Here is a 141380-nt window from a genome sequence, read left to right on the forward strand (position 1 = left end):
TCTGAGCAGCCACGTGCCCGTGACAAGGTAAGCTGAACCAACGACTCGGTGGCGCCGGTTTGACCGTGTTGGAGTACGGATTGCTGGAATGAACCCAGCCGTACAATCCGTCATCCTCTTTGTTGAACATCGCCTTCCACCACCCTTCGTTCGTTTCCAGCTCGTTCTGCATCGCTCGCCTAATATCCGGCCATACTTTCTCATGTATCCCCAAACCCACTGCGATTGATTGAAAATCGTAGTTACCGTCTGGGCGTACGTTTTTGATGTCTGCGACGAACGGCTGGGCCCAGCTAGGAATGACGCTCCAAAACGTTTCTATAGCCGGTACTTGCGCTGGCTAAACCATCAAAGGAAACTCAAGGTGAGCTCCCGTAGGTTTCGATGTCTTAGGTCGTCCACGAGGAGTTTTAAACCGCGACGCTGACTGGGACAACGAACGAGTCAGCGACGATGGGGTGGGGGTTTCTTGGCTGGGCCCCTGTGATGAGGATGAGTTGTAGGAGCTGTGTCTGGGGAGATTTGGAGCGGGGTGTATGCGCTGTGCCTCTGGGGATCTGGTTTTTTGGGACGCCCCCGAGGATCCTCTCTTTTTTCTGGCTCCTTCTTTTTAGATCTCCCTGGAATAGCAGACAAGAGCTTGGCAAAAAAACTTTTCTTTTGAGTAGGATCATCTATGGACGATAGCGTATCTGTGATGTCCCATAGACCTGCTGTGTAGTCTGGCTTTTCGTTCGGCGGACAGGCTGGATCAAAATTAAGCCTCCCCTAGAACGGGTCAACATCCTCTATTGGGATACACGTGTCGTTAACTATGTATCCCTCAATCCGACAAGCACATGGCAGCCCCGAAGACGAATACAAATGGTGGTCGCATGAAGCGCCGCCGTCACGCATCTTGTGTATCAACCCATACTCGTTCACAAGTAGACCCAGAGCGTGAATCGACACCCTGTTTATTAGCTTCTTCAACCATACGTGCTGTCGATGTCCTTCCATGACCTTCTAACGGGAGGCTTCAAAAGATTTACCGATTTCTTTCATCTGCGAGTTAACCATTTTAAGGAATTGCCTGGCAATTGTGTCGAGCGAGTTGTTGCTTCCATTGAGGTACCTTTTCAGATTTGCGTGCTGGCTCTCAACTCGGTTCATCATAGTTTCGCCGTAGTTTCGGCGTTTGTCGATCCAGCAGGCTACAAACTTGTGTTTGTATGGATCCAGCCAGCTCTTGCGAATGTATTGCCAGACCTCTGAAAAATAAAAGGAAACGTTATTAAGACGTATGTTTAGGCTATTAAAAACTATCAGGTGATACGAAGGACTCACCGGCTCTATCGTCCCATATCAAATGACGCTCCATGTTGAGGCGACGGTGGTCGTACTCCTGCACCGTCGGCGACTGATACAGGACCTTCCACCAGTACACAAAGTCCGTCCCTATTTTCGTGCTATATAGGCCCTTAAATTTTCTCCTTATATTCTCGGATATATGCCACCTGCATAAATTTTTTGTGGCATTAGGGAAGACCGCGTCGCATGCGTTCAAGAGGGCTTGGTCCGCGTCAGTCAGTATCACGCATGGCTCCATGCAGTCATCGAGCATTTGTTTAAGTTTCTCCAGAGCCCAGCTGAAGTTCCTCTGCCGTTCCCTGATCACAAACGCGACGGCGATACAAAACGACTGTGATGTCGAGGTCACACCGATAAACTGAACCAACGGCCAGTCGTACATGTTGGTGTTGTACGTCGTGTCAATCATCAGCACCTCGGGGAACGCACGCCACATTTTATGCGACTTACTATGACAAAAGAAAATTTCCTCCGTCCTGTCGTCGGTATCACTCTCCCGGGTATAGAACGTGAAACCGTTGCCTGTGAGAAAGTTTTCCAGTGCCTGCATTGGATGAAATAAAACTTTGGAAATTATTACAAGCATGACAAGTACACATTAAAACTACAAGTGTTTTGAACTACCTTCATAGGGGTGTCGCCTAGTAGCCCATCCCTCCTAATCTTGGCGGTGTGGTTGTATATATCTTTTATTACAGGTTGCACACCGGGAAACTTTTTGCGGAGGGCTGCTTCGATTTCTTGCAGCTTCACGCCGGCCCTGTGTAAACTCTCAACCATATCCAGCTGGTCGGTGTTCATTTTTCTAAAAGACGCACACCCCTCATCGAATTCAATGGGATTGTGGTTGTGAGTCTCGTTTACCATTTGAACCCTCCAACATGCACCCCTCAAGTCGTACCTGCCCAGGATCTTAAACGGACAACATTTTTTTTATGCTGCCGGTACGTCTCACCGTCGCCTTTATTTTGGGTTCGCCTCCATGATTTCATGTAAGGTCCATGGCGTTTTTCCTTGACCGCTGGACCACAACAACAAACCCATGCTCCCGTCCTCTAATTTTTACTCATTTCTCTAACTCCTCGCGGCTCTCAAAAATCTGAAACATTTTACGCTAATTCTTAAGCCGTTTATTAAATAACATACAAACAAACGATATTAACTTAAACAAAACACACGGTGTCTTACAACATCTGTTTTATACGAAACCTTCTCCTCGCGTATATAGTCGTCATCGTACCTATCTTCGTTATTTGGGTTTGGCCCGGCTTGATCATTTCGCCCGTTGTGCGATGAAGACTCGGTTCCATAACACGGATCATTTGCTACCGATGGCTGGTACGATGACGTTGGCTGACCTCCATAATCCGACGAGGCGACAGATGACGGGTACGACAGTTGACTACCGTAATCCGACACGAAGTACTCCTACCATACATAAATTAGAAATTCAAACAACAGTGCTAGTGATAATAATAAATAATAATAATACATATAAAAAAATAAAATATAATATTTTAATAATAAATAAGAATATTAAAATAATAACAACATAACCATATATTTACAATAAGACTATATAACGAAACCTGGTTCAAGTTTGGCAAGCCCGGCGAGCCAGTGTTACCATAAAACTGTTCGGGCTAACAGTAAGGTTGTTGGGGTTGGGTATCATACCCGACATACTCCTAACAAAACATAATGCAGCATGTGTTAGTAAAAAAAAACTACCAAATTCATACTAAATAAATATATAACGAAACCTGGTTCAAGTAGGGTAACCACGACATGCTAGGCTGATCGTTAGCGGCGTAACCCGGCTCCTCCTCTGGAAATAAATGGTTAAACCAAGACATTCTAGGTATATATAGTACAAATGTTGTGCTGTTTTTTTGTTGAATGTTGAGAGATACAGCGTCTCTATTTATAATAAAGAAAGGAAAGGAGGGAAGGGAGGAGGGGAGGGGAGCCGGGCTCCAATAATTCAGCAAAAGCAATACGCCGCGTATAGGCCTATACGCAGCGTATAAGGTATGAGTTGACAACCTTGCCCAGCTTTTGCAAGGCAGGTTGGAATCAAACTAATACGCCGCGTGTAGGCCTATACGCGGCGTATAGGGGAGCTTTTCTAGAAAACCAACTAGCTTGTCTTGTTATGTTTTTTGTTTTATTTTTCTTTTTTTTCTTTGTTATTTATCGTTATTTATAATTATTATTAATATTATTTTATTTATGAATAATATATTATTATTCACAATTCGGCAAAGCGTGTTCGGTAGTAGGGCTTCTATGGGAAAATTAACATTGCAAAACGACCCTTCAATTTATTGGCTGATATCGTTATGGAAATCTTGAATCAGTTACGGTGATTACCTTGGGAAAAACTGGCAGTGCCAAACGAACCCTTTCTTGGATGCTCTCGGTATCGGCATCTCAAATTCGCCTCTTCGATATCTTCAAACTCCAACGGTCTTGACCTTCGGCCACCACCGGCAACCGTAGTTGTGTTCACTCAAACACATATCAGTCGTCACTAAGCTTAGGCTTGTTATTAGTTTTATTTTTAGTTGTGGATATTCTAAGTTGGTCATGTTGCGTATATTAAAGAATTACCGGCGTATATATATACGTATACATATATAGTAGATGTGCGGTATAAGAATTCATTGCGCCCACATAACCAGCAGCAGATTGAGACAATAGTTTGATGAGTTTGAGCCTTTCGGATCCGTGGTATCCGTTAACGGTAGCGAGAACGTGAGCCCATACTTTGGACAGATAAGTGGAAATTCGGTCATTGCTCCAGCTTAACGAGCACCAGACTGAGATATTAGCCCGGACTTACCTGAACCGGTTGACACGTATGCTGACGTGGATTTAGGCTCGGTGTTGACGCTGATATTAACACGTTTGCATGATACACAATGAAAGCACAAACTCAAACAACAGTCCATACAATAGCAATTCTCTTCAACGACCAGTCAAGCAAGAAGAAGAGAAAAATAACGAAGACGGTTGCTATTGTATGGATTGTTGTTTGAGTTTGTGCTTTCATTGTGTATTATGCAAACCTGTCAACCAATGCTGTAAACAACCGTGTTAATATCCACTTCAACACCGAACCCTAAATCCACGTCTACATACGTGTCAACCGGTTCAGCTAAATCCGAACTAATATCTCAATCTGGTGCTCGTTATGTTGGAGCAATGACCGAATTTCCACCTATCTCTCCAAAGTAGGGGTTCCCGTTCTCGCTGCCGTTAGCGGATACCGCGGATCCGAGAGATTCAAACTCATCAAACTAGTATCTCGATCTGCTGCTGGTTATGTCGGCGCAATGAATTTTTATACCGCACATCTACTATATATATATATATACGTATATATATAAGCTGATAATTCTCTTAATATACGCAAGATGATTAACTTAGAATACCCCCAACTAAAAATAAAACTAATAACAAGCCTAAAATTAAGCTTAGTGACGACTCATATGTGTTTGAGTGAACACAACTACGGATGTCGGTGGTGACCGACGGTCAAGACCGTTGGAGTTCGAAGAAATCGAAGAGCCAGATTTGAGATGTCGATAACGAAAGCGGCCAAGAAATTGAAAGTTCGTTTGGAAATACCAGTTTTCCCAGGTAAGCCACTGTAACTGATTCAAGATGCCCATAACGGAACCATCCAATAAATTAAAAGTTTGTCTCGCACAGTCAATTTTCTCAAATAAGTCCTGCTACTGAACGCCCGTTATCGAATTTCGAACAATAATATGTTATTGATAAGTAAAAATATTAATATTAATAATAATCATAAATAACATTAAAAATAACAAAAGAAAAGAAAAGAAATAAAAAAAAGGAAAAAAAAAACATAACAAGACAACACTGGTGGGTTTTTCTAGAAAAACTCACTAACATAAATATAACATAATACAATGGGTGAATACAATATAACATAATACAATATAACATAACATAATATAATAATATTATTATATTATATTATACAATACGCTATACAAACGTACATCCGAAAGTCTTGCGTCGCCGCCTAACCCCGGCATCTGACTCTCTGGCGTACATCAGATACCTAATAATAATAATATTTTAGTACTAATAATAATAGAAAAATTAATGCTTTAATACTAATAATTATATGTTTATAATAAAAAATAATAATAATATAATAATTAATATTTTAATAGTATTTTACTATAATTATTTTAATAATATTTTAATAATAATAATAATAATAAAAATATAATAATTTATTTTAAATAGTATTTAAATATTATTATTTTAATAATAATAATACTATTTTAATAAATACAACAATAGTATTTTATTTTACTAACAATAATATTTTCATAACAACAATATCTTAATAATAATATTAATATTTTAATAGTAATAATATAATAAAAAATTTAGCGCTAACGGTAACAATACGGGAAATCTATTTTAAGTTTAGGAGGCCCGGCGAACTAGGGTTACCGTCAAACGGTCGGTGCCTAGACAAATTTATAAAGTAAACCGTTCACCAAATCTCTGTCCTAACATTTATAACTATGTCCTAACATGTAAAAAATAAAGATAAAACGAAACCAGGTTTAACTCCGACTGACCGTTAGCGCCGTCCGGCATCTCCTCGTTCGACTCCGGAAACATACATGGTTTAACTCCGATTGACCATTAGTCGTCCGGCATCTCCTCGTCCGACTCCGGAAACATATATGGTTGTTGGTGTTGGTTGAATGAAGAGGGTGAGGGTTAAGAAAAAATAAATAAAGGAAAAAAGAAATGGTGGAGAGGGAGGGGAGGGAGCCGGGCTCCAATAATATACAAAAGCTAATACGCCGCGTATAGGGCTATACGTGGCGTATAGCCCGTACGATCCGACAACCCTATGACAGAGCCAGGCTAGGACGTCAAATCGTACCCTAATACGCCGCGTATAGCCCTATACGCGACGTATAGGGTGGTGTGGTGGGGTGTCCCTAGCAGGACCCTTTCAAAAGCCAAGTCAAAGTCGTAAATGTGATATTTGCCAACGGTTGAGTTATAATAACATGGTATTCAAATAATGATCAAAATGACTATTTTAACAGTAATATATATTTTTTTTTACTAACTCATTCAAATTTTAAAAATACTTAAAGTGATCACTTTCTAAACGGTTGGATTCAGCATATGTATATCTACACTATATATAATTATATCTATACTATATGTAATGCATGAGTTAGAGACCTCTTAAATTTTAAAAGATACCTTTATTGTTGCTTAATGTTACAAGATATAATGCAAAAAAAATTGAGATTTTAAGGGTAATGTTGTATTTAATCACCTCACTTACTGTTAACATTATTTACTTAAAAAATATAAATAGTTACAAATATAGGTCTTTAACTTTAATCAAATTTTGTTAATTCATAAAATAGTTACTTATTTAACCTTTACACTAAACAAACTACTTCCACGACTTTTTAATGTGCATAACTTTTTCACACGTTAATATATATATATATATATATATATGTATATATATATATATATATTAATTACATCATAAAAACGAGCATTTTATTCTCTTTAATTTGAGTATAATATTGCTATACTTTATAGATTTTAAAAAATTAACATGTTACGTGATTACCAGTTAAGACGGACAGCGGGTCGAGTTGGGCAGGCTCGGGTCATGGGTCAGACCGGATTAGGGTCGGAACAGGAACAGGTCGATTCAAAAAACGGTTAATTTTGTTTGGGTCCGGTCATAACGGGTTTGAGTCGAAATCCACCTAAAGCTGTTTTCGGGTTAGAACGATGACGTGCTTCAGGTTAATTTGTTACGTAGTTACTAAGTCTTAAATCCCCACTGCATCGCACGGGCACAAGACTAGTTAGGACTGACATTCGACAAATCTATTTGACACTCTTCCGTTTTTTAATCAACCACATATAGACATGTATACACTTAAACGGTCAGCCATAAATCTATTCCGTCGGGCTTCGTATCTATTATGGGTTGCGTCGGTACCATAACGAACCGAACCCCTTATAACAGAAGGCAACCACGTAACAGCCGCATCAAAGGTTTATTATTTGAATCATACTTAAGGAAACCAGAATTCCAATTAATCAAAATTTGAATTCAAGTTTTAGATTTTTGCAACATGTTCGTTAGCATCTTGACTAAATTATGAACTAGTTTTCTAATAAGATTCAAATACATGATTCACAAGCTTATTCGACTTTAATAGTTGAAGTCAAATTATATAAAAAAATAAAAAATATATATATGTATATTATTTACTTTGTTTTAAGCATAAGAAAAAATATTATTTGAAGTCGAATTTTATATTATTTACTTACTTGACCGAATAACACCTCTTATATGTTCGACATAAATAACCAGTGTTTTGATTGATGTAATTTAATTGCATACCAATATTATTGAAGTAACCAGAGTTGATTTGTGGCACGCAAGTAATTCATTATTTCAAACACTTTTTTGGACGCTAGATCGAATAACTTATTTTTGGATTATAGAAAATAATACGTATTTTATTAACAAACTTCCACTTTTATAAAAATTTGTTGTGACCAATACGCACGCTAGTGGATTTGAGGTTATTAGTGGCATGAATTCTTTTATTCGTAGAGTTTACTTGTGGTGAATTTTTGACGAAAACGCAAAAGTAGACTTAAATACCGAAAAAAAAAACCGACTTGGATATCATCTTATTGCATACTCAACATTTTATATTCTATTTATCTTTATATACATTATAAGTGACCTCTAGATATTTAAATGCTTTCTCTATTAGAAGCAATATTTTACATTAACAAGGCAAGAAGCATTAAATTAACATAATATAATATTTCTTTCAAAAGATTGTAAACGGTTCGGTGTCAATTTAAATAGAATTTAGTGAAGAAAATTATCAACTGAAAAATCAAAAAATGGAGGTAAACTGGATTGGGTTTCCATCTAGGGATGGGGGTTTTAAGTCGGACATGAAACATCAATAAATATGGACAGTTGAAATCCCTATACATGTAGATTTAAAAAAAAAGAAAAAAAAATATGTTAAACATAAAACAATTAAACTATTAATTAAGGATAAACATTAAGACATAAATAACCAAAGTCATATATAATTATAATAATATTTGAGTCTGAATTATGATTTTGGTTTATCTCCATCTTTATGTTTATCCTTACTACAAATAACTGGTATATTTGATAAAAAGATAAGGCAACAAACCATATTTTCATAAAGAAAACTAGTTTGTTTTTATTACTTATATAGGCTTTAGAGGTGACTATCACGACATGTAATAATCAAGTTTGAGTTATCATTTTATAAGTTGCATGCTAAGCTTGTTTAGTTATATTGGTCATGCTTAAGTTATATTAAGTTTAAACATGTCGATCAGTCAACCAATTAAAAATTAGAATTTAAAAAATCAATGTATAAGTTCAACGTGTCAAATTACTAACCTATTTAAAGCACCTCAAGCCATTTAAGACTCGTTTACAAACAAATTAGCCCATTCATCATTTGCCAACCCGTTTAAACAAATGGGTTACACACGTCATGTGTTAGTTTATTAATTTCTAACCCGCTATCCCGAACTTGCCCACCGACACATATGCACCCCTAGCTAGCATCATAATCATACATTCTTTAAGCGATCTGGTGTGGTACCTTGTCCGATAAACTAGCCTATGTTGAAAAATGTATAACTACACGTTTAGAGCATTATCAAGTAATTCAAAACATACGTTGTTATTTTATAGTACTAGACTTTTTTAATAACCATTCGTTTCCAGTATAGAAAATGGTTATAAAGTTTTGAAAATAACATTTTATCTGTTTTTTGTACTCTTTCTTGAAAAGTGGATGATGGAATCAGGGATATTTAAGTGTATTGTGGTCCTGACATGGATGGTTCGACATTTTCAATAATGACAAATCATTCGTGGTGTGATCGGTTCCAATGTCACTTTTAATTTACATTCCTTAGACAATGATAATACATCACGCAAGAATATACTTTTTTTTTCGATAATTAGCTTCGTCTATATTAATGTACATTAATTTTGTACAAATTTTAGTCACCACAGTATTCTTATATATTTTTTTTATATTTTCTATATACAAATACGTTAATATGTTTAGATCAAATACAAATGACTTTTATTGTGAAAAGTGTACAAATAAATAGAGTAATTATTATTACTCTATAACTTTTAAACTAAAGCAATTATTATTACCATATTTTATTTTTTATAATAGTTACTCTAGTTCAAATTATAATTATTTGTATGTTTATTAGGTTAATTTTATTTATACCGGATCTCACCCGTAGTTTAATTAACACAAATTATTTTAGTAACAACATATTTATTTTTATAATAAGTTGATGATGCCTTGTATACATTATGGGTTATGCAGAATAACTGATGATGCTTTGCATATCAATTCCATCTGCATATGTAATTATGACTTGATATAGATTCATTGTTTTTTTTTTTCCTAAAGCCATATCGATGTTGTAGGATCAAGAGCTGGAATTGCATTAGGGTCGTCTCAATCTTTTCAGGACCTAAAAGGCTAAAACGCATAATAAAATTGGGGCATTTTATAAGAAAATTGCTTTTGGATTATGTGACTCCCATGTCATCTATGCGTATGTATAATTATAGACCACAAGGGTAAGGTTAAAATGAAAATCCACTTGAGTTGTGAAAACCCGCGAAAACCCTATGTAACATCGTTTTTTTTTGTTACATGTAATATATGTTGTAACATTTAATACAAAACATCGAAACATAAAAAAAAATGTTTTGCTATTTTTTAACATTTTTTTACTAATTTTTATATATGTTTTCAGGAGAGAGAAAAATTTATATTTATATTTATATTTTTTATTCACTTTAATTGTGGACTACAAGAGTTTTTACAACTCAAGTGAGTTTTCATTTTATACTTAGCCTAGACCACAAATCATATCTTTAAATGATCTTAAAATCAAAATTACCTGCATTTTACAATTTGTTACTTTTTAAAATTTAAGGATTACAACCCAAACGTCGCCATTTTTTAATGAAATCCAACTATAAAATAACTTAAATCTTTTAACCTTCGTGTAATTTTCTTTTGAATCATTTTATGTGCTGGTAGGATAGGTGAGTTAGTGTAACCAATTAATTTATGTTTACATTATCTATCTATAATAAGTGAACCAGTGAAGTTTGAACTTTGGTGTCGCTTGGTTTTTATTGGGCCAAGTGGTATTCATCGTTGGCTGTTTTTCTTTTGTTTTTTAAGTTATGGTATTGTAATGAATGCAACTGATTGAACGTCAATTTTATTTTTTTAATACACCGAATTCGTGTAGGCGCATCACCTCAACGCCCAGGACCAACAACGGTCATGTTTAACCAACGTCAGGGTTTCACTGACCAACGCCACCCCATTGGTCCATCTTAATTTTTATATATTTTGATTTAGTTCCAATATCATGAATAATGTAACCGAACGAGTTTTTATAGTTCCGGTATCGTAAACGAACATGAAGTAAGCCGATTGAATTCACTGCCTCAAAAACTGGAACTGACACCGCTAGATTTTACCAACATTGCATATACTGCAACGAACATAACCTACGTTGAGTACCGAATTCGCGTCGACTCACCATCTTAATGCTCGGGTTTTACCAATGCCCGGGCACCAACAACCCGGTTTTGCCAACTAAATAAATATGCTAATTTTTTTATAATACGTTATGCGAGTTGCAACTATTTTTTATTTTTTTATTTTTTTGGTGTGGTTTATTTGAATATGTTAATTTAGGGTAACAAAACTTTTTTTAGATTTAGTCCGATATCGTAACTAGCGTGGCTAATATCCATCAAATTCGCGTTAACTCTCCGCTACCATACCTGGGTTTTAGCGATTTATTTCTCCGCGCGGGTAATTTACTAGTATGTTTGTTATAAGAGTAACATACTAAATAAGATTTTTACCTCTCAAAGCAGCACAACACATTTTGGTGTGCATATTCTTGTTCTAAAATTAAATTTTTACCTCTTAAAGCAACAACAAAAAAAACTTTAAAAGTAGAATGTAAAAAAAAATATAAACGGGTAAACCTTTAACTTGTTATGTTGGTGTATCACCTAGCTATTTAATTAAGTATGTTTGCGACACAAGATTAAGTGATTCGAATTCACTTAGACAAACTCTAACCCTCAAACTTAGCCAAGACCCTGGTTTGTTTAACTTACAATATGTTGTGACTTGTGACCTCATGGGCTATACAAAGTGGGCCCACATTTACATTTCCATTCATCAGGCTTTGTAAACTGGATAGTGGATTCCCACATAGCTTGTTGTGGGCCCTTGGGTGGCTTCGCATGGGCTACTCCCATAGCACGTGTGTTCACAACTTGGTGGTCATGATCCAATCCAGTTTTCAATCCCTCCATATCTCTCATCTTCATTCTTTGTGGACACCATATTGATAAACACAAACACACACACGATAACTGATTGTGATAACATCTTGTTACAAACTGTTCTAATCAACCCTACATAACTAGAACAAACCGGTGAGATGATTGGGATGAGCACGGTTGCGGATAATAACGTCCCATAGGTTATGGATATAACTAACCACCATCAAATCATCCTACAATAAGGATTTTGAATCCATCCAATCTTGACGGGTTTGTTGGCGTACGGTCCAAACAAACTAAGCCCAACATGGTAGTACTAGACCCAACAAAACATAAACGAGCCCATAGCCCAACAATGTTATGGTATACACCTTTGTGATGCAAGGATAAGAAGTAAGAAGACAAGGAGAGAGCAAATCTTATTTCATTGCATGAAGAAAACAAAGTACATACACAACCATTTAAACAAAGTATAATAACTACCCATGACAAAACCTAAGGCTAGTAACATGCCAGGTAAATAAACTTAGAGCATCCACATTGGCTACATATCCAAAAGTTTGATTTCATGTGACACCAGGCAAACTTAGGGGGAGCTAAAATCAACCATTGTGGAGCATTGAAGTTTGTGACAGGTTTGTCTCTGCAGACTTGCAACAAACCTGCAATGTGGGCCCCACATCTTTTATACGCACACATACTACATTTAGACATACATGTATATACATATTTAATATTTTTTAAATAGGTTTGTGAATGTTTATTGTTGTAGAAGCAAGTGAGGGTTTTTAAGAAAAGTTTGGAATTTGATGTGGCAGCGATGTGTCAGCTTGTATTGGTTTGTTGTTATAAATGCTCTTACTAACCAGTAATCACAGTAAAAATAAACTCCTAGGTAGCTCCCCTAGATAATGGAGATCTAATGAATGCTCTGATACCAGAAGTGTGGATATCTTGTTTTCATGATTTTTGAAAATTATTTCAAAGATTATAATTTTTTGATTTAAGGAAAAACGAGTAAAATCATTGAAGTATAACAGTTATGAGACATATATACCTTAGATCTCTATTGTCTCTGAACCTTTGTAATGAGTGGTCAATCCAATCATTATCTTCCTATGGCCTCCTGCCTTGACGGAAATAAAATTGACTCCAGGACTCCAGATTTCATTACAAATTTCAGAGATGTTGATAAAAAGGAATATTTTATTTCATAACTGTTCTTCCCGGAGGAAGAACTTCTAGATATTTACATCATTTTCCCCTAAGAGGGAGCTTACTCACACATAGCTAAGATTACAAGGAAATTAAATTTTTCGGGAGAGTATTCGATGCCTCTATCCCTTACAATTCTTACATTATATAGGAAAAACAATGAACGTAAAGTTCTTTTTGTTTACGTAAGTACTTACGTAATTATCTTCATAATTGAACCCGTGTGGGGTCCTAATTACGTGTCCTCCATTATTTGACCGAGAGGTTGTCGCTTTGCTTGCTTTATTCACATGCTTGCTTTTAATCAATGAACCCATGTGTAGGGTCCAATTCACGTGTATCCTCCATCATTTCGTCTGAGAGGATGTCACTTTCTCTGCACTCTTCACAGTCATGATTTTCTATTATGCGTGCCAGTTCTTGACACAATAATTTTTAGTGGCCGGACCTACATCAAGTTGATTGAGAATGATTCTTTGCTCAATGGTCTCTATTGCATGTTTTTCATGAACAGGTAGGGGGTTCCACTGTAATTAGTAATTATGCAGTTTTGGCTGCAGTAAGTAATTTTCTTAAAACTTCCAACTTTAATCTGCTGAAGAGTCTTTAAGATTTTTAGATACCCATTAACTCTAATGGAGACCCAATTGCTGATATCTTCTTTTTCTTCCATGACTTTGGAAGGTTGGACATTTCTTTTTTTAGCTAAGCCAACCTCTAATAAATGTAAGGCGGGAAAGCTTTTTCCTTGATACGAATCTGGTAACGCAGAGGTGCATTCAATATAAATGTTAGCATCTTTGGCAGCTGCAATCTTTTTTCTGAAGGTTTTTATAGCCTTCTTCATGCCTTCTGTGAACAAGTTAATTTCTTGTAAATTAGCAGAGGGATATATACATTTAATTAGTCCAGCAGAAAATGCAAGAGAAACTAAATGAGGATCAGATCCTGGACAGAAGTTGTATAGAATTTTTGATGTATTGTCTTCTGTGTATATATTTTCGACTTCAAAGTCGTCTGGGCTAAAAGCCCTAGCTTTAGACCAGACTAATCGAAATTCGTCCAAACTTATTAGGTGGATTTCTTCATTCTGAATCTCTATTCTTTTTTCTGATTTTCTTTCAAATGGTGAGTTTGAAAAGTTAACCGGTGATGTTCTTGTCGTCTTTACTACAGGTGTAGGAAAGATAGAAATTCTTAATGGAATTTCTTTTTTCCCAGATTCTGCAGAAAATCTTGTGGCTTCTTGTTGGGCTTGTAACAAGGAGCTGAATTTTTTGTAGGGAGCTGATATATTCTGGACATATTTTGAGACAATAGCCCAGTCTGCATAAATTCCTCTGTGGTCCCCATCAAAAATGACGTAGAATCTTGAATTTTGATTTCCTGAAGATGTCACCTTTTGAGCATAGGTGGTTTTAATAGTGTTTGGCAAACTATCAGCCGTAAACGGATTTGAGTTGTCTTTACCGGAGCCATTTGCTTCCGGACTAGAAGATGATTGTGGCTCATCTTTTGCCTCATGTATTCTTTTTCCCAAAGCATCAGGGATCAACGGACTTGATTTTTCTTTACCTTTAGCCGTTTGTAAAGGAATAGATTCTGTTTTTAGACTCTCGTCTTCCTGTACAGAATTTACAGTTTTGGTGTTAAGCAATTCATTGTATAACACAATTTGCTGTTGCACAGCTCGTAATTCTATTAAAAGAATTTTTTCTTTTAGGCGTAAGGCCTTGATTTTATCTTTTTCTTCTTCCATCACAATTCTTTTTCTAAATGAGGGTGTGATGAACTTTCGAAAGAGACGCATTCTATTTATAGAAAAAGATTACGTCATTGCTTACGTATTTTGAAAGTCACGTGTCAAGCTATCAGCTAGCACGTTTTTTGGTCCTTCAAGATGTTCAATATTAAAGGAATATCTTGAAAACCACATTTGCCATCTGACTAGGCGTCCTTGCTTATTATCTCTTGAAATTTTTGTTTTTAGGAAATAAGTGAAGTTTTTATTATCTGTCCTGACTAGGAATTTTACAGGGGTTAGATAAATAGAAAACTTTGAAATGGTGTTTTTTATCGCCAGTAATTCTTTTTCATTACTGTGGTAGTTCCTTTCAGCTGGTTTAAAACTTCCAGATGTGTATTTACAAATTTCCTCTCTATCAGCTGTTTTTGCCTTTAAGACCCCACCCCAAAAATCATTTGAGGCATCGGTTTCATTTATAAGAAAATCTTCTTCTTTTGGAAGATAAAGTTGATGTGTGTCTAATAACCCTATAAATATGACCCTCACAACTAAGCTTTAATATTAAAACGAAAATCCTAAAACCACACACAACCGGCAAGTGTACCGATCGCAAGTAGTATAGACTTAGGAAGTCCGAGTATCGAACACGTGGACACGTCAGAACGCTAAAGATCACTAACCCTAGACAAGACCTACCTTAGAATAATAATTATATTGATTTTTGATTTCTTTTAACTTAACTGGATTAACTAACAAAACTTACCAAAAATAGAAAACTTAACGGAAAACTAACTGTGTTAACTTAGGATGGAGAAAACGTCTACCTAGGTCTGAATCAAATTGTAGGCCTAACAATCTAATGGATTGAATGATATATAGACACCGGTCCCTAAAGATGGCACGACTAAGGATCGCTCGGGCTCACTGGTTTACCTCTCGGTCTCACACAACAAACCCTAACTACTCAAAATCGGCTAAAACGATCAAACCGGGAAACAATTGCTAATGTGTTCTAATGAAGGATCACCTCTCGGTCTCACCAACACTCGACCCTAATGGTAATGAATACTACACAACCAAGGATAGAGGAACAATTCAACTTAAACCAAAATAGATCAACTAGTCGCTCAAAACACCTAAACCTGACAAGAAACGAACTCGCTCTCGCGCAATCCTTATTCTAGCATGCAAAGGCAATGAGACAACCCTAACTTCCTATCACCTCTCGGTCTGAAAGAAGGTGTTTAACTGCTGTACTTAATCCAATTAATCATGCAACAAAACCCTACGGTGGTACCTACCGCAAACAAACCCTAAACACAAAGTCTAGAATCAAACAATGCACCGATTAATCAATACAAAACTAATCAATCAACACACGAGGTTTATGCAATGAATCACCAAAATTTCCAGCCCTTAAACACAACCTATTTCATGTCTAAATCAAACTTTACAATAACAATTAAAGTCTATCAATCAAACAATCCAACAAGCTCATCAAACACTAACAAGAATAATCATTCCTATGTAGAACTAACAAGTTTAGCCAATAATAATTTTTGGACAGCAGTAAACTCTCAATAAAAACACCATAAAACTCATACCAATCATCTTAACAATTGTCCAATAATCAATCCTAATAATAAACAATTCAATCTCTCAAGTAATTGCAAAACAATTCAACAATTAAACAAGAAACTAAAAGTGTATGAACAATGAAAAAGATGTAAGGATATTGGGTGTTTCCGGGGCTGCTCCTTGCTGTAACAACTGATGTAAATCGATCCCGAGGCTTGATTCTTGCTTGTTCTTCTTTCCCTAGCCGTCACACGATCAAACCCTAGTCGAACAACACTTTTTTCTTTCTTCCTCCCTTCTGCCCTGCTGCGATCGGACCTCTCTAGCTGCTAGGGTTTTTATTTTTTTTATATATTATATTATAATGTAGGATATGGGCCTCCATGATGCATACGGGTCGGGCCTTGAGCTTTGTCTTGAACTTGTATGCGTAAAAATGCTCGTAGAATGCTCGAAAAGCTCGGTTTTTCTTCCTTCTTTTACCCAAAACCTACAAGATTAATAAATGTATGTAAAACCTATCTAAAACGAGTTAAAACATATAAAATATGATATAATACGTATATAAAACGTGCGGAAAATACGAGTGTTTTACAACACATCAAAAGTCTAGGAAAACTTTTTAAGTTTTTCTTTATCTTTTTAATGTAATCTGTATCGGCTTCTTTCCAATCCCATACATAATCCTTTTTTAATTTTACCTGTAGCGGCTTTCTGAGCTCTGCAAGCTTCGGGATGTAGCTTTCGGCATAAGTTAAAACACCAAGAAATCTTTGCAGATGTTTTTTGTCTTCTAAAGCATTTGGAAATTTATGTAAATTTTTCAAAATATGTTTTTGTGGACAATGAGTTCCTTGATCTATTTCAAGACCTAAAAAGTTTATCTTTGTTTTAAAAAGATTTGCTTTCTTTTTTGACAAAATAATTCCATATTTTTCAATTGTTTTTAAAACAGATAAAACATGAAAATAGTGCTGTTCCTTAGAGTTAGAAAATATAATGATATCGTCTACATAGACGGTACAATAATCTTCTAATCCTCTTAAAGCATTCTGCATATGTCTTTGAAATATACTAGGTGCTTGTTTTAATCCAAAAGGAACTACCTTCCATTGATAATGACCATCAGGACATGTGAATGCAGTTAGTAACTGAGATTCTTCATCTAATAGTACCTGCCAGAAACCACTTTTGCAGTCGAAACTAGAAAACATGGTTTTTCCTCTTAAGAGGGTTAGTAATTCTTGCATACACGGAAGATTATGACTATCTCCTATTGTTGCTGAATTAACCACTTTATAATTTACTACCATTCGCTTTTTTCCTCTTCTTTTTTCAGCTTCATTTTCAACCAGAAACACTGGTGACATATGAGGTGACTTACTTGGAACAATTAATTTTAGCTCAAGTAACTCTTTAATTTGTTTGCTAAACTCCTCTCTATCTTGTGGACTGTATTTCATTGGTTTTACCCTGATTACAGTCTTAGGATCTATTAATTTTATTGACGCTTTCATCCAGTTTTTGGATTTTTCTGGGTCAATGGGATTTTCTGAGCATACTTTTTCAAGTAGTGCTTCTATTTTTTGATATTCTTGTATTTCTATGAAATATTTTTCTTCTGGTTTTATAACTTCTTGAGTTATATTAGTACCAGGTATTTGCTTTATTTTTAAATCTTTTTTCATTGACTCAAGAAAATCGGGGTTCCCAACGCGAAGTGCTTTGGTTATTTTCTTAATCAGAATCATTTCTTGATTAAGGTGAAAAGATATTCTGTCTAACCATTGTGTAAAAGGTCCATAAAGCTGACAGAAATTATTTCCAATGAGTAAATCTATTCCTGATTTCTGCTGATAAATGGTAGGAATAGGAAATGGTTCTCCTGAAAAGTAAACTATAAGATTTCTACAAACCTTATTTAGTTTGATTGTTTCTTCATTAGCTATAGTTACTTTAATGTCCTTGGGTGTGTTTTCTCAAAGTTCTTCAGGGATAACGTACTTACTTGCTAGACAGAGGCTTGCTCCGGTATCAACATAGCAATGTAAAGTTATCGTTTTATATCCTTTTAGAAAAATTTTTCCTTTTATATAAATAGAGTTGGGATTGGTTATATTAGCATAGATCAATTCCTCTTATTTTAAAATATTTTGACAAAAATGTAATTTGCCTAATTCATTTTTTTCTCGCTTATGAGTTGTAGTCATTCTGAGTCAGTAGAATCGTCAGAAGAGTCGTATTTGACTGTTAATGAATATACCTGAGTATACCCATCGTAAATGTTTTCAGAAAGAAAATATCCTTCTTCTTCAGCTTCTAAAATGAGCTTTGTTTTTTCTGGGAATTTTTGTCGGTTAGGACATTCGTTGGCATATTGTCCTTCTTCAGAACATATCCAACATCTGCATTTTTTCTTTCCTTGCGGACAGATTTTTGGTTTTTCTTTTGAAAAATATTTACCTGGCGTAAATTTTTCTTCTTGGTTTTCCAGAACCTTCTTTTTGGTTTATATTTTCTTTTATATTTCTTTTTGAAGTATTTTTTATCTTTGGGTGGGTCACATCCAAAGGATAATTGAGTTGTTTCAGTTAAAGTAATGCAACATTTTTTGTTAAATCTTTTTAACTGTTTTTGTTTATTGGAGAAATCACAATAGACTGCTATTTCTTCTTTAATAATTCTTGTAGCAAATCCGAGGGAATGCATAGTAAAAGAATTCTTTTCTTTATTTCATCTTTCTTTGGCTTTTTCTCCTACTATGGGGATTTTCATTAAGTAGGCTTCTATCCAGGAATGGTATTCACCCGCACTTAATTTGTACAAGTTTTTCTCAAATAAGCAAGTGAAATCGTCTAAAAGACATATATCACATAATTGTGCTTTCGTAAGATTTTGTCTTGCTTTTTCCAGCAATTTTTGATTTTCTTGATCTTTATTTGTAAGAAAATCAAGACCTAAAAACATCATATACATGGCGTTTATTAGTTCGTCAAAGAGGTCTATACCATTCATATTTTCATTCCAGGTTGTACCTTTAATGAAATCTTGAATGATTCCGGAAGATTTATGTTCTATTAGTAATAAAACTGCTTTAGCATTAGAGAACTCTTCTGGATTGGATTGGATAATGAGACTAATCTCAGTATTCCATTTGTCTATAACTTCTTTTTTTTTTCAAGATCGAAGATACAGTCTATTTTAATAGTGTCAATTGTGGTTGAACTTCCATTATTAGAATTTGGTATACCTTTGTGATAAGGCATAGAAAATTCTATATTTTTCTTTTTGTGGCTAGTATAGCTAGTACTGGCCCTATTTGTTCTACTATTGTACATAGGAGTGTATTCTTCAGAAGAACTTTCATCTTCAGTTATAGGTTCTGGTGTTATATCTTCTTCAATTTTAGGTTCTTTTACTGTAAAAACCTTTTCTGGAAAATATTTGTCTCTAAGACTTTTCTTTTCTGGAAAATATTTTATTTTCCGCAAATTTTTGTTCGCATTCTTTATCACTTAGTGACATTAGTTGGACTAGTTCATGTATTTGTTCAGCTGAGCCTGTCTCTAGCTGATTGTCAAATATTTGTTCTAGCTTATGAGAGATATAACTCATTTTTTTGTTTTGTTAAGCTCTTGAATTTCTCTTTCAAGTTTTAACTTTTGCTTTAATAACTCGGATAGAGTTTCTAATTTGTCACCTGGATGCATACTCCAGTCATCCTGAATTATGCTGAATTTTTTAATTATGTGACACTTTTGTAGCTCAATTTTTAATAATTTAGACATCTCACATGGGCTTCTTTTTTCTTTTAAAAGGTTATCACATGGGCGTTCTTTTAAAATATTATCACATGGGCGTTGTCCTTTCATGTTAGTTTTTAAAAGAATTGTATTTTTTAATATTCTATGTTTCTTTCGTACCAAAAGGCCATTTTAATGCATTTGGACATTTAGAACTTCCTAATGACGGATTTCTTACATTAAAGTTAGGAAAATAGTATTTTTGAAATCTTCCTCGTTCGTTGAAGATTTTTGTGTGTTGTTCCATCTTTTGAGGCTTAGCTTCCTCTATTTTATCAATCTTTTCTGAGACATCCTTAATAATCTTTGCAGCTATAGTCTCTAGATTTTCATTGGTAGATAATTTTTCTACTTTATTAATTAAATCTCTAATTAATTCTTCTAACTTTAGAAGAGAACTCATGTTGTGGTTATTAGAGTTCTTCTCCCTTTAAGTTTAGAGAGTTTCTTTTTGGCAGCAGCTAATTCTTGTTTGAAGAATCTTATATTCTGAGCTTTTATGTTATCCTGTAACATAAAGTTATATCTAGTTTGGTTTATTTGGCCTTCGTATCTCAGAATTTCACTTTTTTCAAAGTTAATTGCATCATCTAGAGCTTTTATTGCTTCTATTATTGGCGTTAAAGGCATTATATTCCTATAACCTCTTTAAGAATTTCTCCATACTTATCTATTCTTTCTGACATAGATCGTATTAATTGTATTTCTGTAGAGGTGGAAGTTGGTTCTCTAGTTCTTAGAGTGTGTCCAGAAAAACTGTGTCTAGGTCTAGACTCTAAAATTTGTTTATCTCGAGCTATGTTTATTGCCCAATTTTCTTGAAGTTGTGAAGGTTCAGTGAATTTACTTTCTTCTACTGTTCCTATATCTGAGAATATATCTTCGATTGTTATACTCTCTTTTTCTTTATACTCTATTGAATGAGTACTGTTGGTAATAGCATACGATATTAGACAATTAATCGTAAATACTTTATTTCCTGGTTCCATTAGATCAGTTCTTTCGCACTGATGTATGAAACTAAGAGTTTTGTCAAAATCTCTTGAATCTCGATGTAAAGCAAATTTAGGGTATACAGTAAACATAAATTTACCATAAGCTAAATTTCCTTGTACTACCCCTAAGAGAGCATCTTGTCTGTTAATGATTCTATTATCAACAACAGCCATTTTTATAGGAAAATTAATTCTATCTCTAAACTGTGCTTTTAGTAAGATTTTTACCGCTCCTATATGCACCATGTTCATTGATTTTCTTAATTCGGGTTTAATAGTCAAAAGTTTTTTTGCTATCTCTCCTTTAGTTAAGAGTGGCAAAAATACTTTTCCCGATGTATCATTTATGTCTACTGAAAATTCTTCAGTATTAAAGTAGTAAAGGATTTTATTTTTTCTTGAAAAAGCCTTTGAAACTAGGCTTTGCAAACTATTAGGTTGATTAAAAAACTGTCTATTATCAAGCTTGAACTTAAGCTTGCTTATTTTTGTTAATTGGTCAAAATTAATCATGTAATCTGACTGAAAATTTCTTTCATTTTCACTAAAGTTGATAACTTCAGTATTTTGTTTGTATGATTCTTCAGAATCATCTTCAATTAGAAAATTTTTATTTTCCATTTTAACTGAGCCTAAGGCTTAGTATTTAATTATAGCTAAGCACAAGGCTCTGACATTAATTTTTAAAAAGTTTGGAATTTGATGTGGCAACGATGTGTCAGCTTGTATTGGATTGTTGTTATGAATGCTCTTACTAACTAGTAATCACAATAAAAAGAAACTCCTAGGTAGCTAGTATTAGTTACATTTATTCCCCTTGAAATACTAAAACTAACAAAGAAGCCCTTCCACATATTTTATCATAACAAACAACCCACTAAAGAGATGCGTACATACATGATACAACATGAATAAAATTTTATATTCATAACGAGCCGGTTCTCCTCTATAGGGTATTACCCGATTTCAGTTTTGGGTCGGATTCGATTACCGGTTACAATTTTCACATATAAGTGCAGCCAATTGTAATGAGAAAAACAAGAATGGCAATTTCATCTTCCACATTGAAATCAATTGTCTCATCGTCAACAATTAGTCGACGATTACAATTAGTCGGTGCTTTATGTGTTATCAGTTTAAGGTTTCACAATCTCCATCCCTCAATTTCTGTCATCACTGCACCCTCATCTCGGTATTGTTATTTTCCCACATTTAATTTAAAATCTTGATCGAAAAGTTCTACAAAAAAAACTACACACAGCCAATTCGCATCACAAATTATTTTTTTATACATATGTTGTGTATGTTCAGAATTAATTCTTTTTAGTCTATTTCTTTCTAAGTGGCCATTTTAGATAGGGTGTATTATTTTGTATTAGGTATATTTTTAAGATTGAGTTGTGTAATTCAAAAAAGGGCTGCGACGTAGCTTGTTGCTCGTTTACTTTTGGTTTAGATGTAATCTCTGGTGTTTAAATCCATAAAGTTGGAATTAAATTAATTATGAGATCATCACACTTTTCAAACAAACTAGTGAGCGCAATGTCACATCCCAACCTAAGACGGAAATGCGGGGGTGCGAACATTTGATTCATAGCTCACAAAGTACTATCATACAATATAAAACATGACAATATCTAATTAATTTATTTATTTCAAACTTTCAAACAGCGCACAAGTTCCAAACATGACAATAATAATCCAAATTAAACAGATAATCCCAAAACGAAATAAAACGCAAATTTCCTTTATTTTAATATTTAACGGTCTCTCTATGTGTTCTTCACCTTAGCTTCAAAACCAACTGATAACCTGCATATGCGTACAAAATAAACATAGATTTATCAACACGAGGTTGAGTGAGATATCACCATTTTTGACACTCGTAGTCATATATAATATAAATGAACAAACAAAATAATATGAGCATAAATCAATCAAACCATGAGGAAATAGTTGTGTCAGTTGACCGATGCCTAGCAAATCGGGCATTGGCTACCATGACTAACATATACAAATGTGGGCGTCGGTTGACCATCGCCATGTGAATCGGGCTTTAACTACTAAGACAGCGTATGATTATACTTTAATGTGATTATGTTGGACCTCTCCGAATGCGATAAAGTAAATGGTTTAGCAAATAGCAGTTAACATTTAATTGATAACACACAAGATTTTCGTTTGCTAGTTGAGTATATATATAATGTAAAAATATGAGATAACACGCATATTTCCCCAAAATCATTGAAAAACAATAAAATATGAGCGGAATGATCTTTCACCTTATTATTTAGGTGAGTTTGCGATATAATAAGAATAAAATGCGATTAAACAAGTGAACCGTCCTTTAACGCGCTGACTGAGTAAATCTGAACATAGTTAAGTTAGAGACAATAAACTATGATTAAAACCGAGAACATATCCGCTAGAATCGATCCAAACGAATGTCTAGAACTCCGGTTATGAGATATTTAACGAATAAGCGAGCTGGTACTGACCAGAATCCGAACAGCGAGTTGGAAGTCAGGTTTTGGTCAGTAGCCTTAAAATCTTGAGAAAAAAAATAAAAGTCTTCTGAACCGAAATTCGGTTCCGACCATAAGTGATAGAAAACGGTTGATCAACGTTGTTGAGCAATATGTCCTTAAACAAGTCGGAGTCCAATTGACCCGTCAATTCCCCTCAATCTTAGAAATTGATTGAGGGTTATTGACTACTGAGCAATAAAGAATAACTTACAGAAGACAACTTACCCGGAAAGTGATTAGATTGTTGAGAAAACGGAGTCAAACACCGAGAAAGTAACAAAGTCAACACGAACACTAACAATCTTGAATAAAATAGCAAGAACGGAGGGGAAATCGTGTGGTTTTTTAGGGTGACAGCTACTACAGATGTTATTAGGGTTTAAGGAAGAGATTTGTAGATGAATAAGGTCTTGTTTATATAGGATTAGTGGACACAAGTTAATTTTAGTCAAATAGTTCGTTTAAGCAACCAAATCTCGTTTAATGACTCAATCAACTAAAATATGATCAAAATTCGTTCTTGATGAAGGGGTTAATGTAAGTGATTATGTACCAATTCTAGAAGTGTTTTCTTGGAGCTTAAAACACGTGATTTGGTCAAAAAAATAAGCGATTTTGCATTAAAACACGAGTTAGAGCTTAAATTACAAAAGATTGCTGATCTGGTGACCTGGCCGCGCCCCGCAATCAGGAATGAACTCCTACGTCGCATGACTCGGTGTGGAGGTGTTTCTGACTTTTCCTTTTTGACCATTTTGGTCCCTGATGTTCCCAAAAATGCCATTTTTTGGCATTTTTAAGAGTTTTTAAGCATTAAAAACAAGTTTAAATAACAAAAAGGGTATAAAAATGAAAATACATCAATGAATACTTACAAATGAATGACTTTATTAATAATAAAGATCCGAATTGCATTCCCGAATACGTTTAAACATAAATAAATACAAATACGAAAAATCCGATATGTTGTATGCAGTTTATTTGATAACGGCCAATTTTCAAAATATTGCTTTAGAACCTCTCATTTCCGCTACCTTGTGGCATTTCACATTTTTTTTTTCAATTCGTGAAAACATTGGACAAAAATACCCTTTTAGGAATTAATAAATCTCAAACCCTAGCGTCATTTTTATTTGCCCCCTTTCTCAATCGATAGATCGTAAACCTATTCACTTGCGGGTCCCCGATCTCGATCTCACTTTTTTTATGCAAAGTAATCACCTTTGCTCCATCGGCTCTTCATCGCGCTGCTTATTCACAATTTGCTCCGATTTGCTTGCATCAATTTTGTGCCACCTATTTCAGCACGATTTGTGATATCCTTAGGTAATTTATACGTTACTTATTTTTTATCTTACTCGATCGATATGCTTCTTTTATGATTTTTTGTTTCTTTTTTGATTGATTTGTTGGTAAATTTTAACTAGTTAATAGTTTGATCGTTAGATACAAACTACAACATTTTTCTAAATATCTTAAATTTTTAAGAAATTTCTTTTGTTTCAATTAATAAAGGAAGATTTAGATTCTAATTGATTTACAAATATTTTTGTGGAACCTAACATTTTTAATGAATTTGTTATGTGAATTTAGATCAATTTGGACATGATTGAATTGTCTTCATTAGCTTTGAAAGATACCATTCTTGAGCTCCTAAGGAAAACACACATTTTTTTTTCGTATATAAATTTTCAATTTTAAAGATATATTTAAAATCAAAATACAGATTGTAAATGAATGGAAGTCTACTATTGTTCATAACACCGACTAAAGGAGCGGCCAATGGGTTTCGTTCGTGTATGGGTGTTCAGGAAATTCGAAAAAAAAAAAAAAACGAAACCGATATATACCACTTCTAGTTTTTATCTGGATATTCGTCTCGAATTGATATGAATAACTAATTCTGATTTGGATCAGAATCGGATATTATTTTTAAAAAATTGAGATTGCTTGAATTATTCGGATACCCGTTTAATCCAATTAACAAACATGTTTTTTAGTGGTGTTTACCGGGTTTGTATGTTCATTTAGACCATTATTTGAAGGAAAAATTTTGAATTTTTCCTTAAGACTAATTTGTATTTTCCGGTTTTGTATGCTCTTTGTGATTCTAAACTAGTCTAATGTTAGAAACAAAAAATAAGAAAAAAGGCAACTTGAAAATTAATAATCTCATATTTTGTGTATTATTGATAATAATTCCATCTTTAAAAGTCCCCGTCACCAGTCCCACCTTTCGACTACTTTTCTCTCAATGGACCTCAGTTAAGTGTATTTTTTTTTCGCATTTCAAACCGACGTTTTAGGGCTTTTGATCAGAAGAAATATATGAGTCGCCTGATGTAAAACTTATATCGAAACGGTGATTTAAATGGCTTGATTTTTTGTTAATTGGAAATTCAAACACCCGAATTAAAGCACTGTTTCGTCTTTTGGATCACCATTTCGAGATAAGTTTTACATCAGACGACTTGTTTCATTCTTCTGATCAAAAGCCCTAAAACGTCTGTTTGAAATTCATGAAAAAAACTTAACGACATTAAATATTTTTTAACGGAGGTCAATTAAGAGAAAATAGTCGAAAAGTTGGACCGTTTGCAGAGATTTTTAAAGGTGAGATTACTATCAGCCAATACACAAAATGTAACATTATTTATTTCCAATTTTCTAAGAAAAAAATATTATTTTGTTTATTACTGATTGTTCAATTAATTTTGGATTATTCGTATTTTATCTGAATCCGATCCTAATTAAATTATGATAGATTCGGTTTGGATCGGATTTCGGATAGACTTCTAAAAACTTCAAACTAAAAAAAACCTAACCGAATAACCTGATTTCTATATGATCCATTGATCACCCCTGGTTTATGTATTAAAATTCTCTAAACTAAATCCATGTGATAAATTATTTTTTGAAAGTATTATTCAGTTTAGACCAATAATTAATCCCTATAATTCTCTAGCACAAACATACGCGTTTCTTCATAATATAATCTCCTTCCAAATAAATTGTGACATTGTCACAATTTACTGATCTAGTGGTAAAATGTTTGACTATCGCAAATTTCGGAGTTGGTTGAAGTCACTGCAAATGGACAATAAAATGAACTTTTAGGTAGGAATGATTCATTACGTAGGAATGAAAAAAGTGGTGTTTGGTTGCTCAATGAAATGGAATCATCCATTACACATGGAATCCCATTCTATCAAATCCATTCCTTCCCACCTCCCTTCTTTTTTTTCATTCAATTCCTCCTTCACCCTACTTTCTCAACAACACCATCACCTAACAACCACCACCAGCACCACCATCGGCACCACCACCAACTCTGCCGACACCACCACCGTTGCCACCACCATCGCCACCGCCACCGCCACCGCCATTTTCGTCGCCGGAGCTACCAACGTCGCCATTGTAGGTTTTTTTTTTGGGTTTAAAAAGTATTCACTTTTTTGAGATAGAAGTGTTTTTATTATTTCAATTTCATTTCTACAATTTTTTTAGATACCAAACAATAAAAATTAATAAATGATTTCATTCCTATAGGTTAACCAAACAAGGAAAATGAATGGTAATGATCCATTTCATTCCCTTGTCAATTTCATTCCTTCTTTCATTTCATTCCCCCTTCATTCCATTACCTCCAACCAAATATACCCTTAGGTGTTAAAAAATTATTGTTAAATAATTATAAAGAAAACAATTTAATATTTTACGGTATCAACAGTTAAAAAATAATAATAATATATTACACAAATGAACTCACAAACTAATTGTTTCTTTATCCACCACTTATAAGGAGATGGATGGTAACCATCGTCAATCACTGATCCGAGCCTCAAGTAGTCAAGTTCCCAATTCCTTTTGGCTTTTGGTTCTGGTTCATTTAAGAGCGCATCTGAATCAGGCGTATATGTATTTGTTTGTTTATAAAATGGCCTTGCTAGGGATGGCAAAAATAGCCTAAGCCTGATGAAAATGACCGAAACATCTTCGATGAGTACGACATTTAAATAAAAACATTCCGTAGGTACAGAACATATATGAGTTAGGTGATACTCAGCCCGATTACTCGAAATCATAAACCTATTTACCCAAACCATTTCACGAATAATATGCCCGGAAAATTTTAATTTTATTTTCCCTTAAACTTGTCTTATAATGCTTTAATTTTATTAGTTTAATTATCTAGAAAATGAACTTTTCTTTGGTAAATGCATTTTGATAATATCATTTGTATTTGTATGTTACCCACTATCTATTGAGGGACATAACAAAATCAACATTTACACTTTTTTAATATTTCAAATTTTATGATGATAATTTGAATACAGATTATCATACTTGCAATAACTAGTAGTTGTTAAAATCATTAATTTATTTAAAAAATGAAAAGAAAAAAATATGCTTAGAAAATCTCAACGGTATTCTTTAACTAGATACCCGACATGTAATTACATGCAAATACCCAACACGTAATTACCCACAATTATGTGCTATGTATTACATAGAACTGAGACATGGTTTTACAATCTGGTATAGTACGGGAATACCCGGGTCTGCTACACATCTATAGGTCGGAGATGCATAGCGAACACCCATTTGTGACAAAGGTACGTTGCGATAAATTTGCGGAAAGTGTATAGGTCGGAAGTTCCTACGCATTTTGGATCGCGATTTCAAATTGTTTTTAGTATTGCTACGCAGTTGTGACACAAAATTTGCTACACGTTTACTGTCATTCTTGTTTGTTAATACTTCTTTTTCAGTTTTGCTTCACGAAAACGGTTTTAAAAAAGATAATCTTGAAAAAGAAAAGAGAAAAATAATCCAGTTTTTCTGGTAAAAATGCATTGTGGTATTTGTTATATTAATTGAAGAAGCAGATTGTGTCTGTTAATTAGTAGTAACCTGCTGATGTGGTACTTGTTATATTAGTTGAAGAAGCAGTAATCGTATGGCGAGTCATGAACAAGCGCCAGCTGTTAACATGGGGAGTAAGAACTTTGAGTATTATTATTTCCAATTCTGCGAGTGTGCAAGAAACCGAACACTCGAGGCTATCCCAAACCATGACGGATGCCTAAAGTTTTCCCCAAAAGGACCTTACGGAACCAGGGATGCGTTGATTTGTTGTGCTTGCAATTGCCACCGAAGCTTTCACCGCAGAGAACTCGTTGTAGTTCAGACATATGCAACAAGACAGTGGGTGAACAATGATCAGCCTTCTGCACCCGGAGTCAACTTGGGAGCCAGCTCCAGCGGTGCTGGTGGCAATTCAGAAAAGCGCGCCCGAACAAAATTCACTAGGGAACAAAAGGACCGGATGCTGGCATTTGCGCAGGGGTTGGGGTGGCGCGCTAAGAAAGAGCACGAGGTGAGTGTTGAACAGTTATGTGCGGAGATAGGCGTCAACAAAAAAGTTCTCAAGGTGTGGATGCGCAACAACAAACACACCTTGGGTAAAATGAACTCATCACAAGCAGTAGTCATGGAATAAGTTTATTGACAATGTTTTTTAAATGCATGGTTCTGGACTTCTTGTTATTGTTGCTTTACTTTTTAACAGTTACTTGTTTCATGTTGCAAGTTTTTGCATCTGTCAGATATCCTAGATTTATTTACTTTTATCTGTTTAGCAATTCATCATTTCTTCCATCTGCCAAACTCACATTAACAGGCTGTGTATCTTGGTTCTTTAGCTTGTAAGCTAAAAACACTGTGAAGTGATCAAATACTTATCTGATTAAATATTATACTAGGTTTGATAAGTGTGTATTATATGAGTTGAATAGATGAAATAGTAAATAGTTACTATAAGGAAGATTTAGGAATTAAAAACGATAAGACGGTGAGAGTTGAAATAAAAGTGTTTGAAATTTTAGTGCAAATGTGTTTTTTCACTTATTTTGGACACAAATAATTATTGGTATTTGTTTTTAATATATTTATTATTTGGTACGATCGTGTCCTTCTATGTAAAAGGATCACGATGAATCAAAATGTGCCCAAAATGGAGTTAAGATGAATGCAAAACAGACGGGTTCCTGCTGCGGTTGTTGTACCATGGGAGACAAACAGGTTCACATGAGTGGCCTGAAATCTTTTTTAAAGGATCTCCGCTTAACAAAAATCCTCAGCCACCCCCCGTTGTATTTTGCTTTTAGTTTCTAGTTTTGTTTTTCTTCCAATTGTAATTTAGTTTCAAGGATGTAATGGCGTGCTTTGCATATTCTTTCTTCTATTTCCGTGTATCTTTTGTGAAGGGCCGGCCTACAAAAAGAAGCCAAGTAAAAGTAAGTTTAGACTCACAAAGTTATGCAGGTGGTAATAAATAGCTACTTTCAGTTATGCCTTTGGTGATTATAATTAAATGGTTTATATGTTTATAGGGTTGAGACTTAAATGGTTTATGTCTATAGGGTTGAGACTTGAGAATTGAGGGGTTAGTTTTTGAGAGTTAGAGAAGCGGTAATAAAACTATAATACCCAATACTTGTTTATACTAACTTAGATACTTGTTTATACTAACTTAGAAGGTGTTTGGGATTCCTTATTTTACCTCCTTATAACTTTTTCCATAAGTTAATAAGTTATAGCATTGTAACTTATTAACTTATCCTCTCATAATAACACAAAGTATCAAACACCTTCTAACTTTTTCAAAAGTTAATATGCTTAAAATAAGCAATCGCAAACACCCCTTAATGGCCATTAACTTATTTCCAACGACCACAATGGACTATATAGCCGTTATGCTAACATCAATAACCAACCGGTTAGCAACCTCTTTAGAAAAACCATTTTTTTTCTTGAAAACTCCAAACCGGTCTCTAACCTATGGTTATTTACACACCAACCCGGTTTCGGTTTTGGGTCGGGTTCGATTGACCGGTTACAAGTAGTTGAGTTGGGCTGTTGTATTATTAACAAGAATGGCAATTTCATTTTCCACACTCACATCGTCGGCAGTTCGTCGGCGATTACCGTTAGTCGGGGCTTTCTGTGTGCTGAGTTTAGGCTTTCACAATCTCCATCCTTCATTTTCTTTCACCACTTTTCCCTCATCTCGGTACTGTTATTGTTTTCCCAATCCATTTTTAGGGTTTGTTATTGGCTTCTGTACTCAATTGAATTGAATTGATTCAGGTTGAGTTCAGGTAGCAAAACGCAGGGGTTTCACAGTACTAGTATAAGAATGGAAGCCTCCAATCAGAACACGGTGCCGAGTATTGTTGTGTACGTCACTGTGCCCAACAAAGAAGCAGGTTTCGACTAACCTTCCTTACCTTGCTGCCTCTTTTGTTATTACAATGTGAACTCGTTCATTTAAGTGTGTGTTCTTTTAGTTACACAAACAACCATGAAGTCATGTTTTGTTCGTTCATTTATGTACGTGAATGTTTGTTTATCTTCAGCTATGTTCGTGAACTGTTTGTTTTGATTTTAAATGATCTAACACAAACATGAACACAATTATTTATCCAACTAAGTGTTTGTGTTCGTTTAAAGTTAAAAAAGCAAACACAAACATGCCCTTGTTCGTGTTCGTTTGCCGTTTAGTTCGTTTACAAAATGTATTTGATCAATGTTTGCGCTGATTCATTTAGATATTTTTTATGTTATGTTTTTGGAGCCTGGTGTCTCAATCGAGCATTTGAGCCCGGGATAGAGGTAGGGTTTGTCCCTGGCACACCCTCCCCATACCCTACTAACGACACTGATATCGATTGTTTAGTTTTCTAGATGTGTCTATGACCAAATTTTGATTTGATTGCATTATTCTTGCTGCTTGATTTTGTACCCTTTGTTTAGGTAAGAAATTGGCAGGAAGCATTGTGAAAGAAAAGCTTGCAGCTTGTGTTAACAGAGTACCAGGTATGTGACTTCATATCATAATTTTTATAATTGATATTCTTCTTGTTGCATAATTTTTATAATGTTGATAACATTGTTGTGTCTGCTATTGAAGTTACTTGATAAATGCAAAGGGTTTATCTTTTGCTTTGTAGCCTTTGTACTTTGATGACAAAAAATGTTTAAAAATTTGGGTAAGCCTTAACCAGTAATTTTTGCTTCTGTAGCTTAGGTATTTAATGATGCGCGTGTTACATTGAGTTACTGATTTGTTAAATCGTCGTACTAGGCTTTTTTTAAAACGTATCATTGTGTGAACATAAAAATCTGTATGAAAAAAGTAGACACTTCACGCTGCACATTTGGACATTTTGGTCAAAAAGCGCCAAACCTCACGGATTTTGAGCGTATGATTTGAAAAACAAGTCACGTGGGTCTTTATCCTTTGAGTGCAGGTATTGAGTCGGTGTACCTGTGGAACGGTGAGGTATGATTTGTACTTTTGGCTTTTATAACACCCGAAAATTAGAAATATCCATTTTATGTTGTGACTATTTACATCAGCTTAAAGTGAATTTCACACTTTGTTGTGCAGATACAAACCGATTCAGAGGAACTGCTCATAATTAAAACCAGAGAGTCCCTTCTGGATGCTCTAACCGAGCATGTCAAGCAAAACCATGAATATGAGTAAGGGCATTTAATACTGCTGGTATAGTCATTAAGGAGTCAATTTGAATTTTGATGTTGAACTAATGATGATGATGTTGTTGCAGTGTGCCTGAAGTGATTGCGTTGCCTATAACGGGTGGCAGTGTCCCCTATTTGGAATGGCTCAAAAATAGCACCCGGGAGTGATCAAGTGAGATGTTTAGGGTACTGGTGTGTGATTTAAGGTTACTATGACTCGGAGATGATTGTGTTTGTGCTGAATAAATATAACAGATGGATCTTAAGAGGCTATAGTGTCCTGGTCAAATAAACTAGTTATAATCAAAACAAAAGGCTATAGTGTGTCAAAGGGATCAGAATGAGCTTGTATCCAGTTTACATAACCGAGCTGAGATAGGAGCTCGAACTTTGGTTGATTTGGTTTGGTTTTTAAATAATAAGTTGAAAGAAAACAGGTAACTTTGTTGGTGATTCAGTTTGATATTAAAGTTAACATACAGGTTCAACTAGGTTCGTACTTCTCTAAAACAATGATAAATCACAAGTTTCATAGGCAATAAATCAATCAAAAACGGTAAAGTTTGATGGCAACCTAAAATTATATTAAGATGTGAAGAAAGAGGGCAGTCAACCAGAAGATGATCACTTTTCTGTGGCTTATTCTGTGTTGTTTATAGCATCTAAGTTTATTCCTTTGGTGAAGAAGACTCAAATTTTTAAGAAAAATAATTAATTCTTTTTCTTCTGGCTTACTAGATAAACTTGATTAGGTTTCACAGACTCCGCAAAATCAAACTGATACCACTGTAGGATTTTATGCATCCCTTTTAAATAATTTTGCAGATTAAGAAAGATACAATGACCATTCTAGCATTTAATCAAGAATGTTCACAGAATCTAAGTTACTAGAATAATGAAACTAACATCACAACCATAGTAAAGTTTGTGGTGGAAAATTCAACTAGAGGAAATCCACAACATTCCAACGTCCAAGGTTGCAAGCCCACACGCATACACCAGGAATCGAACCCTGTCCAGTTTGGTTGTGCATGGAAAATCACCATAAGGCGAAACTGACTTTGTGTCGGTTTCTTCTTGCGCATGACGGCCAAAGAAAGGAAGGGAGGTGGACAGCTTCTAAGGATTACTCGTCTACAGCTTGGGCTTGAGACTCAATCAAATGGTTAATATGGTTAATATTATGGGATCACAAGCACCTTATGTATAATACCGTAACTTACGCTTTTTAGTTTTCGGCTAAACAGTATACTTGTAAAATTGTTATTTTTCCTTAAACTCAGTTACACAAGAAATCTTTAATTTCATTTGTCCGTTATTTTTTCTTACTCAGTTACACATGAAATCTTTAATTTCATTCGTGTTCCTTCAAACTCCCGAAAACAAAATCACATATTTTTTCACAAAAACAAAATCGCATTAGTTGTAAAACCGTCCCTATTTAAGTGATGCTTCATATCTGACTCGAAAACTTGCCTGTGGGTGGAAACCACCACCATCCAATTAACATTGCATTTAGTTGACATTTCACCATCCATTGAAATATGATCCAAGTCAACCCAATTAAATTTTGGCAACAAACATAATTTTTTTATAAAATTATTAAAATAAACAAGTAAAATATATCGTTGAGCTAGACATGCTCGCATGTTAGACACGAAATTGACCCAACCCATTAACACAAAACCCGAACCTGTGAATATTTTGTGTGTGTTTGTTCTCGTATCATGTCACAGCTCACCTGTTCAATCTCAACCTCCCTCCATTCAATGTATATAAGTGAGATTTGGGTAACATGCAAGTTGGTCATAAATGAAAGTGCAGATTCTTTTATCAAGGTCAAACATATGAAACAGAACGATTAGCCAGGATACAAATGACCATTTAACACACTTAACTACTTTATGGCTCATCCAGCTGATCCTGCAATAAACCCCCCCAAAAAAAAGTCATTTTCTACACCTATAAACAATAATATGTATACACATAACAATGTCTGTCTGTGGTGGGGTATTGACCTGTGCATCTGAAGTCCAAAGGGTGAGATTGTCCCTCAATAGTTGCATGATAAGAGTGCTATCTAGAGGTGTTCAAAAAAACCGGTTACGGAACCGGTTTGGCCGGTTCAACCGGAAACCGGTTTTTTAAAAACCGGTTTTTTTAAAAACCGGTTTGACCGGTTTACGTAACCGGTTTACGTATCGGTTATACGTTTTGGAGCCAAAACCGGTTTTATAACCGGTTTTTTTTATAACCGGTTTTTTTTAATAACCGGTTATTAAAAAACCGGTTAACCGGTTTTTAAAATAACCGGTTTATTACCGTTATAAAAAAAACCGGTTAACCGGTTTTTTAATAACCGGTTAACCGGTTAAACCGGTTTTCGAACGTTACCAAACGGCTTTATAGCCGTTTTTTTTTTTTTTTTGACCGTTTTTTAGCCGTTTTTTTTTTGTTTTTTTACCATTTTACCCCCACAAACATCTATATATAGTTTAGGTTGGGTATTGGTTAGATCACACTTGATTATACAACTCCAAACGCTCTAAACGTTTATTTCATACGCGATTATACAACTCCAAACGCTCTTCTTTCGTAGTCGTTTATTTCATACTCGAGTATACCACTCTTAATTCGTAGTCGATTATCATGGCCTCCCAAAGTGCTGCTTCATCGGTCAACATGGGTGCCTCGAACACGGGAGAAACCGTCGTTCGGGTCATCCCCACGAAACGAAACCAAGATATTTGGCAACATTTCGACCTATGCGAAATGTCTAACGGAACCCGTGTTCGAAATGTCTAACGAAACCAAGATATTTGGCAATATTTCACTCCACCAGCTGTAGAGATGTCGATTTGCTACAAGGATTACTTGGACTCTTTAGATAGGGCACAACATCAACGCTCACTCGAGGGGGAAATGGAGTATGAGGCGGTCTTGTATGAAGACGAGGTCAATCAAGGACACACTCAACCAATGACCGATGAAGAAGCCGCGTACGACGATTACCTAAGGAATAGTTCGGGATCGGGTAGCGAAGAAAATGAGTAACAAACATCAACTTGTTAATATAATCGTGTCTAAGCATTCTTTAATGTTTGTATTTTTGAGTTACGAATATGCGATAACGATTTAATGTTTGTATTTTTAATGTAAAAGCTATAAATGAAAGTTATGTGTTTTTAATCTTCCAAGCAAAGAATGCTAACAACGAAACCCTAAACCCTAAAGCAAAAAAAAAAAAAAAAAAAAAAAAAAAAAAAAAAAAAAAAAAAACCGGTTAACCGGTTAGACCGGTTATTAAAAACCGGTTGTAAAAAAACCGGTTTAATAACCGGTTCTAACCGGTTTCTAAACCGGTCCAAACCGGTTTGGCCGGTTTGAGTTTTCATTGACAAAAACCGGTTAATAACCGGTCCGGTTATTAACCGAACCGGTTTTTTTCTGGATAAAAAAAACCGGTCCGGTTAATAACCGAACCGGTTTTTTCAAAAAAACCGATTTGTGCACCTCTAGTGCTATCCTTGTATGAGTCTTCACCCAGAGTGTCCAGCTCAGCAATCGCTTCCTCAAATGCCTACTCATTAAAAAAAACACCTTATTAATAAAGTTTAGAATAGTCTCTGATTAGTTTATAATTACCCTGCCAAAACTACATAATCAACAACCATTGAATTTAAAACTGATGCAGCACACGCAAATGATCTTACATCTTTAAAATTAACAGAAAAATGCACCAAAATCAAGGCAAACAATTCAAATGGATATGCAAGTTACCTCTTTGGCCATGCTACACGCCTTGTCAGCTGAGTTCAGAATCTCATAATAAAACACTGAGAAGTTAAGTGCAAGACCTAATCTTATCGGATGTGTTGGAGCCAATTCCGCCAGTGCAATATCCTTCACAAACAGAATAAGATACAAATTAATTAACAAGTATAACGTTCTGTAATCTTAATCAACAATTTGATTAACTCAATGCACTGATTATAACTTTAAACCAAACAGCACAGTACCTATGTAAATCAAATTACATAAACAACAACCTACAGAAATGAACAGAAAACCGAACAAATATCTAACAATCTACTTCTTTCGGAATTAACGGAAAATTGAACAAATATATAACAATCTACAGGGTTTAACAGAAAACTTGACAATTATAACACAGAAAATTGAACAAATATTTAACAATCTACAGAAATTAACTGAAAAATGAGCAAATATATAAGGAATTAACAGAAAATTGAACAAAAATATAACAATCTACCGGAATTAACAGAGCACTGAAAATATATAAAGAATTAACAGAAATTGAACAAAAATATAACAATTCACCGGAATTAACAGAAAATTTTACAAGTGTATAAAAATATATAACAATTTACAGAAATTAACTGAAAATTAAACAAATATATAACAATCTACATGAATTAACTGAAAACTAAACAAATATATAACAATCTACAGAAATTAAGAGGAAGTTGAACAAATACACAACAATCTACAGGAGTTTACAGAAAATTAAAACAAATATATAGCAATTTAAAAGGAGTTAACAGAAATTGAACAACCTGAGCAGCTTTGTAGGAATTCATAGTAGCCTCAGCAGCCTCCTTACGCTCATCGCCAACTTTAAACTCGGCCAAATACCTATGGTAATCTCCCTTCATCTTCAAATAGAACACCTTCGACTCACCGCTAGACGCCGACGGCACCAGATTGGAGTCCATAAGCTTCAATATACCAGAGCACACATCCGACAGCTCATTCTCCACCTTAGATCTGTAGTCCTTCACCAGCATCACGTGCTCTTCGTTCTTCCGTGACTCCTCCTTCTGCTCGATCGATGACACGATGCGCCACGCGGCTCGGAGCGACCCAATGACGTTTTTGTAAGCCACGGAGAGGAGGTTACGCTCCTCGACGGTCAGTTCGGCCGAGGGGGTGGTGACTAGGACCAGCTTTTCCATGAACTTGACCATCTCTTCGTAACGCTCGGTTTGCTCCGCGAGCTTGGCTAAGTAGACGTACTGGTCTCTGGTTAGGTTGTCTGCTCCGGTGGCCATTGATGGTTGACGGAGAATGAGGAGTTTAGGGGTGGATATATGTATGATGAAATTGGATTGATTGTGTGCTTCTCGGTGTATGCTGTACTCGGTGTGTCTAATTATTTTCTATAGTCGTTGGTGCATAAATAAATGAATCTAGGCTAATTCTTTTTAGGGGTGTATTGTAATTGGGAAAAAAAAAAAGGATAAATACACCACCGTTACCTCCGCATGTTCATGTTCATCTTCCAACAGTCATGTAGTGATTGCAGTCATTGGAAAGAAAAAACTATATTGTAAAAAAACTAACCTTGTAATTTGTAAGTATATTATCTCAATTCATACTTTTTTTTACCAATGATCCTTCTCAAAAACTTCTAAATTAGATCTCAAATCTCAAAGCTTCAATGTATTCACATGTTGCCAAAAAGTCAATTTAGCTGAAGAATTTACAAAAATCAACCAATAGCAATGTTTTAAAAATCGGTACGTATCAAGGTTGAGCACGGTTCGGTTTGGTTCGATTATTAGGCGAAATCAAAACCGAAATCGAAGTAATCGGTTATTTGAATATGCAAATCGTTCGGTTTTCGATTTTTCGGTTAATTTTGGTTTCGGTTCGGTTATTTTCGGGTTTTTTTTTTCAATTATGTGTTGACATTGCAAAAAAACATTAAAAAATGAAAATGCATATTTAAGCTTGTATAAGAACATGTTAAAGTACCACAGTCCACATATATATTGAATTCAAAAAACAAAAACAGGCATGTGCTGCGTGGAAGTATCAACTATACAAAGTTGCTAAATAGAGTTTAAAAATTAAAAATTATTAAAAGTTTAGTCTTGATCTTCATTCATCATCTTATTTACTTATTCTAAAAGTTTAGTCCATTACTTATCATTTTGATAATCTTTATCATCATCAATCGGTTCGGTTCGGTTTTTTAAAAATGGATAACCGAATAGAAACCGGAATTTCGGTTTTTCAAAATAACAAAAATCAACCGTAGGTTAATGCTTCGGTTCGGTTTTTTCGATACGGATTTTCGGTTAATTCGGTTTCGATTCAGTTAATTCGGTTTTCTGCTCACCTCTTGTCACAGCCCCCGACCCCTATACCCCAGGAGGGGAGCCGTGAACGTTGAGTAGTGGTATCGGAGTTTATTAAAATAATTTACAGCGGAATATTTCATCAGAACCGTAGTTAGGAAAAACAATCAGAGTCATAAAAACACCAAAATTTTTATTTAATAAACTGGGATTTAAAAACCCATTTTTATACAAACATAGGTTTTATAGGGATAAATCCTAATTTACAAAACATTTTTTTCTTCTTATTTCTTCACTTCTTCTTTTAATTATTATTATCTTTTTTTTTGAATTGTTTTATGGTTTGTTATACCTCCACCGGTTATAACAGATTTCGGTAAGGTAACCAGCATTTTGAGCCTGATACTTTTAGAAGGTTTGCTAGAACGTAGTATCGCCGATTTTTTTTAGAAAATGCCGGTTTAAACCGGAAAATTGGTTTTAAAACCAAGAGATTTTTGATATTTTTTTGCAACCCATATTTTTTAAAAACGACTCTTAACCTAGCAGATAAAATTAAAATGAGTAAACACACTGCACAACAATTCGTTAATCAACCAATTCCGTATCTTGCAAATCAAAGGCTGGTTTCTTTACATCTTTTATAATTGATTATTTTCATATATAAAATAAAACTTTCTATTTGACTCGATCATTATATATGTGTGATGTTTGGTTCATGACTTCACGTGTAACGTTTATTAATGTACTTTAGTGTTATTTTTGAGTTGAAGTTGTATTTATATGAATTACATGGTAAACTATTCAACCAAGTTGAACCTTACGATTATCCCAGTTCAACTGGTTATACCATTTTTAAACCAAATCCGATTCAAGTAAAATAACAGTTTTAAAACATTGGTCTATAGCCACACAATACGAACTGCGAAATCGACCCCTATTCAACCCACAAATGTTTTCACAATTCAAACACTATGCACAAAATCAATATCTATTCCATTAATTTTCCCAATATCATTTCCAATCCAAGAATCATTTTCATCACAACAATCATACGACAATTTGGTCTTCCCCAAGAGCAATGCTAATTCCAACAACCCTACCCTCAACCCCGATAAGACGAAGAATTTGACGAAGAAACTGTACCTAACACACAACAAGACAAAGAACCTGACAAATAAATATTTACCCAATGCAACGACACGGGACATCTTCTAAGCTGAGAAACTAAAAGAAAAAAATGAATCGACAGAGAAAAAGTGGCGTTGGTTGATGCTTAAGTATGTATATTAGTCGAAAGACCATGTGCATGAGAATCAAGAACTTTCTTTTGTAAAGTTTTCATAGGCAATAGGTTGCTAGTTGCGTCTTTCATATAAAAAAAATGCATTCGATTATTAAAAATTTGGGTCATCCGAATTCTCTCATATTATCTATATAGAAGTAAAGAAGAAAGTTGGTGCCGCAAGACCCAAATTGGGTCAAGTAACACCACCTTAATGGTCCGATTTTTATTTATTTTATTGATTAAATGTTTTTCTTTTTGTTTTTTTTTTTCTAGATTTGAAACAAACGTTATGTTTTTTGTTTTACCGAATTTGTGTCAACGCACCACGATAACTCCAGGACTGACAATGATTGGGTTTTACCGACTCACCGCGCAACGTACAGTACCGACAACGCTTGGGTTTTACAACGCCCGGGTTTTGCCGAACTTTATTTTAGTTTCAATACCGTAACAATCGATCTTGTAACAAATGTGAACAAAATCGACAAAATTCGCGTTGACCCACCGCCGAAAAGCTCGGATTTTTACCAGCGCCCCAGTTTTACCGACTCACCCTCCCGAATACGAGTCGAGTCGACGTTTCAACGATCAGGTTTTACCAACGGCACCCAGGTTTACCAATCAAATAAACATTGTTTTTAAATATGCTAACAAAAAAATTATAATATGTTATACGAGTGTCGTAGGGTTACTACCTCAGCGTCTGGGACCGACTGACGTCACCCTATTGGTTCACCTTAATTTTTATTTTTAAATTTTGTTTTCGTTTTATTTTAGTTCCAGTACCATAACGAACGCAACTAATACCGACTAAATTCGCGTTGACTCGCTGCTGTCGTCCGGGACCAACCGACGCCACCCCATTGGCCCACCTCAATTTTTATTCTTATATTTTTGTTTCCATTTTGTTTTAGTTCCAATATCATAACGAACGTAACTACTATTAACTGAATTCGCGATGATTCACCACTGCAACACCCGGGTTTTACCGACCGATTTACCGCGCGAGTAAATCACTAGTTTATATGAAACGCGAAAAAAGTTCGCACCATTTAACTTGCGTTTCTAAAACCAAGTAGTCTCATAGGCTCGAACCTCTGTTATAACGAAGTTCCAGAAACAAGACCTACAATCTCATTTCTCAGCTTCACTTTGTCCATCAAGGTATCGACCCCTTTTTTTGATTTTGTTTATGCTTAATTTGTTACCCTATATCCTCGCAATTAGAACAATCAGTTTCAAAACATTTGATTTTCATTGTAACTAATTCATTCGATACATGATGTATGCAAATACTGAACTGAATCAAGATGGGTTGAGTTCACTTCATATGTAGTTTAGGTTTTATGTTGCATGCATACCAGGTGTTCGATAAAATGCCTATAGCAAAGCTTTCACTTTACAACCCAGGTCAAAAACAACAATGGGTTTCTTTCGCACACCAGGTGTTTGATAAAATGCCTATGAAAAAACTTTCACTTTACAACCTAGGTCAAAAACAGCAATGGGTTTCGAAATGCATTGATATACAACCTACCGATTCTCTCGCTGAGACATAATTCTATCTGGATAGATTTCTCGAGATATTTTCTTACGAAGTTTTGTTATGGCATCTATAATTGCTTTAACAATGGGAGTGAATTATCTTATCTGATAACTGTAGTTATTTTGCCCGTGTAATCTTGCAGGACTCTAGATGATTTGAACGGCTCCGCAAACCGCCACATCAGTTCCACCTCAGATTCCAAGCTTCTTTCAAAAACACCTCTTTTCTTCCACAACAAACGTTACTGTTGTGGGCTCTAATGCGTTCACTTAAACATAATGCTGGTATGGCCGCCCACCGATTCTCAACATCTTCTTTTAAAGAACCATCTATTGTTCCATGGATCTCCCCCCAGAATTACATTAGAGCCAAATCCCCAAAACCCGACCCTCCAACAGAACCGTTAACAGAAATCCGAAAAAAATCCAAATACATTTCTCATGAATCGGCTATCAAGTTGATCAAACACGAGAAAGATCCACACTGTGTTCTTAATATTTTCAAAACGGTCACTAATCAAAGAGGTTTTAATCACAACCACTCGACTTATGCTGTTACCCTCCACAAACTTGCGCGTTTAAAACAATTTGAGCACGTGGACACCGTTCTTCATCAAATGACATATGAAACCTGCAAGTTTCATGAAAGTATATTTCTTGATCTCATGGCACATTTCTCAAAATCCTCACTCCATAACCGGGTTGTGGAGATGTTCAATCAAATCCAACCAATCGTTCGTGAAAAGCCGTCACTAAAAGCCGTTAGCACGTGTTTAAATCTTTTGGTTGACTCAAATCAAGTTGATCTAGCAACAAGATTTCTGTTGCACACCAAAACGACTCTCGGTTTACATCCAAACACTTGCATTCTCAACATTTTGGTCAAACATCACTGCAAAAACGGGAATCTTGAATCTGCTGTTCATGTGGTTAACGAGATGAAGTTGTCGGATGCTTCTTACCCTAATTTGATCACGTATTCAACTTTAATGGAAGGTTTTTGTGAAAAAGGAAGATTGGAAGAAGCAATCAAGCTTTTTGAAGAAATGATTTCAAAAGAAAGGATTGTTCCCGACGCGTTGACTTATAACATTCTGATTAACGGATTTTGTCATGGTGGGAAAGTTGACCGAGCGATAAAGATAATCGACTTCATGAAGAAAAACGGGTGTGAACTGAATGTGTTCAATTACTCGACTTTAATGAACGGGTTTTGTAAAGAGGGAAAGTTACAAGAGGCGAAAAGGGCGTTTGATGAAATGAAGCAGGTCGGGTTACGTCTTGATAAAGTTGGTTATACGACATTTATTAATTGTTTGTGTAGAGGTGGTGAAATCGATGAAGGGATAAGGGTTTTGAAAGAAATGGAAGAAAAAGGATGTAAAGGTGATCATATTACTTATAATATTATACTTGTGGGATTATGTAGGTATGATAGGACTTATGAAGCTCTTGAAATGGTGGAAAGATTACCTTATGAAGGTGTTTATTTGGACAAATCTAGTTATAGGATTGTGTTGAATTCGTTATGTAAATTAGGCGATTTGAAGAAGGCAACTGAGTTGGTTGGTGTGATGGCGAGCAGAGGATTCGTTCCTCATTTTGCTACATCGAACGAGTTGGTGGTTGATCTTTGTGAAGGTGGAAGTGTTGTGGATGCAGTGATGGTGGTGACCGTGTTGGCGCCAATGGGATTTAACCCTGAACCGCGTGTGTGGAGTCGGCTTGTTGAGGTAGTGTGTAGGGAAAGAAGGTTGCTTGCTACATTTGAACTTCTTGATGTATTATCAAAAGAATTGGAAAACCAATAGTTGGGTTATTTATTTATTTATTTATTTGTTTTGTTATAACTGACTTTTATAATTTGGTTAGGCTTGTATAAATAACCGAACTATTACACCCAATCTTTATAATTTATATCTATAAAGGTTAGCAGGGGTCAATTATAGATTCAATTTTGACATAACGAAATTAAACCGACTCGTGATTACACCTGAAAAAGCCTTTGCATGTTTTTAACTATTTTCGTAATTAAGTGCTGCAGTAACTTATATAATGTAATACAAGACAAAATTCATACCTAAGGATGGACGGAGCGCCCGCCCATGGGAGAGGGTGTGGTGCCGCCCACGCCCGGGGGAGCACCCCTCTTTCGGCACATCCTGGTAAAAAGAAGCCTCAATTGGGGTGTTTTGCCGCTCTTCCCAAGTCCCGACCTCAACAATTATATGGATGTTTGAACGGTCACTTTTAAAAATAAATAAATAAATTGATTTACCCTATATATTTAACTATTTTTAACACAAAATTTCACTCTTTCATATGATTTTCTCTCAAAACTCAATTTTATCAAATCAACAAATGGCCCAGAGAGCATGCTCGAATCCGTTGGCCGACGATGATGGGGTTTTTTGGCAATGGCTTGGATACATGTGACGGACCACAACGACGCACAACAGAATACCAGTTTTGGTCAGCAGTTCATGCCGTTTTTCTAAATCAATTTGATGTAGCCGGTGGTACCAAACATCAGCTTGGAAGGATTTGAAGGCCAAGGATGTGGAATTCAACCAATTGTACATATCCGCACATGCCGAACAGCCCGATGCCATAGCATATTGTCTATATATATGTGTACGTGTGTGTGCTGTGTGCGTGTGCGCATTGCATTGTTGATATTTCCCCTTGTTTCAATCTTTTGTTGGCTCGATTGTTGTTTGACACGAGAAAAGGGCCAACCAAGAATTTAAAAGGGTTATAATGGTTGCTTGATGGTCCAAGTTATGGTTATTAGTTTTCTTGTTAGATAAGTTAGAATTAACATTCAAAATAGGGTCAAATTAGTTTTGTGAGTTATAATCTTTGGTTTATTAACAAGAGTTATAAACCTCAATCGGGCGCATTTATGAAGCCGTTTTCCTACAAAAGGCGAGTGTCCTACCTGAGGCCTTTTACAGGAAAAAAAGCCACCATCCCATCAGCAGTCGTATGCTCAGCCGGAAGTGGTCACAAAGCCAATTGTCCCACCGGAGTTAATGAAGAAGTGAAGGAAGAAGAAGTGCTCAAATAAACAAGTTGATGATTAAAAGGCTCAAATTTTGCATGCACTACACAAGCCCCGCTACTTAATTATAATTGTTAGTTTATATCTTAAGTGTAGGAGATGTTATGACTGGGTAACTCAGCAATGATTAATAGCAATGATTAATATACCCAAAGTAGTAGCAGTAGTAATATTACAATACAACTTTGGATTTGTCAATTGCAGCCGCATAGATAATAAACCTATCAAGGTTGAGGGCATTGATTCAAAACTTTACACAACAGTTGCAGTTGCAGGTAGCATGAAAACAAATCTAAGACTGCAAGCAAATTCCCCATCATAAGACCAACTGCCTCCCGGTGCGGTATGTACCAAAGTGTCTCACAACATGGAGGTCTTCATCCCAAGCCCACTGCATGTTAAGATCAGACCCTTGTAACGATTAAGATAATCCTGCATCATCAAATCTGGTTAGAACATGTGTGTGTTTTAAAGATCACTAATGTGTAATGATGATGCTTACAACGATGTTGTAATCATAGAGGTATAGCATTCCTTTCCGGTCGTATTCTTCTTTACGGATAGGATCACTTAAAACTGCAAAAACAAGAAAACATATGATTGTTAAAGATTGGATTTCTCATCAATTACCACAAATTCAAATTACCATTAAAGTACTTGTTTTCACCGGAAAAAAGGCTTAGTTTCTGTATAATGAAGTAAGTGTAGGGCTGCAAACGAACCGAACGTTCAGCAAACAGTTTGTGAACCGTTCGGCGGGAAGCTCGTTTGTTTAATAAATGAACAAGCACGAACAAGAAATTTTGTTCGTTTAGTTAAATGAACGAACATTAAGAAAGGCTGCGCTTGTACATTTGTGCTCATGAATGTTCGGTAATGTGTTCATTTATGTTAGTAATTGGCTTTGAGCACAGATACTTGATTTCTAGTTCATTTAGGGTGTTCCTAGAAACTCGAAATTTAATTGAGAATCGAATATCAAGTAAAAATTAGAAAATGGAACCTTGGTAGGCCTCGTTAATCTCTTGAAACTTGGAGGTGGCGCTATCCTCGCCTTTCTTCTTGTCCGGATGCCATTTCTATAAAAAAAGAAAACGAATAGTCTCCTAAAATCAATATCAAGACAGAAAACATGGAATTCAAGCATTTAAAACAACAAAAGTAAGTTGTAAACTTTTGATATCAATTTCAAGCCAATAAGGGTTTGTTCAATTCTTAATTTGCATCATCAATTTCAAGCCCTAATTTAATTAATTAAGCAAAGCAAAGCAATACATAAAATAAAGACGTACGAGAGCTAATCGAATGAAATTGGATCGAATTTCTTCTTCCGTGGCTTCATAATCCACCTCCAGTATTCGATAATAATCCTAATAAACACATAAATAAAATTACAACAAATGAATGAAAATCAAGAAACATAAAATTGCGGAAAACCAATACCTTGGGTTTAGAAATGAGAGAGAAGGTATCGAAATCCAGATAAGACGTATCTTCATGTTGGTCTTGTTGTTGTTGGTCGATATGCTGCTGCTGCTGCTGCTGCTGCTGCATAAAATCGTCCTTGACTTCGTCCCATCTCATCGTTGTGGATTCGTTTGCGACTAACTAAAATGCGGGGCGGCACAATGATTGGATTAGATTTTATTTTATTTTATTTTATTTCTATTTTTATTTTTCTTCTTTATGTTTATGTTTATGTGATGGGCTGGGGGTAATATGTTGCCACGCCGTAATGCAATGTAATACTTATTTTTGTTGTGAAAAATGTGTTGCCACGCCGATCAACTTCTTGTATCCACCATTTCTCTGGCATACCTTCTAATTTCTGCTTACATTAAAAACGAAATTAAGTGAAAAAATCAAAGCTATTATAAACCAGAGAATACAGAGAGACTTTGTATATTATTGAATGAAGAAGTAGTCTTTAATGTTCAATACATAAGGCTATATATATAAGAATATAACTACCATAACTACCATATACACGTAATGTATATATGATTATAACACTCCCCCTCAGATATACATTACCGTTCATTATACATTATTAGCAACATGCTTCAGAATGATGTTAATTAGGTACTTCAGGACCTATGAATAAACTGACACTTCTGGATCAGTTATGCTGCCTCATTAAAAACCTTACTAAGAAAACCCAATGGGACAAAACTTAGTCAAGGAAAAGAGTACAGCGTGTATAGTGCTCCCCCTCAATTTAATTAACGTCTTTCAATCTTCGAAGTTTGATCATTTGTGATAACTTCTTGAAACTGCTTCTAGGTAAAGATTTTGTGAATAAGTCAGCTAGATTTTCATTTGACTTGATCTGACGAACTTCAATTTCCCCTTCTTTCTGCAAGTCATATGTTGAGAAGAACTTTGGTGAGATTTGCGTTGTTCTGTCACCTTTGATGTAGCCTTCTTTGATTTGAGCTATGCAAGCAACATTGTCTTCATAGATAACCATAGCCTCTTTCTTGATTTGTTCTAATCCGCATGCTTCTTATATGTGATTAATCATTAACCTTAACCATACGCATCTCGACCGGCATCATATAGTGCTATCAGTTCCGCATGATTTGAAGATGTTGCTGTAAGTGTTTGCTTAGTTGACTTCCATGAAATTGCAGTGCCACCATAAGTAAATACGTAACCTGTTTGAGATCTTGCTTTATGTGGATCTGATAGATAACCAGCATCCGCATACTCAACAAGCCAGGACTTGTCATTCTTTTGATAGAAAAGACCTAAGTCTTGTGTCCCGCGAAGATATCGAAATATATGTTTTATTCCAGTCCACTCTCTACGTGTTGGATTCGAGCTGTATCTTGCTAGTACATGTACCGCGAATTCAATATCAGGTCGCGTGTTATCTGCAAGGTACATAAGGGAACCGATTGCGTTTAAGTATGGTACTTCTGGACCAAGTACTTCTTCTCCCTCTTCCTGAGGGCGGTATGGATTTTTATGTGGATCTAGCGGTCAATGAACCATAGGTACGCTAAACGGATGGCCTTTTAGTCATATTGAAACGAACTAACAACTTCTGGATGTAGTTTGACTGGTGGGCGAATGTACCATTGCATAGATGCTCGAACTGCAGGCCGAGGCATAATTTTGTCAAGCCAAGATCTTCCATTTCAAATTCTTTCTTTAATAATTAGGCAGCTTTCTCTATCTCTTTAGGAGATCCTATTATGTTGATATCATCAACACAAACTGCTATTATGGTAAACTTTGAGTATGATCTTTTTTATAAAAGACACATGGACTGATTACATCAGCCCATAAAACATTGGGTTAGGTCAGTAAATGTATGTGTTGATAACACTCTCCCCCTCATACATTTATATTATACACTATCAACATTACACTACTGGATAATGTTGGCTTGGTTCTTCCGGACCGATATTAACTAATACTGCTGGATTAGTTATGTTGCCTCTTGTAAGTGTTTGATCATTGACCTTTATAAGTGAAAGCATATTGGAATTATAGCCTGGCTCAGTGCAAGTCTAATGGATATCATGCATAAACATAACATGGGACTATGTATTTTCTTTATGGAACAAATCCATGTCTCGAGTCCTTCAAGGATATTAACTTATCATTTAATACGCTTAATGATGCTGTTGCTAAAAACCTTGATAGGAAAACCCGGTGGGACAAAACCATAGCTAAGGGGGAAAAAAAACGTGCATCGCGTATTGTACATAACAAACAACATGCTTCAGGATGATGTTAAATCGGTACTTCAGGACCTATAAGATAAATTGATGCTATTGTATCAGTTATGTTGCCTCGTTAAAAACCTTACTAAGAAAACCAAATAGGAAAAACTTAGTGAAGGGAAAAAGAGTACAACATGTTAAACTACACTTATGTTTCACTAGCACATATATTGAGAAAGCAATGTTCATATCGTGATATTTATAAGAAACATTAGGGCATTGATCACGTTTAACCATGGTACTTCTGGACCAAGTACGCATTAGCCCTCTTTTAGGATCCATATGTATATATATAGCGATCAACCAATCACGAGTGGGCTTAGTGAATCAACTTTGCTCGTATAAAATATGCTAACATCTTCTGGATGTAATTTGACTAACTAATAAATATGCAATTACACATATACTCGAACTGCTGGTCGAGGATTAATTTAGTTGCGTCAAGTTATTGCATATCAAAATTTTCTCTTAAATAGTTCGACAGATTCTCACGATGATGTAGGACATCATCAATGTAAACTGCGATTATATGAACTTTTAAGAGTGAAATTTTGATAAATGCATATGACTCATTTGACCAAACTCATACCCTTTACTAAGATGTCTATAGAGTCGTTTGTACCATATACGACTAGTTTTATTGAGACCATATAAAAATCTTAGATTCATATCTCGGGGTATTGTTTTTAATGCTTCGGGCATTTTTATCCATACAGGGATATTCATGTATATGTAACGTTCAATTGCCATGTACAAATATACAGTGATAACATACATAACTTTTATCTGAAGTCCTTATGAAATTGCGAGGCTGATTAAAAACATCTAAGGTTATCGCATCCACTCCAGGGGAATACGTTTCCCCATAATCAACTACTGGGATTTGGGAAAACAACCAATGTGTTACAAGTCGTGCCATTCATCGCAATCTCATACTTTTCGTTTCTTTTATATATAAAGACACCCATTTATAACATACTGGTTTGACGTTTATGGATGTTCGAACTACAGGTTCGAAAACGTTTTGCTTGTCATACAATTGTTGTTTAGCCTTAAGGGCCTTGTGCCATTTTGGCAGTCATCTCTGTATGTATACTCTTACAGAGTTTTAGATTCGTAATCTTTCTCATCGATTACATCTGTAGCTATAGCATATGCAAGTATTTCATTTAACGCGCGTTTCATGTCGGTTCCATATTGTACCTTTGTACATAATTTGTAGAGATCTCATATTGATTTAATACCGGTGTTTCTTCTGGAACTTTATAGATTATATTAGTCTCTTCTAGGACACTTACCTCTTCCAGGGTTTTATTATTTCCTTGTAGAAATATATTAGTCTCTTCTGAAACATTTACCCAAACATGGTATTATATTAATAATCTCTTATATGGTTTTACAAGTAACCTCTTCTAGGGTTACACCAACTGCAATACTTTGCTCATTTGATTTTTGTGGGTTTTATCTTTGGAACCAATTATGTCTTCCACGTGATCTTTGTATTGTAATCTTATTTTGATTACTTTAATTCGAGCAAATGAATTTGATAACGGTATATGTGATATTGTCACTCTATATGTGTTTTATGAATGCATCTAGTAACTCTTTAGTTACTCTTTATAAATGTATGACGTCTTTGACTTCAGATTTATATTGACCTCTTCCGGGATCTTAAATTTGATAATTGTGATGCATTTCATATATTACCAGCCTTTTCATTCTATCAGCAGTTGGGCATTATTTTATTAGTGTAGTGACATGCAAAATAAATTGTGTATAAACTATAACTATAGAAGAACTTCAGGTCTTTTATAGTTAGAAATGCCACTATATACAATAAATTTGTTTGTGAATAAGAAATCCAAGAGCTTGTGTATAAGAACATACGATGTAGAACTTCATGTTCTTTTAAAGTTGAACTGCAGGTTCAATACTATAAGGTTGTTACACAATTAACATTTGTGTAATGTTTGTGTGTGTCATACACAAATTTGATGTGAAGTATTATAGTTACAGGTAATTCGTCTATTGGTTTCTGAATTTTAATACCTCAAAACATAATTAATCACAGATGAAGTATTCCTTTTCATTTTTATTTATAAATGTATGACATATTGGACTTCAGATTCACACTGATCACTTCAGGGGTTGGAATTCGATTGTGATGCATGCAATGTTATTTGTTGTGTTACCAGTCTTTTCATATTCTTATTTCCCCCCTAAGATTGGGAATACAGTCATATATAACTTGCAATTAGCATACTAAGATGCTTTAATTTAGTTCTCTTATGGAGATAAGTTATGATTATTAAAATTGAATCATACAATATATCTCGATAAATATGCGCTTTTAGATTACTATGAATGCTAGGAAGCACTTTGGGTTATTTAGTTTTCTTTTTAATTCTTGACTACGTATGCCTTTCACTAAAAAAAATATTTCAAGTCATGTGAAAAAGGCACAGGATGCGTTTTTAGCAAGGTGCAAGGTTAACTCTGAAGCGACTAATAAAACTATTTTTTAATATTTCAATTCACATGAGTAGATAAAATTTTAATTTAATTTAAAGAATAAAAATAATCAAATTTGCATCTCAACTTCTGACTAAAAAAAATTTATTTAAATTTAAAGATATTGATTATTTAAATTTATCTTAAAACAAGAAGAGGTTGGTGACTTTGGTCAAAATTAAACTACTCACAAAACATTTTCTTCTTGTGTGGCAGTAACCGCCGGATTTTCGGTAGTAACCGCCGGAGAAAAGAAATTATTAGATTTTATTTTGATCAGTTTAAGGAAAAACTATTGTTTCCTTAACATCAATTAGGAACTATCTATCTTCACTTTATCCATGGTATCCACAGACAAGTCCATCATTCAAACCCTAATGCACTATCGTCTGGCCGTTTTGTCCGGCCATCGAACCAGTCCAGGCCATCGTCCCGACCACCGATCTGGAGCACGTGTTCGACATCAAGTATTTCTCTCGCAACCAGCGCCGTAACCGCCCGCCGGTCCGGTCACCCAGATAACCGCCGGAAAACCGTCTAGTCGTCGGGATCTGAGGCCGCCGGATTGGGCGGCGGCGGCAGAGGAGGAAGTAGAAGAGGGCGGCGGTTACGTCGGCCCGGTTTTCTTCGGCGTCGGTGTGACGCGTTCTGGACTTCAATCTTAGTGATCGGTTTTTTTTTTCTCTTCGATTACTGAAACTTGGACTGTTTCTTGTATGGCTTTCTGGGTGGTTTTGAACGACAATTTTCTGTGGAGCCATTTTATGTTATTGTGTTACAAGTGATTATGATGTTTTTGTTGGATTTACAAAGTCAGATTACATTGTCTTTGTTCATCATTTTTTTTTAATTTAGGCATTCTAAATATACAAACCAAAAGCCTAAGTTTGGGGTATTCTAAATTCACAAATCAAAAATCTAATTTGGGGCATTCTATCATGATGCAAAAATATAAAATATTTGATATGTAGTACCCGAATTGAAGAACGAAGATGGTCCGACGATTTTCGTGTAAAGAGCAATTCTCGTGCTGATAACGTATTATAAACCAGAGAATATAGAGAGACTTTGTATATTATTGAATGAAAAAGTAGTCTTTAATGTTCAATACATAAGGCTATATATATAAGAATATAACTACCAAATAACTACCATAACTATCATATACACGTAATGTATATATGATTATAACAATGGCTTAATTGTAGTAGACATCTAGTTGATCAATTTAAACTTTTGATAGTATGACATTCGTCATTTTCGGTGCATATTTGTATTCGTTTTGTATTGTAAACCCGACCCGTTTTGGCTTTTGGATCATTGGATATTAATAAAGCAAAGAACTTTATGTTATAATCATGTTTCGTACTTGTCGTTTCGTTACAAAGTCTTTAACGATGTTTAAAACGCTTATTTTGTGTTCAAAACGACCTAAAACGAACTACATGGACTAAAATTGCAAAAAAAAAAAAGCAAAGTTTGGCCAAGAACCCCACCTCACGTGACACGTAGGGCTGGCCTCAGCCCGCTGTGCAGCAGCCCCAGTTCGTTTCAGCAAAAAAATCAATTTTTTAACGTTTTTTTTGTTCGTTTAAGCTTGTTTAAGGCCCGAACTCGTGTTGTAACCATCCAAACCAACCAAGACTCAACCCATAAGTATTCTAGAACCCTCCAAACTTGTTTTTATCCCTGGCCATAATTAATTTAAATCAAAACTCATTTTTAAATAAAGTATCAAAGTGTACCGGTTATCTATTGGATAAAGCTTTTACCTAATCCTTCAAACCCTAATCTTCTCCCATAAATACCCACCCGTCTCAGCCATTTTTCCTTGCACATTTTCATTCTTCTCCCTCAAATTATTTGAACTTGCAAGTTGTTCTAGCTAGTTTAGCTTAAGTTTGACTTTGAAAGACAACGGAACCGAGTCTTGCATTTCAAACCTTCTCGGGTATATGTTTATGATTTTTTCAGTTGTTCTAAGTTAGTTTATCTAAATAAAATCATTTCCATCTTTGTTTAAGGTTTTTGGACCTTCAAACACTTGTTTTTGCATTTTAGGCCCGTTTGGGTCGTTTTCGGGAAGTTTACTCGCTTAACTTTCTTGTTTGAGTTTAGATCTGGAAATTTTACATTATTTTAGTTCTATGGTGTTGGGCATGTGGTAACCATCCTCGGTCTCATACCGAGTCAAGGGCCGAACCAAACCGAACACTCGTTTAAACACTTTAATTAACTTTTGAATAATCATGTTGCATGGAAACATTCTAGATCTGAGTTTTTCTTTATATTTTTAGCTCTATGGTGTTGGACATGCGGTAACCATCCTCGGTTTCATACCGAGTCAAGGACTGAATCAAACCAAACACTCGTTTAAGCACTTTATTTAACGTTTAAACAAAGATATTGCATGAAACAATTTAGACCTGAGTTTTTCTTCATATTTTAGTCATTATATGGTTGAGGCACTTTATTTAACTTTTAAACAAAGATATTGCATGAAACACTTTAGATTTGTGTTTTTCTTCATATTTTAGTCATTATATGGTTGATATGGAAGTGTAGAACAAATCTTGGCTTGAACCTAAGTTTCAAGTAAAAACGAGTAAAACCGAACACTTGTTTTAACAAGTTAGTTAATGTTCAAACCACCAAAAGTTCAACTTATCTTTTTAGTTATGTTTTATTTTATATTACTCAAATCTTGGCTTAAACCAAGTTTCGGGTAAAAACCGAGTAAAAGTCGAACTACTCGTCTTAACGAGCCAGTCACTGTTCAAACCACAAAAAATCTTTCAAAACCTTTTTAACTCATGTTGCACTTTATATTATTTATATTTCTAAGAATATGGTGTGTCGGAACCAAACTTGGTTTTATACCGAGATCGGGCCGACTTACACTCGCTTAAACCCGAGTTTGGGACGTTAATTGATAAAAATCCTCAAACTTGTTTAAGCTACTGATTTTATTGAAGTTATTCATATATTTAAAATGTTTGGTAAGTTGGATGTGGATTTGCTACTTTATCAAGTCCCAAACCGACTAAACCGAACAAATCTTAAAAGTCGGATCTTGATGCTTACATTAGCGGGATCGTGCACACTAGCACTAAACCAACACCTCTGTATAAAACTTAACAAAGGTTTAGTAAAACTAAACATCAAAGGCCCGGTTTCATGTAATCCCATTTCATGTTATGCTTACTTTATTTAACCGCATTTTGTAAAATATAACTTAAACTCCCGAAAACCCAAGCCATTGTTTTATGAATTTTTATACCATTTATATCGCATCTTCAAGACTCATTATTAACTTAAGGTATTTCAATCTAGGACACGTATGTTAAACCGTCGGCTTGCTTTCTTGAAGATTATTATTATTGTTCTAAGTTTTCTTCATCGACATCACTATTTTCCATGTGAGTAATTTCATCACCGTTTACGCTTTTATACTTTGGGGTAGCTTGCATACTTACTCAAACAAAATGATTTAAGGATCCTCAAATCGCAAACTCTAGTTTATGTGTTACTTAGAATAATTACTCGGTTGTGTGTTATATGCCTCATATGATTAATTGTTAAATGTTTATTGCTTTTGTTGGTTGGCCTCATCCTAATCCTCAATAAGTATGAGCATAATCTCCTCCTTGTAATTTGGTAAATTTTTATCTATTAGAAAGGAGCCTCGTTTACTCATGATTCATATACCGCAAATTGTTATTATTATTTACGGTTTCGCATAAGAGTTGTGAATTTTGCCTCATATTATATATACATAAAAATCATGGAATTGCTCACCAACATTCATGTTGACAAAATATATTTTATGCAACATTACAGGTTTGATTATTGGTTGATCGAAGATTCAAGACGCTATTTTCATTTTGGACCGTTAGGATTATTAGTAAAATGAACTATTTATTTTTCTTGTAGTTTGTTGTATTTGTATGAACAAGTTGTGTTGTGTTTTACGTGAAATGAAATGATATTGACACTTTAATAGTGTCGTGTGCATTAAAACAATCACGTCGCGCCCCGACATATTCCGCTGCTTTTGATCAGGGTGTGACAGACAATCACAATAATTTCCCATTCATTAGCAGGTTAGTCCCGTATAAAAAAAATGGTATAAATGGGGGCTCTGCTTATTTCAACGATATCATATCATGTATAGGACCTACTTCATCAAATAAAAGCGAGTTGAATATAATGAAAATGATATCAAACGCATCAAGATACATAAAGTATTGCTAATAGTTTATTGAAAGCATATCAATAAGTTTTAAAGTTTTCTCCACTTCATTTATTTAAAGTACATGAAACATTTTTATAGTACAAACAAACGATTTAGATTCTTTATGTATATATTAACAATTGGTAAATTTGACGACTGTAGACAACTCGGTTGATAGTTGTGGCGGTGGTGGTTTCATGTTGGTGGCAATGATGAGTCTAAGATACATGATAGTGGCAAGAGCTAGCAGTGATGACGAATGGTTTTGGTTTCGTCGGGTTTGGTTACATTCCAAAACAAGTGGAGAGAGATGGACAGAATGATCAATGGAAAAGTGTTGTAGATCATGTATACCAGAGTATCAACACAAGAGAGTATGAAATTGATCTTGAAGAGCTAAAGTGTCATACAACAAACAAAGTAAACCAATCGACAAGTTTAAACACCTGAGTGAATCATATTTACGAGATATAATCATGCAAAATTAGTTATTATTGTTTAGAAAAATATCAATTGATTGTGACTAGAGAAAACTTCCAACCCTAATCACACCACACCTCATCGTCCCTACCCTATTGGATCGTCGCCAACCGCCTACTGATCGCAATCTATCATTGACTGTTTTTTTAAATGAGAAAAAAAATAACGTTTGAATTGAATTATTAAGAGCGAAAGCATTGCATGAAAGAAAAAATAAGTTGATGGTTTTAAATATATTTTTTTAGCACAATGAACAAGAGACACAAATAAGAAAAACGAAAATAAATTAGAAAAAAAATGATTTAGCATTACTCAAAAAAAAGGTGTAATTTATCTTTTTAATCTTTGAATTATTATTATGATAACCCATAAACTCCAGATACAACCGAAGTTATAAACGGCGTATGTGCTTCTTAAAGAGTCATTGGTTAGTCACAACAATCGAGTATATATCCCACTTTGAAGGAGCTGTCCATCCTTTGGGTATTCTGAAAGGACCATTTTGCAATTAAATAAACAAATCCCAGTCAACCAATCAACATAAACTATTACACCTGTGTGTGTGCTTGTGTTGTATGAGAGAGAGAGAGAGAGAACAGAGGCAGTTGAAACTTGACTATGAAACCAACAACCAAAATCATCAGCTTTCTCTCTCTAAAACCCCATTGCTTTCATCAATTCCACCTCTAAATGGCCTCAATATCACCATCATCATCAACAGCTAGTTTGATCCGTAAACCACACACACCTTCACACTCAATCAGCACCTTCAAACCACAACAACTTTCACTTACCACGGTGACTAACCCTAAACACATTCTGCTGACGCAATCAACGGCAACGGCAGCGTTGGAAACAGACCCCAAGGCTCTATGGGAGAGGTACACGGAGTGGCTGTACCAGCACAAGGACCTAGGGTTGTACCTGGATGTCAGTCGGATCGGCTTCACCGATGAGTTTGTCAAGGCGATGGAGCCGAGGTTTGGTAAGGCGTTTAAGGCGATGGAGGAGCTCGAAAAGGGGGCGATTTCGAATCCGGATGAAGGGAGGATGGTGGGGCATTATTGGCTTAGGAACCCCAAACTGTCACCTAATTCGTTTCTTAGGTTGCAGATTGAGAATACACTTGAAGCTATTTGTGCATTCGCGGAGGATGTTATTGCTGGCAAGGTTGGTTAGTTAGTTAGTTCTGTGTTATCTAACTTCAACTTTGATTTGGACTGACTGATCATATTAGGATACTATGTATTAGTATTGTAGATTTTGCTAGGCGCTAGTCGGGCAGTGCGGACCAACTAGCAATTAATTGAGATTAATCGGATTGGAATTTTATATGTAATTATTCAAAATGATACATATGTTATATCTAATTATAATTGGATTGTATCAATAAGTATATTTTTTCAAATAGTTTCAAAGATTTTGACTGATTTTGACAGAAACCAATTTTGAACGATTTGGACCAGCTTTGACCGACTACTGAATTTTAGGCTCTATTAGGTGAAATACTAATTGTGAATATTGCAACACTGATTTCTATGAGTTTATGTATACAATGCTTCATCTTTAAAATGCAAAATGAATATTAGTTGTCTTGCTTTGACGTCAAATATCAAACAACTTAGTTGCATCTTTTTTTTACTCTAATTGGTTCTATATAAGTTGTCATATTTTGACTTCGGATGTTTTAAAATTGTTAAATTTTAATGATTATACTGCAAAAGATTAAAAGGTACATGTACAATATATGTGTAACATATCAGTAGGAGATATATAATATTGATTTGGAAAATAGAGCTTGTCATTTGAAGTCAAACTGAGAGCGAATTTGCAGAGTAATATGCATTCAATAGTTTTGATCTTCAGCACAACTTTCATGGTTGAAAAATGACTACCGAATAATCGATCAATTGAATGTCATGCTTTTTTTGTTTCTTAAATCTCAGACAAGTAACAAACTAACACACATGCCTTTTAATGATACCTAAACTTACAAAATACAAGCTAATCTTATTCAAGTATTGCATCTTTTAGTGTTATACATGTGTTTTAATTAAATGCTTGAGGTTTATGATTTCAGATAACACCGCCTTCTTCTCCAGAAGGGCGTTTCACACAAATATTGTCAGTTGGAATAGGAGGTTCGGCTCTTGGACCACAGTTTGTTGCAGAGGCTTTAGCACCTGATAATCCGCCTCTTAAGGTAATAATGCATTTATGATGGATGATGATACATTTCTCTTCTCATTGTTGTTGTCGTTGTAAATATAATTATTTTATAATTACCAGATAAGGTTCATAGACAATACAGATCCAGCAGGAATTGATCATCAAATTGCTCAACTTGGCCCGGAATTAGCATCTACACTTGTAATAGTCATTTCAAAGGTCTTTTAACAAAACAAACACTATTTCTTTCTTTGTTTATTGCTTGTTGTTGATGATTCTAAATATTATTGGGTCAGAGTGGAGGCACTCCGGAAACGAGGAACGGTTTGTTGGAAGTACAAAAGGCGTTTCGTGAAGCCGGGCTCAACTTTGCAAAACAGGTTTTCATCTCAGGTTCTTCTTTCTGCTTTTTTTATTTTTAAAATGCTCCAAGGACCTACAGTTACAGGGTAGATGGGCAGTTAATGTTTCGTACCTGTAGCAATTCTTTCTTTTTGTACTTTTTATCTTAGTTTTTAGAAATATTAATATTTTGTGTTCTTTGGATAAGTATATTGATTTCAATTTTGTGTATCAAAATATGTGAAGCCAATTTTGTTGTGATTATTGGTAATATTATGCAGGGTGTTGCGATTACACAAGAAAATTTATTACTAGACAACACTGCACGGATAGAGGGGTGGTTAGCTAGATTTCCTATGTTTGATTGGGTTGGCGGAAGAACATCTGAAATGTCTGCCGTCGGTCTACTGGCTGCAGCACTTCAGGTTTATATAATTTCATATTATGCAGTAAATTGCAATAGTATTGAGATGATTATTTGAATGTCGTTGTATGTATGTATTCAGGGAATTGACATCAAAGAGATGCTTGCTGGTGCATCACTCATGGATGAGGCAACCAGGACTCCAGTGGTAAATGCCTTGAGTGTATACAGTTGGAAAAGATTATAAAACTAATGTGTTTTAAAAACTAGACTTAATGAGGCTGTGTTGTTAATGGTAGGTGAAAAGCAACCCTGCGGCATTGCTGGCATTGTGCTGGTACTGGGCTTCTGGTGGTGTAGGGTCAAAGGTAATTACTGCTTAAATAATCATTTCTTCTTTTCAGATTCACTTCATAAACCTGCTCTTATTTTCCTCTCAAAATAACTCAATAAACAGGATATGGTGGTACTTCCATACAAGGACAGCCTTTTGTTATTTAGCAGATATTTGTAGCAGTTGGTCATGGAGTCCCTTGGGAAAGAATTTGACCTTGATGGTAATAGGGTATGTGTGCCTGCTTCATCATCATCATCATCATCATCATCATCATCATCATCTCTTCTATCCTTAACATAATTTATTTAATAAAGTTGGTGTTCAATGTTCACACAATCAATATTCTCAGGAAACATAGGTATGTATGATAAAGTTAATTTTTGTTGGATTTTGGATGCCCTTCTTTTGAGATGTCGTCAATACTTATTTGCTTGCTGTAAAGATGCGTTCTTTTAGTATCATATGGTCCTCACTTCCAAGTTGGATAGTTATAGTTACCAATGGACTCATATTTTAACTTCGATATTTTCTAATATTGTTGATTAGTTTTGTGCCAGTTAGTTTTGAACAAAACACCTATTGATTAGCAGTCAACAAGTAATGAGGCTTGACATTGGTAATCAAAATGTAGGAGTGTGCACAAAACCCGAAATAATCGAACTTTAACTGGAATAACCGATGTAATTGAACTGAAATAACTGAACCCAATAAAAACCCGATGATTAGAATTTTTTTTTTCAATTCGATTTATCGGTTTGGTTTCGGTTTTGCATCAGCCAAAAATTGATGTAAGTAATTTATAAGAAATTATTAACTGGTGTAACCCAAAAGTTTTATGCCAGTTGTGTAATAATCAGTTAATTGAAGTTTTAATAATAATTATTTTGTAAGCCCATATGGTAAAACGTAGAAAATCAAAACCGAACCAAACTCATTTTTTAAAACCAAAAACTGAAAACACCGGACCAAACAGTTTTCAAAAACACAAAAATCTAATTTTTGGTTTTTGGTTTGGTTTGAGCCTAAAACTGACCCAAACTCAGCCATGCACACCTATCAAAAAGTAGCTTGTTTTATTCTGAAGAAAGTTTGCGAAGAAAGAATATTGGATTATTTTATTTGTCCTGCAATTGAATGTGTAACATGCTTTGAAGTTATGCTAACTTAAGCCATCATTTGTATAGGTAAATCAAGGGCTTACTGTCTACGGAAATAAAGGGAGCACAGATCAGCATGCGTAAGTTTCTAGAAAGCACAGATCACGGTTTATATGAGAGATTTATAATTTCAAGGATATGATCTGGCATAAACAGCCTTAAACGTGAGAAGTGTAATAAGCATTATAGTAATTACGTTAACACTAGAATAACTATTATTACGCTATAGTTTTGTTGTTGTAGCGTAATCATTATTACTCCAGTTCAAAACTATAGTGTAATATTAATTACTCTAGCATTCGCATAATAACTCTAATGCTTCTTACACTTCTCACGTTAACTGTGTGTATTTGATCCTAGCACTATAATTTAATATACCCTTTAAAAATTGCTATAATATCATATATAAATTTGTTGGAACAAACAGGTACATTCAGCAGCTTCGAGAGGGTGTGCACAATTTCTTTGCAACATTCATAGAAGTACTACGTGATAGGCCACCTGGTCACGACTGGGAGCTTGAGCCAGGTGTCACATGCGGTGACTACTTGTTTGGAATGTTACAGGGAACGCGCTCTGCACTCTATGCAGACGGGAGGGAGTCTGTTACGGTCACAGTGCAAGAAGTCACACCTCGGTCTGTTGGAGCTCTTATTGCTCTTTATGAGCGCGCAGTTGGTATTTATGCATCACTTATCAACGTCAATGCTTACCATCAACCTGGTACACATTAATGTTTTTTTATTAAGATACATATTTGATCTTAAAAGTCAAAGGATCATAAATGCTTTTGTTTTACAATTCAGGAGTTGAAGCCGGGAAGAAAGCAGCAGGAGAAGTCTTGGCTCTACAGAAGCGAGTTCTTGCAGTTCTCAATGAAGCTAGGTATGTTTTTCTAGAGAAAATTGCACAAATGGACATGTGGTTTGACAATATTGCAAGTTTGGTCTCCAAACTTTTAACACACTTTTTTGAACTCCTAATGTTGTTTTCATCACCTTTGATTTTGCACGGATCGAAGGTGATGAAATCGACATTAGGAATTCTTGAGTTTGAAAAGAGTATTTTAGTGGGGGACTAACTGCAACCTTCTCACAAATGTTTGGACTAAGTTTGCAATTTTTTAAATCTGGGGACGAAACTTGCAATATGGTCAAACGACAGGGACCATTTGTGCAATTATCTCTAATTTTTATATTGTGAGCCTCATTTTATATATAATGTGAGGAAATATAAATGCATTTTTTTGTATGCTTTTCCCAGTTGTAAGGACCCTGTAGAACCGTTATCAATCGAAGAAGTAGCTGACCGCTGTCATGCTCCTGAAGATGTATGTCCTTTTCTCTTTTACTATTTAGCTATTTATTTAGACCATGTTCGACTATACGAACGGGCCAAATGAGTATAATAAAAAAAAAGTAGATGAAAAGCCAAATGGGTCAAATGAGTCTAAAGTCATTCAAAGTTAGTTGCATATTAAATGTATACAACGTTGTACCCAAAATATTACTATTGCTGTAATAATATAGTTTTTGGCAGTAATTTTCTATAATAAATTGGACAAAAGGTGTTAAGGAGACAACACTCTATACAAAATAATTACATGAATTTACATAAAATTGTTACTTTTTTTTTTGTTTTCCTTGTTAACATCATGTATTTCATTTTTGGCAGATTGAAATGATCTACAAGATAATTGCACACATGGCAGCCAACGACCGAGCTATCATTGCTGAAGGGGACTGCGGTTCACCCAGAAGCGTCAAAGTTTTTCTTGGAGAGTGTAATGTTGATGCTCTGTAAGCGTGCTCTTGGGAGCATGCCGGGACAATACTTTTAGTTTTATTCAAAGATAAAATGTGATCAAAATAAAATAAGAATGCTCATTCAAATTTGAGAATAACACATATTTCTACAATACCAGTGACTATTTATGTGTTGCCAATTGACAAATCATCGAATGATGTAGCCATTTTGGGTATTATTATCAATAATTTAAGGAATGTTTTGAATAATTTTAGTGTACAAACATTATATGCTGAATAAGAAATCACTCATTTTTTCTTCTCTTTTTTTTTTAATTTAAATTATCTCGCATTGGAGAGGTGTCTGTGGGAAGAGCACGAGATTTGGAGTATTGTACTATTGTGAGAGCCTGAGAGGGAAGGAGAGAGAGAGAGACATGTAGGCAAATGGTGATAGGTAGAGTGATGTGGCATATGCAAGAGGTGTTCAACAAATCGAATTTCGAATACTTGAATTATTCGAGTTTTGAAAATTTAAAGCTGGATTTGAATTCATTGATTGAATTTGAAATTTTCAACCTATTTGAAGTTTTTGATTATTGAACTCAAACCGAACCAAAATTTGATTACTGGACTCGAAGCGAATTGAATTTTGAGTTTTTCGAGTCTGATTCGAGCATTGTGCACCCCTCGTTGACAAACTACTCTAGAAATCAAAATCAATGACAAACCATTAAACGAAGTAACAAAATAATGAACTAGAAATTATATATCAAAAGGTTTTTTATTTGTATAGTGAGAGTTATCTATTGATTTTCCTTCTTAAAGTAGTTCAGTTTTGATGCGAATTTTGAATCCATTTTGTAAACGAACCGTTCTGACCTGAACCAAAATAACAGTTTTTTAAACAGCCTGTTTTGACCCAAACCTGTATTGACCCGGTTTGCTAGGCCTAAATTTAATTACTTATATTCGTCTATTCATAATATTTGTTCTGTTTCAAATGCTACTGTAGTTACGCGATACACGTATAACTTTACTTTCCAGATAGGTATGAGTTATTGCATTGTGATTGATAGGAAGTATAGGAAAGTATAGAAATTGCTCAGGCTAGGAAGTGGTAAAAAACTAACATTCACTGATGCATGCCCCTGTGTTTTTGGTAGCTGGACACCACTAAAAGGGTCGTGTATGACTTGACATGTTTAACAAGACACCTTTAACTAAGCGTGTCATTTTCTTAAGCACGGGCATGTTTAATAAATGGGCTACATGACAAATTTAACATCAGTTTAGTAGCATGAATGAGACGTCACGGTTACATAACATGAAATGCTTATTGTTTTACACGATTATTGACAAGATTCACTAAACGTCATTAAGAAAATACTAAGACACAATTAACACGATAAAATAAAAGTTACCAAAAATTTCAGTCCGTATTTAATCATCCATAAAACTGTCATTTTGATAAACGGTTATGAACATTCGTGTCAGCCTATTGACCCATTTAAGTCAAGTTAAACGTGTTATGAGTGCCAAATGGGTTAACTCCCGTTCAGACATGCTTTAATCGTGTTGTTAAGCGTGAGCATCAGTTCTGGATTACAATCAAATTCCCACCGGAGGCTGTTCTATTTGCACCTTTTTGTTAAAGTTTCAGTAGGCAATGAAGGAACCAATTGTAGAAAGAATTATATGGAAGCGGTTATAACAAGTAGGTGTATGTATAAGCAAATGTCAGCTAACTAAGAATATTAGGAAAACAAGCATGGCTCTGTATTAGTAATCAGCCTAGAGCAGATAGTTTGAAGGTATCTTCTTCACTTGGTACATTATTTTCTAGAAATCCATTTTATAATTTATATAAGCATGCATCCACATTCCTTGGTCAAAATGTTTTTCCTTATCAATGTTAGGCAAGTGTCTCAACCACACAAACATTTGTAGATCAACAGTTTTGATTTCAACTTTTATCTCATGCATTAATATTCACACATTACACAAAGTTAACTAACACAGCATGTGAATACCATATATAGATATATTATATATAGAAGGGAAGAGGGTGACAAAATGTCAGTAGGCCCACTCTTTTAACTGTTTTAACAAGAGCCAACATCACTGAAAGCAGTACAATACATACAAGACAGCCACCCTCTAACCCCTACCACCACCCCCAAAAAACTCCCTACCTTTTCATTTCAATCACTCAGATCTCACTCGAGCCGTCGTCGATCTTCTCAAACCTGGTTTTGAGGTTTCCAAAGGGTTAGTAGGCCGCCCACCTAATCTATCAACCTTAAAACTATCACTAAGCCTCTCATCATCTTTACGGTGCACGCTAGGATGCCTGGAGTACAAGGGAGACAGGAACGAAGACGATGATGATGATGATGATGATGTATCGGAATCTGATGAGTTGGCATGCAAGTTCCTCCATAAGGGGCTGCTGCTGATGCTGTTGCTGTTTTGTTCATGATCCCAGTCCCATGATTCCATGCTGCTTGAATCCCTCTCTGTGCTGCAAGAACAAGATTCTGACAAGATTCCAGAACCGTCACTTGATGAAGATTCCTCTTCAAGAGACCGGTGACGAACAGTAAGATGATCGCGGTTAACATGCCAAGGAGATCTTAGCTCGTATGATGTTGGTGTTTTGTGTTTTTTTGGATGTTCGTGGTTGCGCGATAATAAGGTGCGTATCACCCGAGGAGCGCGTGGCGAGCACCTAGTGGTTGCATTTACATCACACATCGTTAGCGTATTGAGTCGGTTTCGAACTTATAGTACTGCAATAAATTAATAATAAGATACCTTGCATAGAGAAGCATGTATGCTCCTTTGGTCAACACACTCTGAACATCCACTTCTTTTACCTGAAGAAAAAAAGTTTAAAAAATGACATGTTTTTCCTCTTTGAAAAAGAGAGAATTGCACAAACTGTCCCTGTGGTTTGATGATACTGCAAGTTTGGTCCCTAGATTTTAAAACTCACAAACTTAGTCCAAACATTTGTGAGATTGGTGCCCATTTAGTCCCCATGTAATGTTTGGACGAACTGAAACTAACGATGGGAACTAAACGTGCAACCCTTTCACAAATGTTTGGACTAAGTTTGCAATTTTTAAAATATGGGGATCAAACTTGCAATATGGTCAAACCACAAAGACCATTTGCGCAATTTTCTTTAAAAGAAACCTCTAAAACTGAATGAAAGATAAAAGCGGTAAAACATACCCTGTTGTCATCCATCTTGAACCATCGATTCTCAACGTTTTTAACATAACACACATAATGACCAGAAGACGCGTCATTCATTACATCCAGGTGAACCACAACGCCATAAAGGCTGTAAACAAGAGATTTGTCACTCGTTCCAGTCACATATGGGGCCATGTTTAGAATCTCCGGGAAGCGAATTGATTTGTTAAGCTTCCCATATTTACCAGACTGTAATCATTCAAATTAACACACGAGTCAAAAATCATTTTTCGTTTTTGATATATCTAAAGCAAATTTTTTGATATACATAGTATTACTTGAAACCGCTTTAGTGCAATAGTAAGGACGTTTGGAGCTTCCAACAATGTCAACGTCTTTTTAGCTTTCTCATAGGATTTGCACCTGAAAATACATTATATAAATTTATATTTAAAAAAAATCAATACAAATAGCATTCATCATGTATTAAGAACAATATAACAAGTTCTAAACTAACCTGCTGCACTTATACTTGTTTTCACCATCTAGTATCTCAGTACACGTAAATTTATCCAAAGCTTCTTCTAAAGTCGCTATATTGCCTTCGATTTCTACCGTTAAATCCATCATCCGCTCGCATCGCTCTGATTTGCCTCCACATTTCATGCACTTTATCTGCAAAATCAAAAACATGTGCATTTAGACACTTGCATTTTGAATTTAATATCTTTTAGCGGACACAATGTTACCTTAGATTTTAGAGAACCACCAAAAGTGAGTCCAACTAAAGTTGTTTCTTCTTCTAACGAGTTGGTGGTGTTTGTTCCTGCTTCCTTTAAGCAAGCCGATTGCAAAGTATCAATAGCATACCTGCAACAACAATTGCTGACTCAGCAAGGCTACAATAAATAAAATCTTTTGAATAATATAAAAACGAGCTGGTGCACCTTAAAAATTCATGTGCATCTTCTTGTCTCCCTTGGTTAAGGCTACTTCCAATAGCTTGTATCTGTGAAAGTATGCGAATAGGAGACAGTGAAGAACTCCCATTTTTGGCCTTCAAAATAAGACCTTCAAATTCACATGTGAAACACCAGTCTCGTTTGTTACCTAGCATAGAATGACAGCAAAGCATAGAAGTTAAAGTAAAGTATTTTCTAAATTATTTCCATAAAGAAAGTTGATATGATAATGACTCACATGCTTTCGAGTGAAGTCCTTGAAGAAAATAAGCGTTTAAAGGTGGTGTGTGTGTCAAACACTGAAGCACAGCATTAGCATAACAGCTGCAAAATATTTAGGCGTAAATATATACACGTTAAAGAAAGATAGTAATCAACCATTTGGTGTACATGCTACTTGATGAGTAGAGGCTTCTACCTGTTTCCACAATTAACGAGGCCAAAAGGTCGCAATTGAACCTGCTTCCAGTTGTAAAGCTTGACAAACATTTCATACGAGAAAAGACCCTGGTTTAGAATATCAATTGATAAGTCAGTTTATAATCTTTTAAATTTCATAGTTCAAAGATAGCATAGATTCCGGTGTTATAATACCTTGCAGCTGTAGTTATGTGCCGTTTCACTCTCTGCTCTTTGTGAACAGTGACGAGTCAACTTGGAGGACTTGGGCTGATCAACAACCTTCACTGTTGATGTCTTTCTTTCCTCATGAACAGCTACAGATTTTGGATAATTTGATGCAAGCCTGCTGGTAGATTTTAAAGGAGTTGATGTAACGCTCTTGGTGTTGACCACGTGAGTTGACTTTTCAGGATTTGCAGAAGGTATGCCACCAAGTGATCTATTAGAATCTTTAACAGGTGATGAAGAAACTGTAGTTTCCTTAAACATCGATTTAGGCAAATCACTGTCACCAACCACATCCTTAGGTCTTAATGTTTCTGAATTATATTTTGGTGGCTTTGTGGACTTGATTAATACTTCTTTTGGCAAATCATTTGACTTCTTACTCCCTGACCCATTTGGAGCAGAGACATCCAACACGGTTGTGTTCTTATCGGAAGCATCAAGCTCATCCATGGTGGATTTCTCGGAATGGAGGGTCCCACCCCAAAAGTAAGAAGAGGCTGTTGAAGGCTCAGAAAAGGAAAAGCCATTAGAAACATCATCAAATTGAGAAGATGAAGTCGACTCATTTAAAGCAGCGTTACGCAATACGGTTGTGTGCTTCTTAACTGAAACATCAAGCTCATCAATGGTAAATTTCACAGAATTGAGGGTCCCACCCATAGGGCCATATGAGGTTGGTGTAGGTTCAGAAACAGAAGGCCCAGAAGGCCCATCATCAACCTGAGAAGATGAAGTTGATGATGTTTGATCAACCTTTACTGAGTCAGTGGATGATTCTACTGTCACGAAGTTTTCAGACGTGTCATCCGAATCCCCTGAACTGATAGAAGTGGTTTCAACAGACGATCTACTAGGGGTAGAGAAAGGAGAATATTCCTCAGACGAAGAAGGTTCAAAAGTTGATCTAACTTCAGGTTGATTTGCATCTGCTGAGGTGACTTTGGAATCTTTACCATCTTCTTGGTTGGAAGAAGCATCTTGAACAGGTTTTACAGGCACATAAGGCCGGCATTCATCTTTGTGACCTTGTCTCCAGTGAATAATTTGACATCTTCCGGAGCTGCAATTAATTTGAAACGTAACTAAACGTTAAAATGTTACAAGAGCCGAACACAATTCATATCTGAGAAATTTTGACCTTCAATGAAGAAAATATAAGCACATGCCATAAAAGAGTATGTATTGACACAAAATAACAAAACAGTATAATCACGTACTCAAAATGATCAAATAGCAAATGCATCTAACAAGGGCTAATTAACTACAACAATAAAATGGATTTAAAGTTCAACTGTTTTTAACTAAATAAGATAGGTTTTAAGATACTGGATTATGCAGGTGGACTTATTGGTTCAAGACTTCAAGCAACGCAAATAAAATTTAGAATTGCGTAATAACAAAACGCGACATATCCAGCGTAAATAAGTGTGTGTGTGTGTGTGTATTTGGTCTTGAAGACTTGTATGATTTAACTAAATCATTAATATGAGAGCTATTCACACATATCTCTGCACATAGAATCTCACACAAAATCGCAGACAATCAAAAACTATACAACTTGACGATAGTTTTACTTAGAACTTAAAAGGTGAAAACAAGAGCATGTGGTACACTACAAACCATCTTGTTGCACAAACATATAGATCATACGACATTGGTTAAAATGCATGTGCATTTCATATATTCTAATCTTTTAACTAAACTAAAAAAACAAAATATCCCATGGCTGTCGGTTTATTCACAATATAAATGATACAAAACAACTAAAAATGCTAACTATACTCATAGACCTATCATACCATACGCGCCAAAAAAAGGTAACCTCCTAGAAGTTTCCAGCCTACAAAAACCTACGTTACACTATGCCAGCGGCTTCATGTCATGTATGAGCGTATGACACGCATTTACGTGCTCTAAAAATTAATTAGATAAAGAAAATAAAACCCTTTTAGTATAACTTTTCACAACTCCCAAACAACTATCACACTTCAAACAATTTCTCAATTTAGTTAAATGAGCAGAGCGGTAATCTAGAACAATGAGACAGCATATTAGCTCCATGAAACGCGGACACAGCACATAAAACGTAAAACACCGACCAGCTTTAAGCACGTGCAATTAATCAAACAGATTTTTTAGCATTAAAAACAGCTATCACCATATACCTAATCCAACCGATAACTGCAATATTTCAACTTTTTTGCCATGTCATACCTTCAATTCAACATTAGTTTTTGCATCTCTTCATCTACTGTAATACTTTAACTACATTGCTTAAGCCCTTCTAATCAATTTCCTCATCAAGCATACTTAACCAGCTAACCTCTAATAAATTATACAAAAACATAATTCAGATCAAAACAAAAATAATCCTTACCAGTAACGAGCCGCTTTACACTTGGCACACCGCGTGCTGGTCGGAGAGAAGCACACCGCACATTTATACACCGGCTTCAACGCCGGCACCGGTGCAGGTACAGGTGCAGGAGGTATCCAAGCTGAATATTCCGGTGACCGGACCGGTGAACTAGTATACGAATAGGCTTCAGTAGCCTCAATCTCAGCCCTAGCCGCTTCCTCCGATGCAAACACCAACAGCCGTTTAATCTCCTCCCTCCTGGCCGCCGCGTGGCGCCACTTTCGCCGGAGAAAAAAGCCGATCGCCGGAAAAATAACGAGCACGAACACCAGGACCACCAGGTTTGGAAGCCCTGGATCCTTTCTAACAGGCATGTATTATGTAAAACGACGACGCATCAAGTAGGATGTTACGATGATGATGATGAAACCCTAACTCCAATTCCTCAACTATCATAGATGAGATGAGATGAGTTCCGTCAAGTAGTCAATTGCAAATTCGATGGTTGGTAAAGTGAAATTGGAGAAGAATTGATGGGTTTGTGAAGCAGTGGTTGGTGTGTTGAAATTTGGGGATTTTGGAGATCAAGCATTTAGGGCTTTTGTCTGAATTATAATAATAACAAGGAAGAAAGAACCGAATTTTGTTTTGACGACAGACAGAGACAGGGTTTGGTTTGGGTTAGCTAATATTCCGACCCGACAGAAGTCGGATCTTCGTTAATTAACACGTCTTTCTTTATTTGTCGGTTAGAAATAACTAAGAACTTGCATCTTAAGCTGTTATTTTACTTGAAATAAATAAATTGCTAAAGTAAAATTTTATCTTTATAAAAATCAAAGCTTTTTAAGACAAACTCAAGTAGAAGTAGGGATGAGCAAAAATCGGTATGGTACCAATTGATATTGGTACCAAATCGGTACCGAGGTTTTGAGTTTTCGAGACCGGTACGGTACCGGTATTTCCCAAATTTTACCTTAAATACAGGTACCGTCCCGGTACCGAACCAAACATTTCAGTACCAGTACCGATACCAAAATTTTGCGATTTTTGGGATCGGGATTTTCGGTACCGGTACGGTACCGAGCTCATCCCTAATGCATACATACATACACGCCCACCGACTCTTATCAAATTTTCTTGGAATAGGAGGTTGTGTAAGGAAAAAAAATGGTTTTAGATAGCTAACTTCAGTTTATAGGTTGTTATTTTAGATAGTGGATCTTTTTTCAAGCAGTAGTCCACATCATCGAAATTGTGAGATGGCAAGACATGTGAAACCCAAAATCTTAGATAATAGGTTATAAATAGTGGATTGTAATTGATGACGGGTATGGGGCGTAATTCGTGAACCCGAGTGCCACATTAGAAATTCGAAAACAACCTGTCAGAATTTTTGTCACCGACAGCGGTGTACTTGCGCCTAAGGTTGTAAACAAACTGAACGAAGCCTTGTTCATGCTCTTTCTTTTAACATTAAACTTGTTCATGGACGATAAGCGAATGGAAAATCTTGTTCGTGTTAGTTCGATAGGGAATTTAATTGGTTCACGAACGCAAACTAACATGTACTATTTAAGGAAAAAAAACACATTCTTAATCCAAAACATTAGACCAATCACCTTAATTGAATATGAAGTTAAGCCATTTAGATGATAACAACAACAACAACAACAATAATAATAATCCTCATATCGGTGGTTTGTTGTTAGTTAAATCAAGCCTTAGTATAACATACCATTAACGAAATGAAATGAATGACATAAACTATAAAGTTATAAAATTTAAATGTTAGGTTGGTTATTACAAATAAAATGTTATAAAAATACAAAACAAGCATTTAACTAACGAACATAAATGAACACAAAAGAGTGAACGCAACCTCTGTTCATATTCGTTATTTAATTAAACTAACAAAATTTATTGTTATTGCTTGTTCATTTATTAATTGAATGAACGTAAATAAACTTCCCGCCGAACGATTCACGAATTGTTCGTTGAATGTTTGATTCGTTTACAACCCGGCCTACCCGAATGCGCCAAACGCAACTCTCTCACTCCTCATGACAAACAAAAACATATATATATATATATATATGTATGTATGTATGTATGTATGTATGTATGTATGTATAGGGTTAGGTTAAAATAAAAACTCACTTGAGTTGTGAAAACTCTAGAAACTCATTCTCAACCACATGTTTTTAATTAAAGTTTGAATCTTATGGTCCATAATTAAAGTTAATAAAAAATGTAAACATAAATATAACATTTTCTCTCTTTTGAAAACATATATAAAAATTAATAAAAAAATAGCAAAACATTTTTTTTCCGATGTTTTGTATTAAATGTAACAACATATATTACATGTGCAAGAAAAAAAACAAAAAAAAATGATGTTACATAGGGTTTTCACATCTCAAATGAGTTTTCATTCTATACTTCCCATATATATATATATAAAATGGTTCAAATAAGAATAAAGAGTTTCCTAGGAATTGTAAGAACCAATAAATTTGTGACATTTGGCATTAAAACATATGATAAAAGAATAATTATAGGAAACTATGTCGGTTATAATGGTGAAAGAGTAATTCTAGGAAACTATGTCGGTTTTTGGAAATTTTAAATCTCAACCATTGGTTAACATGATCCAATGGCTATGATTTATTCCTAGTATTCCTAGAAAACAATCTCTTTTTATTTTAACCCACCCCTATATATATATATATATAGGGTAAGGTTAAAATGAAAACGCACTTGAGTTGTAAAAACCCGCGAACACCCTATGTAACATCGTTTTTTTTTGTTACATGTAATATATGTTGTAACATTTAATACAAAACATCGAAGCATAAAAAAAATGTTTTGCTATTTTTAACATTTTTTTACTAATTTTTATATATGTTTTCAGGAGAGAGAAAAAGTTGTATTTATATTTACATTTTTTATTCACTTTAATTGTGGAGTATAAGATTTAAACATTAATAAAAAACATATGGTTGAGAATGGGTTTCTAAAGTTTTCACAACTCAAATAGGTTTTCATTTTATACTTAGCCTATATATATATCAACGGTGAATAATGCGCGTGCCCATTATCCAACTAGGATATCTGCATGGCCGGTGGCGATGACCTACCTGGAAGAAGGTATTCGTTGGTGCCCCAACCTAAGAATCACCTCACTAACCAAACAATGGTAACCCTTTAAAATTTCTCACTCATTTATTTGACTAGTTGGGAAGTGATCACCTCTCTTGAAGTCACACGTAGAATATTACTAATTGGACGGTGACATACACCTTACTCCTTGTCTCTATTTTGTCACAAAAATAATTGTGATAATTGAGCTTCCAATTGCGACTTTAAACGCTTGATGGCTTTATTAAACGTTGAGAAAATCCCATTTAAAAGATAATAATGTATTTATATTTATCATCATTTATAGTTATTAAATACGACCATGATAATGATTTAGATTTTTTTAATTAGAATATATATATACATATATATATTTTTTAGTTATCGTTCACTATTATTAATATTATAAATTGTTTATTGGATTACATCGAAACAGAAGGCAAGCGGGCAACAAGCTGCGCCGCTACCCCTTTTTGAATCGCAAAACCCAATCTTTTAAAAACTATATTTGCTGATCTTGGAGTCATAACATTACTATGCATGACCCGCTGAACACGGGTAAGTAGCTCCACAGCTTCAGGCGCGAGGAAACCAAAAGTGTCAAAAGCAAAAGGAATAAATACATGTTGGTTGTCAAGACACGCCTTTTCATGTTTTGCCACCTTACCTGAAGCAGCTTTTAATGCGGCTTGACCGACCGCGAAACCACTACTCCCTAAGCCCACCAAAGGAGAAACCTCTGTTAAATCCACACACACGTGTTTCCCTCCTATCAATCCAAACACCAAAATGTCAGCCGGTCGAAGAGATGATCTTCCCTCCGACGGGTCAGTCAGGAAATTCACAGGTGCTTCTTTCTTAACAAAAATTCCAGCTCGCCTGAATATATCAAAGAGCACATCCCTAACCAGATCGTGTCGGTACTTGAACCCCGAGAGCTCTTTACAGTGCACCGCGTGCTCCCCATATGAGTCTAAACACGCTTTACGACAAACAGGACATATCTCATCAACCGGAAATAGAGGGATCATAAGGCGATACTTAAGGATACTACAATACTCCACTGGAGACATATGCTGGCCTAACCCATCTATAGGGATAACAAGAAGAAAATCTTGAGCATGTGGTGCTTGTAGACACTCAAAAATGGTATTTTGTCTGCTTGTCATGTTAAAGTGTGACTCCATATCGTGAACAATTTTACTAAAAAGAGTGCTCGCCAATGCATGCTGGGCTTTAGATTTTAGAAGGAAAAAACCATAAGGCGGTCCGCTATGGGCGCTTTTGGGGGCGGCCTTGAGGCGCGGCACACCATTGAGGGGCGCGGAGAAGGGGGCCGCGAGGGGGGGGGGAGGCTTGGGAATGATCGGTGTCTTCGGCCTTTTCACACACACTCTCTCTCTCATATAAATATATATGTATATATATATATTGGGGCACTCAATACGCTTTAAACCACAGTGGAGTGTTATAGAGAAGGGATTCAAAACCTCGTTTCTTACGTGACGATGACGTGTAGTGGCTTTAAAACCCCCCATAGTGAATAGCCTAAAAGTAATTCATAAACTGAATAAATGGTACATAGTTGTATACCAACCTTGAATGTGATTTACATATGTATATTCACAATTTATTTATGATCCTTATTAATATAATAAATAAAAATATAGTTGTGTCACTTGGTATCTAATTAGACCATGTTTGTATCACTTGGCATAATTTTTGTTAATCAATGTTAAAAAGAGATTAACTATATCTTATCCCACATTGCTCCATCGAGAAATCGAATAAGAAACCAACAACTATAAAATGCAACGTATCAAACTTGTCATTAGGCAAGAATTATTGTGTATTGTGTATAACTACCTAGTTTAAATTCTTTTAATATTATACATAATGGTTTTTGCCGCCTCTTTGTGCCGGTCCAAAGCAAGTTTTTTTGGTTTATGAATAACCGACCGATTTTTTATTTTTCAGATTACTTGCATGTACCCGGATTGGTGACTTTAGCGATGGGTCGACCAGTTCGGCTCGATTTCTAAAACACTACTTCTATCTCAAATAGGTTGAATTTTATTTGTATAAAATATCAAAATTGATGCGTTATTTATTTATAAATGAAATAACTATAAAAAAAAGTTATTGCAAGTTAACCTAACCCGCTCATTTCGGAACTTATTAAAAATGGTGTGCTTTGATCCAGATAAAGTATACTAAAGTTGATTATATAAAACAACTTTTAGATAATATTTTCTCATTGATTAAACAACTTTGGTTTTTTTAACACACCACGGGATCGGGTTGTGCTCTAAAATTTAATTTTTAATGTATTCTCCATAAAAGATTTGCCTAAAATTTCATTTCTAAAGGCATAGATATCTAATATAATTTTGTTTCCTAATAATTTGATTAAACGTAACTTGAATTAACCATTTCAAAAATATACGGGTTAAAATTGTCACAATGTAAAATAATTCATTTTGAGTTGCCAACTAACTACACTAAATTACTAATTATATGATTTTGTATAGTTATATATATATTTTTTCTCAATCAATTCTAAAGATCAAGTTAATGTAATGTGTATTTGCTTTGTTATATTTTTTTATATTACTTTTTTGTGATATGTGCAAGTTTGTGATGTATTAATGTGATTTTGTGAAAGTTGGATATTTTAATAACTTTTTTTTTGTTGTGTAAGTTTAGATGGAATACATTTACATATGTGGATGTTTTATTCTTTCCAATAAGCATATCATCTAGTCGCACACTTGATATATAATATTTAACTTCGTACTTGATTGTCGCATACAAAGAAATATTTAGAGGTTTAGGAATTTCCAACATGTTTAATATGCAAATTATTATACCGTATAATACATATTTATATACAGTTTAACACACTTTTTATATTTCAAATTGTATCGTCGTTTGATTAAATTTATTTATTCCAACCTGTGTTACATACGAGTACCTAACCTAGTTATTAATATAACTAAAGAAATATCTTATATCTTTAAGTGCTTATAATGAAAATGATTAATACACCTCTATAAGCAGTTTGGTTTTTTAAATTGTGTTCAGTTTTGAATAATACTTTTGCTTCGTACCTAGTATTTTAATCCTCTTAAATCGCGTTTAGTTTTGATTAATACACCTAGTATTTTAATCCTCTTATTAAAATGATTTATACATTTTACATAGTGACATTAATTTGTTATTTTAGCTACTAGTCAATAATCAAACGTAGCTAGCAAACTTTTACTTTAAGAAAAATATCCTTTAAAGATCATTACAATATTAAATTTTAAAAAAAATGTTATCTATAATCTATAATATATATAAAAGAAAACTCTAAAATCCTACGTGTCGCGATGTGGTCGTTCCCCCATTTTATGGAAACCACTTGTTTAATTTTCATTGATTTAACCCAAATTCATGGGTATGGGTCTTACCAAAACCAGATAGCTCTTAAATGGGTTATAACATCTCATTAAAAATTAATTTTACCAATTATTTGATATGAAAATCCTATAAAATAGGGATATACTAAAATTTGATATCCAATTTAAAAAGAAAAAGATATTATTTATAATTAATAAACAATTTTATAGTAAAAACCATAAGCGGGCCATGAGTCACCAAATCCAGATAGCTTTTAAAAGGGTTATAACATACCATTTATTTATGAAACCCTTTCATCATCAAACCCTAAGTATATTATTAATTTTCTTACAATTTTTCAACAACCATTCTCTCAAGTCATCAGATTGCTTTATTTGTAAATAAAGGCTTCTCACGCATTTGACCCGAATTCACGGGTACAAGTCTCACCAAACTCAGATAGCTCTTAAACGAGTTATAACATCTCATTATATTAAAAATTAATCTTATCAAATATTTGATAAAAAAATCCTATAAAATAGGTATATACTAAAAATTAATACCCTATTTTATTTAAAAAATATATTATTTATAATTAAGAAACAATTCTATAATAAAAAAAATAAACGGGTAATGGGTATCACCAAACCCATATAGCTTTTAAACCGGATTACAACATATCATTTATTTATGAAACCATTTTATCATCAAGTCTCAAGTATATTAATTATTAACTTTCTTACAATAAATAAAATTAAAATTCAAATATATATATATATATATATATATATATATATATTAAAAACGAATAATGTAAAACAACCCCCGTAATACGGGGATAAAATCTAGTAATATATATAAACCAAAACCCTAAAATCCTACGTGTCGCGATATGGTCGCTCCCCCTTTTTATGGAAGCCACCAGATTGCTTAATTTTTAAATGGAGACCTCTTATTGATTTAACCCAAATTCATGGGTACGAGTCTTACCAATACCAGATAGCTCTTAAACGGGTTATATCATCTCATTAAATTAAAAATTAATCTTATCAATTATTTGATGTGAAAATTTTATAAAATAAGGATATACTAAAATTTAATATCCAATTTAAAAAGAAAAAGATATTATTTATAATTAATAAACGATTTTATAGTAAAAAACATAAGCGGGTCATGGGTCACCAAATCCAAATAGCTTTTAAACGGGTTATAAAATATCATTTATTTATGAAACTCTTTCATTATCAAACCCTAAGTATATTATTAACTTTCTTACAATAAAGAAAATTAAAATCCCAAAAATAAATATTAAAAAATAAAAAATGTAAAACAACCATTCTCTCAAGCCATCAGATTGATTTATTTGTAAATGAAGGCTTCTTACGTATTTGACCCAAATTCACGGGTAAATGTCTCAGCAAACCCAGATTGCTCTTAAACGGGTTATAACATCTAATTATATTAAAAATTAATCTCATAAAATATTTGATACGAAAATCATATAAAACAGGGATATACTAAAATAATTAATATCCTATTTTATTTAAAAAAAAAAGATATTATTTATAATTAAGAAATAATTTTATAATAAAGAAAATAAATAGGTAAAGAGTATCACCAAACCCAGATAGCTTTTAAACCGGATTATAATATATCATCTATTTGTGAATGCATTTTATCATCAAAACTCAAATATATTAATTATTAATTTTCTTATAATAAATAAAATTAAAATCTAAATAGACATATAAATATTGAAAACGAAAATATAAAACAACATCCGTAATACGTGAGATAAAATCTAGTATAATGATAAATACGTTGTATAATAATGCCGTCGCTCCGTTTTGAAAATGTGAGGTTAAGAAATTTCATCATCTTTGACCTACTAGCGGACCAATATCTTAGAAGTAAACAAGTAATTTGTAATTAAAAAAAAGAAAAAGGAAAAAAGTAGTGGGTGAGCTTGAGATAAGGAACATAACAATGGACGGTGTGGATTCTCTATTTTTGGTGAAACGTAACGTCAGATTTAATTCTCCAGTTTAATGTGTATGTTAAAATTCACATAATGAATCTGTTAATCAAGAATGAAATAGGGGATAAGGATAACCACCTAAATATTGTTAAATCAATAAAACTTACTTGAAAACTTGATTATAAACGTTTATATAACTTAGGATTAGGTTCAAATAAGAAGTTTGATTTTTTTAAGTAGGCTAGAAAGAAGGGTTTTTTTAGTCTTAACACTTTAATATCAAAACCCACTTATTTTAATCTCAAAACTCATTTACATAAAACTCACTTACATCTTCACTCATCTCCCACCGCCACCACAACCGTCACCCACCGCCGCCACATTGCCGGAAAAGTCTATGGAAAATTCGCCGGAAAAGTCGTCGGAAAGTCACCGGAAAACAATCATCGAGAAATTTTGCCGGAAAAATCGCCGAAAAATTCACCGAAAAGTCGCCGAAAAAAAGTCATCGGAAAACGGCCGCTGAAAAAAACACAATGGAAAACACTATGAAAAACACAATGTAAAAAACACAATGGAAAAAAAACTATGAAAAAAAAACACAATGATAAAAACACAATAAAAAAACACAATTGTATGGCACAATGTAAAAAACACAATGAGAAAAAAAACACAATGATAAATATAATTGTATAACACAATTTTGTAAAACAAAATTTTGGTAAAACACAATACGTAAAAAACCCACCAATTTTTTTTTAATTTTTATATAACAATATGGTACTCATATAAAAGATAAAAAGACACTCGTTATTATGGTGAATTTGTTTTTCAATAAAAACGTCGTAAAAAAAGTTATGGACGTTTTAAAATGATTGAGGAATTTTGCATGTGCCTTGCATATGGAGAAAGATTGTCAACAAATGTGTGATTTCTTTTATGCTCTTCCCCTTATTTTCACACATGATTTCCATCTAAACTAATCTCAACCCTCCATGTTCAAAATCAATGGACAAGATTACTTCCTATCCTTTCTACAGAAACTATACTTTTTATTATAACATAACCCATATAACCTAATCAATTCTTGCCAAGCTCAAACTCCTTACTAGATACAAAGTTAATCTATACTTTCTATATCTAAACATGAATTTGACATGAACTCTGACTCTAATACACATTTATTATCTATTCTAGAAATACCTTTAATTCATCAAAGTTGTGAACCAAAGTAGCCCAACACGATTAATGAGCTTGTAATGGGCCAGGTATAAGCGACTTGCTGACAAATAATAGGGGTCTTAGTCGTGTTGGGGTGTTGGATTGACGGTTGATGGATTTTAGGGTTGGCGGGTTGAATTATATTAATTCGTGTTGTGAATGTGAATAATAATTGGCGACTTCGTAACAATTTAGACAATCAACTGCTTAAACGCAAATAAAACTTTTTGTAATCGTATGGTTTAATTAACTGTTTTTATTTCTTTATTTCGTATTCTCAATTCGAACATGGGTTTAATGGAATGATTGGAGAGTCCAGTGTTAACTTAAAAAATAAACATGTTGAAAGTGATGAACTGATGAAATAACTCAAAATGTAATATTTAATATTGCCGAAAAAAAAGAAGAAAAAATCACTTAACTTTAGTAGTAGCACTTTCATCTGAAATCTAAATATAAACATTTTAACAAACCATAACGGATTGGCAGGTTCACCCACTCATTAAACCGTCATATTCAAGTTAACCCATTAATTAAACAGGTCGTGTTCGAATTGACATGTTTAATAAAATGAGTTGCTTTTGCCGATCCTAAACAAAACACATGAACCGTTGGTGTAGTTTTTTCTTCTTCTTATCAGTAACGCATACTTATTTTATTTAAGTTAAATAAACTAAAGCAACCGATTAAAAATCTGACTGAAGTTAAAGGTTTTGGTTTCTAATAATTTATTGAAGTTAGTCATAATTGTTTATTTGAATATTTAACAATTGGACGATTCGTAAGTTCAAAACATTATTGATTTCTGTACGAATATTTAAAGAACAGGACGGTTCATTGATTGAAAAGGTTATTGGGGGTTATGAGTCACATTTGTACATTTGATCATGACATCAACTTATATAATATGTGAAAAGTTTTAAAAAAATCTATAAAAGTATTATTAGGTCAAACACTATTTTAAAATATATATTTTTTTAAACTTCGAACAATTATCAAATATTAAGTGTTCAAACACGACCATAACCGTATGGGTTATTACGTTTGCCTATGACCAAAAGACCATTTTTATAGTCTTCACTCTTCAGGAACATATTTTTAAATGTGACCTTTTGATCTTTCTATCATCCAATGACATGTTCATCAATCATTTCATAATAAAGCACATACAATTACTCAAAAATCATATATTTTAACTTCACATGATTAAGATAAACGTTAAAATAATGTCATTTTGGTTCGACGTTTATGTGCCGGCTTGATACGATTAACAAAACACGCTAAGGCTTAAAATCCGTCTATTTAAAATTTTAAAAGGAAGGACAATCTTTCAGACATGCTATTTCACTACATCATAACCGTTTTCTAAAATATCTCGCCCTTTGTATTATACTTATCACCTTTCATGTAAAAGTACATCGACAGTTACTAAAGTACGCCCAAGTTTTAAGAAAACGCTTATTTTACAAGTTTTTTTTTAATTTTAAAATAAAATATTATATTCAGTTTATTCTGATTGGATCGCTAAAAACATTATACAGATTATAAATCAATCATTAGTAAATAATTATAGAACGCCTTCAGTCCTTCACCAAGTCTAAAGCTCATTACACCATGAGCCTAGATAAGCAGCAGAACTGCAGAAGCCCACATACAATCACAGACCCCTTAAGAATGGATGGCCACCAAGGGACTGAGGGAGGGTAAAAGGGCGGCCCACATACAATCACAGATTCACAGTTCTACCGAATATAAAAAGTTTTAGGTAAGAAAATTTAGGTATTTTTTTTAAAGAAAATCTAGGTATTTTTTTAATTTTAATTTTAAGAAAACTTGACTTTTATTACTATGGATAAAAAAGACGTCTATTGTAATATCCTAAAATTTTTATATTGATAAATAAAAGAAAGTTATGTTTAGTAAATTCACGTTTTAGTTATTTAATGTCGAGTAAGGAACGGGTCTTGGGCTTAGTTATTTTATGAACTCGGCCTGTCTCGACCCGTAGGAAGCCAACCCGAGCCTAACCAAACCCGTAGTATATAAACGAAAGTTCTTGACACTTCCACCATTTTTCACCATCTTCCTTCACTTACACCCACCCAAACACTCTCATTTCTAGAGAGAGAAGCTAGAGAGAGAAAGTTCTCAAATCACAAATCCGAGTCCACAATCTTGTTCCTAATCGTTTTTGGTAAGTCCCTCTCGAAAATCATCCGTTTTCATAACCATTTTCGACCTCAAATCGAGCAAAAACTCCCATTTTCGTAACTTGAGTTTTCGGGTCAAAAACCGCCTTGTTTTGGTGTCAAAATGCAAGCTTTTGTGTTTAAAAGTACTAGGAATCGATAGCCCTTTCAATCCCGAGCATTTCCATGTCAAAAACTTCGATTTTGGGTCAAAAATCTGGAAAATCTGGAAAACCCGTGGGTTTCTCCGTCGCCCAGCTTGAAGGAGTCGAATCAGACTCATTCGATCGAACCAGTCGATCGAATCAGTCCATTCGATCGAATGCGTAGATCGAACAAGTCCAGTCGACCGAATAGGGAAGCAACCGAATGGTCTCCAACTCATTCGATCGAATGAGTTTTGTATTCGATCGAATGAGTGTTGTATTCGATCGAACGTGTTCCTATTCGATCGAACGTGTTCCTATTCGATCGAACGTGTTCCTGTTTGATCGAACGTGTTCCTATTCGATCGAACGTGTTGTATTCGATCGAACGTGTTCCTATTCGATCGAACGTGTTCCTATTCGATCGAATCAAGCCAGAACCAAGCTGTTTCCAAGTTCGCCTAAGGTTTAACTTCGCCTGAAGCGAAGTTCGTCTATAAAATAAATTAAAAACCTAATGGAAAATGTGTTAAGGCAGTTATCGAAAATAAAATTTTTCCAAGCTGACCTGGCAGCTTAACCCCAGCCAGGGGCTCTGCCCCTTGGACCCCGCTAGGGGCTGCCGCCCCTAGAACCCCGCTGCCAGGGGCGCTGCCCCCGGACCCCCGTTCGTTGTGGGTCATATATAGATAGAAATACAAACGAGTAGCAGTAGTTAATTGATATGTGTAAATATTATACAGTTAGCCGAGCCCAGTTAAAGAAAGGAATTACGATCAACGGCGAGCGTAACAGGATCCAGGTGAGTTTCTAGCCCCATTCCTTGTTATGTTTTCGGGGCTGTGTGCATACTTGATGTGTTGTTAATACATTTATCCAAAGTGATAAGTGTATGCCATAGGTGATATATGTGATATGTATGAATGATTGCTTGATGGTTCGTGAACGATCTTCGGATATTGCACGTACTGTCAGGTTGTAACGTTATAAATATGGCAAGTATGATATGTATGTTTATGTGTATGAACGTAAGAAAGTTAATAAAAGAAGGAAATGACGGTTGTATGGTTGTATGGTTACGAAAGGGGTACCGAGCCCTAATAATACTCGAGGTATGATGTATGGTTGTATGGTAACGAAGAGGGAATCGAACCCTACTAATATTCGAAAACATGGGACCAGACCCTAATAATATCTGTGATGTTAGGGACCAGACCCTAATAATATCTGTGATGTTAGGGACCAGACCCTCATAATATCTGTGATGATAGGGACCAGACCCTTATAATATCTGTGATGTTAGGGACCAGACCCTTATAATATCTGTGATGTTAGGGACCAGACCCTTATAATATCTGTGAGGTTATAGGGCGAAAGGCTCTTTAAAACGTATGATTATGAATGTAAAGAAAGTATGTAAGTAAGAAAGAAAGTATGTAAGTAAGAAAGAAAGTATGTAAGTAAGAATGAAGGTATGAGTACTTATGTGTGTATGAAAGAAAGTTATGAGGTTAAGTACGTATGTATGTAACAAGGTATTGTATGGTAGTGTATGATTAACTAGAACTCACTCAGCGTAGCTGACTTTTAGTATGCACGCAGGTGAGTAGGATGAGACAGCTGGCTTGAGTGGAGGACACATGGCAGAAGACTAAAGCCTGGCATCTGAAGATCCGATATGTTTTATAAGTTACGTTTTGATTTTGAAAGACAAGAGGAATGTTTAAAGACATGATTATGAATTGATATGTAATGTTTTATGAAAGTTTTATATTCCGCGTAAAGTTTTTAATTAACTCTGATATTTAGAACTGTGTTTATGAGTAAATCCAACACGAAAGTAGGGTTACCGGTAACGGGGCCTTACAAGTTGGTATCAGAGCAAAGTTCGAGAGATTTAAGCATCCTACATGCTTAGACTCGAACAGAGAATGGGATTTAAGTAAGAAAGGAAAGAAGATGCCAGTTCAAGAATGCCATGTGTCGCTCAAGCAAGATCAGTAAAGGTAAAGTGCATGATTAAATGATGTATGTTAATAAGAAAGAAAGGATATGTGAACGATAGGGATAGGAATAATTGACTGTTTAAATTGACAAACTGCTTAAGTAGAACCAGCACAAATAGACTCATAAAGGGAAGTGTATATGACACGGAAAGTAACGTGATCAGCTAATCGCAACTGGCCACTGTTATTACCTGTTAGCCTTACTATCCTTGTACTAGATAGTTCCTTGAGTGATGATGTTTGTGTTTTCTCATATAGGATACTGATGGCTGGAGCTGGAGAATTTGTTGAAGCTGGGGGTCGCACTGGACGTCGTGGCAGGCCTCGTCTTGTCCGGCAACCCTCGGTAGAAGAAGCTTCCCACACCGAAGATGAAGGAAGCGCAGCTGGAGGAGACCAGAACAACAACGAAGAAGTTCAACTTAGCCCCGCAGTTCAAGCAGCCATCGTTCAGGCTGTAGTTGCTGCTGTGAAGAACCTGAATCCCGAAGGATCTGCTGGAAGCCGTGAACGAACTGCTGAAGGGGCGGGTGGTGATGGTAGAAAGGATGGGGAAGGTGTAAGAGGGGCCTCGAGTGGGGATAAGTCTGTGAAAGTCGATGATAGGAGAGGAGGACAAGGTGGGTGCAGCTATAAGTCCTTCAAAGGTTGTGACCCGCCTAAGCTGACTGGTTTAGGAGACGCAATCGCTACTCTCCAGTGGATAACCGCTATGGACAAGGTTATCCGCATTAGCGAATGCCGTCCCGACCAAGCTGTGGGTTATGCTACTCAGTCATTCGTAGATGAGGCTATGTATTGGTGGGAGAGTGTGGAGCAGAGGAAGACCCGTGAAGAGATCAAAGAGATGAAGTGGGAAGATTTGAAAGAGTTGGTAATGAAGAAGTTCTGTGCAGATGCCGAGGTTGAAAGAACGGAGATGAAGTTCCAGAATTTAAAAGCCGGTATGATGACGCATCGTGAGTATACCACGGAGTTCAACCGACTATCTAGGTTGGTGCCTGACATGGTTGACACTGAAGTCAAGAGAATCAAGTGTTATGTGAGGGGGTTGCCACAAAAGGTCCGCATGTTAGTCAGGGCGGTTCAACCTGCTACTTTTGATTCGGCTGTTGGACTCGCGGAAATGGTCTATGCTGACGTGGCCGCGGATGATAGGGTGGAAAGGGACGAAGAGAAAGAGAAGAAAGGGGTCACTCCTGCTAAACGACCCGGTACTCAGTTATGGAACTCCAGGGATAAGAAACAGAAAGTGTGGGAGAAGAGATCGTGTAAGACCTGCGGAAAGAGGCATGGTGGTGAATGCAAGTGGGGTAAAAATTCTAATGTTTGTCTCAAATGTGGAAAGGCTCATGGTGGAGAATGCAGAATGGGGTCGAATGCCTGTTATAAGTGCGGGAAGGTAGGGCATTATGCCAATGAGTGCAGTGCGAAGCCAACATGTTACAAATGTGGCAAGACAGGCCATATGTCAAGGGAGTGCACTGAAGGTGTAGCTGGAGGTAGTGGAAAGAAGGATGCCGATCAAGCTAGGCCCAGAACTAGAGCCTACATGCTGACCCAGGAACAAGCCAGGCAGATTCCGGATGTCGTCACAGGTACGTTTCTAGTGAACGATGTTTCCGCTTCTGTATTATTTGATTCTGGTGCGAATAGAAGTTTTGTAGCTACGACGTTTAGTAAACTAGCTAAAATGAAAGGCTGCCGAGTGTCTGAAACTTTTGTAGTAGAAACCGCAAGTGACACTTCGGTGAAAATAACAAAAATGGTGAAGAATTGTAAGATAGAGTTAGAGGGACATGAGTTCCCTGTTACTTTGTATGTTATGGCCTTAGGAGGGTTCGATGTAGTCTTGGGTATGGATTGGTTGTCGGAGTTTGAGGCTCAGATAGTATGTAAAAGTAAGATGATAAGGTTAAAGTCATTGGATGGTAGTGCGGTGACGGTTTATGGTGATAAGGAGAGTTATGGACTTAATGTCATTTCGATGATAAAAGCCGAGGGTTTGTTAAGGCGAGGGTGCGGTGCCTACCTGGCGTATGTTGTCAACGCTACGGCCGAGACGAAAGAAATGAAGAATGTTCCTATTGTGCGCGACTACCCAGAAGTATTCCCTGAGGATCTTCCGGGGTTGCCACCTGAGCGAGAGATAGAATTTCAGATAGATCTAGTACCAGGAGCCCAGCCCGTCGCGAAGGCGCCTTACCGTCTAGCACCGTCCGAGATGAAGGAATTGATGTCCCAACTGCAAGAACTCCTCGACAAGGGTTTTATCAGACCGAGTGTTTCTCCGTGGGGCGCACCGGTTTTGTTTGTGAAGAAAAAGGATGGAAGTATGAGAATGTGCATAGACTATCGTGAGTTGAATAAGCTTACGGTAAAGAATAGATACCCCTTGCCTAGGATTGACGATCTGTTTGACCAACTGCAAGGTTCGAGTTGGTTCTCACGAATAGATCTCAGATCAGGCTACCATCAGCTGAAGGTGAAAGAGGTAGACATCCCTAAAACAGCGTTCCGAACGCGGTATGGACACTACGAGTTCCTTGTAATGTCATTCGGTCTAACAAATGCTCCTGCAGCATTTATGGACATGATGAATAGGGTGTGTCGACCGATGTTGGATAAGTCGGTTATCGTCTTCATCGATGATATATTGATTTATTCAAAGAGTGAGTCTGACCATGCCGAGCATCTGAGAGAGGTATTGGAAGTTCTGAAGAAAGAAAGGTTGTACGCCAAGTTTTCGAAGTGCGCGTTCTGGTTAAGAGAAGTGCAATTTTTAGGTCATGTGGTTAATCCGGAGGGGATTACCGTGGACCCAGCTAAGATTGAAGCGATAACGAATTGGAAGACTCCGCAGAATCCGACTGATATACGAAGCTTCCTAGGGTTAGCTGGCTACTATAGGAGATTCATCGAAGGTTTCTCCAAGATAGCCGCACCGCTGACCGGTATGACCCGTAAGACGATAGTATTCAATTGGGGAAAGTTTCAGGAGGAAGCCTTTGAAGAATTGAAGAAGAGACTCACGCAAGCTCCAATCCTTACTTTACCCGATGGTGATGAGGATTTTGTTGTTTGTGCTGATGCCTCGCATCAAGGGTTAGGTTGCGTGTTGATGCAACGAGGGAAGGTGATAGCCTACGCGTCTAGACAGTTGAAGGTCCATGAGAGTACTTACCCGACGCATGATTTGGAGTTAGCAGCTGTAGTGCATGCTCTTAAGATATGGAGGCATTATCTGTACGGCACTAAGTGTACTATCTATACCGATCATAAGAGTTTAAAGTACTTCTTCGAGCAGAAAGAACTGAACATGAGGCAGAGAAGATGGTTAGAATTGATAAAGGATTACGACTGTGAGATTAAGTATTACCCCGGTAAAGCTAACGTGGTCGCTGATGCGTTAAGTCGGAAGAATGAGGAAGTCCTTGCAACAGTGAAGTCATACAAGTTGATCATGAACCCGAGTCTTTTTGAAGAAATCATCAAGGTGCAGTCAGAAGTGTTAATAGATGAAGGGTTAGTAAAGAAGGAAAGGATTTATGGCCAGCAAGATGAGTTGATGGAAAACACTCATGGAGTTAAGACTAGGTTCGACCGTATGTGGATCCCACGCCATGGTGATCTTAGAAGTCGAATCTTAGATGAAGCTCATAAGTCAAGGTACTCAATCCATCCAGGAGCTACAAAGATGTACCAAGACTTGAAAAGAGATTACTGGTGGCCAGGATTGAAGAGCGATGTAGTGGATTATGTTGGTAAGTGCTTAACTTGCTTACAAGTCAAAGCCGAACACCAAAAGCCTTGTGGGAAGATGCAACCGCTAGAGATACCTGAGTGGAAATGGGAACACATCACCATGGATTTCATAACTAAGCTACCTCGTACAGCTAAGCAACATGATACCATTTGGGTGATTGTGGACCGTTTGACCAAGAGTGCTCACTTTCTGCCCATACGAGAGGCCATCTCGTCAGAAACGTTAGCAAGCTTGTTCATTAAAGAAATTGTCACCAAGCATGGAGTACCGTTATCGATCGTGTCTGATAGGGATACACGGTTTACTTCGAGGTTCTGGAAGAAATTTCATGAAGCTATGGGGACGAGGTTGAACATCAGTACGGCGTATCATCCTCAAACCGATGGACAGTCTGAAAGGACGATCCAAACCCTTGAGGATATGCTACGTGCTTGCGTTTTAGATTTTGGTGGAAGTTGGGATGATCATCTGCATCTGGCAGAGTTCTCCTATAACAACAGTTACCATTCGAGTATTGGTATGCCACCGTTTGAGATGCTGTACGGTAGACGATGTAGAACCCCGGTGTGCTGGGGTGAGATTGGTCAGAAGGAAATGGGAAGTATAGAAGTGGTTCAAGAAACGTCTTCAAAGTTCGATCAGATCAAAGCAAGAATGAAAGCCGCTCAAGACAGACAAAAGTCTTATGCGGATAAGCGGCGACGACCAATTGAGTTTAACGTTGGCGACTATGTGATGCTTAAGGTCTCGCCTTGGAAGGGGATTATCCGTTTTAGGAAAAGAGGAAAGTTGAGTCCGAGGTACATTGGACCGTTCAAGATTGTAAAACGTGTGGGTGAAGTAGCTTACAAACTGGATTTACCCGATGAGTTAGAAGGAATTCATTCAACCTTCCATGTTTCTCATCTGAGGAAGTGTCTAGCTGATGACACGTCTCACGTGCCCTTAATGGACATCGAGGTTGATGAACAATTGAACTACATCGAGCAACCGATAAAGATCGTTGATCGCAAGGAGAAGCAGCTTCGTCACAAGATTATACCCTTGGTCAAAGTGATATGGAAGCACCGCAAGGGATCTGATGCTACTTGGGAAGTCGAGGATGAGATGCGCAAGTTTCACCCTAGTTTGTTTATGTAATAGTTAGGTTTCGGGGACGAAACCTCTTTAAGGGAGGAAGACTTGTAACATCCTAAAATTTTTATATTGATAAATAAAAGAAAGTTATGTTTAGTAAATTCACGTTTTAGTTATTTAATGTCGAGTAAGGAACGGGTCTTGGGCTTAGTTATTTTATGAACTCGGCCTGTCTCGACCCGTAGGAAGCCAACCCGAGCCTAACCAAACCCGTAGTATATAAACGAAAGTTCTTGACACTTCCACCATTTTTCACCATCTTCCTTCACTTACACCCACCCAAACACTCTCATTTCTAGAGAGAGAAGCTAGAGAGAGAAAGTTCTCAAATCACAAATCCGAGTCCACAATCTTGTTCCTAATCGTTTTTGGTAAGTCCCTCTCGAAAATCATCCGTTTTCATAACCATTTTCGACCTCAAATCGAGCAAAAACTCCCATTTTCGTAACTTGAGTTTTCGGGTCAAAAACCGCCTTGTTTTGGTGTCAAAATGCAAGCTTTTGTGTTTAAAAGTACTAGGAATCGATAGCCCTTTCAATCCCGAGCATTTCCATGTCAAAAACTTCGATTTTGGGTCAAAAATCTGGAAAATCTGGAAAACCCGTGGGTTTCTCCGTCGCCCAGCTTGAAGGAGTCGAATCAGACTCATTCGATCGAACCAGTCGATCGAATCAGTCCATTCGATCGAATGCGTAGATCGAACAAGTCCAGTCGACCGAATAGGGAAGCAACCGAATGGTCTCCAACTCATTCGATCGAATGAGTTTTGTATTCGATCGAATGAGTGTTGTATTCGATCGAACGTGTTCCTATTCGATCGAACGTGTTCCTATTCGATCGAACGTGTTCCTGTTTGATCGAACGTGTTCCTATTCGATCGAACGTGTTGTATTCGATCGAACGTGTTCCTATTCGATCGAACGTGTTCCTATTCGATCGAATCAAGCCAGAACCAAGCTGTTTCCAAGTTCGCCTAAGGTTTAACTTCGCCTGAAGCGAAGTTCGTCTATAAAATAAATTAAAAACCTAATGGAAAATGTGTTAAGGCAGTTATCGAAAATAAAATTTTTCCAAGCTGACCTGGCAGCTTAACCCCAGCCAGGGGCTCTGCCCCTTGGACCCCGCTAGGGGCTGCCGCCCCTAGAACCCCGCTGCCAGGGGCGCTGCCCCCGGACCCCCGTTCGTTGTGGGTCATATATAGATAGAAATACAAACGAGTAGCAGTAGTTAATTGATATGTGTAAATATTATACAGTTAGCCGAGCCCAGTTAAAGAAAGGAATTACGATCAACGGCGAGCGTAACAGGATCCAGGTGAGTTTCTAGCCCCATTCCTTGTTATGTTTTCGGGGCTGTGTGCATACTTGATGTGTTGTTAATACATTTATCCAAAGTGATAAGTGTATGCCATAGGTGATATATGTGATATGTATGAATGATTGCTTGATGGTTCGTGAACGATCTTCGGATATTGCACGTACTGTCAGGTTGTAACGTTATAAATATGGCAAGTATGATATGTATGTTTATGTGTATGAACGTAAGAAAGTTAATAAAAGAAGGAAATGACGGTTGTATGGTTGTATGGTTACGAAAGGGGTACCGAGCCCTAATAATACTCGAGGTATGATGTATGGTTGTATGGTAACGAAGAGGGAATCGAACCCTACTAATATTCGAAAACATGGGACCAGACCCTAATAATATCTGTGATGTTAGGGACCAGACCCTAATAATATCTGTGATGTTAGGGACCAGACCCTCATAATATCTGTGATGATAGGGACCAGACCCTTATAATATCTGTGATGTTAGGGACCAGACCCTTATAATATCTGTGATGTTAGGGACCAGACCCTTATAATATCTGTGAGGTTATAGGGCGAAAGGCTCTTTAAAACGTATGATTATGAATGTAAAGAAAGTATGTAAGTAAGAAAGAAAGTATGTAAGTAAGAAAGAAAGTATGTAAGTAAGAATGAAGGTATGAGTACTTATGTGTGTATGAAAGAAAGTTATGAGGTTAAGTACGTATGTATGTAACAAGGTATTGTATGGTAGTGTATGATTAACTAGAACTCACTCAGCGTAGCTGACTTTTAGTATGCACGCAGGTGAGTAGGATGAGACAGCTGGCTTGAGTGGAGGACACATGGCAGAAGACTAAAGCCTGGCATCTGAAGATCCGATATGTTTTATAAGTTACGTTTTGATTTTGAAAGACAAGAGGAATGTTTAAAGACATGATTATGAATTGATATGTAATGTTTTATGAAAGTTTTATATTCCGCGTAAAGTTTTTAATTAACTCTGATATTTAGAACTGTGTTTATGAGTAAATCCAACACGAAAGTAGGGTTACCGGTAACGGGGCCTTACATCTATGTGGACTCTTCAAGCCATAGTTACCGAAATCGCTGGAAGACCCGCGAATTACAAATTGGTACGCGATGAACCCAAACGAAATTCACTACGTTTCAGTTCGCTCCGGTACAGCGTACCAAACAAACGAATTCGGTGTTCCAATTCGCTCCGGTACGCTATGTCAATTTTTGATAGCAGTGCTGCCATTTTCGCTGGAAAAGGAGGAAATCGGAAGCGGCGACGTATATGAAGTTAAGAACGTGGGTGGTTTTGTTATAGGTTTTAAAAAGTTTGGTTAATTTGACATTTATTCATCCTTAAGCTTTCATCAGTTTACATTTAGACCTTAAAAGTTTTATAAATGTTTATATAAAAACAATAAAAATAGTAAAACTAGCTTGTGTTTATTAACAATTAACTCCCTCTATTTTCGCTAGTTTACATTTGATCCTTAAAACTTATAGTTTATACATAAAAGTTATAAAATTAACATGATATATATACAATTATATATAAATTATAAATAGTTATTTTTTTATTTGGGTATATCGAACCGAACTACATGGTACACCGTACCGGTTCGTACCGAAATGAGCATACCCCCTCTATACCGAATACGTTACATTTGGCGAATTGCGTACCCGAACCGCGAACCCGTACCGGATCGAACCGCGAATTAGGTAACTATGGGTCGGTCAACCGCTTTTCATGAAACAAACACTAAAAATCATTTTGGTTGCTAATTTTAAAACATAATGGTGTATAAATTAGCAGTTTATACTTCATCTATGACTCTATGTGCTTTTTGTAGGTAACGCTAAAATCCGACTCAAAACTTATGTTACTTCTTCATGTTTTGACCATTCTGTGGGACATAAAAAAGCAACTCTTCACTGCTTACATTTCTAACATTGTTCCTGTTTCAACTTTTCGAACTATTTTTCAAGAAACCAAAAAATCAATTACAAAGATATTTGGATTTAAGTCACTATAGTGAAATAAAATAAAATAAAATGATGATAGAAAATGCCATAATTTGCAATATGTTATTTTGATTTATGTTTATTAATCTTAAAACTTAAAGGTTCAAATGGGCAAAGATATCAATCTAATAAAATCAGGTTAACATCATAAATCTTTTATATAAATATATTAAACTTTAGGTGTTCAGTGTTATAATTATTATAAAGTTTTGTAATTTTATATAAACTCAAGAAAATAAACACCAAAATGTATTAATAAGTTAAGTAATATGATTAAAAATAATATATTTAGTTTAAAAAAAAAGCACTTGCGCACAATTCTTAAAAAAGGACCGAAATATACTCCAAAGTTCAAACTTCACGTGCCAACAGCCAAACAATTCGTATGGGCCTCAAAACAGATATCTCGTGAGTTTCTGGGACCTAAACATCAACTATTATTTTGTATTTTTGTTTTTCTTAACTAAGGTATAAGACAATGCGTTGCTCTTCATCATTTTTATCACCCGTCACATAAGCGTCACTTCAGTTTTCCTCCACTCTTCAACTCCACCACTAAACATGTGCTATACTTCATTCTCCACCATTTTTTTTGCCATTCCATTTACTTATATTAATTAAAAACAAAAGGAATTTTTTTAAAACAAGGAGAAGAAGAAAGCAACATGATCGGAGATTTTGGAGATTGAACCGCATGACGATGGTCAATGGGAGCTGTCACTAGTGGTCTGGGGTAGGGAGCATGGTGTTCCCGTGACGTGATTGGTGCCACCTCAGCACCACTAGTGACGGGGAGTGACTCATAACCCTTGGCCTAATAATTTATATTTTTGCCCCTCGACATCTTTGTTGTTTTCAATGTTTTCAAGCTTTTCTTGAAGTTTCGTTCTTTGTTTTTGGTCACAGAATACATTCATTATTGACCAGATCATGCCTATAACACTAAAAATTTTAAATAAAAAAGTGGTTAAAGTAACGAAACCATCATAAATTAGGCATAATTTGTTTTTTAAAAGGTAAAATGTCTGCAGCCTGCGGACCATATTTGTAGACCTATGTCGGTCTGCAGTATGTAATAAGAAGACTGTTTGCTTTTTTTTTTTTTTTTTTTAACTTTTGCATACTGTTAAAATAAACTGAAATTTAAATAAACCAATTTTTTAAACTTAGAAGAGTTTTTCAACATAAAAATTTAAATAATAGTTATACATCACTGAAATAACATTCATTAAACCACCATAATAATTTTTTTAAATAATTTATTCCATACTTTGCATTAACTGCTTAGCGAGGGGTGGAGGGGCGACGAGCGATGGAGGAGTAAGGGTGGTGGCTAGGGTTGAGAGTCTGTAAAGGAGAACGATGGTTTACGAGGTTAGAAAGAGGTTTAAAGAGGTAAAAAGAGGCTGAACCGGATCTGCACCAAGAATACTCCGCACATATGTTTTTTTTTATGAAACGTTTGCGAGAAAACAAATACTCTTTAAAAGCTCATGTATGTGCGACACAGACAGAAGAGCTCTCGCAGAACTTTTTTCAGTAAACAAACACCACTTTACTTTCCTATACATTGCGCCTATATAGTATGAGATTCTATGTATTAATTGTTTGGATTTCTAACAGATTTTTTATCTGGTATTCAACATACCAAAGGTAATGAGCTTAATATTGAAGGCATGGATGGATAGAAGGGTATGCGTAAGTCTATGCCATTACGAGATGTGGGCCTACTAAAAAGGTAACAATGCCACGTGATGCCGGTTACTGTGATCACCATAGGTGTTCACTGACGGACTCAATAAAAATTTTACGGTGGCTGAAAGAGGGTCGTCGGTATCAAAATTCCATAGGGATTAGACATGACTTTAACATATATATACCTTAAAATCTTTTTTTACAAGGTACGGCCGATCCCTACACTTAAGTGTAAGTCCGCCAATGTAGGTGTCAGAGTTTCGATTATGTACCACTCTTTGGATTTTTGAAGAAAATCGGCGTTGTGTAATGGTGAAGACGATGAGGGATTTTTTATATGGGTAATTTATTTAGTGAGTGGCGAAAATTCTCTAACATATCAGGTACGTAAAGGCTTCTAAGCTGAGTTTTCACAATCATTAGTGTTAATACCTAAATATGATACCAAAAATATAACATATAACCCAAATTTTACTTGAAAGCCTTAATACCTTTTATTAAAATTTATAACCATATGTGCTAACGACTTAATTAACTCTGATATTATTTCTAAAACTTTTGTTGAAATGTTTTTTAGTGGTGAGCGAGTGGGCCGGGGCTATTGGTACCCGTGACCGACCGATCCCCGTGGTTTCATTTGACATATATATGATTGAAAATTAAAAAATATTATATTACTTGATATTTTCTATGTTATATGCATATGAAATATAACCTTACAAATAAATGCAATTTACGAATGAGATAAAACTCAGTCACAAGCTACGCGAATCCATTTATGACACGATGATTTGGACCACAAACGCCAAAATGTTTTTAACATTTCTATAGGATAAGACATAAGAAGTTTAATCATTTTGGCAATTTTGTCCTCAATGACTTCATTTTATCCTTCCAAAATGTTACTTAACGTAGAGCCAAGAAACAAAGAAGATAGGGGGTATTATTGTCAATTCACATGTCTAATGGTTTCTTATATATAGAGAAGAAAGAATGTTATGAGGTACAAATCCACCCAAAGTCATGGACTCCACTATTTTGGCTTTCTTCTTCATTGTTTTTCTTTCCGCTTCAAGAGCTTTTGATCCATGCCCATCCTTAAAACCAAAATCAGATCTTTCCATCATCCATATTTACGGAAAATGTTCACCATTTGAGTCCCCTAAACCAACTTCTTCGTGGACCACCACGGTTCTCAATATGGCCTCCAAAGACCCTCAAAGGCTAACATACTTGTCAAGCCTTGTTGCCACAAAGCCTATATCTTCGGTGCCAATTGGACCGGGCCAAATCATAAACATTGGTAATTATGTCGCTCGTGTGAAAATTGGCACACCTGGTCAACTCATGTTCATGGTTTTGGACACGAGTGCAGACACTGCATGGGTACCATGCAGTGGGTGTACTGATTGTTCGTCCACCATGTTCTCACAGAACACATCAAGCACTTACGGGCCATTGGATTGCACCACTTCTAAGTGTGTCCAGGCCCGTGGGCTTTCATGCCCAACATCTGGATCCACAACAAGTAATTGCTTGTTTAACCAATCATATGGTGGTGATTCGTCATTTTTGGCCACTTTATCCCGCGAATTCAATTGGCCAATGACATAATTCCTAGCTATGTTTTTGGATGCATTGGCAATATCTCGGGAAATTCTATCCCTCCTCAAGGCTTGTTGGGACTGGGTCGGGGACCGATGTCACTACTTTCACAATCGGGTTCGCTTTACTTTGGCGTGTTTTCATATTGCCTACCTAGTTTTAGATCCTACTACTTTTCAGGGTCACTTAGGCTCGGCCCAAATGGCCAACCTAAGACGATAAAATACACACCCCTTCTAAAAAACCCGCATCGACCTTCCTTGCATTATGTGAACCTCACTGGTATAAGTGTGGGTAAAGTCAAAGTACCCATACCTCCAGAGCTACTAGAGTTCAACCTCAACACCGGTGCAGGAACTATTATCGATTCAGGAACGGTTATAACCCAATTTGTGCCAGATGCCTACAACATAATCAAGGAGGCGTTTAGGAACCAAACACAAGGACCATTTTCATCATTAGGCGCATTTGACCCGTGTTTCTCAGTGACTCATGAAGATGTAGCCCCAAGGATGACATTCCATTTTTCGGGATTGGACATTGTTCTACCTATGGAGAACACATTGATACATAGTAGCGCGGGGACACTTGCTTGCTTGGCGATGGCATCGACCCCGAATAATGTGAACTCCGGGTTGAATGTCATTGCTAATTTGCAACAACAAAATTTGAGGATTTTGTTTGATATCCCCAACTCTCGTGTTGGAATTGCTCGTGAAATTTGCAACTAGATCTATTTAACTCATCTTTGTTGTTAATTCCTATTGTTGTACGCAAGTTTTCATATCTATTTTGGCATTATGCAATCATCTTTTTGGCACGTGATACTAATCGATATAACTATTATGTTACGTATCTAAAAAATAGTTAAAGAAATACTTGTTATTGATGTTATTTCAGATGAAAATGCGTAAAGTAGCACTACTAAGCAAAAAAAAGAGGGGGGGGGGGGGGGGGGGGGTACCTCCGGGTCTCCACTAACCTCCACCTCTAGTAATACTCAGTCGTCCATTAACCAAATACAATAAGAGACAAATGAGCGAATCAACGACACTTATAATGAGCGTTTCAAAGACGAAAACGATTTGCATCATAAATAAATTAGATCAACTGAATATTTTATAAAATCAATTACATACAAACATATAACTTTTATAAAAATCAAATTTATCAGCCCTTCATTTTTTTCAATAAAAACCTGAAAGTTTGCACAAAATAATAATCTTTATAGAACGACTAGTGTTTTACTGGCCGGCGCGTTGCGCCGGGGACTGTCAGTTAAACCCGAGCAGTGTTTAAACCCAAGCATTGAGTCGGTAAGTCTACGCGAATTCGGTCGGTTTGGGTTAAGTGCATTATTGTACCGGTACTAAAGCCAAAATTTTCGACGTTTATTTGGTCCGTAAACCCGGTCGGTGGTAAAACCCAAGCGTTGTCGGTCTCGCCATTGAGGCGGTAATTCGATGCGAATTCAGTCGATTTCGATTACGTTCGTTATGGTATAAGAACTAAAAAAAGGGTGGAAAATAAAAAATCGAGGTGGACCAGTAGGTTTCGGTTACTTTTGTTATGGTGCCAGATCTAAGAAACGAAAAAAAATATATAATAAAAAACGGAGGTGGACCAATTTGGTGATGTCGGTTGATAAACTCGGTCGTTGATAAAACGGTAGCGTTGTCGATTGCGGACGTTGAGGCTATAAATCTACCCGAATTTAATTGGTTTCCGTATATTCATTATGATAACAAAATTAAAACAAAAGATAAAAAAATCAATCACTAATATGGTGCCGTCAAGTGGCCCAACCAGGACTAGGCGGCACCAACCTTTCTAATTGTTATAGATAATTTTCCAAGTAGTCACATATTTGAATTTTGAACTAGTGAATTTCCATAAGAAGCAAGCACCAATTTTTTTCTTTAACAGCTATTTCATTGAAACCAATAAAAAAAAAGTTGTTAGTGATCCAAATAGCTGTTAAAAATTGATATATGCTTCTGTTTATTTCCAACTTTAGAATTTGAGTTAAGAACATAAATAAGAGTTATAATTACCCAACAAAAGCCCAAATCTTTTAAAAATATTTGGTCATATGGAAGTTAGTTTTATTGGATTGAACTGGGTTACTGGGAGCCTAACAATTTCTGGGCTTAGGCATTTTGTATAAGTTTTATTTCTGGCCATAACTTCATTAGGCCAATAGGAGCTTAAGGTCTCCCCCTTTCCTATCCCTGCACGCAAAATTTCGCCATGATAGCTCATCAAAGGGAACAAACTCAAATTTATTAAAATTAACCGAATACAGCTAAGGGCAAGGCGATAGTCATCTTAGTATGTACTAGGCACGGTTTTCAGTTATTCGAGTCGTTGTGTTCGTTTTTGAATTTTGAATTAATTTTTAGGGAGAGGATTCTTTTAAAAGACATTTTAGTTCTAAAGATGTGGGGTCTCAAACCTACCTAAACATAATAGAAGTCTTCGCAGATGGGCCCACAACCGCCGCAAAGCACGGTCACTTGATGAATTTAGAAAGTATGATGCTGGAAGAGGTCCCACCTAACACCAAACATCCATTCTGACATTCTAGAAGACCTAACCTCCAAGATCGTCCTAGGTTTGGCACAAAGGGAGAATATCTGGGCGAAAGAGACCTCCAGCCAATAGAATGATGACAACACATCGTTTAGAGTACTACATAGTACAAATGTCACCGTTAGTCAGCTGTTTTATTCACCGACTCTCCTTGGGTACGCGCAAGCCCTTTGATTGATGGACCTTCTGACAACGCAATTGACCCCCTCATTCTCTCCTTTCTTCCGGCTATAAATATCACTCCTCTTCCAACGGTAAAAGGGGCGGATCTCTAGGCACAAATACTCTTCAGTATTTAGCTACACTTTATATCCAAGTATCGATACTGATTCTCACGCCGGATGATGGTTACGAGAATACCCCCCATGTCTCCTTCTCGTATTGAACTCACGGTATTCTATTTTGCAGGCTATGCCACTCAGGTTGGCCACAGTGTATATCACCCTCTTTTATACACCCCCATGGAAAAGACTATCTTTAACATAAGGACTAAACAATTAGACACTAAGGGTTAAATTAATGTTTCTTCAAGTTCTAAAATACAAACTCTCACCCTTTGTTTTCTCAATATACAACAAAAAAAAGTCATCAAAAGTTATTATTGCAACCAAAAGTTATATGCAAATCATAACAACAAATACTACTTATATGCAAATCAAAATAACTATCAAATAAAATTTAGAATATTGATAAAGCAATATAACCAATTCAATACACACATGACTTATAACCGCACAATGCAAAAGAGATTACATCTTATTGTTTTGTAATAACAGTTTATTCTAGACCCGGACTAATGAAACAACAATGTGTAAAACGTATAACATTATTCGGTAATGTTTTTCACTTAAAATAATTGCTTTTTTAAGAAGCAAAAGTGCTTATTTTTATGATATAACTTAAAAAAAATTCAAATGACTTTTATATTTGAAAAGAAAAAAAAAACTATACTATAAAAACGAGCATTACAACCCCTAGATTAAAATTCGCCATCTATCATGTGTCTTCAATTTATTGGTTCATCATACATTTGTAGGCTAACCTAACTTTGTATAAAATCTTACATATATATTTTAGGAAAATATACAACTAATAAACTAATATCTTTTTCTTCTCATTCAAATCACAGACAAAGAACACTACATATAAGACACCATCATATTTTCAAGAGAGTCACATGGGATCGTCAAAAAATAATTATTCCCACACCCTTTTGCATATATAAAAATAAACATTAATATTTGTGTAAAAACTAAAAAAAAAAAAAGATAGTAATAATGTCAGTAAATGTTTCTTCAATTCGAAGACCAATAAAAGAATCATGAATAAAAAATTATCTGCAAAAGCTCCATAGATAGATATCTCCACCTTCTTCTTCATTATAATCATCTTGGTTGAATGAAGCAGAAGAATGATCAAACTCAAAAAATGATGCACCAACCATCCCATTATTGTAGGTTGGTGAATCCAAGTTGGACCATGGTGCAACCATTGACATTAAGGTGCCATCAAACGGATCATTTGCTGAATAGAATGTTTCATCATCTTCAAATAGATTGGTAAGTGATGGCGTAGTGGATAAAGATGAAGAAGAATATGAAGGTGATGGTGATGATTGTGTTGGAGTCGTGGCGGCTGCAGCCGCGGCTATCTTTTGAATGGATTTGGGAGACATTAGGGTGGTTGAGTGGTCTTGGTCGTAGTTGTTATGAGAAAAGTTGAGTTTTGCAGATGGACCCTTGAGGCAAAGTAGGGCTGCATCATAAGCTCTAGCTGCAGCTTCTGCAGTGGAATAAGAACCTAACCATATTCGTGTTTTTTGATTGGGTGCTCGAATCTCTGAGACCCATGAACCCCAACTCCTCATTCTCACTCCTTTGTATTTCTTCTTGCTGATATTTAACGATGATGATGATGGTTCGGTTTCATTAGTCTTTTGCTGTTTCTTCACCATTTCGATCTTTAGATAGAAGAAGATGTATAAAAACAGATGGCTGAATAGAATAGAAATTGATTTTGGTGTGTGCAGAGTGATGATGTGAAGATGAAGTGAAACTAAGTTGTTACTGTATATATAGTCTTCAAGAGGAGTGAAATATTGGGTGCCAGGTGTTTTTCTTGCTATTTTATTTTCTGAACCTTATTATTAAAATAGAGACCTGGAGTTCACATTATTGCATAAAATCCGTTTTGACTTCTCTCTCAGTTTTGCTAGCTTGTAGATAATACATATATATTTGGTATGCATCTTTCTTTTGTTTATCAGCATTTAAAACAAACCTCTAATATCTGATATCTGAGTGAGGTTTTCTGAAACGGAATGCTAATAATCCATACTGATTTAACACTTAAGGACTGACTCATTCGAAAACACCATCAACAGGTAACCTCCTTAAATCAGGTTTTGACCTGAGACTATTAGATCTCAAGCCTTAACCATCAACAACATTCTAGTAGACAAGAAGATCAACTGTTTTTGTATGTTCCTTAATGTATAATTATATACTATATAGTATATACATTATAGGGAAAAATTAAAATGCAAAGGAAGACAAAAATGAGAAGTGTGAGAAGGACTAATGAGAAGTGTGAGAAGGACTGTGGTCACACAAAAAACCTTCAAACAATATTAAAAAATAATAATAATAAAAAATATCATAACTCAAAATATAAATAGAAAATGAAAAAAATTTAAAAAACCAAAATATTTCCTCCGTCATTCCCGTTCTAAAAATAAAAACCCGAAAAGACACAATGCCGAAAATGAATAAACAATACAATGATAAATAAAAAAAGGAGTAAAGTGTCATTTTCGTCCTTTTGGTTTGGCAAATAATGCGAATTTAGGCCAAAAGGTTAATTTTTTGCATATAGACTATCCACGTTTTCCAATTCTTGCCAATTACATCCAAATCACTAACCCTCAATTACATCCAAATCACTAACTCCGTTAAATTTAATCGTTAAGTTAATGGTAAACAGGTCTTTTCATTCTTTCTTTATTATATGAATAAAGTGTCAAAATCGTCCATGAGGTTTTGTCACATTTGTGAATTTCGTCAAAAATATTTTTTTTCGCAATTAGACCATCGATTTTTTCCAACCGTTGCCAATTTCGTCCAAATTGTTAACTCGGTCTAAATTCAACGTTGACTCAGGGGTGTTTATGTCCTTTTACATGTTTATTATTATTATTATTATTATTATTATTATTATTATTATTATTATTATGTGTTTGTTCGATAACATATATAGCATCTCACGATTCCTATGTTTGAATCCAATATAGTATCCGTTGCTTATTCTTCTTTATTTTTAATCATATAAAAGATTTAGCTAAGTGTAATAATAATTATTATTATGTAAACAAACATGTAAAAGGACAATAACACCACTGAGTTAACGTTGAATTTAGACCGAGTTAACAAATTGAACGAAATTGGCAACGGTTGGGAAACATCAAGGGTCTAATTGCGAAAAAAAATATTTTTGGACGAAATTCGCAAATGTGACTAGACTTCAGGGACGATTTTGGCACAGCACTCACATAATAAAGAAAGAGTGAAAAGACATGTCTACTCCTGACTTAACGATTCAATTTAACAGGATTAGTGATTTCGATGTAATTGACAAGAATTGGGAAACGTGGATGGTCCATATGCTAAAAATAAACTTTTTGGATTAAATTCACATTATTTGCCAAACCACAAGGACGAAAATGACACTTTACTCTAAAAAAGACACAATATGTCACGAAAAAACTACTTTTTATGGCATAGGATCCGACTAAACATGTTTTTTAGTGTTTTTCGGGGTGGTTATTGTGGATGCTGTAAGTTTATTAATATGTGAATGAAACTGAGTAATACATATACATTGTTTATTTTAGTATGAGGACGTACTCATAAACAATTATAAATATGAAATTGTTAGTACACTTTCGTGTAAGTATATATCTATATATAATATTATATGACGATATGCCCTAATGAATCCTAGTCAAGCCAGTACAATGATTCTGCAGGGTTAATGACCTCGTATTAAATTAAATATAAAAGCGTACGGAAAGGAAAGTAAAAGGAAGAAGCAAAATACGCGCAATGGAACAGTAAACAACCCCTGTCCCTCCCTCCCTGTGTGCTTATAAAAACCAAACAAACCAGCTTTTGCTCTGCTGTCTTTAAAACCGCGTTCTAATTCATATTCATTTTGGTTTTTTATTTTCATTTATAAACCCACCCTCCTTTTCAGGCATAAAAATAATAGGGTTACAAGCCAAATCAGGTAAAACAGACTAGACTTTTTTTTTTGTTTTGTTATTCCTGTATATTTAAACTTATAAAACATATCTAACAAAAGATTCTCACCATAAAACACACACATTTAAATAAAAATAATAATAACTATGTGATAAACTTAAAATATTTATTTCCTACTTTTGTAACTTTGGAAATGAGAATATCCACCCTAAAAATACAATTTTTGTACTTCTTTTAAAGATATAGTGAACTTTTTCCCATATGGCCCTAAGCTTTCATATTTAGCTTTTATACACAAACTAGAATTTTGGCCCTCGCGCGCTGCGACGAGAGCACATTTTGATAACAACGCATATGCCCAATTTGTTTCAGGAATATCAATCGTCTTTAATTGAATGTCGCAAGTCCACAAAGGACACCACACTGTCCATATAAACATTCATACAAACTTCAATTTCTGTCGCAAGTCCACAAAGAAAACAAACTGTCCATATAAACATTCATACAAACTTTAATTCCTTCGTCCATCTCAAAGCTGAATTTCACATGTCCACCCACATCTTCTTTGCCATGTTGTGGTTTACTTATTTTAACACGACGTCTATGATTGTTTAATTTTGATGTCTGATTGCAACGGTGGGTGCTATTTCTTTGACCCTGTCATGGTTTTTGTGTGATCTTAGTATATGTGTATGTGGCTGTAAACTTTGGTCGTGTAAGTATGTGATTATTTTAATTTAAATTATTAGTACCTGTTTATGTAGTCTCCAATGTCTGGTAGAGGCGGGTTGTTGATGTTGACTCCACTTGGATGTCTAATGAGAGTATATTGAAATTTGAGCATATATACGGAACAGGAACCCAAATCAGTGAACATTAAGTAATGAAGTAATAAGAGAACTTTTTATGCTAATAATGGCTATTTTGAAAAATTGAGGTCATTAAAAAGAGCAGTTTATTGTATCAATAGACTATAGAGTGCATAAGCCTTTAGTTAAAATGCAGACATGATGTATTACATAATAGTTTGGGTAGACAGAGATAAAAAATGCGAAGAAAAGAAAAACGAAAGATTACCTCATATAAATAGCAAATAGTGGCAACAAAAAAAAAGTAATGAATGGCTTCTACTTTTAAACAACAACTCATTAATAAATATTTAACTTTTTTAACAAAACAATGTTTTGAATTTGAGATACTCGACACATAGTTTTTTATTATAAACTTTTATTGATGAAACAAAAGTTGCCATTCAAATAATAGAAACATGAACAATTTAATTGACAAACTAAAACACATAACACAACTTATCTGTAGCTGACAATTTATTTATATCTTATTCTCCTAAATGTATTCACTAAGAATGTTAAAGAATATTACAAAGTTTTGATAACTTTATATTTGCAGTTTATGACACCAAGTTATAAAACTAAATATTACCATTTAATTCCCAAGAACACTTTCAATGACAACCAAAATAAGACAATCACCATTACTGTTTCATATGACATGAACTAAAGTAATGCAAAAACAGTTTCGAAATGATGTAACTGATGGGCACCGAAGAAGACTTCTTAAAAGAACACAAAGTATTCAATGAGGCAACAAACAACACACCAAACGGAAACGGTTATACCTGCAATTTAACAAAAAGCACTAATGGAACAGAAATTTCCACCAACACACGTTGACTGACAGCAACAATCAACGGAAGGCAACAAATCAAACGCTGCAATAATGGAAGGAAACAACATAAATTAGCAAAAGGAGATGATTAACAAATGTTCAATAGGGTTATATATCTACAACCTAAGTGTTATTTATTTACATGAAAATGCATTACAATCTCATTTACTTAGAAACAAATAAAAACTAAAAGCCCCGTTGAAGCAACAAACGCAAAGTAAAAGTGTGTGCGCAACCTTTTGTTCACAAAATCAGCACCAACATCATACCCGATCGATATATATGCTCAATGCAGATCTTTATTATGTATTAGGTATAAGGTAAAATCTCTTATAAGCATGCCAAATCAACTACATTCAGCAAAACAATTAACCAAAATAATCCAAAATACAAAAACCCCCAATCATAATCAAGTAATCCTCATATCAAAGAGTTCCAATCATAAAATCTAACCCTAAGAGACATATCAGATCAATTAAGCCCCAAATGAAACACATTCAGTAACAAAGTAGGTGTATTATTTCTACGATGAAGAATCGATGCTTAATCAAGTAGGTGTATTATTTCTATGATGAAGAATCGGTACTAAGATTAAGCAATTAGAAACACAAAATCAAGAAACAGCAGGGGACAGAAATTTAATAGAAAACCTTTGAAGCAACAAAGGGGCCGGCTACAACAAAGCAACACCCACCAACTATAGGATTTGAACATAATGTTGAGAGACAGAGAAACAGGGGGTGAAGATGGAGGACACAAAGAAAGATGCGTGTCATAGCAGGTGTAATTGATAAGGCTTCAAGAAGTTGTACTATATGCATTAAAAGTAGTAGCGACGGTTTGTGAGACAACAGCAACTTCTCATTTAATTTAATATATATATAATATAATATAATATAATACCAATTCATATTTGGTATCTTTTCAAAACTTCAAAAAAGTTGAGAATTTTTAAAAACTTATAAAAACTAAACTTTTTATAATTATTTTTAGTATATTAACATATTAATTGTTTGAGACTAGTATCACTATATTTTATAAATATATTTTTGATTACATATCCCAAGTTTACATATGTGTAAAATTTATGTAATAACAAATTTACATATATATAAAAAAATTTAGATAAGTTGTCAAAACTAATTTTTATAATTGTAATTGTAAATATAAATATAGATTTAAAAAGTGATAAAACTGCACTCAAATAATATTAACATGCAAATTTTTTTTATAAAAATTGTTAGTTATTAAGAGTTTCTTCAAGTTCTTAAAAGTTCTGTAATGATACTCATCATATATATATATATATGTTAAAAAAAGTATTTAGATGATCATAGTTTTATTAAAAAAAAATTAAATAGATATAAGTAAAACAGTGATGCATGCATAAACATTATATATTGCAATAACACATATAACAAAATAAATTAGTAATTTTTTCAATATTAAAATAATTTAACCAACTTGTTAAAATGTGCATTAAGAAAGTTGGAAGTGATCACGAGATACCGCCTAACCAAGATAGAGGAAATAGTATAATTTATAAAGTTTTAAAATGAGATTTTTCAAAGAGAATTATTTGGTGGGGTCGGTAGTTAATATAACATCTAGATGCAAGTATGTACCCTAAAGAAGTCAACATCAGAAACCTCATCTTCAAAAGATTATGCTGTCTGCTCATGCAATGTAGTACTTGATTGTACACATATTACTTTCCTGGTTCCTTCACTTTGCTATGCCCATTCTTCCTCAAACCACTTTCAAAATTATGTGAAAAGTTGAAATAGATCACATGGATTTAATATGTGTAGAATACATCCATCACATATAAAATGGGTATGGTAAAGCTTTGTCTATTTACAAAGTCCTGAAGAGGTAGGTCTCAGCAGAGACCAGTTGGTCCCGCAAGACTCACCTTGAACAGGGACGTCTGCGCAAAGGCCATCTGCTCCCGCAGGACCCACCATGCTCATAGGATCTTACGCGCAGTACACAAGCTGAACACGCAGGGAAAGCCTCCCAATGGTGAAGTACCCCGCCTGTTCCCGCAGTTGCGGATACAAGCCATCAGGGAAGGCTACCCGCAGACAGCAGGGCTACACGCACAAGACACTAGCTACTTCAGTAGTCACATGAAGGAATGAGCAAGGCGGGAACAATCCCGCCTAAATGAGCCAGTCTGATTCTGAAAGATCTTTTGTACCATACCTACCAAGGTATGGATAGGACAGACGATCTGACCAGAACAGCCCATGAGCCAATCACAGGGTGACAGCTCATCGACAACAGGGCGAGGAGGAGCACCCTCTAGTACTGTTTGTCACTATTAGCCGCTGCCTACTCACCAACCCTTACTGAGGAGCATGCGCGGCCTACAGTTGGTGGAATAGTGTTACTGTTGGCCGTAACCTATTCAACAACCAGCATGGCCTGCGTACAATCCACAGTAAGTAGGACGTGCATAATCTACAGTTGGTGGAATAGTGCAGCCGACTTTATTACTGTTGGCCGTAACCTATCCACCAACCAGTATGGCCTGTGCATAGTCCACTGTTGGTAGAACAGGAATACTATTCAGCCGGCTATACCTTCTAACCTACCTTCGGCTATAAATACTCCAACATCTTGGAATGGTAAGATCATCTGCTATCCAGTTATCTAGCAATCTCTTAATATACACTTATATTCAGAGCAACCTAGTCTGATTCTCACGCCGGAGGGTGGTCACAAGGAGGAACTCCCCCCTTCTCAGTGACGAGCTTACGGTGTTTGTTTTGCAGGTCTCCTGAAGAACAGCCTTCTCAGCTAGACCTCATCCGTGGGAAACATTACTTAGCCCCCAGATTATCTATAATCTGTACCGGGTCGCCTAGTGTTTCTTCATTGGCGCCATCCGTGTATAAAAGCTAGAACTACTTTAGTTTTTTCACAATTTCTGAAGAAATGGTTAACGTTACTCCGGTTCAAAGGCCAGTAACCGACCAAGAAACCCCGGTAACAACCCCAGCAACTGGGGGGAACACCGGCGGTTATACAATCCTTACGAACACTACCCCGACTACCCAAGCCGGGGCAAGTGGAGTAAATATTCCATTGGGGTTCTCCGATACCCAACTGGAAAAACGAACGAAGGTTCCTCGCCAAACACTAGATCAAGTGAAGGCATGGGCCGAAGCACGGCAAAGAGAATTCCAAGCCGAATTGGACGAACGCTTGCGTTCAGTTCAACAGGCTGACGAATTCGCCAGTACTCGCCAACACCTCAATATGAGCAGTGACTGCGAGTACTCAGACGACGAGTTGGAGTCCGACACCGACGCGAACCCTCGCCATAAGGCGAAAGGGAAGCGTAAGGAAACGGACGTCCAACCAAAAAGGAATTTTGGGGAAGCCTTTAAACCAATCGTGGAGAGAAACCCGCGTGACTTTTCCAAAACCTTTAGACCAACTGCTACAAATGCAGGGAAGTCAAAGTTCGCAAGGGACATTGCGGAAGCAATCGCCCCGAGAAGTGCCAAACAAATGTCCAATATTGGCACTTACGATGGTCTATCCGACCCAGACGACCATTTGAACAGGTTCATTGCGGGGGCTACCGTCAGCAACTGGACGGAACCCACGTGGTGTTACATGTTCCAGATGACTCTGGTCGGAGCGGCCAGGGCATGGTTCGATCGTTTACCGATCCACCACATATATGACTGGGCGGACTTTCAGAACAAGTTCAGCCAGCATTTCAGCCAACAGAGGAAGTACACTGAAGAGCAGTGGACGATCCTTAACTGCGTGAGAGAGGAGGATGAATCTCTACTAGACTTCATCACTCGCTTCAACTCCAAAAAGCTTAGTCTCGGCAACATAAGTGAAGATCTGGTTCGCGCCGCCTTCATCCAAGGCGCCGAATACCCAGAACTTATCCGCACATTGACGGGTAAGGATGGCATGCCATCAACTTGGGATGCCATCATGACGGCGGCAAAGCGCTTTGCCGAGACGGAAAAGCAACTGGGAAGAGATCTTCCCCAGAGTACACACCTCTACACGCAGAGGACCAGAGAGAACAATGTCCGGATCGCCCGGCAGAACAAAAAGAGGAGGCTAGGTATTTGGCAGTCAAGGGTAAACTTTGACACCTCATCCAGCTCTCGCCCTCTTGTTGGCGGAAGGGACAACACACACCCTTCAAACCGAAAACACCGGTGGACGCCACTCACGAAGAGCGTCACGGAGATATTTGCCACGGAAAAATTGCCATGGCCTAAAGCCCCATTGATCCGGCAGAAACCTAATGCGGATCAAAGCAAATCCTGTGACTTCCACGGGACAAAGGGTCATGGTACTGAAGAGTGCACATCCTTGAAGGATATTATTGAGACATTTGTCAAGGACGGAAGGCTTGCACATCTTGTGGCATCGATCAGGAAGGGAGGAAGGAATGACAACCGGTACAGAGGTAACGGACGAAAGCCCGTCGATATCAGCATCAACATGGTTCATGGCAAGGTCAGAGGAAGAAAAAGACGGGTGGCAGAACCATGCGCGTGGAAGGAAGCTGAGGTGCGCTTCCCGCGAGTGCCAGGAGGCCCCAGCAAAGAAGGCCCCATCGTCATCAGAAGCCAGCTGGGGCACTACATCACTTCACGCACTCTTGCTGACAACGGCGCTTCGTCGACAGTGATGTACAGACAGTTCTTTGATAAGCTGGATGATGAAGACAAAGAACGCTTGGAAACGGTCTACGCTTCAATTGAAGGGTTTGACGGAAGTACAGAAACACCCCTGGGTATCCTATCTTTCCCCGTTACTCTTACTGATGGGAATCATTCACGCACAGAAGACGTGGATTTTGTCGTAATGAAAAAGCCACATCATACGTACGACATCCTATTCGGAAGAGACGGGATGGCAAGATTCAACGCCGTGGTATCTTCAGTCCATGGCATGATGGGATGGCCAACAGCTGAGGGTGTAGCAATGATCTCTGGCATTCCCCAGGTATGCATTGCATCTGTTTCATCTAAACCCAAACCGAAAAAGGCTAAACCAACCATCACTGAACCAGAAAAATGGGCCTTCAATGGCAAATACCCCGACCAGGCAGTTACCATTGGACCAACAATCGTTGATCCCACCCGCACCTTACTCAAACGCTTACTGCAGAAAAACGCTGACATCTTTGCGTGGGCACCAGCTGACATGACTGGTGTACCCCGAAGTAAGGCGGAGCATAAGCTCAAATGCGATCCGGCTGTTACGCCAATCGTACAAAAGCGCAGAGTAATGGGGCCTGAACAAACTAACGCGTGTAGAACCCAAGTCAAGGAACTCCTTGACGCAGGCATCGTACGCGTTAGTAGATATCAAACATGGGTTGCAAATCCCGTAATGGTACCGAAGAATGACAAACAATGGCGCATGTGCATAGATTTCAAAGATTTGAACAAAGCATGCCCCAAAGATTGTTATCCGTTACCAGAAATTGATCTCAAAGTGGATTCGTTGGCACCATTCCGCCTTAAATGCTTCTTGGATGCGTATAAGGGGTACCACCAAATCCACATGGCCATTGATGACCAGGACAAAACCGCATTTCGGACGCCCGATGGTACATTTTGTTATAAAATGATGCCATTCGGACTTAAGAATGCAGGGTCCACGTACCAACGACTAATGGACAAAGAGTTTCATGCCCAAATCGGGAGAAACTTGGAAGTCTATATGGATGATTTGGTCATCAAAAGCCTCGAGCCTGAGGCGATGTTGAAAGACATTGAAGAAACTTTCAACACGCTCCGAAAGATAAACATGAAGCTCAACCCGAGCAAGTGTTCATTTGGGATGGAAGAAGGGAAGTTCTTGGGAGTCATTGTTACTAAAGATGGCTTTAGAGCGAACCCTGAAAAGGTCGAAGCCATTGTTAAAATGGAATCACCTACCACCATCAAACAGGCTCAGACACTGAATGGACGACTAGTCGCACTTAATCGCTTCTTGGCAAACCATGCGGATAAGTCGTTTCCTTTCGTGTCAACATTGAGAAACTGCTTGAAGAAAACGCACTTCCGCTGGACACCAGAAGCGGAAGCAGCTTTTCAGGAGATTCGGTCACGCCTGATCGAACTCCCAACACTTACAGCACCACAAGCGGGAGAGGAGTTAATCCTATACCTTTCCGCAACAGATAGAGCAACCGGGGCAGTCCTGCTAGTAGAACGAAAGGGCATCCAGATGCCAATCTATTATGTTAGCCGTGTACTAACAGACGTAGAAACCCGGTACTCTACCCTCGAAAAATTAGTCTTAGCACTTATACATGCTTCACGCAGGTTAAGACGATATTTCCAGGGCCACCCAATCACCATTCTCACCAACTTCAAACTCTCAAACGTTCTAGGCAAACCCGAATTATCGGGACGTCTAGCCAAATGGGCAATTGAATTGGGAGAATATGCAATTAAGTACAAGCCAAGACCAGCCATAAAAGGCCAGGTCCTGGCCGATTTTATTGCAGAAGTTCCCGCTTCGCGGGAGAAAGAGTGCCAGGAGGAGGCTCAACCCTCCCCAGCACAGGACGTCAATGATGTCTGGCGACTCTATACTGATGGAGCAGCCAGTAACGAGGGTTCAGGCGCAGGGTTAAAATTAACCAACCCAGCGGGCCAAGAATATACTTACGCTATTCGGCTGGACTTTCCAAGTACGAATAACGAAGCCGAATATGAAGCATTCTTGGCCGGTTTGAGAATTGCGCGTAAGATGGGAGTGAAAAACTTGGAAGCCCACGTGGATTCCATGCTGGTGGCCAACCAAATAAATGGAACATACACGGCTGTGAACGACACCATGGCCCTGTACCTCGCCCAGGCAAAAACCCTTATGCGTGATTTTAGTGATTGTAAAGTCATACATGTCAAGCGCAGCGAAAACAAATCTGCGGATGCGTTAAGCAAGCTTGCATCACTAGCCTTCACCCACCTGGGAAAGGACATCCGCATTGAACTCCTCGAAGCGCCATCAGTCCCGCACAAGGAAATTTGTGTCATCCAAACCAGTACAGAAACGTGGATGACACCAATAATAAATTACCTTGCAGCAGGAATACTACCAGAGTCAAAAACACAGGCAAGAAAACTACGCTGTAAAGCACTGAATTATCAACTCGTCAATGACATCCTTTACAGACGTAACTTTCTTGGCCCACTCTTGAGATGCGTGGACAACCAAGATGCCAACTACCTCCTAAGGGAAGTACACGAAGGCATCTGTGGGGTACACGCAGGTCCCCGCGCTGTTGTAGCCAAGCTAAACAACGCGGGATACTTTTGGCCGGGGATGCATACGGATGCACTGGCATACATCAGAAAATGTAGGTCTTGCCAGCTTTACGCACCTAACACGCATCGCCCGAAAAACGAACTGGTTCCAGTCACTTCTTCGTGGCCATTTCAGAAGTGGGCCATCGATGTGACAGGCCCATTTCCTACAGCAGCAGGAAATGTTCAGTTCCTAGTGGTAGCCATCGACTACTTCACCAAGTGGATAGAAGCAAAACCTTTAGCCCAAACAACCGCAAAGCATATCAAAAAATTTATTTGGGAATTTATAATTTGTCGTTTTGGACTTCCACAGAATTTGGTGAGCGATAACGGCACCAACTTTGCTGACAAAAAGCTACAACAGTGGCTAAAAGAACTTCAAATCACCCACACCTTTACCTCAGTGGCACACCCGCAAGGAAATGGTGAGGTGGAAAGAGCAAATAAAAGCATCGTCGAAGGCATAAAGAAAAGACTCTTGAAACACAGATCCGGCTGGGTGGACGAGCTTCCGCACGTCCTTTGGGCAAACAGAACGTTGAAGAAGGCCAGTACGGGAGAAACCCCGTTCAGCCTCACTTATGGCACTGAAGCCATGGTCCCGGTCGAAATTGGTCTACCCTCACCAAGGGTCTTGAGTCAGCCAGAAGACAATGATGCGGAAAGACGGTTGGATCTTATGCTAACCGAAGAACGCAGAGACTTAGCCGCAGTGCGTGAAGAGAACTACAAACGACAAATGCAAAAGTACTACAACACGAGGGTAAAACTCTACAACTTCAAGGAAGGAGACTACATACTGCGTAACAACGAGGCTTCGAACCAAGAACGCCCAGGAAAGTTGGCCCCAGTCTGGGAAGGGCCATACGTTATCAAACAAGTTCTGGGAAATGGCGCATACCGGCTCGAAGGGCTCGATGGCACTCCCATCCCAAGAACATGGAATGGAGCTCAATTACGCAAATGTTATATGTAGATCAATTCCAAAACTTGTAAAGAAAAGGCCAAGAGCCACTTCTAATGGAAATGATTCTCCTTTCATAATGTGTTTACCTTTATCCTTATGAACTCCCCAATGGTGCCGGTGTTTACCGCATAAACGGGGAGAAGTAAGTCGTTGCGTGTGGAAGGCGGCAAAACCCGCATAAACACAAAAATAAGGGAAACCTACACGCAGGTATGATGTAAGTAAAGTTTAGCCATCCTTGTAAGTGCAAGTGACGGTCTTATCCGCACAATCACAAATAAGGAAGCAAAACTTCAAACTATCATCTACCACGTTCAAAGGTTATCCTAAAAAAAAAAAAAAAAATATATATATATATATATATATATATATATATAAGGAAAAAAGGAAAACCTACACGCAGGTCAGGTATGGGTAAAGTTTAGCCATCCTACCAAGTGCAAGTGACGGTTCTATCCGCACAATCACAAAAGAGGAAGCGAAACTTTAACCCACTATCAACCACGTTCAAGGGTTAACTTATCCTAAATACTTAGAAATTTCGAGGAAAAAAGGAAAACCTACACGCAGGTCAGGTATGGGTAAAGTTTAGCCATCCTACCAAGTGCAAGTGACGGTTCTATCCGCACAATCACAAAAGAGGAAGCGAAACTCTAACCCACTATCAACCACGTTCAAGGGTTAACTTATCCTAAATACTTAGAAATTTCGAGGAAAAATGAGGAAAACCTACACGCAGGTCAGATGAAGGTTAAAGTTTAGCCATCCTACCAAGTGCAAGTGACGGTTCTACCCGCACAATCACGAAAGAGGAAGCAAAACTTTAACCCATCATCAACCATGTTCAAGAGGTTAACCTATTCTAAACTAAGTATGCAAGTCATGAGTTTATAAAGCAAGGAATCCAAAGAAGGAAATAACAATCTTATACGCAAAAAGATTTATGTTTCAATAATATATTACAAGAATGGCCGGGTTACTACCCGCCTAAAAGAGTAAATCTATTCAAGTCTATCTTAGCAATGGAAAGGGATCTTCGGGGTCAAGCTTCAGGGCCGCTTCCACTTGGACCCGCTCCATCAGAAGAACGGGGTGGTTCGAGGAAAGCTTTGAGGACAGCTAACCCATCATCAGCAACAGCTACTTCGTCCACCTTTTCCACCACTGGATGCGGGAAGGCGGCGTATTGGTTCAATGCTTGGTCATAAATGGCTTCGGTATCCACATCGAACAGAGGGAAGTTGGAAGGCGGGACGCCTTTCTCAACAAACCCTAGACCAAGCAAGAAGCCGGCCTTTTCCCCATCCTCATGTGAAGCGTTGAGGGCTGCGCTCATAGCATCATCGTAAGAGGTCTCTGAAAAGACCCGACGCACAACCTACAAAGAAAAAAATACAAGTGTTAGAACCTTTTCTTACAAAAGAAAAGCGTGAAGACAAAGTTAAACATACCTGAGGCAACACTTCTCGAAGAAGCCATTGGAGGGCAGCTTGAGCTTCGTTATGGGCGCGTTCGGCTTCGCTCTTGTTAAGGTTGGCAAGTAAAACTTCCTTTGCGGCAGCCTCTTCGACGCCCTTAAGCTTCCGCTGGGTCTGGTCAAGCACCCCCCTCTGGTCCAGGATTTCCTGGAGTTTCTTGGCATCTTCCATTGCCAAGGCATCATGAGCGCGTTGGAGAGCCTCTAATTTGCCTTTCAGCTCCTCATTCTCCACACGCAGAGGCTCAGCAACGGCTTCAGCCTGGGCAGCCCTCTCGGTTGCGTTTCGCGCAGTCTCCCTGGCCAGCCGAAGCTGTTCATTCACAGCTTGGGCAGCCTTGGAGCGGGCCTCGAGTCGCGCCTGAACTTCAACCTCGAGGGCCTTGAAGGCCTTCTCCTTGGCGGCGGCAGCTGCCGCCAGCTGTTGGTTCTCCTCCCGAAGAGCCCGCGTTTCAGATACTTCCTTTGCGCGAGCTGCTTTTAACTTGTCGTTTTCACGACAAAGCAGCTCGACGCGCGACTGCATCCGGGCCTGGAGAACCCGAAGCTCATTGGTTAGCCTACCCTCCTGGTAGCTAACCATGGCTTCCCCCAACGCACCCGGGGGAGCAGCGTGGCGAACCCAGTCCACGCACTCCACAGGTGTGCGAAGGGTTGTTCCTCGGCGTATGTTCCATCGCGGAACATACACTTCATTGGAATCCGTCACTGCAAAAGAAACAAAGGCAGTAAGGAAAAGATGATAAAAAACATAAGGGAAAAAGAAAGGAACCCTACGCACCTGTAGGGTCAATGACAGGCCGATAACCGCCAAACCCATCACCTGAACCTAAAGGAAATCCATCCAACAGGTCAGGCAGACGGGAAGGTGGCAAAGATCGGCGGGAAGCCCTGCGCGTACCTGATGGTCCGGCCATTGGTGCCGGTGGCGCGGGCATGGTGGCAGCCGCCGTGGTCGCCGTTGGGGTCGCCGCCGCGGTCGCCGCCTCATCAGCAGCAGCAGTAACCGCCGGCTCCGTGAAGGATGCTGTAAAAATCGCACTCACGGCCGGCGGTGACGTCATCTCGACCGGAACAGTTGGCTCAAATGAATGAGCAACTGGACCAGCGGATGCAGGCGCAGGCGCCTGGGTCGACGCCTCAGGAAGGCTGACCGAGCCTACCGTCATTGGCGGGGAGGTACTCCCCTGCGTTTCACCCCGGAATGCGTCAACATCCACGCCTGCACAAAGAAGAAAGTGTTAGATAAATTTAGGAAGTAATAAATCTACAAAGACAACTATGATTGTACTTACGGGTTTTCTTGACCCTGAACGTACGGACGGGCGGGGAGGAACCCGATGGAGCCGGCCTCTTGGTACCGGTCACCGTCGTCTTCGTCGGTTCTCCGGAGGTAACGGACGTAGCCTCTGGAGCAATGGTCTTCTCACCACCGGGCTTCCCCGCCACCTCTTCACTATCTGACTCCGAGTCAGATAGAACCACCGGACCAGCCGTGGAGGCCTTCTCCTTCCCTTTCCCGCCGGCAGCAGCTTTCTTCTTCCGCACCAGTGGAGGAGCATCTGAGGATTCCTCAGAAGAAGACAGGTCAAGAATTCCAACAGCGGGTACAGCATTAAGGGGTTGAGGAAAGAATATCGCCTTACCTGGCCGCCGGTGGCTCAGGATCTCGTGGCCCAGCGGATAGACCTCCACAAACCGATCCGCTGTTTGCTCCAGGATGGGCAACTCGCCCTCGTCCAAAGCACGAGTACCCATCCGCGCGGGACCGTCGGCTTCCCGCGGAAACAGAAGCGACTCCAAATCATTTCCCTCTGAAAGAAAAGAAACAGTTAGAAGACAAACTTGTGTCAAAAAAGAAAAACAAGACATACCATAGGGAATAGAGTTCAAACCGTATTCGAGGAGGATGGGAACCAGAGACGCATCTTTCCACACCCGGCTCATCCCTAACATGACCATCCCGGACTCCGCAAACCGGTAAACCGGAGATTGGATCCGGGATATCTTCGAAAACCATTCCGCCTCCTGGTAGTTGGGGGCGTGAAGGCTCGGTATCGCTTGGCCATTTTTAAACTTCATGGCAAGGGGGATGGCTCGGTGTCGCAAATCTTCCTGCTTCCACGCGCGAAGACTGCGCTCGGTGTCGCAAATCTTCAGACCCTTAATACGGGTCGTCAGGGTGTACCACCCTTGGATGCACCTCCAGGTATAGAAGGTCATCAGGCGGTCCACATGGGGCTCGATGCCCAAAATCCGGCACACCCACTCAAAATGGCGAATCTTGGCGATCACCATGGGGTGCAGCTCGGTCAAATGGACACCGTGCCTCTCAAGGACACGGTAAACAAATTTTGTCAATGGGAATCTAAGATTCCCATAGACAAAAAATGCAGCATAAACCCCGATCTTGCCACTGGGGGCATCATACACGGTCTGGTGGGATTCAGGAAACTCAGGCTCGAGATGATCGAGCATGAACTTCCTGACAACATACCGGTACTGATCGCCGGGCAGAGCACACTGGCACTCACCAGCAGTACCCCTGTCGTCAGCTATAGCTTCAGCATCACGAGAGGACATTTTTGCAGAAAGAAGAGTGATTTCGGGAAAATGCTTGCCTGAAAAAGGGGAGTATTTGCCGGAAATCACTAAGAAGAAGAAGAAGAGTGAAAAGTGTGAATTGCAAATAACCCTCTCCCCCTTTATATAGTAATCGCAATTAATGCGGTGAATTTAATGCGGAGGAGAGAGAAATCAAAGGTGCAATGAAACTATGACACGTGGCAAAAAGCAAGCTGGCAACAGCTGTTGAAAGGACGTGTGCCAGTAATTTCGCGGCCACGCGCCCGAAAAATCATGCCCACGCACCTGAAAAAGCGACTGGAATGACCATGTTCTGTCACGTCACCATAACTTCCTGCACGTCCTGATAATTCTAGAAGTAGATGTGTTTTGTAGAATCTATGAAACATGTGACGTTTGCCGTTGGAACAAAGTTTACGATAAGAAGCTCATCGTTGGACTTGCTATGAGGGTTATGTATCGTGGTCGTGCACCATGACGTGAGATTAATGTAAAACTTTGTGCATATCCCACCAATAGCAAAGCTATAGTAGGGTCTGAGGAGGGTAAGATGTAGACAGCCTTACCTCTACCCCATAAGGATAGAGAGACTGCTTCCGGTGAGACCCCCGGCTCGATAGTAGTTTTGCATCAAGCCTTGGACATAAGGCACATAGCACTCAATCATCGGGACACCGGCTGATCGGTGCATGTACCCTTGTCTTTCGGCTATCAACGCCACTACATGATGCCTGATTAACCGTCCGTCACTTTTAACGTTCTTTTCACGAGATTAGTAAAATAACGTCAAAATTAGTGCAATTTCACTTTTGCCCACCCGAGGGTTCACACATATATACATCATATGTGCGCACCGCAAGCAGGGCTAGATAATCAAATCATCAAACTTAAAATCATCTATTACCACTTCTTAGCTTAAAAATATTGAATGGACGGCTGCAAAACAAGGTTTTTATAAAAATGGGGTATACATATATTGTTTATTTCTTTTGCGATACTGTGATAATTATCTTTTTAATCCTGCCATCATAGATTAACAAAGTTAACAAAAACAAAAGGCTACTTTTTTAATAAAGTAAACTTAAATAAACCGGCTAGAATTATTTCCTATTGAGGAATCGGGAACCCGATAATACTAGGAATGGCAACGGGGCGGGTTTGGGGCGGGTTTTGCTTAACCCGAACCCGAACCCGAAACCAAAAACCATCCCCGTACCCGCCCCATTACCCGTCGGGTTTAATTCGGGGATTCCCCGTTTGGTTTTTTGTACCCCCCCGACCCGCCCCGTCCCCGAACCCGAAAACCCGAAAACCCGAAACCGATAAGAGAATTAGGGATCTTACATTACAGGTGGTAGCCTGGTAGAGTGGTAGGATGAGAACGAGGAGGAGGAGGGTGGTCCGGTGGTGCAGACGGGGCGATTGAGTGGATGGTGATGGTGGTGCAGACGGCGATTGAGTGAATCGGGGGCGGAATGGCGGTGGCGCACTGGTGCTGCAGATTGATGGTGCTGCGGACTGCCGATTGGTGGTGCACTGGTGCTGCAGATTGAGTGGTGCACTGGTGCTGCGGACTGCCGATTGGTGGTGCACTGGTGCTGCGGACTGCCGATTGGTGGTGCACTGGTGCACTGGTGGTGGATTGGCGGTGGATTGGTGGTGGATTGGTGGTGCACGGTGGATTGGTGGTTTAGGTACTGAGACAGTGGACGGCGATTCACGATTGTTAGGTTTAGATTTGAGATTGTTAGGTTTAGGTTTTTAATATATGTATATATATATTATTTTTATTTATATTTATATATATTATATCGGGGCGGGTCGGGGCGGGGGTACCCAAACCCGAACCCGAACCCGAACCCGAAACAATCCCCGAAACAATCTCCGAAACCCGACCCGAAACCGAAAAAACAAAACCCGACCCGACCCGAAATAAGCCGGTTTTCGGGTTTCCCCGTCGGATTCGGGGATTTTTGCCATCCCTAGATAATACCGCTGAACACAACAATTCTAAAGAAGATTCAGTGGGCGAATAGAACTGAGAAAAAGAATTAAGGTACCAATCGAAGCGATTTCCGTATGTTGTGGACGAAAAGGCATATGACGAAAGATTACAGGCTAGCTATATATGTACCGAGATTTATATGTTATGGGCATGCATAGAATGAACACTCATTTGAGTTGAGAAAACCCGTGATTACCTTATGTAACATCGTTTTTTGTTTACATATATGTAATATATGTTGTTACATTTAATACAAAACATCAAAAAAAAAATTGTCTCGTATTTTTTTTTTTTACATTTTTTAACTTTTAAACATATTTTTTAGGAGAGAGAAAATGTAACTTTACTTTTACATTTTTTTATTAACTTTAATTATGAAACACAAGTTTCAAACTTTGATTAAAAACATGTGATTGATAATGAATTTCTAGAGTTTTATAACTTAAGTGGATTTTTATTTTATCTTAACCTTATCAAATGAGCTAATGAAACCATTTAAACCTAACTTATTCATCAGCGAAACTAATTAAATGGTTAAGTGTAACTTGGACCTAAAGGAATTACAATTGGGTAAAAGATAAAGGCATGAGATTTTGAGAATGAATCATACTCACAAAAGGTAATGGGATTAAACCACACCATGAAACCCTAGTCGCCACTCCCGTTTCCTCATACTTTTCAGGCCGCTACATACCACTGAAGCCTTCAATTTTCGTGCGGCAACCGTAGCATTACCGTCACGTAAGAACCAAGACCGAACGTGGCCTCGGTCTTAGTTCAATTGCATGAGGAATAAAAAGGAGCCTCGATTGTGATCATGTGTATTGTTCATTTTGACTCGCAATTGGCTAGCTATAACACCATACCATTGTTTATAACTGATGCGTCACATAATATGGTAACCAGAGATAAAATTGAAGGTAGAGTTAAAACAAAGGAAAATTCCTCAAAAAGTCATTTTTTTACCAACAATTTCCAAATTTATCCATGGTTTTGAATAAATACCCAAAATAGCTACTTTTTCCGTCGGATTCGACAGAATTTCAACACCGTCCGACGGAATTCGTGGACCTTTAAAATCGCGTCAAACGTCAATGTTTTAATGGATCCGACAGAATTCTTTATCTTCTACATCTTAAACTCTAAACCTCCATAACCAACCTCAATCTTTCTTATTTATCCACAAAATCAAGCAAATTCATAGTAATCGTTTTTTTTTTTCGAGGAGAACACAACCATATTGTTCAATTTCACTCTAGAACTCAAAATAAAAAACCCCTGAATTGAAAATCTAGGGTTCGATGGACAAATTAAACAGTTGGATCCGGAAGCATGAACTGAACCATCGGATCCGACTGTTTATTATTACGTCGCCTAGAACACGAATACGCCTAGACCACGAATCCGTCGGATAGTTTAAAAGAACGTCGGATCCGTCGAAAAATTTGAATACGTGCCAACATGTGATAGACTATACTATTCCATCAGATCAGTTTTTGTTTCCGTCATATCCGACGGAATAAAATAGCCATTTTAAAAAGTTTTCCAAAACCATGGCTGCTTTTAGAAAGCATTGATAAAAAATGACAGTAAGAATTTTCCCTTGAAACAATTTAAAGTAAAAAGACTCAAAACCCTTGCATAAGTTTGAAATAAATTATATGCCTTAGAATAAAAACTAAAAGTCTTATTAAATTATTTTTGTCATCTTCTCCAAGCATGTCTTTTGCCTCTTCACACATTCATCTTGTGTTAGGGCCGTCTTCGAAAATCGTGAAATATTTTTGATCGAAAGGAGGAAAAAAATCGTGTCTTAATTTAGTTGAGTAACTGGGTTTTAAAAATTGAAAATACATAAATTTTTTCTTCAAAAAAAATATATGTAATTTAAAAAAAATAAAAATTCAAGCCTATCGAGATGTCGGGCCGATGTCAGTCGACCACCCGGCCTTGCCTGTGCTTGCTCTGCATACCAATCGTCATTAGCAGAGCTGGCCCCGGGGGGGGAGGGGTGGTCGACGGCCCCCGGCCCGACACCCCACTAGGCCCAAATTGAAAAAAAAATTTATATGTATTTTTATGAAAACGATATTTATGTTTAATGTTTAAACTCAATTACATAACAACTAGTTTGGTCTAGTGGCAAAAGGGTATGACTCTCAACCAAAAGGTTGTGGGTTTTAGTCTCCATTAGGACACGTTTAAGCTTATTTTTTACACAATCCAAATCATAAGTTTATAACCAAATAAGCCCATTTAAATATTAAATTGTTTAAGCCCAACAAAATACTCGTTTTACTTAAGGCCCAAAATATTTGTCGCCTTCGGCCCAATTTTTTTTTTCAACTCTCGGAGCCGGCCCTGGTAATTAGAAAGGAGCCGCTCCAACTAGAGAGCTTGTGAGTTATAGTGGAACAAATATTTTGTCCGCTATGGGTCTCGATGACTTGCATATTTTGATATTTTGGCTTGGTTTAAAGTAGGGCCGTCCAAACCGCTCGGAGCTCGAACTCGCTCGCCGTTCGCTCGGAAAATCCTCGCTCGTTTTTTCGCTCGATTGTAAACGAGTCGCTCTGCTTGGTTCGGTTTGTAAACGAGCCAAGCAACGAACAAAGGCCTGCTCGGTTCGGTTCGGTTCGGCTCGAATATTTTTAATTTATTTTATATATAATTATATATGAACAAATATATAAATATATAGACAACACACATAAAATACAAGTATACAATTTTTTAAACACTTTTAAATTGTTCATATTCCGTCAATTTTATAGTTTTATCAGTTTTTTCAGAATATTTAAAGTTTGTTTACATGTTCATTATCTCACTTCAAACTTCTTTATCCTAAAAATTTATAACCTATTATGCGTTTGTCTAAAAACTACTAATTTGTTTACAAAATATATTATTTACAGCCTTCAAACTTGTTTATTATTAAAAATTTTAAAGTGAAAAGAAATAAAAATGCTCGAAAGCGCTCGATGTTCGATCGAAAAATGCTCGATTCGATTTTGGCTCGTTTCGTTTTTCGCTCGGTTTGAATTTCAGTCGTTCGGTTCGGTTCGGATGTAAATGAGCCAAGCAACAAGCAAGCCTTCGCTCGATTTGGCTCGGCTCGTGAACAGCCCTGGTTTAAAGGAAGGGAATCACAATTTCCAATCCTAGCAGACATGACACATGAATTCCAGCTTCCAATCTAATATTTCATGTAGTGATAGCCATAGGGTTTTATCACTTAAAAGAACAATGTTGACTCACACAAGGCCACAACAGTGAAAATGTGTCTTTGGTTGAAGATATCATGGACGTGGCGAAACATATCTGATCCACGAAAAGGAATTACTTAACCAATGACTTGTTTAACAAAAAAGAAGATACAAGATAATCACATTTTATCAGGTCCGCTCATTGGAAATAAGTCCAAGAACACAGGTGTTGAGCTAAATTTTTGCATCTGGTGACTGCCTGGTGGTGTGGTATTGGGCTGAATTTTTGGTTATTGAATCAAGTGATGAGTTAGGCCCACTTTAAATAAGGTTGAATAAATTAATACTTTCAACTTTTAATATCCAGTCTTTAATGCCTTAACTTGACTAATAGGCTTTATGAAGTTGGTACTTTTTTTTTATTATTGAAAGTCGATCTTAAAGTTCGTAATTGTTGGAAAATTAGTTTGATCTCATCAACTCTTTCTCTTTATTATAATTCTTGACTCTTACAAATTACACACACCATAAACATCTATTAATATTAAACAAACAACTTGAAAAACAAGACAACTCATTCTAGAAAACTAAATAACAAGTTTATTTTTACCATACTAAATAAACGTATCATAATAAACTTACTAAAATTCTTTCACTTAACCCCTTCAAATTTTCTTGATGAACCATTTCAAGATTAACTTCCAATAGTAATAACTAATAAGTAATCACTATTAGTTACGTTGATAGGTTAAATATGTTGACAGTTAAATCGGATCAATGGATTTATAAATGTGCTATAAATCCAATCTAATTGTAAAAGAGTTAAATTTTGTTTTTGTTTTTTTTTTCCTTGAGCTCTATTCATGCAAGAAAACTGGAGACATAAAATTAAGAGGGTTCCTGAAAAGTGGGAGCCGATGATTACTGATTACGAGGTCCCTCACCATCGGGTTTCCGTTTTTTCACATTCCCTCACTTTTCTTCCACATTTTTCTCCCCAGAATAATAATAATAATAATAATAATAATAATAATAATAATAATAATAATAATAATAATAATAATAAACTTATCATTATGTTTTGATCTTGAATAGTTCACCTTTTACAATATTATTACAATGCCTAATCCCAAGAGCCACAACGCTGATTCAAAAGCAGGAGGAGATACGAAGAACATAAACTCTGAATCCAAGATGAATAGAGCGGAGTCCAAGAACAACAAGCAACACCATTCTGACATCAAAAATAATCACAACCACCCTGCAGACTCTAAAACAAACGTTGATGCTTCTTTTCAGGTTTCATATTATATTATATATATACTCATGTAGCTTTCATATACATGCAACATGTTATTACTTATTTTAATTTTTTATTTGTGTGTTTATATTTAGGGAGATGTTGGTGGTGATGTTATGCCACATTCTTCTGCATCGCCACTGGAGCGGCAACATTCTCATAATGGCAACAAGGTATGTATTACTTTCTCATAAGAATATGACATGTTTATGGATTTGGAAATTAGGTTGGTTAACTCTTTGTTTATACGAAATTTGATTATATTGGCTGGCCCTTTGTCGGTTTGTTGGTCTGAACCGATTATTTTAGTTTTTTAAATATGATAAAAAGTTGCATAGTTCTGTAATGATTAATAATTAATAGAAGGTTAGAAAATTTGAATGAAAGTTCGGTTTACACAGTTGATTTCAAGTTTTTTAAACCGCAGGACAGTTAAATTTTATGACTACAAAAAGAGAACCATATAAATCTCAAACCAGATGGCTTGCTTTGGTTGAAACGGTTTGTTAACACCCACGTATGCATCAATCCTGTGCAATCATATTTTGTGGATAATACTTTATTTTGTTTGATTAATGTTCATATTTGTAATTTAAAAGCTACAAACAAAATGAAATGCATTTGGATTATTTCGGTGCATAAAGTTGTTCTATGTAGTATATTGTAAAGGAATGATTGTAAATCATAAAAATCTCAGCTGTTCATAATTGATGGTTTGCAGGTTTATAAGAGCGGGTGGTTATTTTTGTCATCAAAAGGTATCTTTTCTGTCATTCTTTGGTTATACAACAATATTAGTTCAAGGGCTCTAGTAGTCTCAGTTTACTACAGTTTGATCATTCTCCTGTTTATATGTTTTGTTTGCTTGCGTCTCAAGTCAGTTATGCATGCTTAATACAGGGATTGGGTGGACATCTTGGAAGAAGAGGTGGTTTATTTTAACAGAAACCTCATTGGTCTTCTTCAGAAGTGATCCAGTAAGTTATATGGAATATGGAAATAGTTTCTTTTTCATTTTAGATGTCCTCAACGACATAGCCAAGCTTGGCAAAACGGGCCGTTTCAAAAAAGTATTAATGTGGTTTAGGTCAAAACAGGTTATGATCAAAAGTGACTTTCTGTAGGATAGAAGCTATGGTAAATAGCAAATTCCACACTAGAAACCTGCGACTGCTAGGATTCTCGGACAGAAAACTAGTGTATCCAAGGAGATGAAGGGTGACGGGCCGCCACTTTGTTTAGAGCTTGTCGTCACAGGTGTGAATCGGTAAATCAAGAACAAACAACTTGGATAACTCCCAAATTCTATTGATCAAGAAAACTTACTCAAAAACTTGATTACATGAGTTTATATAACCTAACCAATCCTAGTTAGGCACAAATTCCCTATTAGATACAAACACAAACTCATCTATATCTAAACATTAAATTTGAGATAAACCTAGATTCTAATACACATTAATTAGTAATCCCTAAAATACCCTTAATTCACCAAACTTGTAAATCAAGGAAATATCCCAACCCGGTTACCAAACTTGCAGCGGGTCGGGAATTAGTTAACGGGCCAACAATCACCCCCCTAATTCCTGACTCGAATTAGTGAGGTCTTCTACTCCAAGAAGCTTTCGCATCTCCATGAACTTAATCTTCTCGAGTGCTTTAGTTAAGATATCAGCTCGTTGTTCTTTCCCGCTTATGTGTTGAACATCAATCTCTTCTCGGTCAACGCATTCTCGAATAAAATGATATCGGGATTTTATATGTTTGGTTCGGCCATGAAACACATGATTTTTCATGAGGGCTATAGCTGAAGTGTTATCGACCCTCAACACCACCTTGTGTAATTCCTTCCCGGTTACCTTGCTAACCAAATATCTAAGCCACACGGCTTGACATGCGGCTACACTTGCCGCCATATATTCTGCCTCACATGATGATAATGCCACAGTACCTTGTTTTTGTGAGCACCATGTGATCGGTGAAAGCCCGAGATAAAATACATGACCCGTTGTACTCCGCCCGTCATCCTTATCGATGTTATGACTACTATCCGAATACCCGTTCAACACCCCCTTATCCCGATAATATTTGATTCCATAACCCGTTGTTGCTTTCACGTACCTTAGAATATGTTTGATTGCATTAGCATGGGACACCTTAGGAGCTTGCATGTACCGGCTAGCTACCCCGACAGAATACGCCAGATCGGGTCGGGTTTGGAGTAGGTACCGAAGACAACCGACCAGCTTTCGGTACTCCGTTGGATATATATCATCCTCGTCTTTGGCTTTCGATAACTTCAGGTTCGGGTCCATCGGAACATAGGCCTTATTACAGTTTTCCATCTCGGCCTCTTTTAGGATTTTCCATGCATAAGCTTCTTGTTTAACCCAAATTCCGTCTTCGTCTTGAGAAACTTCGATCCCAAGATAATAGTTTAGAAAACCAAGATCACTCATCTCAAATTGGTTTTTCATCTCTTCTTTAAACCTTTTAATTTGAGCCACGTTCGATCCTGTTACGATTAGATCGTCCATATACACACCGATAATTATGATCTCGTTACCGGTATGTCTCGTGTAGACAGCTTGTTCTTTAATGCATCTTTCATACCCGAGTTTCTTAAGCGTTCCGTCAAGTTTGAGATTCCAAGCCCGAGGGGCTTGTCGGAGTCCGTACAAGGCTTTCGCTAGACGGTAAACTTTGTCTTCTTTTCCTTTCTTTACGTAACCCTCCAGTTGAGACACAAATACGACTTCATTCAAGTTCCCGTGTAAAAACGTTGATTTAACGTTGAGATGGTGGACTTGCCATTTTTCTTGCGCGGCTAAGGCGAGTAGGACTCGTACAGTTTCGAGTCGAGCCACCGGAGCGAATACTTCGTCATAGTCGACACTGTATTGCTAAATGTAGCCTTTAGCCACAAGCCTCGCTTTATATTTAATAATTTTCCCAGTTCGTTTTAATTTGTAAACCCACTTGAGCCCGATCGGTTTATGGCCCTTAGGTAGGTCCGTTAAAGTCCACGTACCCTTTTTTTTCAATAGACTCCAACTCCACCTCCATTGCCTTTACCCAGTATTTGCTATCTTTTGCTTCCGAGTAATTTTTCGGTTCGTCCTCGGCGAGCAACATTAAAGCTTCTTCAAACTCTTCTTGTTCTCGGTTAACCCCATCATTTATTACGAAGTCCTTGAATCTTCGTGGTATCGTATGGGTTCGGGCAGATCGCCGGAGAGGTGTGATTAGTTCATTATTAGCAACTTGATCTAACTCGTTTGCAACTTGGTCTGACTCGTTTGTTGTTATTTGATTTTGCAGAGTCTGGCCCGTTTGATCATGGCTATGTGCAGAATTAACAACCTATTCTGCTGTTCTGGGCTCATTCTGGGCCTGCCGCCCATTTTAGGCCTGTGTAGCTCGCTCAGTTTCGACCTGTTGATCAGCCCCTACTTCAATAATAAAATCTTTTGGGTCGGGTTCAGACCTGTAAATTGACCATTCCCAGCTCCTTTTCTCATCAAAAGTTACATTTCTGGAGACATGAATTTTCTTTTTAACCGAGTCGAACATTCGGTAAGCTTTCGATCCAGGTTCTGACCCAAAATAGACCATGGGTCGGCTCCTATCATCCAACTTTTTCAGGTTAACTTTAGGTTCGATTGCAAAACCCACACACCCGAAAACTTTTAGATGATCGATATTCGGCTTTCTCCCCAGCAACGCTTCATAAGGTGCTTTCGAATCGACGGCTTTTGTAGGAACCCGGTTCAGGATGTAAACACTGTGTATTGCCGCCTCTCCCCAATATTCTTGAGGAACCTTCATCGATTTTAATAAACACCGGACAGTCCCGATTACGGTTCGGTTTCGCCTTTCAACAACTCCATTTTGTTGAGGCGAATACGGGGCTGTCAATTGTCTTCGTAGGGCATGTTTTTCACACCAATCATTGAACTCGATCGATGTAAATTCACCCCCACGATCAGTTCGTAGCGTTCCTACCTTGAGACCCGTGTCAATTTCGAACGCGTTCTTGAAACGTTTAAAGAACCCGAATGCTTGGTCCTTTGATTTTAATAAATAACACCACATGTATCGTGAATAATTGTCCATAAGCAAGAAGATATAGCGATTTCGAGCCAGGGTGCTCGGTGTTATCGGCCCGCACAAATCGCCGTGAAGCAATTCGAGCAGTTTTATAGCCCGAAAGGAAGCTTGATTCGGGTATGGTTGTTGAGCCTGTTTTCCTACTAAACAACAGTCGCATATGTTAGTAGTATGAGAAATATTAGGTATACCACGTACCATTCCTTTGGTGCTAAGAGACTTCATGGACTCGAAGTTAAGATAACCGAGACGGGCGTACCACAAGCATGTCGGGTCATCAAGCTTTGAAAGTAGGCAAACCGGTGTTCCAACTTTCAATTGGATTTTGTAAAGCCGGTTCTTCGTCCTTTGAACTTTCATAATTAATTTTCCTCCACTATCATGTAGGAGAAGGTAGTCAGACCTCATATGGATATCACATCCGTACTCCGTGGCTTGTCCGAGGCTAATAATATTACTCCGTAGACTCGGTATGTAGTAGACGTCGGCTAGGAGTCGGTGTTCACCAGTTTTGCTTGTGAACACGATTGACCCCTTTCCTCTTATTTCCACACACAAGTCATCACCAAATCTTACTCGTCCCGAAACCCGCTTGTTTAACTCCGAAAAATACGACCGATTTCCGGTCATGTGGTTTGACGCTCCGTTGTCAAGATACCACGTGTCAGCTGTTTCAGATTCAAATTGACTTGGAATCACTTTCTTTTCATCCAAGAATACACTGTCTTCGACTCGTGCCATGTATAGATTCGGATCCAGTTCCTCGGTTTTCGCGAGATTAGCCTCCCGCTTGGCCCTCCTTCGTTCCGGACACGCGGATGCGAGGTGTCCGTATTCGTCACACTGAAAGCATTTGACTTGTGATCTGTCCTTCGGTTTCGAGCTCGAACCCTCATCGGTTCGGTTTTGAGATGGGTTAGTTGAACCCTGACCATGACCTGATTCTTTCCCTCGTCCTCGACCCCTTAACCCGCCTCTACCGCGTCCCCTATTTGACTCGTAGGATCGGTTCTTGGCCCAGATGTCATAATTATTGAACATTAATTTACTTTGATTCTCAGTTAGATCGTCTTCATCTTTAATCCGTTCTTCGAACGCCTTTAAACGACCTACAATATCATCAAAAGTAATTGTTTTTAAGTCAACAGTTTGCTCAATGGATGCTACCATGTGGATGAAGCGGCGTCTTGGTAGTCCATTGAGGAATTTCTTCACGAGTTTGGACTCTTCGATAACTTGACCGAGTGAAGCGGATTTTGCTGCAATACCAGATATTCTTGTTACGAACTCATCGATCGAGCTTGAGTCTTTCATCTTTAACCCATCGAGCTCTGAGCTGAGTGTTTGAAGTCGCGCCTCCCTTACTCGTTCTGCCCCTTGATGTCGGATTTTACTGGCTTCCCACATCTCTTTGGCAGTAGTCAAGTTCCCGATTTGCATTACCAATTCTTCGGGGATCGATTGGAACAATAGTGCAATTGCCAGATTATTTTTCTTGGCATCGTCACCTGTCCCGGGTTCGATCATATTCCAAACATCGTGTACGTTGAAAATTGCCCTCATCTTCATGCCCCATATTGTGTAATTCGTTTGATTCAACATAGGGTAGTGAAGCGTGGCTGTGTTGGTCTCCTTAACCGTAACCCTAGCTTGGTTATTCGGTTCCCCCATCGATCCTCTTCTCCGTTGCCTTCTGTACTTAAGAAGAGTAGATGGTTCAAGGTCCAGACCTTGGATCTTTTATCAAAACAATTACAGTCTGATTGTTTTGAATTCTGCCGTGACCACCCTTTCCTTCTCAATTGCCAATTGAAGATCAATTAGCGACTTCTAATCAATCCTCCTTGCAATTGAAGACCACGACTTGTGTTATCCCTTTCGTTTCTTGATGTCGGCTCTGATACCAATTCACAGGTGTGAATCGGTAAATCAAGAACAAACAACTTGGATAACTCCCAAATTCTATTGATCAAGAAAACTTACTCAAAAACTTGATTACATGGGTTCATATAACCTAACCAATCCTAGCTAGGCTCAAATTCCCTATTAGATACAAACACAAACTCATCTATATCTAAACATTAAATTTGAGATAAACCTAGATTCTAATACACATTAATTAGTAATCCCTAAAATACCCTTAATTCACCAAACTTGTAAATCAAGGAAATATCCCAACCCGGTTACCGAACTTGCAGCGGGTCGGGAATTAGTTAACGGGCCAACAAGTCGGGCTTAGAGTTTTAGCTTTATTACCATGTAAAAGAGAATGGGAAATAATATTTGAATTGTATACTGTAATTACAATAATAACTAGTAATATATAAAAATAAACACTTAACTATAAAAATAAACCAGAAACTCAAGAGAAATCTATCTTGGGCTTGCAGGCCACAAACTAATAATAACTAGTAATAATTATACTTAACAATTCCTACCCTAAACTTAGCGATTGATTATGTATTTACTATACTTAATATGCTCAATTGAAAATTAGTTAATTATAACATTGGTGTGTTAATATACAGAATGCAGCAGCTCAAAAGGGCGGTGAGGTGAATCTAACTCTTGGTGGCATAGATCTTAACAGTTCAGGCAGGTTGGCCTGCTTCTATTTGGTCTATTTTCATGATTAGCATTTTTGAATACCAGATGCTTCCCATTCTGTATGGTAATTAGTAGTAACGGGCCAAAATGGGATTGGGTTTAAAACAAGTCATATTTAGTCGCTCGTTTTTTTTTTTTTTATTATGTTCACAAGTACAATGAATGAAATGATATATAAAGTTGCGTGCTTTAAAAAGGGTGAGTTGCCCGATTTCTTATAGCCTTGTCTATGTTTCAGTGTTGTAGTGAAAGCAGATAAGAAACTGTTGACAGTGTTATTCCCTGATGGGGGTGATGGCAGAGCTTTTACTCTTAAGGTACACTCGCAAATGCCGGTTTTTATCCATATATATATATGAAGTATTCTGATTTTTACATTTTCATATAAGAGAGTTTAACTTTATTTTTAAATGAGTGATACCCCTTACGCATCTATATTTTTAGGCTGAAACTTCAGAGGATTTATTTGAGTGGAAGGATGCACTAGAGGCAGCTTTGTCAGATGCGCCAAGTGTAGGAAACGGGGTATCAAAAAATGACAAGCCTGATACCATTGATGCTTCACCGGAACAATGTACACACGCACTATGCATATATGTGTATTTATCTTTAACAGTTTTGCTTGAAGAGAAAAGTAAAATTAACATGCATGCATATGCATATGTTCAACAGCAAAAGACCAAACACCCAAAAAATCAACTGTTCTCGGTAGACCAATTTTACTTGCTTTGGAAGATATTGATGGGACTCCATCTTTCTTAGAGAAAGCCCTTTGTTATGTGGAAGACTATGGTAAGATTCTCAGCTTCACATGCAATCTGCTTCTGAATTCTGATATCCGCATTGCATTAGGTCTAATTCGATATTTTTATGATGGGAAATGAATGTTTCAGGAGTGAATGTAGAAGGGATCTTGAGGCAGGCTGCTGATGTTGATGATGTTGAACGGCGCATTCATGAATATGAACAAGGTGAGTCAACTGTTTTTGTATTAAGGAAACTTATTCTTGTGTTAACTTTCATGACTTGTTACAGGAAAGGTAGATTTTACTGAAGATGAAGATGGCCATGTTATAGGTGACTGTATTAAGGTATGTATGTTAACTAAATTAACCTTGCTTCGGTTGACATAGAGATGTGAACTTGTGAAATGGATATTGAGCCTGTTTGTGCCCAAAGTTATTATTTAATGAGGCATCTAATGCAAATGTACAAAAAATTATACTGACCAATTTCAGAAAAATATTTTGTGAACTATTTTTAAGTAAATCTGACTAGTGTTAACTGTTTTAGTATGTTCTTCGCGAGTTACCATCAGCCCCAGTCCCAGCATCTTGTTGTGCTGCATTGCTAGAAGCATATAGTAAGTTTTTCATACCATTTCAACAATTTTAAACTTTCTTGAGATGTGAGTACATCTATATAAAGTGCTCTTTTCTAAGTAATGATAAACTCTATGGTGATGGTTAGGATCTGACCGGGCCACCAGAGTGAGTGCTATGCGCGCAGCTATTTGCGACACATTTCCAGAACCAAATCGTCGTTTGTTACAGAGGTGGATTAATCTGTAATGCATTTAAAATAATTTGGTTTTTGTAAGTAAAATGGCTTTTGTTGGTTGGTGTAGGGTTTTGATAATGATGGAAGCTGTTGCTGAGAACAAAGTTGTAAACCGAATGAGTGTTTCAGCAGTGGCAGCATGCATGTCACCGTTACTTCTACGACCCCTTTTGGCTGGTGATGTTGACCTTGGAACCGAATCGGATATGGGCGGTGATGGGTCTGTTCAACTTCTACAAGCAGCTGCAGCAGCAAATCATGCTCAAGCAATTGTTATCACCCTTATAGAAGAATATGATAAAATATTTGGGGTATGCTGTATCAAACAAATAAGCTCCTAACCCTTTTGAGCCAAAATAGATTGATTAACATTATACTATTAGCAGGAAGAAGACATGTTAAGTGATCTTTACTCTGACTCGGATGAGTATGGAAGCGAGAGCGGAAGTGACGAGTATTATGAGGAGGATGAATACACTGACGATGATGATGCTGAGAATATGACAGAGGGTTCTTACTCTTATGAAGAATCAGATCGCAGTTCTAGTTATAGTGAGAGTGTGGATGATGATGACCGCAGCAAGGTTCGTTGGTATTATATGTTTTTGAATATTGATGATTTTGTTAAGAATCTAAACTTCATTTGTACATGTGTGCAGGGTTCTGTTAGCTCAAATTCCGTTTACACCGACGACTCAAAAGTTGGTAGGATTCGTCGACGAACAAGCGTAAGCATACTTATGTTGTAATTAGGAAACTAAATGTCGAACATATTTAACGAGTTCTTTTCTTTTGCGTTCAGGTCAAAAGGGGATCACCTTTGGAAAGCATTGCATTTGTAACCGATCAACAGTAAGAATGATAAATCAAGATTTATCAGTTATTCGCTGATGTATGCACTAATTATGAATCTTTTGATACTATAAAGGGCTGAAGTTGTGAAGCTTGAGGCGAATAAAGCTAAACTTAAAGAGAGAATTGAATCAGAGGTGGTGAACAACTTGTTGCTTATTTTGAATAGAATAATTAGTTTTGCAAGAGTGATGGATGGATGGTGTTATACAGCGCAGGCCAGACGAAATGCAATATTGAAAGAGGATTTAGTGAGCAAGAAGCAAGCTTTAGAGATGTGCCGTGTGGCTCTTTTAGAAGAGGTATGACATGATACACAATCTCAGCAAATTGAATGGTTTAAAATTGTATTTTCATGTTTGTAGGTGTCAAGATTAGAGGAAGAGTTGCAGAAGGTTCCAATACCAGCTTCGGTTGATGAAAAGGTTTGCTTTTTTGTTTGTTCCTGTTAATTATTGGTTCATTAACCTGTAAATGTTTTAAAGACAAATGCAGATCCAGACAACACCGACCAATCAGAGGCCAGCGATCCTGCGTTACAGTCTGAACAAAACTCCAATGATCCTGGATTACAACATAAAGACAAGGATCTTGAGTCTGCAACTACAACTAGAACTCCTTCACATAGGAATAAGGTAACGTAGGAATAAGATACAAACTTTCAACTTATGGTGTTTTACATTAAGTTTTGCTTGTTTTTACAGGACACACATTCTAGCAGGGAACATCATTTTCATTCACATCCTAGTAAACGTCACGAACACAGTATGAGCAAGTCTACAAGCTCTAGAAGGCCCCATGCAAAGGGAGAGGTAAGTAGTCTAAATTATATTTAAGGAAAACGGTATGGAACAAAGAAGTCCAAAAGTATTATGTTTGCAGGCAGCAAATACAACTTCAGCGCTGTCGAAAATAACAAACAGACTAAACTTTTTGAAAGAAAGACGGAATCAAATAGCCGATGACCTGCAGGACACTGACAAAGATCACAAAAGTCAAGCACAATAGATGATGCAACAAATAATAATCAAATTTTATGGTTATAAAAAGATCAAAAGATGAATCACGGTTCAAGGACGAACGGTCACAAGATGACTCGTTGCAGGATTGAATTTGTTTTGCATACTTTACTTTTTCTGTTTTGATAATTAAGATGAATGAATATGTGTTCTAAGTGTTTAAAGATGATCCAGTGATCAAAGGTATTAACGTATAATATCTCACCATTTAATTTAGATGATGTAATTTTGTATTATCTTTTATATATTCTTTTAATGATGATTATCGAGAATATCAGAAAGTTGATTTTCTTCACATGCTTACTGTTAAGTTTACATACAACAAATTTAAACATGCACCTCCACCTGATTTTATTTACTAAAGAACATGTTATTCAAGAGCATAGTTCTTATCTTTTAATCGGTCATTCCTACATGGTCTAACCTTACTAATTTCCTATAAAACATTTTCGAAAATATGGGTGAACCGTTAGCTGACTCTCAAACATTTTCAAACTTTCGTTAAAACACAAATATAGTTTTCTATACGACCAAGCAGGGGGGCATCACTAGCATACACACACAAGTTAATCGTTTCTCTGGGAGCTATGCCCTACTTGAGAAAAGGATTGAGACTGACGCATAATATGCCTGTTAATTGTCATTTATGTCTGGATCCAGACACATGTGCATTTAGTCGGAGTGTTTTATTCTCTACATCGTGTTAACGTTTTAGAGATTTCGTTATCCCATGTAAACGCTTTCAGACTCGTTAAGACAAACAACCTATTTTACGTATTTTCAGAGTAAAACAATTTGTTTAACTGTTTAAAAGTTTAGCGTATTCACCTTTCTAATTGGTTAGTGAACCTGTTCTGATAATCTTTGCGTTTTCGGATGCTTAACCTATCATAAATAGGCTTACATAAATACCTAGATCTTCTGCTGATCCAGCTGCAGACCATACTGGTTTGGTTTTATCGTTCCAAACCTTGCTTATAAATTTTGTTTCGGTTAAGGGTTTAATTCTTAATATTTATAACGGACCGTATAATGATTATACGACACGTATAACCATTAGTTTGACTTTTTGATCAGAACTCTGGTTAGACAGGGTGCCACAAGTTCAAACAGACCGTCTCATTATTAGACGGTCCGTATGTATGTGACAGGGTGTCTAACTTGAATATACACCTTATCTTTATTAGACGGCCGTCTTAAGATCGTTTAACCGTCTGCACATAACTATATTTGTTAAAAGTAATTTTAAACATCAAAACGATCCTGGTTTATGTGTTCTAAGATTTTGCATATGCTTAAGAACATTTGTAAGGTTTCTGTAACTAATTTTACTAAGGTTCGATCGATAAAAGCTTGGATCTTCGGTTAAACGAACTTAAACGAGCCTTAAAACGTATTTACCTGACTTCCAAGCTATAACATAAACACTCCTACAATTTAGTATCACTTGGATAGAATCTGTTCTCAAATCTTAGCACGTGGTTATGGAGAACTTAGGCCTTTAACATCTTTCTGTGTGATGAAGAAACCTCAAGAACACCAATAACAAGCAAAAACAAGATTTTTGATTTATGAAATGGTGTGGGGATCTGTTTGATGATGATAAGAATATCTCTACAGAGCCACTTTGTGGTACAACATCATGTATAGAACAAGACCTTAAACACCTTTCTTCATCATGAAGAAACTTAAGAACACACAGAACATCAAGAGCTTGCTTAATATGAACGTGAAAAGGTTTGAGAGTGATTGAGGATGAAAGTATGCGTTCATGGAAGCCTTTTTAAGCCAAAAATATCAAGATAAGCTCGAAATTAGCAAGCTGTCAAAAATAGCAGGGCTGATTTTGCGTTGACACGGACCACCTCATTTTTAGACGTTCTCATATGAGACGGACCATATGAAATAGTAGACGGTTCGTCTAATTAGTCAGAACCGTCATACAACTTTTAAGCCTTAATACGGGCTGTCTAAATGGTTAGAGAGTCCGTCTAACAAACTTTTGAATTATTTTCATTCTTAACCAGTAAATTTAACTTTGGATTTTAGTCCCTTGAGTTATAAGGTATCAAAATGAAGGTGAGAATGTTACCCTTATGCATATTTAAACCTTCATTTTGTTCAAGATGTTATACCTTACCCCCTACCCCTTAACTTTTAAAGGTTGACAAATTTGACACGTAATTTTCGGGATGTTACAAGAAAACGGATCTTGCTATGTTCTTTAATGCTCATGCTCCGGCTACATTATAGGTGGACGCCTTTATTTTGGCAGCCCGCATCATTAGTCGTCTATCGACTCGGATACTTTCAAACAAGTCTCTTTGAGCTCATGTTCAAACAACTTCCACCATATGCCAACTTCAAGATCTTTGGTTGTCCCGTGTTTCCCTACTTACGGGATTATATGCCTAGTAAACTTTTACCCCACAATGTCCCAAGTATTTTTAGAGGTTATAGTCCCCAACACAAGGGCTATCGGTGTTTAAATCCATCGACCAAGCAAGTCTACATAACCCACTTGCACAATTTGATGAAGTTTTGTTGTCGTTTAGTGGATTCCAAACGTGGACATTTGTTTTTTTTTCCCAACTTTAAGGCTCTTCACTATGGTGGGGCTTTAAAGCCCCATCCACGTCATCGCCACGTAAGAAACGAGGCATCAAAGCCCTTCTCTATAACGTCCCGTTGTTGTTTAACGCCCTTTTAACGCCCCATTATACACACACACATATGTATGTATGCATGTGTGTATGAGAGGAGGAGGGCCCAATTCCCCCCCCCCCCCCGGACGCCCCTTTCTTAGCGCCCCTCGGGGGTGTTTAAGTCCAAAGGTGCCCTTAAGCGCCCCCAAGCTGCCCATAGCGAATGGTCTAATTAGCATACAACACACTCCATGCCTTACATTTGTCTCCACAACGAAGACTCGCACTCACTCACCCATCACCTTCTATTCACCAGTAGCTAGAGGTGCACAAATTTTGAAAATGGTGTTGGGTTCATGTGTGATCAGCTATTGGAGAGAGCGGGTATGGTTAGGGTACATGTATTGAGGAGAGAAACCCAATCCTATATACCCGAGTTGAGTATGATTAGGCTCGGGTATAACTGTGTGCTAGAACCGAGCATGGTTTAGAATTTATAATTGTTTTACACAAAAATAAATTCGTTTAAAACTTAAATTTGTGTTGTAGTGTCACACCCCGACCAGCACAATGCGGAAGCGTAAAACGGAATGTAACAGACACCTCTGGTATCAACACGTTGTTTATAAAGAAACATTACAAATTAATTTACAATATATTACATTTCTTTGTTCTATCATTGTTTTACAGTCTAGGTGATACAAACAAAATTAGTTCGTTAACTATACATTTTTACTACTAGCGCCCTTGCTTCTATTCACATAGCATCAACCACACACCTCAGGCAAGTAACAGATCACCCAATCATTCCGATTTAGGTACACCTGTGTGACATTCGTCAATTTTTCGATTCGTTTTCTTATTTGTAAACCCGACCCGTTGGGTCGTTTCGATGTACTAAATATATTTTAATAAAGTGATTCCCGACATTTAATGTTCATTATTCGTTGTTCGTTGTTTATAAATTTCCGAACCTTAACGTTAATCGAGCCGTGCGAGTAAAACGCGTAAATAATCCAAAACCGAAAACTTTATAATTTAATTATAAAGTTTGGGTTAAAAATGTAAACTTGAAAACTTTATTTAACTTAAAAGATATTTATATTATCATTTAAAGGTTCTTTAAACTTCAGGGACTAATAGTGTAACATTTTTAATTCAAATTATATTAAAAAAATAAACCTTACCCAGCCCCTCCCGTCCCCCCTGTCCCGATTTTCCGGCGAACCTCCGGTGGCCGGAATCCGGCGCCGGAGGAAGCCGTTACACCCTTAAACGCGTTTTTAACTCGAATTTGTTTTTATAAAAATGATTCTCCGTCAATATTAAGCAATAACCAACTAATTAATTGTGATTCCTTGCCGTAAAACACCCCGTAATCGACGCCGGATTTCACGGGATTCACCATTAATGCAATAACCGCGTCCACGCTCCTCCTACTAGTATAAATAGGACCCTAAGCTTCATTACAACTCGCCCATTCCTCTCAATCCCCCTCTAATACACTGAGTAATCTGTAATTGGGAATTCTTATAAATTCTTTTCCGGCAACTGGGTTTCGGCCAAATCTTAACATCTAAAGGTAATTGATATATGCTTTTTAATGCCGTTACACCAATAAACAAAACCCCTAAACTTACCGAAACAAACATGGAACAGAAACCCCAATTGGAAAATTAGGGTTTATGTTCTTGTAAGATGAAGAAGAAGAATCTGGTAATTATATATATATAATCTTTTTCAAGCTCAAACTGAATGAACACTTAGACCAACTGGTTAACTTCACTGTGTTGTAAACAGCAGACCCGTCGAACCCGGGTCAAGCGTGTTTGTTTTTTTTCTTTTACACTGTTACCATTTTTATTATTATTATATAACTATAAAACTAATAATATATAAAAATAATTAAAACCATGTTCATAACGAATATGAGACCCAGACCAGTTGGTTAACACTCAGAACTTGCAGCATAGAGACCCGGGTTCGAAACCCACCCGGGTCAGACAATTTATTTATTTATTTTATTTTATTTTTCAACCAGATTTATTAATATAATAATTTTTATCATTTAAAAATCATAAATAAATCATAAAAGTCTTTTTAAATTAAATAAAAATTACGTAAATTAACTATAAAATATAACTCACCATCTCACCCTTAAAAACCAAGTTTCTCGTTTTCATAAGCCGCTATTAAAAATCATTTAATAATTGCAAAGTAAACTTTAATTCTCTAAAATCGCTTTGTTAAAGCAACAATTATATTTTCAACTTATAAACAATAACTCAAGCTTTTCGAACATATAAATTTTGTTTTCTCGCCATTAAAGTGCTTAAATTGTATTAATAACCAAGTCGTCGTTAAAACATAAATAATAATATAATAATCTAAGAGCCATAAGATTCGTAATAAAATTATAAAATAATGACTAAATTCTAAAAAATTATTCGTGCAATTAATCAACTTTAGAATCCCGTTAGAATAGCCGTTAAAAGTCGTGTTTATTCTTATTTATAGTTCGTACGGATTGACCGTTTCGGTTTCCTTTGACGCCTTCAAGTTATTCTTATTCATTTTTCACTACAACTATTAAGGTGAGTTTTTCACCACCCCTTTTTTAATTTTTTAATGTTTTGGGGTAGCATATGTATCCTTATGAAAAATTCAAGCATTGTTTCTTCTATTACAAAACTACAATTCGTATATGGACTTGTGTGTTACTTGTATTACTTGCACGAATATTACTTGCACGATTGGGAAGCCTCGTTAAGTATGATCATACGCCCCCCTTTGCACTCTGGTCCATTTGTACCGAGTGGAAAAGGGCCTCATTATCCAAGTACGTTGGTTGTTACCAATTGGAAATGACCTTACTTGCGCGATTATCCAAGTACGTTGGTTGTACCAACCGGAAAGGACTTACTTGCTTGTTTATCACATGTCTATGAATTGTATGGTTTTTATGTACGTATTTAAACTGTGGAAACTCACCAGCTATATTTATAGCTGACCATATTTTATACATATGTTACAGGTACCGTGATTAGAGGTTGAAGTATTGAAGACACTTAGATTACTTAGGGTATTTCAATAAAAGAACTATTGTGATGGTTATGTTTTGGTTTGAACTTGTATTGTTACTTTCGAACTTGTGTTATTTGACTTATTAAATGAATTAATGTTATTATGGTCACTTAATAGTGCCACGTGTGTTTGAGCAATCTGTACATCACACTCGGGCGTTTCCGCTTAAACCGGGGTGTTACAACCTGAAAAGCAGTTTTAAACGGGTCAACTACTAGAGTTGGTGAGTTTCACGAGTTTCAAGAAATCAATAATGAGTATTCACAAGTCAACACTTGTAATCATGAAATAAGTATGTATGTATGTAAATGATGTAATTATGCTAAGATACAGTGAAGCCTGGACTGTTCGTGTTGCGTGCCTCCATTTCCCACGCTCAATCAACCACTGTGGCCCCTTTCCGCCCACATCATGCCCCTGTAGCTATGTCTAACACTACATAGCTGGTTCGTAAAAATATGGACATGTGCAAACGGGATAATGTCTCAGCAACCGTGCTGGCCCCGCCTGGGTTTGTCAAACCAATAGTACTATTCACAAGCCACTGGCTCGAAGTTAATCACTGTGATCGTGGGGACTTTCGTGTGTTAGCACTTAGATAATTCACATCATCACATGTTTCAGATAAGTATATAGATATAAGCAAACATGCTTTTCACCCCAAAAGTTCGTAAAACAGTTTAGAAGTGGGGTCATGAAACTCACGGTTTAGTAGATATTCAGTACTGTATCAGCCCGTGGTTTGTTCGGTCCGTTATCAATAGTTCCTATAATCAATATTATAATAATATTAATATTTTAATATTATTATAATCTCAATACTAAACTAGGCTGTATAACTAATCTGGGTGTAGCTGGAACGCCTAGAAAGTGGCAATAGGCTTATGTTGTGATGTTGTTCAATGTCTAATACTTAAAACTGAACTTGGCTCAGATTCCCGTTTTCCCAGCTGGGTCAAGTTGTTCGTTTACGCGTTCAGAAAACAGTTATGGGAAAATAAGATTGGGTAATTGTATTGGTTAACAAAATGATTAAGTTATAAAGAAAGATCACATACTGGGGTCCCGGATTAGCCACGGGGCCCGTTTCCGTTTATTCAGTTTGATTTAAGAAGAAACGCGCACAATCCATCAGGATTGTCCAGGTTTCTCATAGAAAAGTTCGTTTTTACATAATTAGTCCAAAAATATGATTTTTGATCACTCTTGGTGTTTTGATATTCCCGCAGATTCGCTAGTCGCAAACTTGCCAGTTTTTATAAAAACTGAATTTGTTTAATATTCAGATTAGCATAATTAATTAACCGTTAATCATTAAATTATGAAAATTTAACCACTTATCAGTTAAAATATGTAGATTTTTATAAAAATATTTATGGAATTTATTTACTGATTTATTAATTTATAAAAATTCATTTTATCAGCTATATTTCGCTTGAAAATCGTTCGTTTACCCCAAACAATTTCCAAAAATTCCACAAAAATTCATGAATGCTCAATTCATGTCCCAAAACAACCTGTATCAATTTCAAAATGTAAAAAGTTCGTGTGATATTCTTTTCGGCCCAAATTCGGCTGTAAAAATTCACACGAACGCAAATAAACAAAACACCTTTAAACTTCTCCAAATGATCCCATAATTCATATGTGATCAAAATACATCAAATCTGAGTTCCCAGAAAATTTTCATAATTTTATGAAACCCTAAGTTAAGGGCTGTTATGTTGATGAAATATTGTTTGGTTTGTGATATAGGACTTGTACCTAGCTTGCTTAGAAGCACAGGAACCTGAAAACTTGATTAAAAGGTCGGAAACGAGCCAAACCCGCTAAGGTAATGCCGAAACACTCGCTTACAGGCTATTTAGGTTAAGGTTGTGATGTGCATATTTTTAGGACTTGAAATTTTTCAGGGATATACGAACTTACCTTAGCCAAACCCGCTAAGGTAAGTTCGTTTTTGTGCACTAGCCGAAACCCTAAGTTAAGGGCTGTTATGTTGATGAAATATTGCTTGGTTTGTGATATAGGACTTGTACCTATTTAGGTTAAATTTGGTAATTTTTCAACCATCCGAGAATATTTGGCGAATTTATTACCGAATTGGGACGTTTATTTGGGAGGGTTTCGGCTAGTGCACAAAAACGAACTTACCTTAGCGGGTTTGGCTAAGGTAAGTTCCTATATCCCTGAAAAAGTCCTAAAAATATGCACATCACAACCTTAACCTAAATAGCCTGTAAGCGAGTGTTTCGACATTACCTTAGCGGGTTTGGCTCGTTTCCGACCTTTTAATCAAGTTTTCAGGTTCTTGTGCTTCTAAGCAAGCTAGGTACAAGTCCTATATCACAAACCAAGCAATATTTCATCAACATAACAGCCCTTAACTTAGGGTTTCGGCTAGTGCACAAAAACGAACTTTTGAACCGTAAAAACGTCGTTTCAACCCTTTAATCCTTGTTTATGGCCAAAAAAACTATCAAAACAGGTTCCTTACCATGTGTATAATCAAAACATGTTTATGGACCATTTTTAGGATTTTTACACGGTTAGGAATGATTTTTAGCAACCAAGACATGTTTTTTTATGGTATTAAACAAGTACAAAAGCTACTTATTTAAGCCCCTTACCTTAGGGTTTGAAGGTTTTCTGGAAATTCAGCTTGCAGCTGCTTGGACCTCAGTTTTTATAAACCAAAATGAATAACCAAGCTTCCTAAACAAGTTTTATAAAAAGAATGGGGGGTGGGGGTGGGTTGCGGCCGGAAGAAAGATTGGGCGCAAGATGGGCTGTTTTGGCCCAATAATCTGGTTTCTCAAGCCCAAATACGAAAAGCCCGGTCCAAATTTAGTTCGGGTTCGGTTTTTGGCACGAAAAACTTATCGGGTGCGTTAAACAGCGCGAAAACGAGTGTTTTTCGGCTAGTTTTGTATAAAATTATAAAAGCATACTATATGTTTGTAAAAATCAAAAATATTTTCACGATCGCTTAAAACATTTCAAATAAGTGTTTGGTAAGTCTTTTTCGGCTTAACGGATGATACAATGCTTGGTTTGTAACTATCTTTCGCGTTTAAATCTATAGCGGGTAGTTAAACGAGCATATTTTTGTTTAACTTGTTTGCTATCAAACTAAGACCATATTTCTAATGTTTTAGCTTGTATTAAACGTATATCACTTATAGATGGCCCCCCCGAGATATCTGGGTCATAACCCGACCCGTTCGGTTAATCGTTCGTTTGTTATGCAAAAGGCGTTTATTTGCTTAATCGGTAAATACATGCTGAGGTATACCTTGTTTTGGCTCAAATGTCACATGTAGTTTGCAAAAATAATTAAGATATATTGATATAACCATATAGTCACTCAAATACAAATTATTTACTTTATGATATGCATTTTTTTAAAACTTAAACATAAAAGATATACTTTAAAAATTGTGTATGGATATAGGGTATAAGCGGGTACGGTATAAAGTATGACCGGTTCCAGGTATTAAACATGTACAATTCGGGTATAGTTCTGGTTCCAGACATTGAGATCAAAATGCATTCCAAAAGTACATTTCCAAGACAAAGGTATTTTTGTTGTTCAAAAAATATATTGATGAAATAAGGAGCCGCTTGAAATTCACCACCTGAGCCATTAAGAGGCATGTCCGATTTAGAGGCTTCATTTAATGTGTTTATAAATCTGTTCAGGTAAGAGGCTTCATGACTGATTCAAATGTTTCATTTTAATGAACCAAACTCGCCTTGTTGTTGACCGATTTAAAAATAATCTTTTATAGAAATTATTAAAAGACTATCAAACTATCGAAATATCCTTAAATTCAAATTTAACTAATTTTGTAGATATGCAAAATAACTCAAATTCAAAACCTTCATTTTGACTTTTTACAATTACACAAAGAAGGAAATAATCTTCTAAACAATTCATTCTCCTGACACAAATTTTTTTTAAGTTAGTGTTTTTTCACCTATTTTACCCATGTAATTATAATACTAGAATTTACAATCTCCTC

The 141380-nt window shown here is 36.8% G+C and overlaps 6 protein-coding genes and 4 pseudogenes across 7 annotated transcripts; 6 read left to right on the plus strand and 4 right to left on the minus strand.

The window, feature by feature from the left end:
- Window positions 1–28650: 28650 nt before the first annotated feature.
- Window positions 28651–29193, plus strand: LOC143542413 (zinc-finger homeodomain protein 2 pseudogene; annotated as a pseudogene).
- Window positions 29194–30619: 1426 nt separating this feature from the next.
- On the plus strand, window positions 30620–32476 carry LOC143542391 (protein CutA, chloroplastic-like). Its single transcript, XM_077034986.1, has 6 exons — window positions 30620–30765; window positions 30843–30961; window positions 31509–31571; window positions 32006–32037; window positions 32146–32240; window positions 32327–32476. Exons 1-6 carry the CDS (start codon window positions 30629–30631, stop codon window positions 32406–32408), a joined length of 528 nt encoding a protein of 175 aa, XP_076891101.1. The 5' UTR covers window positions 30620–30628; the 3' UTR covers window positions 32409–32476.
- A 1502-nt stretch (window positions 32477–33978) lies between these two features.
- Window positions 33979–37323, minus strand: LOC143542393 (14-3-3-like protein G-BOX factor 14 kappa). Its single transcript, XM_077034987.1, has 5 exons — window positions 36818–37323; window positions 36021–36143; window positions 35754–35820; window positions 34259–34320; window positions 33979–34163 (listed from the first exon to the last, which is right to left on the minus strand). The coding sequence occupies exons 1-5, from the start codon at window positions 37310–37312 to the stop codon at window positions 34143–34145; spliced, it is 768 nt and encodes a 255-aa protein (XP_076891102.1). The 5' UTR covers window positions 37313–37323; the 3' UTR covers window positions 33979–34142.
- A 4114-nt stretch (window positions 37324–41437) lies between these two features.
- On the plus strand, window positions 41438–42988 carry LOC143542414 (uncharacterized). The gene has a single exon (XM_077035003.1). The coding sequence runs from the start codon at window positions 41438–41440 to the stop codon at window positions 42986–42988; it is 1551 nt and encodes a 516-aa protein (XP_076891118.1).
- A 1463-nt stretch (window positions 42989–44451) lies between these two features.
- Window positions 44452–45825, minus strand: LOC143542415 (uncharacterized). Its single transcript, XM_077035004.1, has 5 exons — window positions 45685–45825; window positions 45534–45611; window positions 45245–45320; window positions 44744–44817; window positions 44452–44673 (listed from the first exon to the last, which is right to left on the minus strand). The coding sequence occupies exons 1-5, from the start codon at window positions 45823–45825 to the stop codon at window positions 44602–44604; spliced, it is 441 nt and encodes a 146-aa protein (XP_076891119.1). The 3' UTR covers window positions 44452–44601.
- A 10065-nt stretch (window positions 45826–55890) lies between these two features.
- LOC143542394 (glucose-6-phosphate isomerase 1, chloroplastic-like) lies at window positions 55891–61443 on the plus strand (annotated as a pseudogene). Its single transcript, XR_013136894.1, has 13 exons — window positions 55891–56370; window positions 57281–57403; window positions 57490–57588; window positions 57666–57749; window positions 57993–58136; window positions 58218–58283; window positions 58375–58443; window positions 58533–58640; window positions 59597–59649; window positions 59997–60292; window positions 60376–60454; window positions 60833–60899; window positions 61244–61443. The product of XR_013136894.1 is annotated as a glucose-6-phosphate isomerase 1, chloroplastic-like (transcript).
- A 2079-nt stretch (window positions 61444–63522) lies between these two features.
- Window positions 63523–68913, minus strand: LOC143542427 (ubiquitin carboxyl-terminal hydrolase 17-like). The gene is made up of 11 exons (XM_077035015.1): window positions 68488–68913; window positions 66075–67170; window positions 65899–65987; window positions 65719–65804; window positions 65466–65628; window positions 65268–65388; window positions 65036–65193; window positions 64857–64941; window positions 64555–64767; window positions 64132–64193; window positions 63523–64045 (listed from the first exon to the last, which is right to left on the minus strand). Exons 1-11 carry the CDS (start codon window positions 68841–68843, stop codon window positions 63523–63525), a joined length of 2952 nt encoding a protein of 983 aa, XP_076891130.1. The 5' UTR covers window positions 68844–68913.
- A 24562-nt stretch (window positions 68914–93475) lies between these two features.
- Window positions 93476–94858, plus strand: LOC143542395 (aspartyl protease AED3 pseudogene; annotated as a pseudogene).
- Window positions 94859–97905: 3047 nt separating this feature from the next.
- Window positions 97906–98630, minus strand: LOC143542396 (ethylene-responsive transcription factor ERF014 pseudogene; annotated as a pseudogene).
- Window positions 98631–121297: 22667 nt separating this feature from the next.
- LOC143542416 (rho GTPase-activating protein REN1-like) lies at window positions 121298–131615 on the plus strand. Its single transcript, XM_077035006.1, has 22 exons — window positions 121298–121477; window positions 121574–121651; window positions 122200–122236; window positions 122379–122455; window positions 128117–128187; window positions 128434–128512; window positions 128640–128769; window positions 128868–128987; window positions 129089–129166; window positions 129231–129286; window positions 129489–129558; window positions 129666–129750; window positions 129823–130066; window positions 130142–130339; window positions 130415–130483; window positions 130558–130607; window positions 130684–130744; window positions 130826–130909; window positions 130973–131032; window positions 131093–131242; window positions 131312–131419; window positions 131490–131615. The coding sequence occupies exons 1-22, from the start codon at window positions 121298–121300 to the stop codon at window positions 131613–131615; spliced, it is 2211 nt and encodes a 736-aa protein (XP_076891121.1).
- Window positions 131616–141380: the final 9765 nt, after the last annotated feature.

This window comes from Bidens hawaiensis, unplaced genomic scaffold (assembly GCF_021521415.1).
Source record: "Bidens hawaiensis isolate Kalapana, Puna unplaced genomic scaffold, B.hawaiensis_p1.1 tig00012838_1, whole genome shotgun sequence".
Lineage (NCBI taxonomy): Eukaryota > Viridiplantae > Streptophyta > Magnoliopsida > Asterales > Asteraceae > Bidens > Bidens hawaiensis.

Coding starts and splice junctions, on each gene's coding strand:
- LOC143542415 (XM_077035004.1), bottom strand. CDS start 45,825: ATGAGATGGGACGAAGTCAAGGACGATTTTATGCAGCAGCAGCAGCAG. Junction 45,612..45,684: donor CTCTCATTTCTAAACCCAAG/GTATTGGTTTTC, acceptor TGTGTTTATTAG/GATTATTATCGAATACTGGA. Junction 44,818..45,244: donor GATTAACGAGGCCTACCAAG/GTTCCATTTTCT, acceptor TTGTTTTTGCAG/TTTTAAGTGATCCTATCCGT.
- LOC143542416 (XM_077035006.1), top strand. CDS start 121,298: ATGCCTAATCCCAAGAGCCACAACGCTGATTCAAAAGCAGGAGGAGAT. Junction 128,513..128,639: donor GCAGAGCTTTTACTCTTAAG/GTACACTCGCAA, acceptor CTATATTTTTAG/GCTGAAACTTCAGAGGATTT. Junction 130,745..130,825: donor AAGAGAGAATTGAATCAGAG/GTGGTGAACAAC, acceptor TATACAGCGCAG/GCCAGACGAAATGCAATATT.
- LOC143542414 (XM_077035003.1), top strand. CDS start 41,438: ATGCGTTCACTTAAACATAATGCTGGTATGGCCGCCCACCGATTCTCA.
- LOC143542391 (XM_077034986.1), top strand. CDS start 30,629: ATGGCAATTTCATTTTCCACACTCACATCGTCGGCAGTTCGTCGGCGA. Junction 31,572..32,005: donor TTGTGTTAACAGAGTACCAG/GTATGTGACTTC, acceptor CTTTGAGTGCAG/GTATTGAGTCGGTGTACCTG. Junction 32,241..32,326: donor AAGCAAAACCATGAATATGA/GTAAGGGCATTT, acceptor ATGTTGTTGCAG/TGTGCCTGAAGTGATTGCGT.
- LOC143542393 (XM_077034987.1), bottom strand. CDS start 37,312: ATGGCCACCGGAGCAGACAACCTAACCAGAGACCAGTACGTCTACTTA. Junction 36,144..36,817: donor ATTCCTACAAAGCTGCTCAG/GTTGTTCAATTT, acceptor CTGTTTGTGAAG/GATATTGCACTGGCGGAATT. Junction 34,321..35,753: donor ATACAAGGATAGCACTAGAG/GTGCACAAATCG, acceptor GAACACCTCTAG/ATAGCACTCTTATCATGCAA.
- LOC143542427 (XM_077035015.1), bottom strand. CDS start 68,843: ATGCCTGTTAGAAAGGATCCAGGGCTTCCAAACCTGGTGGTCCTGGTG. Junction 64,942..65,035: donor AACAAGTATAAGTGCAGCAG/GTTAGTTTAGAA, acceptor ATGTATTTTCAG/GTGCAAATCCTATGAGAAAG. Junction 64,194..64,554: donor TCAAGATGGATGACAACAGG/GTATGTTTTACC, acceptor TTTTTTCTTCAG/GTAAAAGAAGTGGATGTTCA.